Here is a 119,424-nt window from a genome sequence, read left to right on the forward strand (position 1 = left end):
TGGGGGGGGGCAAGGCTCCCTATTCCTAACATAAATGACTGAGCCCTGTGTGCCAAGAAGACCATATTCTCTGCATGCAGCCCTCCCTGTCCACTGAGGTTGGATGGAGATCATGCCCTTTCATCAGATCAAGTCAATAAATGAGGGGAGGGATTCAGGGACTTCTCAGCAGCGGTTCAGCCAACATTGTGGAACTTCCTTCCTAGCTAGAACCATCTGGTTACTTCCCTCTCTGTCCACCAGCCAGAGAAGACTTGCCTGTTTCAGCATCATTTTTGCATCTGTCTTGGGCTGAGATGGAAGTTGCACAGAAACCACACACACACACACACACACCCCTATCTTTTTATGTTTGTTGTGTTTTTGTTCTTTTACTTGCTTTATGCATAGCTTCAGGAAAGCACAATGACAAACTGACTGTCAGACAGACAAGAAAGAGAGAAAGAGAGAAAGAGAGAAAGAGAGAAAGAGAGAGAGAGAGAGAGAGAAAGAGAGAAAGAAAGAAAGAAAGAAAGAAAGAAAGAAAGAAAGAAAGAAAGAAAGAAAGAACATCTCATTGGCTTGTACTTTGCAAATAATTACCCTGACCTTGAACAGTATGGACTTAGGAAGCCAAACTGACTGTGTTTGGAATCCAAGTATTGCCCCATCTTTTACACTGACAGATCTGGATGTTATCTCAAATGACTCAGTGGGTTTTTTCTGTAATTGGATGTTTTGATATCCGCTTCTTTTTAATTTATTTATGAAAGGATTGTGAGAATGGAATTGCTACAGTTGCTTACTTTGCAAAAAGCATAAACAAAAGGAAGGGGAGCAGGGAATCTGAGCATTGTTTTCATTAGAACCAAACCCAACCCCCATACCAGGCTGGAAACCAAGAGCTGCAATAAACTACTAGAGATCTACACTCTTCTCCTGCACTGAGCTAAAAATACTTGCAAACAGGGCTTAATTTGTGGCCGGGAATGACTGGGGCTCAGCATGAGTTTTCAGTGCCATGGTTCAATCCAGGAACAGATGGCAAAACTAGATTAAAATTTCCCTGAGCAGGTGCAGAGTGCATTTCCCAATCAACAGTTACAGAGAGACCCCACATATGGTTGGAGTTTCCAGACAGATATAACTCTCAGCGTATCTCCCCCCCCCCAGAAACCAAACATAGTACTTCAAACAACCTACCAATGAATATATCCCACCCCCCACCCCCGCTCCCCAAAGGTAGGGAATTCCACAATATGACTAGTAGCTTTAGGTGTTGCATCTAATAACTAGAAAATATATCCTCCCCCACCCCCCACAACCTAAATCAGCCCTCTGTCCCAGACACATTAACTGATTGGCAGTCCAAAAAATAAAGCACAGGTTGGAAATAGGGATTGTTGTTTTCTATCCACATCTACACCCCCAAGTTTTCCCTGCAACTACCTTTCTTCAAGGTCCAGCATGAAGCAGGACTCCCTGAGGGCTGAGTAATAGTTGACGACACCTGAGCAGATGGAGAGGGGGGATTTAACCCTTTCTTCTCCTGCTGTGGTCTTGAAGAAAAACCCTTTCCATAAAGCAAACATTTGCTTTGGGGAAAATCCCCACTGGTACAACTAGAAAACTCTGGGAACCAGATGGGTCAATGGTAACTACACATAACAGTCGGTATCTACCGTAAATCAAACCAAACTATATGGATCCTGGTGCCGTTGCAGTAGCTGATAGATTACCGACATCAATCTATGGACTTACACAATGCTACTTTTCTAGAAAAAGAGGTTCCGGAACTCACTATGAACACCGCCCCCATTCTCTTAGAATGGCAATGGCGCCCACCTGAGAGGTGCTGGAGCTGAGTTTTGGCTGAAACAAAGTCCTGGACTTACATTGATTTAGACAAAGAGCTTAACACAATTTCCAAAATATTGTATTATTTTTGGTGTTTGTTAATAAAGATAAATTGTTGTCTTTATTAAACGTCCTGAGACTGCATATTGGAAACCCATACTAATTTATTGATTAAGAGCAAGACTCCTAAAAGTACTCAATAGCTGGCATCCTTGAACTAAAAAACCATCCCCCTTCTTGTTCTCCTTTAATAGCTAATCTCTGTATATCCATCTGCATACTGCTCTATCTGAAAGGGGCTTAGTAAGCCTGGAGGTGTGGAGGTATAACACAGAGGTTTGTCCTTGGACTCTGAATCCTGCTTGTTGGTAGAAAAGCACTAGTTTAGAGACAGATATTTAGAAAACAGGTTGGTGATGCAGCTGACGCCAAGCAAGAAGGCCCTTAGGCCACATTCCTATACTGAAAGCCCACCAGTTAGGGGTCTATAGGATTTGGTGAAAGCCTCACTGGTCCAAGGAACATGTCAATGTCCCAAACATCGTTGGGCAGCAGGTGTGTCTAGGCTGCCATTTTCTCTACAGCCTCTTAGGCTCACCTGACATGATGGGCACATCTCTGGGGCAACCCCTGTCCTCAACTGTCCTGGCATGCCCAGAACCATAGTGGCTGGATCTCCATCCTCTGCTGCTCACCACCAGGCATGCACATACCTGGTTGGCATGCCATGGGCTCCCCAACCCACCCAATGACCTTGGCGCAGCAAGCTAACATCCAGCTGCTACATCCTTACTCTAAGGCCAGTCCAATAATGCTGTGTCATGGGGCCAGAAGCATTTGGGGTGGGATGACAGTCACTGCAGACCATCAGGATCTTGGCCTTGGTGTGGTGCCGGCCTCCCATCAGCAACCAGAGTGACCCCAGAAGCATCCTGGCCCAACACTGCAGACATGATGGCCAACCTCCAACTCAGGGTCATGCTGTAGAGGATCATGTGGACCACACACCTCTCTCACACATTCCACAATAAGGAGATACCAGAAATGCAACTTCCACAACCATACATGTTTTCTGGTAGTATTGTTCAGTGAGCTTCACCAAGCCCAGGGCAGCCAGAGTGAGTGTGGCACTGTGTGGGACCTCCTAGCTCCCGCTACTGTGAATGTTCTCCAGTGGCCTCATGAAGTATCTTCTTCCTGTCCGTACACACACCACTTCCTGCAGCTGTGGCAATGGATGTCCAGTTGGCTTTTCTTCCCCTGCCCTGGTGCGTCTTCTCTCAGGAAGGTCATTGCAAGCAGTTTGCCACTGGTTTTGTGGACAGTGCCCTAGAATTATTCCCTTGGTACCTGTGGCTGCTGCCATGTTTTGCTTCCTGGGCATATGGCAATGTAATACATGTCTTTGTTGGCCCTCCAGAGCCTGTGGGCCCTGACAGTCAGATCCTGATGCTGGGCCACCCCCACCCTGATAAAGGTAAAGGTAAATGGACCCCTGACCATTAGGTCCAGTCGTGACCGACTCTGGGGTTGCGGCGCTCATCTCGCTTTATTGGCCGAGGGATCCGGCATACAGCTTCCGGGTCATGTGGCCAGCATGACTAAGCCGCTTCTGGCGAACCAGAGCACCTCACGGAAACGCCGTTTACATTCCCGGCAGAGCGGTACATATTTATCTACTTGCACTTTGACGTGCTTTTGAACTGCTACCCCCACCCTGATATATTGGCCAGTAAAATCCAGGACAACAGAAGAGGGTATAGAAAGCGGGCCCTGGTTGTTGGGCATTGCCAATATTTCCTGAGATGCAGCAGGGGTCTCTGCTGCCATTACAGCATTTTTCTCTTTCCCACATGCATGCCTTCCCAATCTCTCCTCCTGGGCTGAGCGCACATTGGATACAGCTGCTTTTCTCCCAGTGGAGCAGAGGTGTGCCCCCCACCCAGGCAAAATGTGAGTAAAGAGTTCCTCTTTCAATCACTATTCAGGTGCAAGTTGGATAACCAGGCGCATGAGAAATACTCAGCAAATTTCTTTTTTTAAAAAATTATGAAAATCAGCCCCATGGACTAGGCTTCTTAGATAAAGTAGACCTTCTTGACCGCAGCAGAGACCAAGTTGCCAGGCCCTTATTTGGAGATAACGCCGATACCTTTCATAAATATCTGAGGCAACTGCTGTGACTCCTGCCCAATTCTTTCACCACCCTTTCTGCAATTCTATTATTCTTTCCCAACCTGCTGTAAGCAGTAGAATCCTCCTTCAACCTAGAGTAGGTAAATTGAATAAATAATAATTCCTGCATTGCAGGGAGTTGGACTAGATGATCCTTGTGGTGCCCTCCAGTTCTACATTATACTATAAAAAGCAATAAAAGTTTTCCTGCAGTTTCCTGAATTCCACTATTTAAGATTCTCCATGCCTTAAAGTCCAGGGTCAGCAGTGGATGCATCGGTGTCTGAGCATTTGCTTATTTACACATTCATGGGCTATGAAGTAATAGCTGGGCAGCAGCAGGAAGTGCAATGCTCAAGGTAGAACTGGTCCAGGTCCAAGATGCTTCAACCGAAGCTCGGCTGCCACTACCCAATGCAGTCAACAGCTCAGAACAACAAACCTCCCTCCCTGCACCCCATTCCCAGCCTATTCCTTCAGTTCCTGAGTTGCTTTTCCTATTCAATTTATCTGATGCACAGGGAAGTCTAACTATGGTAGTTTCAGATATTTTCTTGCCTCTCTGCCATGAATGCTTAAGTTGAACTACTCCAAAACAATGGACCCCACCTTGATTTGCTTGGCTCTGAAGGCTCCAAAGGGATGGTGGAACTTCATCAGAGTTGTATGATACTATGAATTACACAAGTTCGCATCACACAATTTCTCCCACACTGCTATTGACTGTGCCAAAAGTCCTCCTTGTCCTGCACTGTGGAACATCAGTGACCCACTATTTTCCAGTTCACAGCAAACATTTTCAGGCAGCACCACAGGTTGCTCCTCACTCTAAAGTAAGTTTTCTAGTCCCTAAACTGGGGTTTTCCAAACTTGGGTCTCCAGCTGTTGTTGGACTACAACTCCCATCATCCCTAGCAAGGAAGACCAGTGGTCAGGAATGATGGGAATTGTAGTCCAAAAACAGCTGAATACCCAAGTCTGGAAAAGCTTGCCCTAAACCAGGCATCCCCAACCTGTGGCCCTCCAGATGTTTTGGCCTACAACTCTCGGGATCCCTAGCTAACAGAACCAGTGGTCAGGGGTGATGGGAATTGTAGTCCAAAACATCTGGAGGGCCGAAGGTTGGGGATGCCTGCCCTAAACCATCTGCACCCACAATTTTTCTCATAAACACTCTACAATGCAGGCCACACATCTGGGTACTATGTTGCTGGAGACCCTATGCAAGTCAGAATAAACAATAGTGGACCAGTGGCCTGACTTGGTAAAAGGTCTTTCATATATCCATAGTAATAACCCTATTACGTAGAGTGCAAAGACTTCTGCCTATCCCCAAGAGTTTTGCCATTCTAGATAGCAACTAATTTAAATGATTGAAAAAAGGTCTCTCAGACCTTCTCTCCACCCTACTGAGGTAAGCAGTAATACTTGGGAGTCTAGCATGGCTAAACCCTCCTGGGGGGCAGTCTCTGGGCCATAAGTACTATATGAATTGTGGCTCTCGTTTTCTTCCCCGTTGTGGTATTTACTGTTATAGACACCAGCCACTGGAAAGCAAGCATATAAATTGGGGGGAAATAGAATGAACGTTACAAATCTGTCAAAACTTTGCATAGTGCTGAGTTGTATGTGCTTTGGGGGCAGAGCCTATGAGTAGTCCACACCCTATTCTAAGAGATCCCATCCAGCGGGACAGGGTCTGCCCAAGATGGAAGCAAACATGGTTTGTGTGGATCTCTTCAACTGAAATCTTCTCTGACATACATGCATAATGAGCTATAGCAAGCAGATAATATACATGGAGCAACATATAAAGTTTCAGAGGTGGATTCAGTTCTCAGAACACAGCTTTCATTGGAAAGATAGTTATAAACATCATGAACTGTAAGCACTGACTTTTCTGAAGGAAGAGGACATTTGCTTACAAAATTAGAATCAGAGATCATGAGTAAGAATGTGTATAATTATCTCAGTATCATGAGTAACATGTCAGTATTGAGGGTGCCCCAAATAGTCCTTGCTATTTTAAGAATGTGATGAAATTTTAAATTTTCTCCAGCTACATTATTAAAAAATCTATTTTTTTTAAATGGCACCTGCCATTTGGTTGGTTGGTTGGTTGGTTGGCTGGGGGGGAGGAATAGAAATACTTGCCCATTTACCCCCACCCCACATTGGACCCCAATTAAACCAAACACATGATCTGAGTGGAGTCTTATGTATGCCTACATATGTAGCACCTAGCTTCAAAGTACAGGATTGCAGCCTGCAGCCTTAAACTGTTAGATGCCTATCTGTCTACATAAAGTCTGTTGACTTAAGGAGCGTCCCTATCAGGATGCATACTTTAGACAACAACAACAGCAAAGCAAAAGACACCAGATGCCGTTTGATAAGGACCCCCTGTTTTTGCTTACACAGGAGGTAATTGTCTATGAAAACATAAATAATAAAACACAAAACCAGGCTGCCCCCTTTCAGAACTGCTATGCTTATTTGCAAATGTATCCAAATTTAAACCAATTAAGATGGATAATCAACTAATATTTAGTTGGCTGTCCTCAGCTATAAGCTTTTATGTGCTTCTCCACTGATTTAAAGCTGTCTGGGGCATTTGAGGCTGAAGGGGAATCCCCCCCCCCCAAATCACACTTGTCAAAAGGTCAAGAGATAATGTAAGCAGATGGAAGGCTATTAAATCACTTTTCTCCATGCTCTCAGAAGCAATGTTTTTAAATTGTCAAGACATAATATTCAAATTATAGAAACATAGGTGTGCTTCAGACAAAACAAGTCTCCACTGAAATTCTAGATCAAATCATGAAACCAGTCCTTAGCAGTTCTAATGCAGCCTTCCCCAGCCTGGCGCCCTCCAGATGTTTTTGACTACAACTCTCATCAGCCCCTGCCAGCAAAGCTAATGCTGAAAGGCGTTATTGTCAAAAACATCTGGAGGGCACCAGGCTGGGGAAGGCTGCACTAGTACATGCTAGCTCTCATAGTCAGAATAATAGAAAACCATGTATGAGTAGCATAAAGGCCTGTAAAATTGTGGAAGCTACAGGTGCAGTTAGTGGTGGAGTCAATTTGCTAATGCACAAGGTCTGAACTCTGGCCCTCTGAGCATTATGCTGGACCTGGCTCCTTTGTCAAGACCTGGCTCCTGTCGTTTTTTAAAAAAGAAGGAATAATGAAGCAGGCATACCTTACAATTCAATCTGTAGTGGCAAGTACTATTGAAACACAGACTGACAGAGCCCATTCTAACATACAGAAAATTGGAGTCTATTATGAAGTCCATTATTATCATAGTAAGTGTTAATTCTGCATAATCACGAAAACCATCCTTGATCATGCTGGCTCAGGCTGAGATTCTGCAACAGTTGGAAGGCACCAGATTGGTTACCTCTCTCATAGACCAGGTGTGGTGGGGAACCTTCGACACTCCAGATGAACTACAACTCCCATCAGCCAGTTTTTTTAATTAATTTTTTATCTGCCCACTTAACAAAAAAGGAAAAAGAAAAAATAAAGTAAGATAAATAAATAAAAAGTAACCAAAAAAGCCGCCACCATTTCACAATGTGAATTCAATAATGCCAATGGCCAGGGTTGATGGGAGTTGTGGTTCAGCAACACATGGTGGGCAACAAGTTCCCCACAGCTGCTGCAGACAGTCAAAAAATGCTTTTGGCACATGACTGCCATAATATATCCAATAAATGTTTGAATTGTTCTGTGCCAGAAAAGCAAAACTCAGGTGTCAGATATTGTATCACTCAGTAGAAAACCACCTTCTAAATCTGAATTCATATTCCATAGTTATGAGGGTCTAGTTGACACAACAAAATAAAGGAATGAAGCTTTAACATGGACTACTCATAGCTCTCCTGTCAGAGAAGGTGGTAATACTGTAGCCCTCCATTGTGAATTCCTCACACACACAGTCCAATATCATAGAAAATTGATTGGCTCAGCTTATCTAGTTGCTTGTTGCAATTCTGGAATAAAAATCCATTTAATCTGTTCTATTTCAAATTCAAAATCATTATCTCAATTCCTAGCCCATTTCACTAGTAAGGTTAAGGCACAGGCCAAATTACACAAGGGAGTTGTATGGCAGTTAATACTTAAAGCTGCCACTGACTTGATCATTGCAATAAGAATCTCCAGTTTTATTTAGTCACATGTCCAAACTACCTTCTAACAAAAAAATTCCCTCTTCAAGTTTCTGTTTATCAACATGTTTCGGACAACTGCAAGGGTGTCTTAATAACTGAAGTGGCATTGTTAGTTCTTCTAAACACCCACAACCCAGTTCTTTAAATAACCCAAAAAAAATCCAGGGTGGGTGAGGGGCAGATTGAGGCAACAGAAATAGCCCACAGAATTCAGTACCTTGGACAGCTCAATTTAAAAAATCCATTATGAAATTAAAAATAAAATCTGTATTAAGATGGAGAAGCTACAAACAGCATCATCACGGCTGTATAAATGCAAGCAGGGAAGAAAATGGTTTTAAAAAATACTAAATAGTGGTGGTGAGGAGATGGAAGGAACAAGACTGCATCCAAAACCATACATGTCTCCTATCCTAATGTAATTAAGGGAATGCAAAGCACAGCATAGGTTGTGGCCCATCAGCATTCTTCAGAGGACTGAGCATTAGGACTGTCAGTCTGCAAACAGACTTCCTGTCTGGAAGAAGCACACAATAAGCCAACAATGTGCTCTTAATATATGCAGCTTTTTTTGTTAGCTGCACTTTGATACATGACAGCCAGGCTGTCTTGTTTGGTCAGCAGGGGACATTCAGGATTGCTTTTAAGAGCTCTCTCTCTCAAAAAAAAAAAAAATGTTAGGCATCCAATCAATTCCTTCTCTGATCTTGTCTGTTTAGAAGATATCAGCCATAGATTATTTATTTTTAAATTCTGCATACTTAAGCAAACAAGACTAATGGCAAGCAATTTCCTTCTTGGTCTTTCTGTACATTTGCAGACATTTTAATTGGAGACTATGCGTGTTTCATTTTAAAATTAGTTCTTGACTAATATTTGCCCAGCCAGATCTCAAGAAAACAGTGTGTGTCCTCATCTAAAAGGGCTCCGGAATAAGATGAACTGCAGTTCGATATCAATTCCCATTAGCAAGTCTGGGATCTCCTGCCAACACAGCCATTTAGGAAATCATCAGCCAAGGGCTAATGCACCATTGATGCTGACCGTAAACCCCCCCCAACACAAATTGCCATCCTTTTCTTCCCTCCTCCCTTCTTTGCCAGTCCCAATGCATTCTGCATTCCTCTTCCCATACATCTGCGGTTCTGAATGATCAAAGGATTCCAAAGCTCCGCTTTGACTCATTATTTTTATCTCTTTTAAATATACAATATAAAACAATATGTTATTGTACATTTGAGCAACATTGGCACAGACATCCTGTAAGTCAAACATTGTTCTGTTACATTCAAACACCATGAGACAGCTTGTTTTCAGCTTCGAGAATGTGCAAATGTATGTCGGTCTAAGAGGCTAGCACCCTGGACAGCTCCTAGCCTCTGCTTCAGATGGGAGGGGACTGGGTGGGGGAAAGGAGGAGGCAGGGAGAGAATAGGTCAAATAAGGGCCATTGAAGGATAGCAGCACAGCTTCCCCAGCACTTCCTTTCAGTGTTGGAAGCAGATACACACACCTCACTCTCCCCCATCCCCATCCCCACCACTGCGATGAAGGAGGGAAAGAAATGATGAAAGGCATTTGACTTTGCAGAGGTGGACAGCAGTAGTATATAACCATCATCTACTTTGTAGAACAACCACTATGGCAGAGCCATCAAACAGCAGGAAAGGGAAAAAACATGCAGGAATTGCTTCACTGGAAAAGTAAAAGTAAAATACAAGACGGAATGCTCTGGGCTGTACTGTGATTCACAGTAGCAGCAAAGAGATCCAAAACCATGGATACACTGGTGGGGCTTCCACAGGTGAGGTCACAGCAGCTGCTTTTTCCTGCAAAAGGCAGAACTTTGTCAATACGTAATGCCTAAGGTTGACCCATTAGTCTAGGAATTCTCCCCATTTGGAAGGAGGAGGAGGGGAAGAACAGCCCCTCCCTCCCAGGATGCACCCACAGGGCCTGAAGTGCACCCAGCTGGGACAAGGTAATAGAGAAGGGGCAAGTTCTGCTCCTAGCCAGAAGGCAACAGTACATCATGGGTCAGACACCATCCCCATCCCCCAATATTCAGGTGCTGCAGTTGTGGGAAGGGGCTGATGTAATTTTGGGTGTGGCCCACAAGATGGAGGGTGGAAAGACTGGACTCCAGCAAGTCCTCACCCACCCACCCACCCCCAAAAAGCCTGACTGGCTCATGGAGAGCAGCACTCCACCCTGTACGATGGGGTGGGGAAAGGATATGTCCCTAGCAACTCCCCAATCCCAAAACTCCCCAGAGTTTTCCTGCCCCTGTGAAATCCTGGCTGAGAAGAGCTTGGGAGGGGAGAAGAGAGAGAGAACGAGGAGCAGTGCGTCCGGAAAGGTGGAGGGAGGAGATGGCGGGGGTCGGGTGGGGGGTGGTCGGGGCTCTCCTAGCGGTCCAGGCTTATAGTCCAGTGTTTGTTGGAGCCGGAGTCCTTTGTCGGCGCACCCTCGCTCTCGTTCTTGAGGTCCTGGAAGACCTGCGTGAAGAAGTGCGGGTCGGCGTTGATCTGCAGCATCTTGGCGCTCAGGCCCTGGATGATCGCGAGGCAGCGGTCCCAAAAGCGCTCCTTGTCGCCCTCCACCAGAAAGGGCTTGAGCGGGTAGGAGATCTCGTTGCCCATGTAGGAGTAGGCCAGGTAGAGGCAGGTGAGAAAGGAGGCCTGCAGCTCGGCCTGGCTGCCCACCTGATCGCCCTGCAGCGCCTCGCGGCACAGCAGGTACACGAAGACCAGGTTGGCCGGCGTGATGAAGCCCTGGTCCTGCCAGCCCTGCAGCAGCAGCGAGCGGTCCACGCTGCGGAACCAGCCGATGACCTCGCCGGGACTCAGCTCCTTGAGGCGGTAGCAGCGGCGGCACACGAAGTCCCCCAGGCAGCGGAGCAGCTCGCCCGTCGAAGCCTGCACGATCACCCGCCGCGGGGAGCCGGGGGCGGCGGAGGAGGCGGCGGCGCGGTTGCCGGGCAGCGGCGGGGGTGGTGGCGGCGGTGGCTGCTTGCCGCCCTCCTGGGCGGAGGCGGGCACGGTGGGCACCGGTACGGCCAAGGGCCCCTGCTTGGCGCCGTCGGGCTGGGACTTGCGCGCGTTTTCGCGGTTGCGCTGCTGCACCAAGGGGTCGGGCGCGCCCGCGGAGCCCGGCTTGGGCGTCACCTTCTTGGCGTTCTTCTTCTTTTTGGCCGAGGCGGCCACCAGGCGCTTCCAGGTGAGCGCCGAGATCAGCACGCCCGGCCGCTTCAGGCGGCTCTCGCCCTTGCCGTGCGCCCGGCCCGGAGCCGCCTTCTCGGCCAGCACGCCGCCGCCGCCGCCCTTCCCCGGCGCGCTGGGCGACAGCGACAGCACCGTCCCCATCTTGGCTGCTGCTGCTGCTGCGAGCGAGCGAGCGAGCGGCTGCTTGGCGCCTCTGCTGCGCCGCCCGAGCGCTTACAGCTGCTGCCCAGGCGCGCCCGGCGCACCGGCCATGGGCTGGGGCGGGACGCAGCAGCTGCGCCGGCGCCCTGAGTCGGAGCTTGCGGAGAAACCTCGAGGAGCCGCAGTGAAGCGCGCCAGGACGGACGAGGACTCGGGTCAACCGGCGCTCAGCAGCTCCCCTCTCCGCACTGGCTGCCGCACTAGCCCCGCCGCGCCCCGTCCGGCCTCTCCCCGAGCAGCCAATCCCGTGCCGCGGCTCCCCCGCCCCTCAGCCAATCGCCTCGAGGCATCGACCCCCAGGTGCCTTCCTTTCCCGCTGAGGATGAGAGAGAGAGAGAGAGAGAGAGAGAGAGAGAGAGAGAGAGAGAGAGAGATCCTTGTGATGATGGTAGGAACAGCTGCACTTCCCGGATCCCAAAATTCAAGAGAAATAATACTGGGGAGGAGAGGGGGGCGTCCAAACAACAACAAAAGAGAGAGCTTGTTTCCCCCACAGTTCCTCCCTGCCAGAGCTTAATCTGAGTCAGCTGAGCATGTGCAGAGTACCTGAGCACCTACTTGTTCCTATGCAGGTTTGATCAGCAAGTAGGTTTACTGTCAGGAGTGTGTTTTACAGGCGGATATAAATCCTGGTGTCTCCCTATTAGGAGAAGAACTATTAGTCTGTCTCTTTTCCTCACTCCTTCACTAACGGCTTCGAGCTGATGCTTTGTATCTCTTAGGTCTGAGGTTGGCAACTTGCAGCCAGAGGGCCCTCATGTGTCCCCGATTTCAAAAGCTTTATGCAAGTGATCAGTTCAGGCCTCTGGCAACAGCAAGTTGTCCCTTGGCCACCAGCCAGCTGGGCAGCAAGGAAGACAGAGTGGGAGGCAAAAAGAGAAGAAGGTGAGATGTCACCCACACACCCATGATTGGCTTCAGCTGGGCCCACAGTCAGCATGCGGCCCCTGGAGATTACCCATGAGAGGTCCAGTAACAGGCCTTTCCTGCAGTGGCTCCCCACTTGTGGAATGCTCTCTCCAGGGAGGCTTGCCTGATGCCTTCATTACATATCTTTAGGTGCCAGATGAAAATGTTTGTTTTTGGTTTTATTATGTATTTTGTGTTCTCATTTTGTATTTTTATGTTGTGAACCACCCTGCGACCTTCAGATGAAGGGCAACATAGTAATTTAATTTTAATAAATAAGTAATAATAAGGTCTTCATGAGAAAATGGTTGACTACCCTGGCTTAGAAGACATTTCCTAAAGCAGGTGTGGGGAATCTTTGGCCCTCCATGTGTTGCTTAAATACAGCTCCTATCAGCCCCAGTAAGCATACCCAATGGCCAGGGTTCTCCACACCTGTCCTAAAGAATACAAGGCCTGGTACCTTACACTGAGACCAGAAGTCAGTACGGATTAGCCAAAATGGGTATCATACAAACTTTCCACCCAGCCCCTATCATGATTGATTCCATCCCTATCATGATCTGACTGGCACCTGCAGTCTGCACTTACTGAAGCTTCCAAACTGTCTCCAAGGTGAGGCCCACATAGAACACTATACAGTAGACAATGCATGAATATTGGCAGCCTCAAAGAGCAGGGCTGGGTTCAGGAAGACAGCAAAACTGTGAAATCTAACACAAGAGGAATGCTATCGTGCCCAGAGGCGATAGTCTGACCTCCCCAAGGTCGCCAAAGCTGCCCAACCACAGCAATGGTGTGCGGGTTCAATTTCAATGAACCCCAAGTCTGCCTCTCAACAGGAATTCAGAAGAACCAATGTTGCACCTGAATTGTCTGAGAAAGAAAAGCTGTATGTCACTGATGGCACTTCCCAAATGTTGGACTATCTATTCATGTCAATCATATAGACCCTTGCAGGACTCTTTATAATAAAAATCCAAGGGGGTTAAGCAGAAGCCACTCTTTAAATCAGGGGTGAGATACCCTTTTTCTGTCCAAGGGTCACATTAGCTAATGGGCAACCTTCAAAGGTCAGCATTTCAGTGGTGGGCATGGACAGAACAAAAGTGGGAGGAGCAACAGGTGTAAAAGGCAGAAGTTTCCACATACAGTGGTACCTTGGTTCTCAAACTTAATCCGTTCCGGAAGTCCGTTCCAAAACCAAAGCGTTCCAACACCAAGGTGTGCTTTCCCATAGAGAGTAATGCAAAATGGATTAATCCATTCCAGACTTTTAAAAACAACCCCTAAAACAGCAATTTAACATGAATTTTACTATGTAACAAGACCACTGATCCATAAAATGAAAGCAATAAATAATGTACTGCAGTCACACAATCAATCAATCAGTAGCTGAACTGGGTTCCACACAGTCACACAAAAAAGCTGCAGAAACAAACACACAAAATAAATAGCAAAAACAGACAGACCTCAGTGTAACACTCAAAACAGAAGTGTGGCACTCAAATCGGAGGCATAACACTCAAAATGGAAGTGTGGCACTCAAACTGGAAGTGTAACACTCAAAATGGAGCATGTCTGGCTTCTGAAAAATGTTTGCAAACCGGAACACTTACTTCCAGATTTGCAGTGTTTGGGTTCCAAGTTGTTTGAGTACCAAGGCATTTGAGAACCAAGGTACCACTGTACACACATATAAAATTGTGGTTTTATGTTGTAACCGCCCTGAGACCTACAGATATAGGACAGTATACTACTACTATTATTACTACTACTACTAATAATAATAATAATTATAATAATAATAATACCCACCACCACCACACACACACCAGATAAGCCAGAGGTGCTATCACAGTTCAAAGATGCATTTCAGCCAGGCAAAAATGCTTGAGAAGGTCATAGAGCAGGGCTGTTGATCTGTGTAGCCTGGGGGATGGGCGTGGCTTGTGAAAAGTCCTGGGGGCCAGACAGTAAAGCCTGTAGGGCTACATCCAAATATACCCAGATAGGAAGGAGTAGAACTGCAGTGGAAATCAATCCCTGAACTTTCCAATCTACCAAAGGATTGCACAAAGATTTAGGGGTCAAGAGTAACAAAAGCTGCTGAGAGGTCCGGCAAGGCCAACAAGCTCAAAGTCCCATGTTGATCTCCAGTCAAGATTGCCCAGCAATGGCTGTGGCAGGAACACACTCGGATGTGTCTTGCTCACCCTGCAGCGAAGCAGCTGTAATGACTGTGGTAGATACTTGCACAGCGCCAGGCCTTTGCACAACAGCAAAAGGGTGTTTGCTGATGACCTGACAACATGTTTTGGCCTGCCTTGTGTGTTTATCCTATGCTTTACCTTCTCAGTGGCTTTAACTGAGGCTAAGGTCTATAGTGTTCACACTCATATTGTACCTTTGATGTCTGTTCCACTGCATACCCCAAGGATATTTGTTAATATTTGCTCAACAACCAATTTCTGAGAAAAAACATACAAGTCTGGGATTCATCAATCCAAGTAACAGAATTATCACTCTATCCATCTATGCTGTATACATGAGTACAGCAGTTTCTTTACCTCTTTTGCTGGAGAACATGGTAAGAAGGAAGTAGATGGTAATCATTCCCATTTCACAGGCTGAGATGTTTCACGGTGGTCTGTCTTATCAGCTTCAGATTCAGGGAGACTCCCAAGATCATGGCACCTATGCACTACTGTACAAAAGGACCTATCATGAGACAAATGAAATGCAAAGGATATGTTATTTTACTCTTCATTGGACCTACATAGGTTGGTGTGAGTGCACATGCAACTTTGAGCTTCTCAAAACTCTTAACCAGATAAATGAAACCCATCTGATTAAAAGTGCTGTGAGAGTTTAAAAAAGAGCACACTCCTACACCAGCTTGATAATAAATAATATAATTGTACCTACTTTACACCATGTATCCTTGGGATCAACATCAGAATAAGTGAATTACTGGGGGGCAGGAGAGTATACAAATATTCTAACTCATTCTTCATAAACCAGAGACAGTACTGAAGTAAAGCACTTTAGGCGAATACTAAATGTCTTGAACCGGTTTAAACTGGTTAAAAGAATATGTTAGCATGTTTTGTTGGCTGAGAAAAACAAGATGGAACAGCTCAGATCTTATGATAAAGTTAGCAACAAAAAGAGGAAAGGAATTTGTAGGAGAGCCTTGGATGAGGAGGGGTTGTGGCCTCACTGGATGACCCAGAGAAGGCCCCCTGACACAAGAAAAGGAAAAGTGTGCATTTACTACAGATATTACTCAATTCACAGTCAAGTGCCTCAGACAACACTTCACATTGTAGAGCCATTCCGTCACCCCACCTTCATCCCACTTCTCACAAAGAGCAGTGGTGGTAAGCCTTTGTCTGAACTGTACTATTTCAAATTTTATTCACATGGTAGTTTACTACACAAACACATGAGAGTCCTACAAATTAGGGAGAAGGCAGGCAGACCTTCACCCTGACATCTAGATCTGCTCTTTTAACAAGGCCTATGGCTAGAGGTTCTTGCTTCAGGAAACTTATCTAGCTCACTGCCACTCCTGGGACTGGGAGTTCTTTTCTCCCTTCTGCAGAAGCACCAGAATAATTCATGTATAAGCATCCTGACAACTCTCTCCATCACCAATTAATCCAGAAACAATTTCTCCTATTCTAGTGTTTTTCATGCTTTCACAGGTGTTTTCCATCACACTGTAATTCTGTTTCTACTTACTTTGAAGCTCCATTGAAATCAGCAGGATTTACTGCTAAGTAAATGAGAAAAGACTTCTAATTGCATTCCAAATACAAGATCACACACAACAATTTGAATCAAGGAAACACTCACCAGTTAGGTTTCTAAACCACACAAGTTAAAGACTATTCATGTTTTTTGAGTGGGCTTCATCAAACCTAATGTTTGGGATTTTTTGTTCTAACTGAGTTTATGTCAGCCAATGGCACACAGCAGACACACAAAAGTTCCTTGCAGCTCCCTAAAGACTTACTAGATTTATTATGGTGTTTGCTTTCTTGATTTACACTTCACTTTATCAGGGATAAAATTGCCCTATCATTTCTTGGCAGGGCCTCTTGTGCCTTTAAAAGCTGCATTCAACAGGTGCTGCTTTTTTTCTCAGACAGTCATGCTGCTGCTACTTTGTGACATGAAAAATTGCACCTCTTGAGACCCTGGCAAGAAAAAAGTGGCATTCCCTACATTGGAATTGGGAAGACTGGGGAGGAGGGAGTTGTCTGGGCTGGAAGTGAATGACATCAATAAAATGCTGTTTGCATATGAGCTCTGTCTGAAACTGTTATCAGATCCTTGTCCTTCCCTAGTCTTAACTAACCATTTCAAAGGGAATGCAAATGCCTGTGTCTTGTGCCTTGGGTGCAATAAAGTAATGTTGCCTCTGTTTTTGTGGTTTTGCGGGCACACGCGCTAAACCCTGTCTGTGGTGCCTACCCCTTTTCCCAAATGATAAGACAAGAGACCGGAGTATGGGTTCAAATTGGCCACAACTTTATTGAACTTCAGAAGTGGGAAACTTGGCACAGGCCTTGGCAGGTAACCCTCTCAGCCCGCCTGGCTGAGGATATGCAGGCAGTTGAGGCCCAGTGAGAGGGGACTGCAAAGCGTAAACTTACACAGCATGCCCTTCCACCGACCTCGTCCGGGGAGTTTGACCTACATGCCACCGCTCTAGGGCCAGGGACTCCCGGTTTTGCCCTTTAACGGGCTCTGCAAGCGCCGCCGCATGGGGAGGGAGCATGAATGCATCCCCCCCCCAACTTGATGTTAGACTAAAGGCTACCTTGCCAAGGCCTAAAACCGCCAAAGTTGTGACGAAATTGCTATGGGGAAGGCGAAACCTGCCAGTGCAGGGAAAATTCCTTCCTGGTTCTGAATACAGCAACCATCTTGCGACCGCAGCAGCGCCCGCTGACCTGGAATGCAAAATATTAGCCTGTAAAGAAGGAATCATTAAATTGAAGATCGCTGACCTAAGCTGAAATTTAAAAGGCAAGCAATGTTAATTGAGGAGGGTGGGTGGGTGATCCTGGAAGGAAGAAAGGCAAAAGAGGCTTGAGCCCAGGAGTCAGCCTCTTTTCTTTTGGCCTTAGGCCCGCCCCCGGCCGGCCGTCCATTGTCCTCCCTGGCCGAGGGCGGGTCAAAGGCCAGCTCAAGCAGGTGGGTGCCACCCGCCCAGGTGAGCCTCGCTCGGTGCCGCAAACCCCACCCACCTGTGGGGAAGGGAGGGCGGATATTGTCAGGTTGCCCAGCACATAGGTTTTCCTATGCCTTATTTCAGAAAACAAATAAGTCTTATATTAAATTGATAAGAGCAATGCATCTACGCAGCATTCATTGTTCTTCTAACATATACACTCAACCCTCTAACCCTTCCCATGTTTTCTTAGCCCCAAATTCCATTGACCTCAATGGTAGTTACTTCTTGGTTGCAGCACTGTAGCCTGATACTGGAGCAACCTTGCCCTTTAGTCCAGGGATGGAGAACCACTCGACCTCCAGATGCTGTTGGACTACAACTCCCATTTTCCATGACTACTGGCCATGCTAGCTAGGGCTGATGAGAGATAGGGCTGGAAGAAGAAGAAGAAGAAGAAGAAGAAGAAGAAGAAGAAGAAGAAGAAGAAGAAGAAGAAGAAGAAGAAGAAGAAGAAGAAGAAGAAACTACTCCTTTTCCCTTATGGGTTACAAAAGAGCCCGTATAGAGTCTTCATGTAGGTTTTTTATCGGTAGGAGAAAATAACAGAGGCCAACCAGAGAATATTGAGAAGCAAAGCAGCTAGTAAGCCTGATCTTTATTAAAGCTGTTGCAACATGGTGCTCCCCACACACGCAGGAAGGAGGAGGAGACCCAGAACATTGGTGTGCAAACTCTTATATAGACATTTGAAATTGCCTCCCCTGTAGCTCAAGACCACCCCCAATACATCATACATACATCACAGAAGGGGCGGTCTACAGCAGAAATCTGAGTGTTGTTTTTCTCCTGTCTGCAGGATACCTAATAATGGACCACTGATTGCATTACCATTTGACCAATATTTTGTGATGATGACTACTTAATTCCTGAATCCAGGTCACAGGCTCACCCTATTCAAACACAGACACACCCTTAAGACAGGATTTGTGAACAAAGAGACAGTGGGGAGGCTTTTCCATTTCCTTCCTCCTTTCAGAGAAGTATTTGAGGTGACTGAGTCAAAATGGCTTTAGGACTGTTTTCCTGTACTGTTTCCAGACATGTGGTTTATATATTTATGTATGTGTTTGCCTTGTACAGTTATGAACATTTATTTTATATATATAAGACCTTAAAATTCCTATAACAGGGTGGTAGTCAACTAATGTGTTCTGTCAGTGCAAAAATTTCCACTTGTGCAAAGGGACTTTGCCTCCCTGTCTTCTCCCTGTGAATGCCCCACACCCAACCCAAATCTGCTGCAAAGGGCTGGGGAAACCCCCAGAGCATATTTGGATGGTGGGGGAAGGAGGTGAGAACTTTCCATTGCAAACAGAAAACCTTTTGCTGATGGAATGTTTGCAGAGTGCTGCTACGCTTGGTACAACCCCTGGAACCCACCAACACCCGAAGGAGCCACAGGTTCCCCATCCTTGTTTTAGTCAGTGGTAGAGCACATAGAATGAGCCCAGCCCATTCTATAGTGGGATTGCAGGCAGGCAGACAGACAGATATTCATTCATTCTCTCTCCTGCAGTCTGAAGAGAAACAGTCCATTCTGCCACTTCAGGACTGTTGCACCTCATCCTCTCTGGATTTTACAGCATGTGCTACTGGTGACTCACTTCTGGTCACTAGCCTAGTTTCTGTGCTTAGCTTGCTTACAACTTCCCTGCTTTGGAGATTTTACTTCCATCTTTTATGCTCTTCTATGGCAGATGGGGGAGAAGGAAACCAGGATGAAGCTCATAGTTGACATTTGAAGAGTTCTGCCAGTGGATATGGTTTGGATAAGCACTCCACTACTGCTGCTGCTTAGCATTTCTGAAGCTTTAGCTGAGTGCTGTGTGCTGTGCTACAGAACACAGAAGTGTTGGTGTCACCCCGATGGCTTGCAATTTGCACAAGAAAGACAGGCAGTGAGGGGTGGACCAGTGAGGAAGGCCTGTGGGTATGGAGGATCAAGCCGTGTGAGGCCAGAGGGTTCACAAAAGCCTGCCCTGGGGCTTTTTTCCTCCTCTTTGTTCCTGCTTGGACTTGTAGTGTGTGTGTGCGTGTGTGCGTGCATGTGTATCAGAGACAGAGCGAGAGAAGCATCTGCAAAATGCACTGCAGAGCCCTAGAGATAAGCTATTTCTGTGCTTCCCCTGGTGTGCTCAGCCCTAGAAGCCACTGATGTGTATGTTATGAAGGGCAGCTCGAAGAAAAGGGAGCATGGGGAATGGGAAGGCAACCAAGCTGTACCTCTGGGTGGCAACCAGCATGAAGCGGAGGAGCAACACTTTCAGATGCAAGAGAAGGATGATTGAATCCTTGCCTGCAGCGCCAACATACAGTATACACAGGAGGGGACAGTGTGTTGGCACAGAGGCCATGTCTCCCAGCCTTGGCCTAGTGACCAACAATTAGCTTTCAAGGGTGTTTGTTTCTCCAGCTAAGGGAATACCTTCCACATTGTCAGGACCAAAAAGTCTGAGTCTCTTTGCACCTCACATGGAAACCAGAGGGAGTGAGGCTGTTGGAATGAATAATGCACCTTCTTTCTCTTCTTTCAGTGTCTCATGCAAAGGGAGACTTTGTGAGGTTTCCCTGAAGGGAGAATCCATGTGCTCTTGTTGTGGATATATATCTCCCTCCATGTGTGCATATGTAGATGTGAAAGTTATCCCTTTGCATCAGGCGTCAGAAGGGTGAAAGGGGGAGTGCGGCTCACTTGCACATCCCTTGCTTTGGCCTCACATGTGAGGCCACTTGCAGACACCCACAAGAGCAAAGTGGTCCACGAGATAAAGATCAGCTTAACTCCTGCCACCCCTATGTCAAGTTGCATAGTTACTAGTCACAATCATTATATTCTATCTAGGCTGACAGAGGCAATATGTCTCGGAATGCTTATTTTTAACAGGTAAATTTGATTGATTGATTGATTGATTGAATGAATGAATGAATGAATCAAGTGAGTTTGCCAAAGGACTGCATAGTCCTCTTTGAGGGGGCATGGGGAAAGAGGAAATCTGCTTCATCCATCCATATACTCTCCAAAATTACAAACCTTATTGTAGCCTTCATAGGTATTGCTCTTAGAAGCTTGTGGGACGCTGATTTGGTTAAGACTGGGGGAACTCAGGATGTGAGGCTTGAGGGTTTCAAAACTCCCCCAAAACACACCTCATTTCCCATATTCAAGCATTTGTCCACTTTCAAAGCTTAATTTTCTTCCCTATCAATTTTCCTTGGCTTGAACTAACTGCTACTTTCTCTTTGGAGCCCTCTAGTGTCCATGAGGCTTTATGGCTTTAGGCACTTTCCCCATGAAATTATTACCGTAATATCCTTCAGTTCCTATCATCCCTGACTATTAAAACACCTGCAGCATGTTAGCCTCCTTGCAAAATTTAAGTGCCTTACCGCACTACCAGTGCTATTGATGGCTACCAGCTACCAGCTTTCACTCTTGTAGGCAGTATGCCCCTGAATGTCAGTGGCTGGCATCACAAGTGAGGAGAGTGCTGTTGCACGCAAGTTTTCTTGCGAGCTTCCCATAGGCATTGTGAACACAGAGTACTGGAGAAGTGGACCATTGGCATGATTCAGTAGGGCTTCTCTTATGTCACAGTACTGCTCTATGGATGGAGAAAGAATGATGGGGTCAGCACACCTAAAGACATCAACTCCCAGACTACTGTATTACTCTTCACAGTATCTGACGCTGTTCTGCTTATTATCCTGCACTTCCAGTTTTCTCCTTGCCTACTCAAAGCACCAATTATGCTAAATGTACCAGCATTAGTTCCTGTGTTTCCATCAGGGCTTATCCACATTTGAGCATTATTTAGTTGTTAATCCTTGCTTTCTCAATTAGAATTCAGCCAGAGTAATCCAAACCTGCACGTACTTGAATTTATATATGAGGCACAACTTTGGTCTTTCCCGTTCATACCAGTAGGAGTTCCCTTTTGTGTTTGCCCGAGCCTTCTGTTATGTTGCTTCTGTTATGCCAGTTAAGTACCAACAGGGCATGCATGCAGCTAGCTGCTTGAACACATTTTAAATAAACAAATCCCTTACAAAAAGTGTGGAAAACCACGTAGTCAGGCCATTGTAAAATTGCTTGCAGTTTTCTATTTTTTGCAAATCTGAGCGATCAAACGGGGGAGGGGGACCTTCACTCAAGAGCACAACAAAAATAGTTACATGAGCTCTGCCAAAAAAGAAATGAAAGCATTGAGGAAGCATTGGTCATGGAAGGGGAATATCAGAAAGCAACAACTGATCCACCCACACAAAAGCACAGAAATAAACTGTCTGCTACCTCCGGTGGAGTGGGTTAAAGCTTGATTCCCCCCCCCCCCGTTCATTGAATTATCCTGATACGGAAGGGAGGGGCATGTCTTCTTCACCTTCTTCTTCGCTACAATATATCAATTTATTTCCAATTGTCAATGTCAAAAGGGACTAAAATCTATAAAATTCATAGAAAATCAACGTGCCAATTTGCTCAATTTCTCTAGGACTCCATCACACCTCCCCTGTCCTCCATAATCCCTCAAGCAAGGTGTCAAGACCCTAATCCTGTCAAATCACTCTGCCAAGCCTTTCCTCCAGGAAATGCCAGTACATGGACCATTGTCTTCTCATCAGGATGTGCTTATCTGCGCATATCTCCAGCTCTGCATATTCCCGCCTCCCTCCTCCATATGTTAATCCTGTGTAACCCAACCTCTTCTTAATGTATTCATGATGTAATCTGTGTAACCCAACCTCTCTTTAATGTATTCATGATGTAACTGGGATGTATTTTGCACTGTATTCTGGGACATGGAGGGAAGTTTCAAAAGTTTATGTCACCCCTTTCTCGCTGTTCAATCTCGCCTTGAACCTGTTGCGCAATAAACGTGGATCTTCTGCAGCTTGCTCCTGTCTCCGGCTGAGCTCATTTTCCTCCGCAGGGACCCGCGGACTTAGTCCGACGAGCTGGGTGGCTGAGCAGCCTCGCACCCAGATTTTTACCGTAACAATCCCTATATTGAGTAAACCCAAATTTACAGTGTTTTTTGAGGGTACTGTCATGTGGACTACACAAATTAATCTGTTTGATCAATCTGTTTGACAAGATTGTATGACTGACTAAGGAACTAAAGACCTCACCCACTACCCATTGCTTTATCTTCAGCTAATACTTAAGGTGAAGCTATCGTAGGGTCCATGTTTTCTTCCCCCCTTTTAATTACCTACCGGTATTTAGCTTTCTGACTGATGTGCTTCGACTCCATATCCTTAACCAACAAATGTATGTTTTCTGATTGACAAACCGATTAAGATAAATGCATATCTGATAAGTAACCTTACCCACTTTGCTTTCCCTTTCTTATCTCACTCTTAATTGCTTTGTGTGATAAAGATCTAGTTACAACATGCTATTAAGAGTGAGTTATTAATTTTACTCTAGAACATTTTCATGTGTCTTCTGTTACTATAGCAAGTGCTATCAATGTTGTTGCACACTGTATAATTTTGGATTAGGCATGGATGACCTCTCTGTTTTGGGTGGTGTTATATCCCACCTTTTCCCCAAGGAGCTCAAGGTGACAAACAGGTTATCCCTGCTCCTCATTTTATCACCACAACAACCATTTAAAGCAGGTTAGGCTGAGAGGCAGTGACTGGCCCAAGGTCACCTAGTCGGATATAATGGTGGCCCTTTGGAAGTGTTTCTATTTAGCACAAGGCAGGGCACCTGATCTTTGTGAATCCCTCTTACTTAATGCATCCCCACTGTACTCCCTAAAAACATTTCCAGAGGATTTGGAGATCCTCTGAAACAGTATGGTCTGTGGCACAGAGCACTGCAGTTGGTAGGAGGAGATTTGCACACCTAACCCATCAGCCTCACCTTGCACACCTAACCCATCAGGGCTTATTTCTGATTAGAGCTGCCTAGGAAGGAAATTCTTTTTTTATAATTTCTATTGAAATACTTTATTGGTTTACAAAAGTACATGCATGCTCTCGTTTTTTCAGGTTGTAAATCTTTTCTACAGATCAGTTACATTTGATATGATAAATTAGTGTTGTGTACAGTAGAAGGTTGGGGAAGAAGAGAGTGAGGGAGAGGAGGGGGCTTGTGGTGACACTGATATTCTTTTACATAGTGTATGTGTGGGGTTTTGTGTCAGTGTCAACTGGATAGGTTCTCTTTCTATCCGCTTATTACATTTCCCAGGAAGGAAATTCTAATTAGAGGTAAGCATGGTGAAAAATGAAGCAGGGCAGTTTTCACTCTGGATTAGTTAATCCAAAATAGTTTTGTCTGTGGTTTTACCCATCATAGCCTCTAAGTCTGCCAGCTGTCAGTATGTAGACGCAAAGATTACTCTTGAGGAACTGCAGCTCAGGAGATGCCAGGGACTGAGCCTGAGTCCTTCTGCATGCTCTACCACAGAGCTGAGGCCCTTCCCCAATAGAGTGGCGCCCTCTGCTGCACATGAGGACAGCCAGCTTGCTTGAGGAGTAGGTTGCATGGCACATACATACAGCTCTGTCCATGAACCCCCCCAACTGCTCCCTGCCCCTCAGCACCTGCCTCAGTTCTGCTAATGGTAGTTGTAGGGTCTCACCTTGCAGTCATAGGTTCATGAGCTATTTCTCTACTCCTGTCACGCTGAGTGTGTTTGCAAAGCTCCTGATTCATCTGGGCTCCCTCGTCTTTAGGCTAACTATATACCGGTACTTGTAAAATCCAATATGCTCAACAGGTGGCGCTGCATCCTCACCATTATTCACACTGAAAAGGTAACACAGAAGCAGCCTTCTGTAGTTATTGCCTAGATAGTTTATCTCATAGCAACCTTTTCTGGATCTCTTGGGGGCAATTTAAAAGAGCTCGACAAGTAGTCAGATCCCTCAGCAACTACTCTGTTTTTCTGCAGGGCAAACAAACGACACCATAATGTGGAAATGTTGACTACCTGAAAGATCAGGGATAGCAAATGCAGTGCCCTCCAGAGATGCTTTGGACTACAAGTCTGATTGGCTATGCTGGTTGAGGCTAATGGGAGTTGTAGTCCACAATGTCTGAAGGACACCATGTTGTCTACCCCTGCTGAAGGTATTACTTACATAGAATCACAGAATCATAGTGTTGAAAGGTACCCAAGGGTCATCTAGTCCAACCTCCTGCCACCCAGCCAGATGGGCAGGGTATGAATATGATGATGATAATGATTCAGGGATATACAGAATTCTTGAGTAGGCATGGAAGCCTACCAAACTTAATCATTAAATAGTACTAGTTAATATTATTCACTTTTAAAAAATTAGTAATACAGTGGTACCTCGGGTTAAGTACTTAATTCGTTCTGGAGGTCCGTTCTTAACCTGAAACTGTTCTTAACCTGAAGCACCACGTTAGCTAATGGGGCCTCCTGCTGACGCTGTGCTGCCGCTGCACGATTTCTGTTCTCATCCTGAAGCAAAGTTTTTAACCCAAGGTACTATTTCTGGGTTAGCAGAGTCTGTAACCTGAAGCGTATGTAACCTGAAGCGTATGTAACCCGAGGTACCACAGTAACCATAGAAATATCTTAATGTTAATGTGTTTAAATAAACTTAAACACTTGCTGTAGCATGGAGATATGGGTATATTTGTGAAGACCTAGTTAAAGTGGATGGGGTTTGCTTAAAATAGCATCCGGCTAGAAGCCAGGCTTTTTTGGCAAAAGTACGGTATGTTAATATTCTTTAGTTACTGTGGATGCATGTTTCCTGAATGGGCATCTTTCACCCTACAGGGATGGGGCCTGTAGGGTAAAACCATTGGCTGAGTTTGAAGGACAAAAAGGAGACAGAGGGAGGGTGTGAAGAGAGGCAAGGGTAGAACACCAGGCTTTGTTACTTCTCTGTATGAGACTTGGGAGCTTATCTTCCTCTATGTATGTATACTTTACAAATGAAGCAAACATGACAAAGTTCCTTAAGTCTCCAGTGCCCTTTCAACCAAAGGAAACTAAATCCAGAAGCACTCACATGTGTGCCATGTAGTGGTTAGAATGTCAGACTAGGACTGGGTTCAAATCCTCACTCAGCCATGGGCCTTCAGCCATTCACATATTAACCTACCTCGCAGGGATGTTGTGAGGACCAACTAGGGGTGGGGAGCCATGTATGGTCTCCTGAACTGCTCAGAGGAAGGGTAGGGTTAAAATGTAATACTTAAGTAATAACCATGAATTTTTCACTGCCAAGGGAAGTGGGGAGAGCATGTGTCTGCCTATCTTCTGCTCCCATGAACATGCCCATGACCAGCAATCTTTCCATCCATTCATTTAGAGGACTAATTCCCAAGGATTGCGCCAAGGCACATTAGCATGCCATGGAAGAACTCCTGGTATCTAGTTAGAAATACATACATTGGACCATGAAACGCTCCTGCTCTCTCTCTCCCCCTCTCCCTCTCTCTTTGGACTCACCTCCTTCCAGCCACCTCAGCTTTGGAACTGAATAGCTTTGCTGCATCTCTGCATCAGGTTCACCTGATCTTGCAGAGGTGCAACAGAATTACCTGTCCTTGAAGAACTAACTCACCCAGACTCACCCACAGACATAGGAACTGGCATCTTATGAAGGTGAATGGCTGTTATTCTTGCACTCTAAAAGTGAAAAGTGTGTGTGTGAGTGTATCTAATTTGGGAAACGGAAGTTTTTGGATAAGAGCCAAGCCAAGCTCCACAGTTCTGATTCTTGCCACCAGAGGGGGACACTAAATCTACGACCAATCCACAACGCTTTTTGTATGTTCTGTTATTGTATGCGGGTCTCTGGTTCCCCATGTATGTCTTCCCTTCTAGAATGGAGAAAAGCTACCAAGTTTTCCTTGTGCTTGTTATATGAAGGGGACCATGAATTGCCCCAATTCTGCTGCCCCTTCTGAGATCAGGGAACATCCAATCTATGCCAGCACACTGCATAGCAGTGATAAAATTATGGGCCCTGGGGTGTTCTTGGATCCAGTGGAGCAAGGCAGGAAAAAATAACAGTAACTGCATGTGTGAACAAAAACAGAAAGACCAGCTTAGGCAGCACCTACCTTTTAGGCCCTTACACTCATTTCCCCCCTTCTTGACTCGTTCACAGGAATAATCAGCTGAGGTGCCTAATGATGGGGAAAGGGCTGTGTGAAAGTCTGACTTGCTGTTCACATTGTGGGACAGGGAATCATTAAAGAGCCCTGGAGAAAATGGCTACAGGGCATAAATGGAGGGTGGGTATTTCAGAGATCCATGGCTGTGCTTGGGGCCAGCTGGGACGTCTTTGGGTGGGTGTTGATTTTCGACCCCAGCCTTTTCTCCAGTTTTTCTACATACATGCGCCAGGGAGAATTAAGAGTCCTTGGAAAGGGCTAGACAGAACCAGCCCCTTCTAATATACTACAGGAGCTGCTGGTGTCAGCCTTTCCCAGTTACAGAGTCCACAGCAGGTATGGGGAATCTAGTGTGCTCGAAATGTTGTTGGACTCCAACTCCCATCAGCCCCAGCCAGCACAGCCAATAGTCAGGGCTAGTGGGAGTTGTACTCCAATACCTCCTGGAGACCCAGAGCTCCTCCATCTCTGGTTTAGAGGGCATTTTACTGCTGGCATCGACAGCAAGGCTGCTACCTTCAGACAGCTGGGCAGGAAATAATTGCCACTTGTTCAGAGATTATTGGCCAGAACATGGAGGGGAATAAAAAGAGGAATCTGTCATTGCAAGGAATATTAAACACTGTGGAGAAGGAGGAAGGGGAGTGGGTGGAGAGAGTTTTATCGCCTCCGTTTTGGAACTGTGTTCAAAGGCCAGTTAGTGCTAGTTCAGTACTACTTTTCACTGAATGGAACTGATCGCTGGGAAGAAAGCTCTGGGATTTGGCCAGGAAATACCTTTGTTTGGATGGTAACATCGGGCTGTGAGTTATCCTGAGTCCGGTGTTGCACTTCCAGCGGCAGCCATTTCTGGCTGTCTTAGAGGAAGAGCAGAGCAGCGCAGTGCAACAACAGGAGCAGAGAAGACAACTGATGATTCACTATCAGCATGAAGTAGTTAATGCTGAGAAACACTTTAACCTGTGTGTATACTAGGCAAGGCTCTTCAACACACACACACACACACACACACACACACACACACACACACACACACACCAAGAGTCCCAGCCAGCCCAGTATATGTCAGCTCCAGAAATGACAGGTACAATATTTTAGCAATCCCACATCATATGCACACACTCAAATCTACTGATCAGGTCTCTTTGTCCGGTGTGTACAAGACATTCACCGCACCCCTCCTTGCTCTTCCCTTACTCATCATGGCACAGAAGGTCTTTGTTTTGCCTGTCTGTTATCAAGGAGACCTGCCATCTCCTCCTTCAGCGGGATGGTTGGTGGGGGCACAGGTGGAGAACTAGTGGAGGCCCAGGGCTGAGAACCATAAAACAACCGGGGCGCAGCTGGGAACAGAGGAGTGAACAGAGAGAGGGAGGGAGGGAGAACAAGAGCAAGATAAGATAGAGAGAGAAATGCAAACTATGTCATGGGAAGAGATGGAGGGTGCATGTGGAAAGCTACCGTAGGCCCATGGGAAAGGAACTCGGGTCCATGGGCTGCCTCCTCCCCCAGCCCCTGGCATCAAAGCCTCCTTGCCTGTCAGTGGGAGAGCTGCCCGCCCGTCACCCACACACCTGCAGCTTAAGTGGGGGCTGGGACCAGACAGAATGTTGCTCTGTCACACAGAGGGGGAGCCGGACTAAGTCACCTCCCCCACCCCAGTTTCTGTCTGTGGCTGCCAGAGGAATGTGACACCCGCCCCGAGACCAGACCCACTGGCCTGACACAAAGAGCCAAAACAGCAGCAATTTTGTGCCACCACCCATCCCAGCCTGAGAATTTAAACAGATATCCAGAATCTGTTTGCAGTGCTACAACATTGCATATCAAATATATACCAGAGCACCCTGAAGCATCTGCAGAGAGACAGCCGGGCCATACACACATAATATTGGTGGGCAGGAGGCAGGGAAAGAAGCTCCTTAAATCTCTCTCCACTTACCTATCTCAAATCTACCTACCTATCTACCTACCCAACTATCTACCCATGGGCATAACCAGGGGGCAGAGAGCCAGCTGCCCCTCAAATTGAAGTAAATAAATAAAAATAATTAAGTATTTTTCAGTTAACTGACCAATCATATTGCAGATAGCTCAGTTCTGCCCCCCTCCCCAACACAACATAAATTCTGGCTATGCCCATTTATCTACCTATTATATTTATATCCCACCTGTCTTCCAAGGAGCCTAATATGATATATATCATTCTCCCCCTCTACATTTTATCCTCAAAACAACCCCACGAGTTTGTTAAGCTCAGAGGCTGTGTCTGACCCAAGGGCCCCCAGTGAGCTCCATGGCCAAATAGGGACTTGAACTTTGGTCCCACAGCATCCCTTCCACTTCTCCTGAAGAATGGCAGCATTCCTCTTCTATGCTACATTTTAAGGATGCAAGCCTATACCTGTGTATCTGGGAGTTAAGCCCCACTGAGCATCTGAGACAGGTATGAGATGGTGCCGTGAGCCAGTAATACTCACCTGGATATTGCCAAAGGCCAGAGAGTACAGTATTTTAATAAAATCTCATCAGCCAGGCAAAACAAAGGAGGGTCTAATCCCAGAGGAATAGGAAATTCAGCCCCTGGAGTACAGAACAGTGGAACAGGCTTTGCCAACCTAGTGCCTGGCTGTGACGGATGGCTGTCGTAGTCCGAAACATCTGGGGGGCACCAGTTTGGTGAAAGCTGATGGGGCCTCAGAGCTCATTTTAATGTTGCTGCTGGGTACCATCCCAGAATCTGCCACCAGGAGGCAGGCTTGTTCTTCTCTGGTTTCTTTATTCCCTTCGCCTTGTGGAAGCTGGCTGGTTCCTTTTTGTTAAAGCCCGTGCTTGAAAAATTAGAGCATGCCAGCATATGGCATGAAAGTGACCACTTGCACAGATAACCTGGGATGTGGACTAAGCTTTTTGCCCAATCTGGTTCACAGTTGGCCTGCCCACCTGTGCCTGTTCATGAGCAGAGAGCAGCAAATCCAGCAGAAATAATCCATGAGCAAATGCAACATCCTTGGAATACAGTGACAATGCTAATAGCTCCATTCCCAATGCACTGGGGAAGGGGCTGCCCAAAAGGGGCTGGGAGAATGATGAGACAAAATATAATGCAAATGGGCTCAATCCAGGGGTGGAGGTAGTGTCCTTTGGCTTACCATGGGATGGCTGCCAGACATATCACATTGGTGTGATTGCTTCTGGCAACTGAATCTAACAATTTTGCTGGAACAGAAATTTCCCTGTGGGTGATCCAGGCCAATCCGAGATCATGTAATGAGCAGAACAGCATCAGAACACTACCTGGTCTGTCTCTCACTTCTGCCATGGAGCTCATTTGGTGGCCTTGAGCAAGAATTTCCCCTTCAGCCTCTGTCCCCCTCTGCAACACAGAAATAATAATACTACCTTACAGGGATAGGTTGTAAAGATTAAAAGAAAATGTAATCCCAGCACTTTGAACACTTATCAAAGCACTATATATGTAAATGCTTATTTAGTATTACATCTGGCATTATGATGTTCTTCGACACCAGTAAATAAAATCATGGGAGTAAAAGCAACCAGTTGGATTTGGCTGTATATGCTGGCATCAGTATTGGGAAATGATAGCAATTTTAACCAAAAAGCAAACATTTTTGCATAGTGTCAAAAAAGAAGGCATTTTCCAGCAATGCAAAAAATGATTGCAAAAAGTGATTAGTAACTTTAGTTTAGTGCTGTCCTTAATGAAGTGCTGCTTACTTCTGGATAAGTTTACATCAGACCTGGATGTGAAAGTTTTCCTAGCTGATTCTACGAACACATTTCAGTCTGGATTGTGTCACCCCTGAGGGCTATTAATGCAGCACAGAAAGTGGAATGAACTGTCTAGCCAATGTAAGTGTTCCATTTGAATTCCAGATGTAGGAAACCTCCCCACAAAAAGAAAGAGGTAAACATTCTTTCTGAAAAATAGCATTAGCAAGTACCAGGTTAACCTGAAATGTGGATTCATCAAAAGATGAAACAGGATGAAACACACAAACGGGGTCTGCCTCCTAGTGGGTCTCTTTCCTACCTGCTCAGAGATCCACATGCTTCCACTTATTCTCTTGGTCATCAAATTGACTGCTCAAAGGAATTGCCTTAATCCTCATCTATATGATAGTTTAAGAAAATTACAAAGCTAAAACACAGGCACCTCCCTGGTTGGTTGGTTAGTTGGTTGGTGGGTGGATTGGATGCTTTGTGATGTCACTGTTGCTACATGTCCACACAAGTGAAAATGTCCCTTGCTGGCAGAAGAGCATGGAAAGATAAGAGAGGTAACATCTTGAGTCTAGCAGGGTCACCAAAGCAGCTCATCTGAAAAGAAAGACTCTCTACAGCCCTGGTTACAGTAGTGGTGGAAAGACACACTCTTGCTAAAGCATTTGGCAACTCTTTGCTGGTTGGTGGGAAAACATTGATGCTTTGTGAAGTCACCACTGCTGTTATGTGTCCACATAAGTGAGAAGACCACCTGGAGGTAGAAAGAGCATGGAAGATTAAGAGGAGCCAACATCCCAAGTCTGGCCGGGTCATCCAAGCTGCTCAGCTGGAAGAAGAACACTGCACAGCTCTTGATCCATTTCTACTTGTAACTAACAAAGATGGCACAGGAAGTAGACTGGCTCAGCAGCCAGGCTGGTGTGTGCAAGATAAACCTCTACAGCCCTGATACACATAAAGACCAGGAACGTAAAGTGATTTGCTTTGTCGACGTTGCCAACCTGAACTCAAAGGAGAGAGATGGAGCTACTGGTCGATCCAAGAACATCTCTGACCCTGACAATGAGCTGGACTTGGCGAATATGGAAGAGAGGGAGGTCATCATAATCAAGGACAATGAGCAAAACAGCTGCTTTAATACTGAGGGAGCAGTTTGCCTTTTCAAGCAAGGCTCCATTGATGATGACAATGTTGTCAGCTGGCTCAACAATGACCTCCAGAAATATGCAGTTGGATTCCAGCATGCGCTGACATCCTTAAGAAAGCCTCGCAAGACTAAGGTCCTTGACTTGGCATCCAGGAACAACAACAACACTTCTTCCAGCGCCGGTAGTGAGGGAGGGAACTCAGATGACATTGCCTATTACGCCAATAAGCTCTGCAACTTAGTTGTTGAAATGACACGCAAGGAGATCAAGGAGAAATGGGAAAGCTCAGGGAAATGCACCCGCCATATGATTAGCCCCCACAGCAACAGGAACAAGGTGAATATAGCTGAGAATATGGAACGATGCAAGACGCCTCCAGAAATCAAGAGGGACGACCCATTTTCAGGGGACATGGCAAACCACAATGACTTCAAGCAACATGAAGCCATGTATATGGACAAAGAAAGGAAAGCAGACGACATGACTTCCATAAGCAAAGGGATGATGGTGTATGCAAACCAGGTTGCTTCAGACATGATGCTGTCTTTCCTGAAGACCATGAGAGTCCAGAAAGGTAGGCACCCTCCGCCAGCATGTGCCGTTTTGAAAGAGGTACTTATGAAGCACACCAAGGAAATCGTATCAGACTTAATAGACTCCTCCATGAAAAACCTGCACAACATCACAGGGGCGCTCATGACAGACTCTGATTTTGTTTGTGGACTGAAGAGGAACCTTTACAAGGCTGGAACCCAGAAGACCGCGGAGGTTTTGGAAGTCATGGTGAAGCGCTTGTTTAAACTCATCTTGGGAGACGATAAGCAGTACAGAGCTCAAAACTTCACCTTTGCAACCTATAAAGCAGGGGGGGCCCGGGGCCATTGCAGTCAGGGCATGCAGTTTGCATCCATGAAAAGGGAGTCTTGTGACTATGGAAAGGAAAGAGCAGGTGGCCCATGCCCAAGGAAACATTTTCCAGCAGGAACCAAGGTGCCGGACAAGCAATCCCTGGATCTGTATGCCAGAGAGCTTCTGGTAACAGCATTGCAGCAGATACAGCAGCACCTGCTGGAAAAGAACAAAGACTGTAGACCTCGTGAATGCAACACCTCCTCATATGGCTACATTCCCCGTGACTATGACAGGGCGGAGGGGAGCTGTGGCCCAAAATTCTCACACAGGTCATGTGACAGAAAAGCAGACCCCTGCCATTCGGACAGCCTGAAAGATAAAGGACACCTCATAATGTCTGTGGTCCAGAAGATTTTGGACGAGGCTGGCTTAAATCTAGACGAGAACTGCGGGGACAAAAACAGGGGATAGAAGCAGAGGCCTTGGTGGGGAAGGAGCTTCCCAAACCAGAACCAACATAGCAACATCAAATGCATATGACAATATGGAGCAAGATGGATTCGAGCACATTTATCGACCAATTGATGGAATCTGTGATGAAGATGATCTCTCTTTTCATAACTAAAGGCATTTGCTCTGGTATTAGCTAATTAGATACCATCATCACAGCCCCACTGCAAGCAGCAGTGGCATGAATTCAAACTGGTTGATAAAACGGTAGCTGGGCAAGATCATCGATTAAAAGCAAACATTAAAAAGTCAGAAGAGGAGAGAGGCCCTGTTATTAATTCCCTCACCCAAGCTTAACAAAAGTAGACCGGTAACAGTCAGCTAGTTGCTAGGTGTTACCCAAAGAAACAATAGTGACTAACAGGACTTCTTCTGGTAGGTGGGACAGGGTTAGAAAGTACACCACCATCCTCTTCTCGATCCTGTACATCTTAGAAAGGCCCCTGTTTCAGCTAGCCCTTCTCAGCTTATCAAAAGCGCATTTGGATTAAATCTACCAGAAACCCAATCAGGTCAATGTTTTGTTTTGCATTAGAGTTTGAAATGCTACCCTTAAACATGGCAGCAGCCCTTGCAAAACTTGGTGCCTTCCAGATGTTTTGGACTACAACTCCCAATAGTTGCTGGCTGGGGCTAATGGAAGTTGTGGTTCAAAACAGAGGGCACCAGGGTTGGTGAAGGTTGCATGAGAGGAGCTCTGAATAAATGGGAGATCAGTTAGGGCCCCTCCTGCCCTCCCTCGCTTCTAACACTAATATCCATTTAGCCGGATGATGCTCTTTCCTTCATGGTCTCTCCTTTGTGGCTGGAATTTTGGTGAACCACAGACATGTCTGAGATCTGTGCCAGGACACACATACCACAGCTGCGGGGGGCAGAGAGTAGGTGTAGGAGCCCCTGCATAAGCAGCTCCTACAGAGTTTCACATGTGAAGAGCATAGCAGCCACTGGCATAAAAAAGTGTGCCCCCTAGAATGCCAATGAGCTCATTGCAGCAACAATTCTGGTGCACAAAGACCTAAGAAAGTGCCAAGTACATGGATGTGTGTGAATTATAATCAAATGCCATTCAGTGTCAAAGCCTAAAGCGGTCAAGGGCAGATCCACACTGTACATGTGAAACACATTCAATGCACATTTAAAGCACATGACAGACATACACACCCAAGAATCCTGGGAACTGTAGTTTTTTAAGGGCACATGGAATTGTAGCTCTGTGAGGGAGGAGGGAACTACAGGAAAATATGCCTATCTCTTTAAGTTTTTTCTTTTGAAAGCTGTCGCATAAAGTAAATGGGGGAAGGGGCTCTAATTTTATGGGGTGGGTTCTTATTTTGTTTGGAGCAGCAGGGCTGGGGAGTTTAATGCTCCTGCCCTTTCCCAGATCTAAACTGCCCCTCCCATATCTGCTTCACATTTAGTTTCACAGTGGGGGGAAATGCAAATGCAACGCAGGCACCTGTATCCTCACACTGCACTTGTTTTGGCCCTGAGATGCACACACCATCTATAAATCAGTGCATCACATTCCCTGTGCTACTCATATGCATCATAAACACTGCCTCCTACTCATTAAAGAGTTCCAAGGATTCCTTTGTAGACAAACAGAAGGGACTAACTGGGCTGATTGATTCTCTTAATATTTTGTCTTTCAAAGCACTAGTGATTTATTTTCCCCTAATTTAATTAGGAAACAAACTCCCAGAATTCACTGCATCAGCACGTGATGTATCCTGTTCTCCAAGACTTTTGGGGAGCACTAGAGATTTGACAGAGACTTCCTTTTTGTCTCATCCTCTTGCTTTGGGGGGGCTGGAGAAGATTTTAAAGTTTCAATCTCAATTGAGAATTCTGTGTTGACAAATACACATATTTATACAGTCCTGTAGCAGTCAGAAGAAAAGTCATCACTTATGTCAATTTCCACTTGTACGACACAGCACAATTTGGAATGGGGGGAAATATAGGTAGACAAAACAGGCTGGCATAAGTCCGTGTGCGGAAACCGTTTTCCTAAACAGCAACTGACAATCTTCCTAGAGCACCTATCTCAGGAACCATGGCATCTGCATCCACAAAAGGTATGACAAACTATAAGCGTTGAGGTGTAACAAAGCCAATGGTAACACTTCCAAAGTTACCAACAAATAAACTTCTGGAAGTTCTACAGCAAAGTATCAAAACAGCTTGGTGCCTTCATTATATATCTTTAGGCACCAGGCGGAAACATTTCAACCAGGCATTCAGCTGATTAACATTCTCTGGCTTTTTAAATCTGTTTATGGAGTGGAGTTTTTGTTTTTTGTTTTTATTATGTGTTTCGTATTCTCATTTTGTATTTTTCTTTTGTGAATAGCCCTGAGCTCTTCGGCTGAAGGGTGGTGTACTACTACTACTACTACTACTACTACTACTACTATAACTACAACTACTACTAATAATAATTACAATTAGTATGAAAGGGTGAACTGAAAGCCATGAACCTGGATATCCTATGATATCCTCTATGGTACCTTTTTGGATTAAAATGAGAGGCTGGTCAGTGCAGGGAAGGAATCAGCCTCCTCCTGGCTGGAAGCCCATATCCAAAGGGCCAGTGACTCAGGGCAGGAGGGAGGGACTAAGTGAGAGGCTGGAAGGGGTGGCACTGCAGCAAAAGCAGCCCCCCCCAATGCTCCCCGACACTAATGAACATGAAGTGAGCCAACTCCTTTCTTCTCAAAGGGAAATTTAGTAGCTAAGAGAGAAAAAATGCTTTCAAGTGTATTCATCTAGAACAGGGCCCGGCGGCTAGAGATTCCTGCGGAGTGAGCTGGGCCTGGAGACATGAGTGACACGCCGAAAACAAAACAAAACAAAAACCCAGACATGTAAATGCACACAGCAAAACACAAAGAGATGCATGCAGGTGCACGAGCCCTACAGATATACAAACACCTAGCTTGCCAGCACGCAGAAGGACACAGGACTCTCCTGGCTGGGTCAGTCCACAACCCAGTTAGCCTGGTATTCTGTTTCCAAAAGAGGCCAAGGGAGGTGTCTCTGCAGAGGTGTGTTTGCACGAAAACTAGGGATCGTCACACCAAGCTGCACATCTTGAGTGGATGCATGCATTCACACATACAGCTTGACCCATGCACACAAGTGCATGGAAGGTCGCAAATACACCAAAATGTAAGCACCTAAATAAGGTTTATGCCTGCATGGCAGTTTTGAAGGGATACCGCTGTGCGTGTGCTGCAGTCTGAGCATGCACTATGGATTTTGCCCACGCCAGGCTCTCCCTTGTTTCTGATCTGCTATACTGTAATCAGCAGTGAGTACCAGATTGGTGTAGGTCATGATCCCTGAATAGTAGGGTTCATAATACTGTATAAAAAATAAGATACCTGAACATTTGAGCTATCATCATAATGTCAGAGCCTCTGTCTATAATATTTAAGAATGACTGGAGAACAGGTGAGGCCTCTGCAGACTGGAGGTGGGCAAACATTATTGCCATCTTCAAAGCGGGGTGGGGTGGGGAGTCAGGAAGACCTAGGCAACTACAGACCGATCAGCTTGACATTGATACCAGGAAAGGTTGTAGAACTGATAATTAAGCAGCCAGTCTGTGGGCATATAGAAAAGGATGCTGTAATTACTAAGAACCAGCATGGGTTTCTCAAAAACAAGTCAGGTCATCTTTCTTTTGTTAACACAAGTTGGGTGGATCAGCAGAATGCTGTGTATGGTAGGTTAGTATCCGCACACACCTCTGTATCTGCCACCTAGGCAAGCAAGAGGCATTATCAGAGTTAAAGGATGCATTCCAGACAGGTAAAAATACTTGGGGTGCAAAGCAGAGCTGGTGAGGGGTGTGGTCTGGGCAGATGGGGGCTTGGCTTGGGGAGAGTTCCAAGGGTCAGATGGAGGCCTGTGGGCCACTCCTGCTCTGTTTGAAAAAACACACAGAGAGAAACCTCTGTGCCCCTCTAGAAATTTGGTTTCATTAATGTACCTCTTCCCACTGCCTTTTGTGATTAGACCATCCTCATGCCAGGTATCCAATAACATTATTTTATTGTGCCCCACATTTTTGCCAATGTGGAACACCAGCACCAGATAATAGTCATTTGTAGTGCAGTGCCATACAGTTAAATAAATACAATCAGAACAAAAGTAAAAAGGGAAAGGGGGTTTGGTTGAGTTGGGATAGGTCCCAACAGAGTCTGCTGGGCATGTACTTCATGCAAACAAGTACACATCCCAGATGTCTGAGTGTTTATTCTCTTAGTGATGCTAGCTGAAGATAGCTTTTTCATATGGTGCAAGAGTGGCTCAGCCTCCCAACCACAGAGCAATCAGGGGACACGTACACTCCAGCTTTTGGCCACCAACAGAGCATACAAAATCCAATTACGTAACTCCTCTGTCAAGGCCCACAGTGTTGGAATATAACTCAGTATGGTGTGAGCACCTGAGGATTTTAGGGGTTTCCCCATTACCAAGTTAATATGGACAATGACTTTCGTCCAAAACAATGCCACTATCAGGCATGACCTTTCTGGTCTCTTTCTAGCTCCTGATCTCCCAGCCTGCTCCACAAATAATCCTTCCGCTCATGGAATTGTGGGATTGGAACCAAAGGAGTCCCTCCTCTGTGCCTGAAGATAGGACTATCTACCTCAACAGATTCCTCACTGTGAGCCACAAGCAAAAGGGAGGCATGTTGTAAGGTTTCAGAGCAATAGCAAGTCTAGGTCCCAGCAAAACAATGTCAGTAGTTCATAATAGCTGGAAGAAATTTCTTTCTTGACTTTTGGGGTCTCTAGCTTATCCTTGACAGCCCTTTGGTCAGCAAATGTGACACATATTTGTGAGCCATGCTGTGGATATATGGTGCCACACTGCTCTCATTATATCACTGTTACATACAAATACAGAGGTTGGACTAGATGATCCCTGTGTCTTTCTCCATCCCTGTATCTCAGGCTTCAGGTTTGTGGCCAAATCAGGTAAGAAAGAAATAGTTTTGCCATTAGATCAAAGTGGCTGGGGAAAACCCACTTTCTCTGTTACCCACAAACCACCTCATCTCTCCAAAATGAGAGAGGATGAACTCTAGAAATATAGGGTGCTACCTTTACACTGGGTGTGTCTTTTGTGTTGACTCATATTGTACAATGTAAGGAAAGGCAACTAAAACCTGTCAATTTAACATTCCTTGAGCCAAATGTAAGTAAGTGGCATGACCCAGTTCTAAGTGTCCCAGAAACATACAAGGCTGGACACAAATCAGGATAACAATCAGAATGCAAATTTATCATTTACAAGCTCAAAATATCCAAGTTCATATAGGCAGACCCAGCAGGAACCCCAAATCCTGCTGGAATATCTTTTTTATTTTATTTTTTAACTTCAGTTTTTTTAAATGATATCTTCCTAAAAGACTGGATCTATTCTGTTCTTGGAAACTACCTTGGATATTGTGGATGAGGCGGACTTTAAATAATAGAAATGAGCATTGTTTGAACAGCAGGGATGGAACTCTGTTTTTATGGCTGCCATCTCAAAGGGGCTTGTGGTGACATTGTCCTGAGGACAAGTGGAAACAATTGAGAGGCGGGCCGTGTAGTTATACAAGTTTTCTGCTGAGAGCCAGGGAAGGCTGGAGTCCGTTGCTCGGTTTTTGCATTTAGCAGAACTACTGTTAGTTGTACAGCTTCCCCGGACTGTGCTGCAAGAATGTGGTGAGATCCACTAACCTAGATGGCTTGAACATGGGAGTGTACAAATTCATGGGAGATAAGGCTATGGGTGGTTGCTAGCAGTGACGGCTGTATAACTGCCTACATGATCAGAGGCAGCATTTCTGGGAAACACAAGTAGGGAGAGCTATTGTGTGCTGGTCCTGCTTGTGAGCTTCCTATGGGCACCAGGGTGGCCACTCTGAGAAACAGGAGGCCTCTGGTATAACCCAGCATGGCTAATACCATTTCAAGCTCAGATGTTGGAGGAGTTGCATGTTGGGATGCTCCATCCCTCTGCCTCATAAAGCCCCCAAACCATACACATAGAAAACTCTCATGACATCTAGGTCTCCTGACATGCCTGCTCTCTGTATGCAGGGAGGTAATTCCCACCTTCCCATGGAGCAGCATCCCATCTGCACTGGTGTTGTGTTTTATCAAAGCCCCAAATGTGGTCCCTTCAGTCAATGTATATGTTTCTGTACTTACATGCTCAGTCCACCAGAGGGCACTCACACTCCAGCTTGCTCCCAGCACCTGTTGGCCAGATGTGTGCATGGAAGCCTGGGACTGGTCTTTTTAGAGTTCTCCTGCACAGACTTCCTAGCTGCCTTTTGGATTTCCTTTTGGATTTCCTTTTGGATTGCTTTTTGGAAATATACTCAGAGTCGCAAAGTGATTTCATGCTCTTTATTCAGCTCATAGTGGTGAGGAGGAATGAATGAAAGGCCCCTCAAAGCATCTGCTTTATATACATTATTTACACAATGGGCTGCACATGATTGGCTAATTCCGGAATTCTACTGTAAGCCAATCAGGTTGTGGATTCACTTCTATCTGGAGCATGATTGGGTGGTTCCTGCCAACCAATCATACTGCTGCTTTGTTCTAGGACCAATCAGACTGCTGCCTTTTGGATCCTATTGTTCTAGGACCAATCAGACTGCTGCAGCTTGGATCCTATTCAACTCAGTACATAACACTACCCCACTTCCGCATCTTAGTTACATCCATGTTAGATGTGGACAGGAAGGAAGCTTTGCAGATGACCGTTCAAGATCACAGATTGGATCGCAACCCCACTACTTTGGGTATATAGGCAACTCCATAGCTAGCTGGTCAGCTAGCCAAGGGCCATTCAGTGATCACACATCCCTCACTGCTGCTACTCTGCTCCCTTCTAAAGTGTTTTTGCCTGGCTGGAAGCTATCCTTGATCTGTGGCAATGCATCTGGCTTGCCTGAATAGAGAATGGAGAGGTGATAGTTGGGTGCTGTGGGATGTGCCCTTTTTCTATTATTAGTAATGTGTTTTAAATATTTTTGTGTATTTTAATTTGGTATTCTATGCTTTATTTTTAAAAAGTAAGTCACTGAGAGAATTTTTTGTAGTAAGCAACATAACAACAACAACAACAGAGCGTTGCATGCAGGAGAGGTGTATAGAAACCTCCGACTTTTGCCTGGCCATAAAGTTGTCTCCTGTACAAAGGTAAGAACCACTGCTCTGCCCATTTTTGCCTCTGGCCATGTCAGCCCTCCAGCATGTGGCCCCCAGACAGTTGCCCACCAGGGAATGTGGCCCTCAAGCTAAGAAAGGTCCCCCACCCCCACCCCAATGCATCATATACAGACAACCCCTTCTAGAGTCAGTGCCTGGATCATGTACAGACTGCCAACAAGAGTTAACAGCACCACCAGCGTTGTACAACTAAAGACCAACAAACAAAAATGGTTTTGGTATGGAAAGATACTGAAGGGTACAGGAGAAATAGCAGCAATTTCTCACCAGCAGTATATGTAATTAGCCATTGCCTGCCACTAAGGAAGACTGTTTTGTTGTTCTTTTAAAGGCAAGGGACAAGATAAGGGGTCTTCTGGTTTCATCACCACCCAACGCCTCAGGGAATCCTCCTGGGTTCTGGGAGAATTTGCCCACTCCTACAATCATGTCAAGATTCCCTGGCTGTTCTTAAATTCATACTCTGCCTATATCTTTCTTTAAAAAGCTTTACCTAGAGCTCTCCTGCCCCAACTTCTCTGTGTCCTACCTTTTCCTCTATGTACCCCAAGATCCCAGAAGCAAGGGGAGGGTGTGCCCTTTTTTCTGTAAGCGATAGGTAACAGACCTACCTTTCAGTGCCTCCAGACTGTCCATGTTTTGTGGGGATTCAAGCACGTAGCAGGGAATTTAGCTTTGCCGCCTTAGTGCAACAAATCTACTTTTTGAAAGAAACAGGCCTTTTGTGGTTAAGAAAGTGTGGCATGAACGAATGATGGACAGGGGGCTTGTCAACACAGAAACAAAAAAGGAAATGTAGAAACACTCAACGAGCAAACCAGGACGATTCTCGTTGTCTTATAACCTCCCCTCACAAACAGATCAAGACAAATGCTCGATAAATGGTCAGAGGTAGTATAATCTCTGTGAATGCACAGACTAAGAGGCAACTTGGACAGGATGGAAATCAGCAAACAAAGTGTGACCCAGTCACACAGCAAGGCTCGCAAACATTGAAATCCTTCCAAACTTGTGGGAGAGGATCTGGGGACAATGAGGCCACATCGGTTAGATCAAGATGACACATCCAACAACCCCTTTATTCCCCCCTTTTCTTAGCCTCATCAAGGTTTTTTTGTTTTGTTCTGTTTGTGGATCCCTCCCTCCCCCAGGGAGAGCTGCCTTGGTCTGCTGGGGAAATGCTCCTGTACACCCCCCCCCTCGTTCTGTGCCTGCCTCTCTCTCCTTCTCTCCCCAATGTGTGGGAGTGTGGTTTGGGGTCGTGGTGGGGAGGGTGCCACATGTCACCGCTTCACACAGCTGCTGCTGTTTAAACCAGCTGTGCAAGGCACACGCGGTGCTGGCAAAAGCACCCAACTCAAGCCGGGCTGCGCAAGTGACGAAGCCTGTACTTAGGCAGCCACAAAATGGCAGGAGAAAAAAGGGCATTTCTCCCTTGGCAGGGTCACCTGCTTTTGATTACAAGGGAATCTACAGGCCAAGGCTGTTTCTTTCTGCTCACTCTTGCCGTCTCTACCCGCCCTCTCTCTACCCCACAACACTCATCCCCAAAACATACACACAAATGGAATCCAGACTCAAATCTATTTGCCAGAGGAGAACTCTTGAAAAATTGTCACAATCCATTTCAGAGTTACAGGGAATTGGTCTGATACAGGAATGGGGAAATCGTCCCAGCTCCCCTCCAATCCTCAGCCAACCAGCACAGCCAATAGTGAGAGATGGTGGAAGTTGTATCTCTACAACTTTCAGAGGGCTACAGGTTCTCCACCCTTTGGACTGATGGAAATGCTTTAAGAGAAGGCTACAGTCTTTGCTTTCAAATTTGGTCTCTGGAGACCATCATAACGCAGTTCATAACCTTGAAGCTAGTCAACTGCAATACACTCTGTGTGGGGATGCCCTGGGGGACTGCTGAGAAACACTTGCTGAGATAGGATCCAGCAGCCCACCTTTGAGGAGGGCCTGATTGCTAGAAGCACATTACACCATTCTTTCAGCATCTGCACTCTCCGACCTCCTGTTGTCTTCTAGGCATAGCTGACGAAATTCTAAAATATTTTTACAGCCAAATTACAAGTTTGGTTATTTCAAAAAGCAAGCTTAAGCTGGTCACTTATTTAGAGGAGAAGGAAGAGGAGGCGGTGGTGATGGTGGTGGAGGTGAAGAAGCCATGTAGTCCCTATTCAGAACATGTTCCTGATCTAGATTGTGACTCTGTACTCATTTCTTGCTATAATCAAATGCACATTGCTGGTTGCAAACAAGGTAAATAGTTATCAGAGCAAAAATTTGGTCACGAGTCACACTGGAAGCAGATTCCAGACTGGGGTCACATGGCTGCTTTCCCCCTTCAGTATAAAAGTACCCAGTTTAAGCGCCCGCCCCCCTCTTTTCTTATTTAAAAAGTGTGAAATACATAATGTGGCCATTGGGCTGCAAAGCTGAGAGTAAGATGCGTGCTTTCAAAATATCAATCTGGATGCACTTATAGGAGGCTGCCACCTTGCTGAATCTAAGCAGGGTTTGGGTGTGGTGTGGTCAGTGCTTGGATGGGTGACCACCTGAGAACCAACAGGTACACAGCCTTAGGTTTCATCATGGAAGAAAGGTGGGATATAAATGTAAGAAAATACATACATTGCATTACATACATACATACTAAAAGACATCTCCACCCAGGCAGGCAGAGCTAAGCACTTTGAAAGCACAGATCTGGACAGATCCATTATTTTAAAGGAAATCCCCTCCGCACTTGGGCAGAGAACAGAGCTCTTTTGATCCACAACCCACACTTCTGAAAGATCTCAAAATGGCATCCCTATTGTGCGTGGGCTGAATGGATGATTGGTGTGGAACAGTGTTGATCAGATCCCTCAGAAATATCAGCTCTCATCATGCACGTGGCCTCTGTCAGGCTATCTCTAAGAGAATGAGACCTTTAGCAGAAAACTGGTTGCCTACTCCTATCTTAAAGCAGTTAAGCACAGCATTTGTGTAACATATTAGGCAAACAAGGACACACAGAGTGACATTCTTGGTGGTTTCTCCCCAGTTTTAGAATTCCTTGGCTCCAGAGGTTTGCCCAGACCTGGGCGTCTTCTAAAAGCACTATAAGACTTTGGTTTGGGCAGAATGTTAGGACATATTTACACAACAGCCTCAAACTGATCTAATAGTCATTCACTGGGCTTTTGCCAGAGAAACTTTAGAAGTGCAGGTCTGGGGAGCTACAGGGCAGAGTTCAGGGAGAGAAAATTATCAGCACTGTATCAAATTGCATCGCCAAAATTATTGGGGGGAGGGAGCCATGGTTGTTAAAGTGGTACAAAACCTACAAAGTGAGAGGTTTCAAGGGTCTCAGCAGCAGTACACCCCTTGGGTTTGAATGGCCTCTGGAGACTGGAATGAAATGGTCACTGGAGACTTGTGGCGCCTGTGTGATTTATAAGATTTATTTACACATATATACAGTCTGAGCATAAGATGGAAGGGTCCATGGCATTAACATATCAACAGATTCTGTTCCCCCATTAGGTTTCTATAAGGGGACAGGTTCCAAAAGCATGACTTTGGATTTTGCACAGAGAACATGTCAGGCCTCTGTGTGCACTTTCCAGCTTCAGTCCCAGTCTTTTTGTCCCCCCCCCCTCTCTTTCTCTCTCACACACACCCCTTGTGCAGACTCAGATCTTGTAGCTATAATATTGCTGGGCTGGCAGGAACCCTGAGAGGGCATCCAGCTCAATCCCAATCCTATAACAAGGCTTGCAGTCTAGGTATATCCTGATGCAACTTCTTTTTAGCTCTGCAGAGTATTAGTGCACAGGCTGAGAACTCTGAACACAGTACTTTTCTTTTATAACAGGACCTTACTAATGCTTTAGGACCCATTTTCTTTGGCAATATATTTAATGAAAATATGTGCTTTCTCCTATTACTAAGTGTACCTGTTATTTTCTCTTTTATGAATATTTGGAGTGTATGGAGGAACGTGGGAAAGGACCATAGTTTAGTGGCAGAGGTCATGCAGAAGGTCCTCAGATTAAAAAGAATGAGGTAGATAGTGATGTGAAACTTCTGAAACTCTGTAGAATCACTGCTATCCAGAGCAGCAGTCAATACTAAGCAAGATGAAGAAAGAGGTTGACCTATATCCCTAAAGCTTGCTGCTTGGCATGCCTGGAAAACACAAAATAAAGCTATGCATCTTGCTTGTAGTCCAGATCTTTGCCCAATGTCTCCCTCTAGTGGTTGCTAGGGCCAATTCATTACATTTGAATGCCCATACTGTTTTTTAAAAAATATTTAGTTTAATTACTAGCTGAGTCAAAAAAAAGAAAAGAACAATTGCTATGCACACAAGAAAAAACATACAAGATGCCACAGGCCTGATGGAGGGTGCAAAACAGCACTTGGGAGAAAAGTTTGACCAGTGCAGGGGGCTGGGGGGGAAGCACAAGAATGAGATAAGGGAAGAACTTCTCCCCACTTTTCCAAATGGAGAGTTGCCCTTCTATGACCTCATCCCTTCATTTGTGAAAACACCAGGCTATTGAGACTTTTTGACATAATGGCACCATTGCTAGTCTCCCATCCATGTGGATACTGCGCTGAAAAGACTCCTGCTTCCAATGGCATGATCCTAACTCTGCTTACCTACTTGGAAGTAAGCACCATTATTTTCAGTGGGACCAGCTTCCATTTAAGTACACTTGGGGCTGCTGTTCCATTAATTTGCAGAGGTTCACTTGAATGCTTGCTGCCTCCTCCTGCATTCAACTTAAGACTGTGACCAGAGGCAGACTTTCCTGGCTTCAACACCAGCCATTATTTCTTCTTTATTTCTTCTGCCTGTGCTCCTGTTGCTCAGTTTTACCATCTAGCCTGATGAAGAGCTATAGAGAACTCAGAAACTAGTATAGTGGGGAGTCAGTGTGGTGTAGTGGTTAGAGTGTTAGACTAGGACCTGGGAGATCAGAGTTCAAATCCCTACTTAGCCATGAACCTGACTGGGTGACCTTGGGCCAGTCACTGTCTACCTGACAGGGCTGTGGTGAGGAATAAATGGGGGGGGTGTAATATCATGTACACCCTTTTGAGATCCTTGGAGGAAAAGGTGCAATATAAATGTATCTAAGATATGAATTTTGGTCAAGATCCACCAGAAAGGAACAACCAAAATGATTAGGGACTGAAGTGACTCCTCCACGAGGAAATCCTACAACATTTGGGGCTTTTAAATTTAGGAAATAGGCAGGCAAGGGAGGAAGGATCAGGGAACAGGAAGCCCAGGTCCAGGAGCCAAAGTGGTCCTCCAGCCCTTTCTAACTGGCCCTTGAGAGTCTTCCCATGCCACTTCCTGGCCCTGCTCCACCTCCTCCTCTTTTGCTTGGCTGGAATACGTCCTTCAACTGCAATAACGCCTCTTGCTTGCTTGAATGGAAAAATGTGTGCGTATAAACCTCTGGATTTTGCATGGATTGAATGTACCCTGCTGATTGAATGTATAAAGGCAAGAGTCACATATGTCGTGTCGTCCATTTATTTATTTTTTAATTTATTTTTTGCCTCTGGCCCAACCAACCCCTGGTAGGTGGCCCCCCAGAAGGCTGACCATGATAGAATGTGGCATTTGGGCTGAAAAAAGTTTCCCGCCCTTGGTTGAGGTTATGAAATTATGCACAATGTAGGCAAAGTGGACAGAGACATTTTTCACCCTCTCTCATAATACTTGAACCTGAAGCCATCCGATGAAGCTGGAGATTCAGCACATAAACCAATGGAATTCACTTTATCAAGACAAGGTAACAGTCAGCATCTTAAAAGGGAATTAGAAATATTCATGAAGGATATGGCACTTGATGGCTATTAGTCATGATGGCTGTGTATCCAGTATCATAGCCAGTATGGATCTGAAACACTAGTTGCTGGAAAGCACAAGTGGGAGTGTGCTGCTGTGCTCAGGTCCAGACTGAGGACTTTCCAGAGGTATCTGGTTGGTCCTTCTTATGTTCTTATGCCTTGCTGTTGAGAAAGGTCCCTAGCAGATGTTACACAAAGCATTGGAAATCAGGGAAGACTATGTTACAACAGTCCACGGATATGGCTCACAATTATTAACAACCACACCCACACCCACAGGGTTCCCAATTTGTAAAGAATTTCAGGGGGATTAGCAAGCAGGCATCAAGAACCCACAAATATTAGAGCAGATTTGCTTAGATCCAATTGCCGCATCTAAGCCTGCTTCTCTTCCCTCCGTGCATCCAGTATCTGCCTTGTTGATAGACATTTCATACAACGATACAAAAAAACAACAACCCCAAACCCAAGTATCTGCCTCACACCCAACATTTTTAGAAAAGATCAACAGAGAAAGCAAGATGTGATGGACACAAAGTTTCAAGGAAACCACAAAATACCAGGTTTCAAGCTGTGATTCCTGCATTGCAGGTGGTTTGCTTCAAGGCCCTTTGGGTACCTTTCCACTCTACAACTCTATGATTCTATGAAGCTGTGCAAAAGAAGAGGGAGATTAAATATTTCCAAAGGTCAACCAAAAATAGGGAGAAGAAGGAATTGGTTGTAGCTGAGGCAAGAAGGGGTCCTCCGGCAAACTCATCTCCTTAGCCCAGGAAGCTCTGGAACCATCTCCTACAGAAGCTTTTCGTACGACAGCAATGAGCATCTGTTAGGGGTCAGAATCCTGCCAGGGAAGATAATCTAACAACCACTTGGGGGAGTTTCCAGGAAGCCATGATTTTCTGTTGCTGAGACCTCTGAGGTCCTTTTCCAGAGTTAGCAGTTGGGTCAGATTCTCTTGTGCAACCCCACCCCCACCCCCACCCAATGGAAATGTCTGATCAGCAGTGCAATGATAGGATGGTACGGGGTGGAGTGCCAGGGAAATGCAGGCTTCAAAAGACAAGGCTTCGTCACCCCCAGATCCGGAGCTGTCCTTGCATCTGAGGGAAGGGCTCCCAGCAGCCAGTCACCCATCCTGAAACCCCATGTGCTCTTCCTCAGCCAGCCGAGATGAAAGCTCTGTTTGGCCACAGCCCTTTCAATAACAACCACCCCCACTCTTAAGCCCTAAAATTAGAGCTTTCTTTGAGCCCGAGGGTGATGCCAGGGAGAAGATAGCACAGCAGTGTTTATATACGCAGGTTTGAATTGTTCTCCCCCCCACCCCAGCCCCACTGTCTATGTTGCAGTAATTACAGAGTTATGGCCTGCCGGAGTTTGGTTGTTTGCAGCCTGGCTAGACATGGCATCGTTCTTGGGCATCTGGCCTCGCCCAAGCGGCAGCTGGGAATGTGCTGGATCATCAAACCGCAGCTCACCTCAGCTCCCAAAGCAAGGTAAGAGCCAACCAACCTGGGGCAGATCAGTGGTCGAGCCACACCAGCCTCTACTGGCATGGGTTCTGCTACGAGCGAGCTACAGAATAGGGTAACCATAGTACACTTCTCAATCCTGCCTACACCACCCAATGATTGCAGCTCAGTGGTCTCAGGTTCAGTCTCTGTCATCTCCACATGGGGCTGGAAGAGACTCCTGTCTGGACCCCTGGAGAGTCGCGCTGCCAGTAAATGGAGGCAGTGCCAGGCTAGAAGGCCCAGTGGTCCGTTCTGGAGGTCTTGTGCAACAAACCCACCTCCCACAAAGACTGGACTTTTTGCGGTAAGGAAAGCGATGGGGAAACACACTGGAAAGTGTGGGATAACATTTGCTTGATGCAACATTGTCTAACCTTGCTGCAAACAAATTATAGAATCATAAAACTTCTAGAGTTGGAAGGGACCACAAGGGGACACTCACCCCAGTAAATAACAATGGTGAGCTTTCCAGCTGTTGCTCATAATGTTACCAGTTGACCAAAGCAAGGACGAATAAAACCTGTTCCAATTTTGTGCTTTTAACAGCAACTTGATATGCAGATGGAAGTTGAGGGTTTTTTGTGAGGTGGCGGTGGTGGCATTTAGGTTACCCTTTTCCATGTCCTCTGATCAAGGTGCAATTCAAGACACAGAATCAGGGTCAGATAATATGTTGACAGCATCCAAGGTCTGTTGAGTCTCTGAGCTGTTACTCTTCTCTGAATAAGAAAACCAGTTTTTCAAGTCCTGATTCCTTCTCAGTAACTGGGTTTCTAATTGGGTTTATCTGTCCTGCCATAGTCAACCCAAATCATGCATCCAAATCATGCCTAGGCAGAGACTCACACAGAGAGACCACTGACAACTTCAGCACACCAAATCTACTCAATACAGCACATATTTGTTTTTGGAGCAATCTGGTGTTCCTCACTGTGGACATATAAATCACCTTGAGATGAATGTAAAAGGGGGTTCGTTAATTAATTAATTAATTAATAATGATACGGATGAAGATGCTGATGATAACAACAGCAGTAAATGATGTTAGGGGCTGGATTTTTATTGTACCAACAATAAATCACTTTGTTCTCCTCCCCCCTTTTTTTAAAAGGTTAAACATCTATTTTGCCATGGAGAATTATTCAACCCAGTAAAATGTTCAATGCATTAAGAATGTGCCCATACCACAGACAACGCCTTTCAGATGCAGGTCAGATGTTTTACATCTCCTGATATACAGTTGTTGTTAACCTGCCCTGGGACTGGCTGGCTATAAATACAAATAAATACATACATAAAACACAAGCAGGGCAGGTCGGATATGCTTTATAGGCACCTCAAATCAGCACTGAATGGCACTAACCACCAGTATGGAAATGCTCTCACGTTTTAGTAATTGAATAAAATAAGTCAATATTCTTATCACCCAATGAATTGAACTGGTCCTTTAAAAAGAAAAAGAAAAATTCTGACTGGGGCCATAAACCCCAAGCTAAGAACTTAAGAAGATCCAGCAGGATAAGGCAGTGGCCCATTTAGTCCAGCATCTTGTTCTTACAGTGCCAGTCAGATGCCTGCAGGAAGCACACAAGCAGGATTCAAGCACAACAGCACTCTTCCCTCCTGTGGGTTCCAGTAATTGGCAATCAGAAGCATACTGTCTCCAATAGTGGAAGTAGCTTTCAGGTTGCTACAGTGCAGCATGGTCTTGCTGCAATAGTTTTCAGTTACGTCAGGGGTGGGGAACGTGTGGTCCTCCATCTCCCATCAACCCCAGCCACTATGGCCAATGGTGCTCAACATCTGGTGGGTCACAGGTTCCCCACACCTGGCTTAAGCAGTGAGAATCATAGAGTTGGAGGGGCCTAGTCAACAACCCTGAAAGGTCAACAACCCTGAGAGGCAGCCCAGTATTAGTGTTCCATTCAGCAAACGAGGGCCAAGAAAAGAATGGCTTGCTTAAGGTGACCTAGTGAGTCTCTGGCTGAGACAATAGTTGAACCATCAATTGACCAGCTCAAGGCCTACACTCTCATCCACTATGTTATACCGGCAATGCACAAGTCAAAATAGAACTTGCCAGGAATCAAGGTGGCCTCTGCCAGCCTATGGCTCATAACATCATCAAGACATCTCAACTTGCATTGACCTCCAGCCAGGTCTCAGAATGAGGAATTACAAATACTATTTCAGTTGGGCAGGAGCAAAGCAGAAGAGGCATATCCTGGAAAAGGCAAGAAGCATCCGAGATGCTGGATGCTTCAAAGAGAAGAAGTCACAGGGTCCATCTTTTCCAGCTTTCTGTGTGTTTTCAGAGTAGCCTGGCCCACTGGGCCCCCCATCCCCCTCACCCAGCACAGAATTGGGCTGAGCTCTCAGAAGCTCAGAGCAGCAGGACATCCACCATCAAAGAGGATTTCTCCCTGGCCAGTTCCAACCTGTTTTCTGCCAGCCCTGCAGTACAGGGGAACTGAAATGGGCTGGGCTCAATGCAAGGCTTGGTCCAAGGCTACCTGGAAGAGCCTGTTGTTTGGGGGGCAGCACAAACACTCACATGCTCAGAGCAAACTGCCCTGTTTGCACTTTATTATTCCTATTAATCATGTACTTGGCATTTGCACACACTTTGAAGTACTATATTATTATCCCTATCATACAAGGAGAAGGAGGCAATTACTAGGCCCGCTTTACAAAAGGGTAATTGAAGCCTCATCCAACTCCCCCCCCCCCCCGCAACCCCCATCCACTAAGTCTGCAGCTCAGGTGAGTTTTGAATCCAAACCCAGCATGCAATGCAAAGCACCACACTTTCTCCCTTGAGGAGTGCAGGTGGAAAAGTTATCTCATCCAGGGCAGCACACTGTGCATTGGAATATTGTTGTTGTTGTTGTTGTTTATTAAATTTCTATACTGCCTTTCATCCAAATTGCTGTTTGCTCCAAGTGAGCGCTAAAGAGCAGTATTCCTTGGGGGAAAGCAGCGGGACAAGAGGAAGGGTTGATAAGCCTTCTCTCTCATATAGAATTTGGAATTTGTCTTTTTCAAGATGAAGCTTGCCACCTCGATTTTTGTTTTAAGTCTTTGTTTTGATAAGTCATTTAAAAAGAATTCAGATCTGCTATTCAACTACATTTTGAAAGTCTATGGGTAAATGTTTAAAGCTGATTTGTCTTATTAAGTAATAACTGACCTGACACTGCAGCCCTACACTGCACCTGCGATTTTGGATCCACATGTAAATGTCCCGATAGCAGACCACTAGCTTACTGATGTTAGGTGTCATGAAAGGGCAGCAGATTGCTGGTTTACCCCATACACCCAAAGTATTTTTGTTTCGTTTTTACTCCCAGGCAGTCATTTGTAGAATTTGTTATCTCAGATGTGAAAAAGATGTATGATCAAGCTTGGGTACTATGCACTTTGATTTGGGAGGAGGTGTGTAACTTGCTGCTCCACCTCAGGCAGCAGAATGTTTTGGTCTGGGCCTGGGAAGGTCCCATGTTCATTCCCTGACATCTCTTGCTAAAGGTGGGCAAGACTCTTATCTGATATCCTGTAGTGCTGCTGCCCATCAGTATAGACAAGACTGAGCTGGATAGGTACACGAAAAACTCTGCTAAAAAGCAGCTTACTATAATCTTATGCAAAGCCTATGAAAATAATGCCATCAGAGATGGAATCATCTGTCTCTAGACCCTGTTAGATTAACCTTTTAAATATGTTTTGGGGAAGGGGTTATTGGTTTGCTTTGTTTTTGCTATTATGTACTTTGTGGTTTTATGGTGTATTTTTATGCCGTGAACTCCCCTGAGATCTTTGGACGAAGGGTGGTATAAAAATTCAATAAATAAATAAATAATAAAGATATGCATAGGCCAGTTTAGTGGGCCTTTCAAGATAAAGATGCATATACATTTACTTTTGTGTAGGTCTCATTGGTTCAACTGGTCTTACCTGCTCCATCCATCTGTGCCATGCAGGAGTATGTCCCAGGTGGCCTGCAGACTTCCACATGCCATTATTATTGTTACTGATATTATTCATTTGATGTCTATGCTGCCTTTCTTCCCAACCAGGTGCTGTGAGATATTTGTCTCTCCTGTCTTGGTCTGTACAGCCACAGCAGGCTTCCAACAGATTGACTTCACTCCCAAAGGCGCACTCCTCTATTTTCTCCAAAGACGGACACCAACAACAGTCTGGCCCTCAGCTCTAGCACTCCATCAGAGAACGCTTTCCTTGTTAACTTGCCTGCCAGTGATCCCCCTTGCACAATTCTGGGATGTGTTCTTCATCATCTGCAGAGTTCACACAAACTTCTAGTCAGGCCTAGGAGTTTTGCCTTGATTCTTCCCAAGCTGGTTCTTTGGCTCTTGTTCAGGGCGCACCAATATCTTGGCACCTCTTAGGCTGCATGGATGGGCCTGGGTGGCATCCCACCTTGTTCCAGGCAGGCAAAACTGTAAGGATCTCTGGGCCACGAGAGCCAAGAAGCCCCAAACCCAGCCACTGTGGACCACCCCCACCAAACACCCCACCTTGCCTCTGCATACTCGCCATCCCTTGGGCTGTAATTAAGCTGCAGCTGGAAAGCCCCAGCACCCAAGAGCTGGGGATGGGGCCGACCGCAGGCAGCTGCAGGCACCCACATGAGAGGGTGGATTAGAGGGTGAGGCCCCACCCAGCCCATTGATCTCCTCCAAGCTGATCAGCCAGAGCAGGCAGAGGCGGTAGCTTTTGACACACACTGCTGCCCCTCCTCTGCCCTAGTTTCCATGGCAACTACAGACACAGTGGCTTTGCTGCCCAGTCAGGCCCAAAGACTTATAGGCCGAACTTGGATAGGCAAGGCCTGATTCAAACCAGCTGCGGGAGCTGCTTTGCAGCATCAGAACTTCAGCCTGATTGCACAGCTGAGGGAGTTAATGGCACTGGGCATGAATCCATCCATATAGGTATCTCCTGCTCAGCACCGGCAATCTCATGATTCCTTCTTCAGAAATCGTTACTCCTAGGTTATACAGGCAAGGAGCTGGGTAAGGAGCTGAGTAGAGACAAATGCATTTTTATTTTAAGTCTAATTTTAATTGAAATCAGATTTTTGTAATTAAAAATGAGTATAAGTGCCTTGTTCAAAAATAACCAGATTTAAGCAAAATTATTAGTAGCTATAAGCATGTTGAAGACTGCTTTCCACTGTAAAAGAGAGGGGGTGGGGTGGGGGGGTATCTGATTTTGGAGGTTAAGGGCGGTAAATGCATTCATTTGCCATAAGAATGACTCTTAGGAGAAAGTTATAAGAACACCTAAAGTAAAAGGCATTTTCACCTTGGGCCAGTCACTATCTCTCAGTCTAACCTACCTCACAGGGTTGTTGTGAGGAGAAAATGGGGAGGGAGGAACCATGTACACAACCACCCTGAGCTCCCTGGAGGAAAAGTTGGAATATAAATGCAATAAATAAACAGAACTAAATCAATTTCACTTGCAATCATAAATCGCAAATCACCATTTGGACACCTTTGCATTAAAAAAAACCCTAGGGTAATGTGATGAAAATTATGAGTAAAATGTGCACCCTGCAAAGATGTGGAATTCTGCTTGGGATGTTCCTCTCACTTTCAGCTTCTTCTTCCAAGACTTCTCACTGTCCCCTTTATATTTTTTGTTTTCCAGAGTAGCTCTCCAGCCATGTTAGAACCTCCTTTGTTACCAAGAGCAGATTTAATCATTATGCTGAGTATGCCGTAAACAGCTAAATTAAGGACCTTGCTATGATACAAAGCACAGCTGGTCTACTCTCTATGCCGAGCAATTTTAAAAATCCCCATATAGGGTGGGATTTTAGGGGGCTCTGGGGAGAATCACAGGCATGGATTTTTATTCACGCCCAGCTGTTCTCCAAGTACAAAGCCATTCCACGAATTATGTGAGAGAAAGACCCTTCCCACCCACTTTCCCTCTACCCTGTCCACTTTTGGTATGACAGGCACGCCAACTTTACCTTGCACTTTGCAGCTTTACGGTCTTCAAAAGGGAAAGTGGAGTCAAAGACTGAGATCAGGTTAGCAGGGTAAGAAATAGAAGGTGAGGCTGGAAAATAGTTATATACTTTGAATGAAGATATTAGGAAGTAGAAGTGGGGAACCACAAGTTGAGGCTGGGTGATCCAAGGACCCAGAACATCAAAACTTTGTGCAGGGTCAGCCCTTAAACATTAGGCAGAGCAAGGCAACCTTGTGATTTTGAATGTCATTGAAAGAGCAGTGAATTCCTAGGTTTTCATTTATTGTTACAGTATTGTACTTTTATTGCCAGGGAGAGACGTTTCTGGGATTTTCTGCCTTAAGTGCCAGAATAACACAATAATCCCAGAGCTACTATGCACCTTGACTTGGGGCTGGGGTGCTATTTGCTGCTATAACTCAGACAGCAAAATGTATTGGGCCTTGTGAAACAATAATGGAAGGTCTTTCTTTGAGCTACTGATTTATAGCCCTTCTTTTGGAAACACTATTTTCTTCACCTGAGCAAGAGAAGAGAAAGGGTGTCACTGGCCTTCTGGAAGAACTGGGGGACCTTCTTCCTTAGCACTAGCTTTGCCTGTCACCTCCGACACCAGGAGCAGAGTTGGTTGGGGTGATGCTGTGATTGCTCCCCCACCTTGTTTCAGATTCCTTTTCAAGCAAGAATGGAATATGTCTGCAGCTGGGCGTTCCCTGTGCATCGCTAGTGCCCCTGGGGGAATACCTCTCCTCTGATGGGTGTTCTGAGCAGGGAATAAATACCAAAAGCCTTACTCAGAGAGAGGGAGGGAGGGAGAGCTCTTACAATTGCTCACTACCTTCCTCCAGGAGATGCAGTGATCTCCAGCAAGGGAAAATCCCAGTGTAATATAAAAATATTTGCTGATCAGTGCTAGAACTTTCCAGAAACTGAAAGGAATTTGGAGTTCAGAAAAATTAGGCCAACCGGAGTTTGGGCTAAGTTTTAAAACTCATAAAGATGTCTGGGGGAAAGAATGGACTAATTGATTATACTTGCAATTTCTGTAGCACACAGACACCCCCTCATAAGATTATTAGCCTGTAACTTCTGCTTTGCAACTTGGAAGTCCACAAGAACGTGCACGCATCAATTAATGTGCCAAGATTCCCCAGTGAGGCTTGTGACAGGCAAGAGCCCATATATAATGACATTTCAGATGGTTAACAGGCTCACCCATTGTCTAGTTTTCTGGGTCTGTAAGCACAGCAGTGGGACAGCCTCGCCACCAGCTCTCTGTTCTTCTCAGGTTGGTCTTAACCTGGTGCTTATGGAATAGGTTTGCCATCTTTTTTCTGACAAGGTCGGGCTGTCAAAGAAGTCCAACAAAAATGGAAAATGAAGTGGAAATTGCTGCAGTTAGTGTGTTTGTCTGTGCTCAGAAATGGAAATCACTAAAGTGAATCTGATTGGTCTTCCTTCACATCACTGTTGTTTTTAGGTCCACATATGATGTGTAATGAATGACATTTTTACACTGTTTTGATGCTTCGTTTATATTGAAATGAATTACGTAAGTTACATAAATAGGTAAGTTATATAACTTACATTAAATTTGCAGACTTTGTATTTGGCAGAAACCAAACTGCAGCATAATAGAAACATCGTTGATTGTAAGAAATACAAGTTGAACACAAACTGCCCACCTTCTTATATCCCTAGACTCAGGGCTTGGCAAAGCCTGGGTATAGTGGTTAGAGCAGGGGTCACCAGCCTTTTTGGGCCTATGGGCACATTTGCAAATTGGATAAATTATTGTGGACACCACATACACATTGCAATCTATTCTATTGGCTACATCAGAAGGCTTCTCTGATGCCTAATTTCAGCAAGGGGAGAGGAGCCTGTGGGCACCAGGAAAGGAGGGAACATGTGGTACCTCTGTGGGCACATGTGGCAACCCCTGAGTTAGAATGCCATACTAGCTCTAGGGACATCCGTATTCAAATCCACAGGCAGCCACGACACACACTGGGTCAGTCATCATCTCTCAACCTAACCAACCAGGTAGGGTTGTTGCGAGCATAAAAGAGAGGGGAGGAAGTTAACCATGTAAACCAGCATGAGCTCCTTGGATGAAAGGTGAGATATACATGTAATGCAAATAAATAAATAAATATATATATATATAAGGACTGAATTTCTACCAGGGCTCAACACTAGAACCCATTTTCAGTAGCAGGAACAAGGCCTTGAACACATGAAGGAATAGTTAACAAAAGTGCATCTGAACATGTGAGCATGTACAGAGTACTTTTCTCTCCTCCTGCTGGGCAACAGTTTTCTTGCCACAAAGCATTCACTTTCAGCAAGAGGCTGAAGTGTTTATCTAGGCTGAAAGATTCCACAAAAAAGGCCATTCTCCTTTGAGGATCCCGTAGAAAGGAGTTTCAGCAAAGTGTGGCTTGTCCCACTGCTGCAGCACTAGACTGAGAGAAGCTGCACCCGTCAAAATTCACCCCAGGCTCTTGCATTATCAACTAGAACTTGGTCTGTCCATATGCAAGAGATTTCCTCTCACCCACTGTAACAAAGGATAGTGTTAACTCATGTGCATGTTTGTGTGCCACCAGTTTGGTGCTGTCGGATGCAACCAGATGCATGCCTAGTGTCTCCCCACTGTTACCAGTCCAACTAAGTTGTGCCTCCTCCCACATCCTAGCAAAGGTGATGTCAGGGAGACCACAGCATTGCATGCAAGACCCTTCTATGTCATGCAGTTACTCCAGTGTGCTTGATGTAACGTAGCCTAACACTGTGCTAAAACCTCTCATGTGCCCTTCCCAAAGAAGCAGAGATGTTTGGATTTTGCTTGCTGTCTGTTCTGCTCCCACGGCATGTGGCCACTCGCTTCCCTAGGTGGGTGTTTGTTCAAACCTGGGCTTATTGGTAAACAGCATCAAATGGGAAATGGCTTCATTGGAATGCAGAGCTCTTTTTAAACGTGATCAGAAAGAAGCTTTGTTAATGGTTTTGCTGCAAGGTTGCCAGTTTGCAACCTGGAGGTGCCACTTTTACTTTCCTGGGTTCTGTCCCTCACCTTCTTCCCACTGACAAAACTAGAATGCTACTGGCTTTGGCACACAGAGGAGGAAGAGGAAGGAGAAGGCACAGGCCTTTCCACTGTACTGCTAAAGGTAAAATAAACCTCTCCAGTTTACAGCCCAGCAATCTTACTGATGACTTTTCTGACTAACAGCCTCAGACACATCAAAAGACTGCATTGGAGATTGGTCCACTGGGGCAAAAGGGCCATTGCAGTCTACCCACAGCCAGCTCCCACTGCCCGCTATCACAGTTACAGCAGGTGGCTCTGCCTGTCACTGGCTCTACCTCCACCAGCTAGAGAGCTTGTGTGACAAGCTAGGATGCAAGAACTTAGTTTACTGGCCCTTATGTAAGATATGTGTCATGTTCTAGTCTTTAAAATTAAATTGTTCAAAAGAAAAAAAAAGGCAGGCAGTTCACCCAATGTTTTGTGGAATATGGTGAGATCAGATGGGAGATTTGATCCATTTTGCAGCATTTATTTTGATTTAAGTTGGGGTTCTGATGTTTCATCAGATGAGCCTTTGGTCTGATCCAGCAAGGCTCTTCTCGTGATGTATGTCTGTGCATGTGTTGGCGGGAGGGATTAGTAGAATGCCTGCTGCTGTCCTTCCTCACAAGCTATATCAAGCACCCTCTGGTGTATGTTCCTTGCTGGACAGGTGAGCACTGTGCAGCTGTTGCAGGGGGTGAGCGCTGCGGGATTAGTAGCTTGAGCTAGGGGCAGGGCTGCTTTGGGAACGTGCATTATCATCAGCGGTGGCCAAGCGAGATCACAGGCTCCCAGCCAAACCCCCTTGCTTTGAGCTTGCCAACGGATGCTGAGTTCAAAGGGCTGAGGTGTGATTGATGTGTGAAGATAATTCTCCCCCCTGCTTTCCCCAGCAGCATGCGCGCGCGCACACACACACTCACTCACTCCTCCTTTCCCCAGCCTGCAAAGTGGTTGTGGAGAATGCTGATGGGAACAGAGGGATCCCACATGGGTTTAGGAAGAGGCCAGAGCATTTAAGGATTGGGGCAGGCAGGATGAAGTGTGTGAGGGCACTGAGCTTAGACCTTACCATGAGGCAACTCTGGCCAACTGGGCTAGATCAGCCCTTCTGAAGAAGGCAAACTGCATGTTTGCTTCAGCATACCCTCCAACATTTCTCCGATGAAAATAGGGACGTCCTAAGGAAAAGTGGGACATTCCGGGGTCAAATCAGAAACCGGGACGGTTTCTGTAAATCCCAGACTTTCTCTGGAAAATAGGGACACTTATAAGAGCTGAAGCAAACATGCAGTTTGTCTCTGTGTGTACATGTACATGCACATATGTTTCTTCTGGAGAGAACAGCAATAAGACCCAGCTGAAGGCAAAACTATTCCTGAGGATACCATCTTTTTTCTTGACAGAAGCTCTGGGCACTTCCACACAACACTTTTTTGTGGCCTCTGTGCAGCACCCACATCTACATGACGGCAGCCTCATCAAAGTGCCACCCCATATTTTCTTGCTATTAGATTAGGATTTACCGTTTTGGTGGAAAATCTGATAAGTAAAACAAACAAAATTTAACAGGCACTCTGCTCCCGAGTTCCCCTTGCAGCCTGAGCACACCTTGAGCACACTGAGAGCTTGTGGAAGGAGGGGCTGGCAAGGTAAGCTTCCAGAGGTGCCAATATTGTAGTGAGCATTGTGGTAGACGTCTCTGCCCTCCCCAGTTCACCCATCTAGAGGCCCTAGAGAATCTCGTGTGCCCCCTCCATAGATAGAAAGGCCTTCCAGGTGCTGAGGTTCCTCCCACAACCTTTGGCTGAGTGCAAGTTAAATAAATAAATAAAAGCTGACAGCTCCAGAATGTGAAACCAAGATACCACCCACCACCAACCAACCTGTAGCGCTTTGGAGCCTTATGAAACAAGGTTGCAGGGAGCTCCTCCCTGGCGAGGCCTGTGCACCGTGCCCCTGGCTAGACTGGTGCACCCTGCCCACTCTTCCCTTCCCTTCCCGTCTGGTGTTCCTTTTGCAGAGCCTCAGGGCCAACATTATAGGCAGGGTGGGGATTTATCAGACAGCACCAGATACCAATAGGGTGACTCATCGTTACCCAGCCCATGCAGGGCAAAGCGGGCAACAAGGGCTGTTTAGGATGCAACAGCTTGCTTCTCACCAGAATCACCACCACACAAGCACAGGCCCTGAATTCTTTGCACATTCTGCCCATACGTTGGGATCCCAGGCTGCCCACCTAAAAGGGTCGTTGGGCATTTGTAGCCAGCAAGCAAGAGCACCCAGTCTCAAGTCAGTTCTGTCTTGGAACGATGTAACTTGGGACTCTTTCCAGAGCCTTGCTACTGCCCCATTGACACGCGGGAAGCCTTTCCCTTACTAAATGATCATTCTGCTCCTCTTGTGCTTTTCCAAATTAGGAAATGTTGAGGTCCTCCCCAGTGCCACCTCTGTTCCCCTTTCCTAAGTACAGCAGATTCTTGGACAGGATTAGAGACACCACTGCAGCCTTGATCCAGCAAACATTTTCTGGCTGCAGCAGCAGTCCTCAGAATTTGAAAGTATCGTGGCAAACGCCCCCCACAAATAATCTCAGCAGCCCATGCATGTTGAGACCATAAATACAACATTCCCAGTGTGAAGGCTGCCTGATGGATCACCTGTCAGAATGAGTGCCATGGAGCTCAACTGCTGAGCTTTGGACGGAGAGACTGGCATGTTTCTTTCCAGGGGGCCCCCATGTGCTCTTTTTCCTGCAGTTCCATTTTGCAGATCTGGCATAAACCAAAGCACCCACGTGTGAGCTATCGTGAGATGCCACGCAAAGCAAGTAGACATCCCTAGGCTTTACCCAACAGCAAATCTCATGTCTCCATCATTACACCCTCAGACACACACCATCTCTGATTCACTTTTATTCTCACAATAATAAAATAATTTACCAACCACAGTTACCATCATACTACATGCCTACAGTGCCTGTATGGGACACTGGAGTCAGAGGTCTCTGTGCCCCCACCCTTCAATCTCTTGCTAGAAACATTTATTTTAAACAAACTCAGCATTTTTAATTTCTCTCTCTCTCTCTCTCTCTCTCTCCCCTGAATAACAAAGATACTAACGGCCCAAAACAGGTCTTGAATTGGTCCAACGTGAAATGTGGCAGCTGGTACAGCTCAGTCGCTAGAGCACAAAGCTCTTAATCTCAGTGTCGTGGGTTTGAGCCCCATGTTGGGTGAAAGATTCCTGCATTGCAGGGTGTTAGACTAGATGACCCTTGTGGTCCCTTCCAACTCTACAATTCTATGATTTCAACCCAGGATTTTAAAAAAGAAAAAACAGGTATTTTGTTCTGTAAGGGCTGCCTGCCACCTGAATGATCCCAGTGCGGGATTTGTAAGATACAGCACGGGGGGAGGACTGAGTGAGGTTCTGCAGAAGGAACCTACGTAGGTGTCTCCTGGGCCTTCGAACCACAGCTGGAGATGCCAGTAGCCAGAAGCAGCTGGAGTTAATGTCTGGGATTCCAGCTAAGCCCACTGGCGTGCAGCTCTTTGTGCTTCAGAGGTGCCAGGCTTGCGACTAACGCCCATGTACAACCGAACCCCTTGAGTGCTCATGCACAAGTCAGAAAGGTGGAGAGGAAGTGCCAGGGAGATGATGTGAAACACAAACGTGCCAGGCTGCCCAAGCCGTGCCTCCTGCTTTTTGCAGGGCTCCACTGTGCCCAGTAGAAACCGCAGAGTCTCTGGAGCGTCCAGCAGGGGCCACGGTCTTCATTTGCAGACGCTGACCCACTCCGTGAGCCGGCACTCCTCGCAGGCCACGAAGCAGCACCAATGGAACTTGCAGTTGCATCGCTCGCTGCGCGTCTGCCGCAGGATGTTGTGTCCCCGCCCGCAGCACAGGCTCTCGCAGTTGTCCATGCCCGGGCTGGTCTTGTTGCATAAGCGCCCTTGCGTCCCCATGGAGTCCAGTGCCGGCTCCCGCTCACAGAAGTCCGGTGACTTCTCAAAGTAGATCAGGTCGCTGATGCCGGCCCGGCGCCTCTGGCGGGCATGGCTCAGCTCCATCTGCCCTGTGTTCCTGTTGTGGGGCCGGATCAGCATGGCCCCATAGAAGCGCTCCTTGAGCAGGGAGCCTACCAGGCGGAACTCAGGAGTCACCTGCCAGCACGTCTTCAGTTGGCAGCTCCCCGAGGTGCCGTGGCACTTGCATTTCCTCCGCATGTTCTCCATCACCACCTGCCAGGGGCACAAGCAGACAGTGGTTAGCAGAATTCAGCTAAAGCTTTGCCTTGCACTGCAGTTTTGTATTCCCCTCTAGCACACCTTGTTCCCAATGGGCAGCTTGGCTTTGCCATCCCTTGGAACCAGTGTATGCTGCTGGGGCAAAGGGCTCTCTATGCAGTTTTGCCCAGTTGAAACAAGTGGCCACACAAAGGGTTCTCCAATGGCTTGCTTCATCTTGCTGGGCCAAGGAGAGCCACCAGAGCTCAAACTGCTACTTTCACGAAGCCGGATAGCACAATTCTTGAATACAGCAACAGCCCAACTTTCCAGGTGGAAAGAACAGGACTAAAATTGTATATAAAACATGGCTAACATGCAAACTAAAAACAAATATAAACAAAAGCATCATTACAAACAGTGTTAGCATCAATAACTGTTTAACACAAATGTAACTGCGGGCTTGTCCATACTTCCGCTTGTGCCGTCCCTAGAAAGCACAGATCCCAGCAGTTTTCCACTTGACCCACTCCTTTCCAAGGAAAAACCCACTCTTTAGCAATAGAATGGAACAAACGGCAATCTGGGGGAAACCCAAATTTCCATTTGCTCCAACTGAGCACTAAAGAGTGGTTTTCCCTAGGGGAAAACAGCAGAACAAGAGGAAGTATGGATTAGCTCTAAATCATGTGTCTGGATGGGCTTGCCAAAACATTTTTTTTCAGACAGGTATCAAAGCGTTTATCCGCACTTCCTTTTCCTTTGCTCTTTCCAATCACACTCTGTGATTTAAAGCTCCATGTCCAAGTGCCCTTTCCCCTGTCCCTTCTGGAGCTTTCCCTGTGAAAACCTACTCTTTAAAGCCCAATTGGAGCAAACATCAATTTGTGGAAAACCCGAATTAATGTTTGCACTGGTTCAACTTTAAACAGTGGGGTTTCATGGGGAAAGCTCGGGGCAAAACAAAAACAAAAAACTACTCGGACACAGAGTGCCTCTGCCTGGAAAGAGCAAGGAAAATGTAAGTGTGGATAAGCCCTTAAGCAGTATAGTAGAGGCACCTGCCTAACATCAACAAGCAGAGAGTTCCAGAGTCACACTGACACAGCCGCCACACCAAAGTGCAGAATTAACATTCTACGACACTTGTAAAAAGTGCAAGTAACACAGATCAAAGTGATCCAGTAGGCACATAGAGGGAAAGGCTTAGGAAAATTAGTCCCAAGTTGTTAAGGGCTGTAACAGCTTGAACTCAGCCTGGTACATCTGAATTTCAATAATGTGATTAATCATTGTCACCTATAACGGAGGAGGAGAGGTCCTTCCGCATGTGGGATGTAGGTGTGAGCGGCATTTGCCCTTCCCAAGATTCCATATAAATAGATCCAAACTGTTCCCAGTTGCTATGGTGTTCATTAAGAGGTGGGATGAGGATAGTTTGTTCAACCCTGTATGGGTGCAGCTGTTGTACCTGGTTACATGCAGCGACGTGCGGTCAGGGATTACATGGCTGCAAGAGGGTAGGGCGGTTTGCAGAGTGAGAATGAAAGATGAAGCTGATGCTCTAAAATTATGCATCAGTAACTCAGATTTAGACAACGTTCATATCACAGGACCTTTTCATTTAAAAAGAAAGAGAAAAAAGCTGGCTTTTTAAAAAGGTACTTATCTCCCCCTCCCCAACACACTTTATTTTGGAGTCTTGCTGCGAAGTACACAGGGCACTAAGGTTCCTTTCTGTAACTATAAAGGCAAGAAATGTAAAAGCTGCCTTTCGTGATTTCTGCAAGAAAAAACTAAAGCTAAAATGCAATTTTAAAAAATTGAAGCTGCAAATATGAACAGCACAATGTGTAATCACCCCTCCTTCTCAAATGGAAAGGTGTGTGTGTATACTACTTCCAAGTATTGAGCAACTACATAGACAAAGGCCACAGAAGAGACGTTTGAGTTTTGTTTTGGCTTCCAAATTTCTGGTTCTGCGAGAAGAAATGTAACTTTCAACATCCTGATTTGGTTTCCCAAGCTCTAACTATTGCAACTGTGTTTATTCTGAGTTTTACTTGATCTGAAGCTCCATCTGGGACTCTGGACTGAAATGATTATTGTTATTAAAGTGGGCCCTGCCCAAGTTTATCATCTGAAGATCAAAACGAGACACATTAGGGAGGAAAGAAAAAGAAAAAGGGGAAGGAACAGGGTCAATCAAGACTCTTCAGAGTAAAAACAGAGAAAATGAGTTGTTTGCCAGGTGGAAGGGCGAGAAATGGGATCCATGCAGGGAACAGAGAGTGCAAGTTTAGGACTGATTAAAGGGCTGGAAACTGTAGATAGAAGGGTCTAAGCAGCAATGCAGAGAGACAGAAGAAAGGATTGATACAGAAGAGGAGAACATTGAAATATCTGAATATACTCACAAGAGGTTTAAAGCTAAAACAGGGAGAAAGACAGACTGCTGCAAACTCATCAGGATAACCAGCATAAATGATCTCTCTCCAGTACAGGGAAGAGCTGCCTACTCATTGTATGGCCAACCATCTCCAGAATCTTGAGGGAGAATGCTTTTGCCCACCTGCCTGGTACCTATACTGAATGTTCAAATGTGTTCTTGCTACTAGAAAAAAACGTCCTGAAGCTGAGATTCACCAGGTATGGGGGGTGGAAGTGGAATCACCAACTAGAGAAGGGATGGGGGAAACTGGTTCTCCAGCTGCTGCTGAATTACAACGTCCATCATCCTTGACCATTGGCCATGGTGACTGGGGCTGCCAGGAGTTCAGTAACATCTGAAGGGCCAGAGATTCCCTGCCCCTGAGCTAGAGGGTCTGGCCGTAGCATCTATCTCATATTATGTTTGGATCCAGCTAATATGACTGGTTTGGCACTGGGATGCAGAAGACCTTGGGGCTAATAGAGAATTAGATATATTGTACAACATAAGCTTCCACTTGATTGGCATGTAATGAGGCCCTGAAGGTTAAGTTACCTCTCTGTTTGACCTTGCATGTATGCTTGGAAGGCCTAGGTCAGGTGTGCGGTAACTTTGGCCCTCCAGCTGCTGCCGAACTACAACTGCCATCATCCTTGGCTATGGATCACACATGCTGGGCTGACAGGAGTTGTAGTTCAGCAACATGTGGCAGGCCAAAGGTACCCCATCACTGGTCCAAGTATATTGGGAGGAGAATGCCTGAAAAGAAAGCAACTGGGAGGGAGGATCAGCAGTGGCTTTGGTGTAAAGGGCAGGGAGCTAAGCCAACACTCATGAGTTCCTCTAGGAATAAAGATGGGCAACTTGGAAAGAAGCACCCAAGGTGTGATTCCCTGCATAAGATCGTTTTAAATAAGTGGAACAAGCCTCAGCCTGGGATGACTTAATGCTGGATTCATTCTGGCTCAAGATGCGTGGGTGAAAAGACTCGTGAAGGATGTCCTTTTGCTGGCTTCCTGGGCAGAAGTGCCCTTGTGTGAGGTTGCTTCTACCCAAGGAAAAGCCCATGTGCAAAGGTGGTGGGAGGTGCTGTGGAGAGAGGGAATGTTCTTTATCCAAGTTTGGATAGGTTGCTAGGCAGAGAAGCCTACTTGCTGCTTGAATGCAGCTCACCCATCACATGCTGGTCCCTCCCTCTAAGATCTGGAGGGTACAGGATTATGGCCCCCTGCCTGTTATGTGTACAGAGGCCTGGAGCAGTGGTGGAGTATGCTTGTACCTCCCCGACCGTCAGGCAGGCATGTTCCAACCAGGGAAGAGGTGACTGCCTCCAGCCTGGGAAATCCCATCTTCCTAATGGGTGGGCGAAGGCAGGAGAGAGCTGGGACTGACAGAGTAAACTGATGCCACTTAGCCCAGACACCACTATTAAAGGGGCAAAAGCCCTGCCCTCTTTGGCATCTGGCCACCCTACACCATATCTATAGTCTCTGGGGCAGATCCTACAAATGGACCCACATAGTCTCTTTGCCTTTCACTGCTGCTTGATGGCATGCAAGAACACAGCTCCACCTTATGAATTTCTGTCCGCCTCAAATGGCTATTCAAAGCACAACATCAGGAAACAACAATAACTGTTCTATCTTGTGTCTGTTCTTGGAACAACAGGCAAGAGTGGACAAGATGGGGGCCCTGGGAAGCCCAGCTGCAAGTCTGTGCCTATCTATGTAACCTATTTGAGGGGCAATTGGCAACACACCATTTCTCAGCATGATATACCTCGCTGGGATGTGTAAGGAAATATAGAACAAATGCTGTAAAGCATTTTATACACTGTTCTTGCTACTGGCTTGGACTTACGGCAGTCTTTTCTGCTCTGTTTGCAAGTAGGAAACTATTAATATCAACGCACCTGGGAGGCATTCCAATGCATAGTAGATTCTACCACAAGCGAATTAAGAATGTTATCAGGAAAACTGCCAATGTCTGTAAGTGTGTGTGTGTGTGAATGAAACAGATTGCTACCCACCAAGCCAAACTCAGTGTACCAGTGAGGTTCACCTACCAGGTGTTTTGACAACCACCTTGCTCCTGCAGTCCCAGGTAAGGGCAAAAACAAGTGTTATCAGGCTCCTGGCAACCCATAGTACACTTTTTATGGCAAGTCACTAAGTGTGCAGACCTGCTCCATTTAGCTATATGCCACCTGCTCCTGCATGCATGCTATAGTAATTGTCAGGCAAGTGCACGTGTAGAGGGAGAAAATGGGACTTTGTTTATTCTGTACAGTGGTACCTCGGGTTACAAACGCTTCAGGTTACAGATGCTTCAGGTTACAGACTCCGCTAACCCAGAAATAGTACCTCAGGTTAAGAACTTTGCTTCCGCATGAGAACAGAAATCGTGCTCTGGCGGTGCAGCGGCAGTGGGAGGCCCCATTAGCTAAAGTGGTGACTCAGGTTAAGAACAGTTTCAGGTTAAGAACAGACCTCCGGAACGAATTAAGTTCTTAACCAGAGGTACTACTATATATAATTGTGTACCAAAAGTCCTGTTTCCATTGGACACAACTTTCAGCATATTGGATTGCGCTAACTTGACTTCTGTTCACACAAGTTTAGCACAGAGCCCAAACCCATTGTCTCCTATTCTTTGGCCAGATAGCCAGGCATTTACCTGGTTTATTTCTTGCTTACTGTGAAGTGGTTCAAATATCCAGAAACAGCATTGAGTGCAGCAGGACATAATAGCACATGGCTTTAAGTCTGAAGGGGGTAGGTGTGGGTCTGTGCAGCAGGTCACCTTCACTTCTAGCAACCTGAGATAGCAGTGCTTTAAAAAATAAGATGCTCCATATTCAGGGGCAGCATAACCCTGATTAATGGGTGCTGGTAGCAAGGAATAGGGAGAGGCTAGAGCCTTTTTAGAAGCTTGCCAGGGTGACCTGTCTGGTGACAAGAGGACTGGACCAGATGGGAATTTTGGTCTGATCCAACAAGGCAAGTTATGTCCTTCATGGGTGCAGCTCTAGCCTTGCTAGCTCAGAGTTTTCCTGATGCCACAGCAATGCCAGTTGCCACAGATCCATCCCTTAACCAAGCACAGCTGCAGTACAGACTGCCTTGCCAAGCAAGCTCCTCCGTGCCTCTTAGAGAGACAAAAGGGGCCAGGGCAGGCACATGATACCAGCCTGCAGAGCAAGCCAGTGCCATCTCCCCACCAAGTGCTAGCCCCGCTGCTTGCACAGATTTGATGGCAAGATCAGCCACACACACCCCACACATGCCGAAAGCAGCAAGCACCACCCCCTGCTATGCAGGAACACTGTAATAAAGGAAATTAGCACCAAATTACAGAGCACTAATAGGCTGGGAGCCATTATCCCCCTTGCAACCCACCTAGTGGTTTGGAAACCATTTCCTGTGTGCTTCCCCTACTGGGGAAGGGTGCTGGGGAACGAAGTTCCCATCCTGCCCAAGGCAGGGGCTTCCCGAAGGAACCAGCGGGAGGACAATGCTGCTCCCCCTCAGAGAAGCCCTCCAGAGCCATCTTTCCTAAATCAGAGCTCTGTCTATACCATGCAGAGGGGATAACAAAAGGTCATTCACAGCAACCAGGCAGGGGCATGTCTTCCTCTCCCCCACCTCCGCTCACTCTCCAGCCCATTACGCTGAGCTTGAAAGTACAACTGTTCAAAGGACACCTAATCTCAAAGAACAGCTGCACAGTACAATCCTATTGCATGTTTACTTGGATGAAAATCCCACCAAGTTCAATGAAACTTACTTCCAAGTAAGTGTATATATAGGATTGCAGCTGTAGTGGGTTTTTTTCTTTTTAAAGAAACAAACCACGAAGAGTCTTTTCTCTGGCAAGGGATCTACTGCAATTCTGTCAGCAAGGGACAGTTTCTGCAAGTGGGTGGAACACCCACCAGCATGTTCCAGGAAAGGCTTCGTAGGAAAAGCCAGAATGTGGGTCTCCTTGAATAGTGCTGGTAGGAGCCAAGGTTTAGTTTCTTCACTCCCAATATTCTACCCTTTAGGTCACAAAGAAAGCATCCGGTGGAAAACTGGTCCCAGGAGGGAGAAGGGCAGAGGGAATCAAAATGTTTTTTTAAAGAAAAAGATGCTTAACATGGTAAGAAATTGGGGACAAGTATCCCATCATCATGGGCCAGTTCTAAAAAAATCCTATTAGGGCTCCTCAAAATATGCCTAGTTTGTTCATATTAAGTAGAACTGCCACTTTATTAAATTAACTTGCAACTGAGACATGTCCCATTCCTCCCTCCCAAGTCTCCCCTCTAAAACCCACCACAAGGACAAGCCCTTTCTATCACCTTGAGAGCCAGGTTACAGGTTTGAAAGGTCTTTTCTGAAGAATGCTCTCAAAGTGCTGCTATCAGCAAAGTGCTGCAATCAGTGCCCACTGGCTAAGTCTGATACACCATTTCAATACACTGTAGAAATACTACATTGGGGCACTGTGGGCAGCGCAGTCCCAGAACCCAGCTGGGGTACCTGGGTGTCAATGTAATGCAAACTGTGCAGCTGCCATGTGTCATTGCCAGGCCCAATCACCATTCTTGGATATATGCCTCTTTGACAGGGCCTTTTGTGGCTCCTGTGCTGCCTGGATCTTACTCTGCCGTCTCCTGGCAGTGACCATAGTCTTCTCATTGCACACCTATCAAACACATTGCTATCATGTACACACAAACACACACACCATCATTCTCCTGCTTCAAAGCAATTTCAGGTTAGTCCTAAGAGATGAAAGAAAGCCACACATTTTGGCTGGATATAGCAGTCAAATGCTGTTTTAGCAACAAGGTGAGCCTTTCTGCTCCACAGGAGTAAAATAAGTGCATTCTTTTTAACTGTCACTGGTCAAAAGAGCTTCACAAAGCGAAGATCAATGGACAAGGTGCATTTGTAGCCAGTGTTCAAAATTCCCGTTGTTCTAGGCACATTTTGCGACAGAGAATTTCATTAGGGTGAGCAGTTTCTGAGCTCTGGGAGCAGTACTGTGCCTAGATTTCAGATTAAAACTGCAGAGTGGAAGGAAAGGAGGACCTTTTTCTGCCTCCCCACTTCCAGCTACTCTCTGAAGACTGGAGAAGAGACTCTCTTAAGAATATTATGGGGGTGGGCAGGGGAAGGACTAGACCATGTGAAAAATTAATGTAGTATTTTAGTTGCAGTTCATTCATTTTCAGCTTTGTATTCTTGTTTAAAAAAAGGGGTGCCTAGACATTCTGTTGTTGCGCCCATAACCAGTGGCGTAGCGTGGGGGGTGCAGGGGGGGCCGGCCGCACCGGGCGCAACATCTGGGGGTTCGGGTTAGGGGGCGCAAATCCATGGGTTAGGGGGCGCAAATCCACGGGTTAGGGGGCGCAAATTACTTGCCTTGCCCCGGGTGCTGACAACCCACGCTACGCCACTGCCCATAACCTAGGTTTAAGATGCCATTTAGCTTCTACCTTTCATATCTCAGTTTCTAACACTGTAGCAATCCCTCCTTCCCAGCTGTTGGACCTTCTTTGCCAACCAAGTTTACGCAGCGACTGGGGCGATGGAATAAAAACTTGCCCACAATATCTTTGCTTACTTTATTTTTAAATAATAATCAAACAGCTGCAAAACACCCCTTCTCACTACCATTCCTCAACAGCATTCCTTAACAGTATTCTATAACAGTACACACTATACCACTTGATCAACTTAAATACATTTTTCAAATAAACAATTACCCTATCACATCGCTGCATTCGGTGCAGTAGGTAAACTCCCCCCTGCTAATTAGTTAAATTGTTAAGATACCTCAGGTGTGCTAAATTGTGAAAAGCTCACAGATGTGCTGCCATGCAGGTTATAATTACAAACACGCACACCTGAGTAGCACCACTGACCACATCAATATTAAGAAAACCCGACACCAGCTCCTAACACTGATACTGGATCCTAGTATGCGACTCACTCTAACATCTTTTTTATAGAGACACTTTCTGCCTCCTTGTTTTGCTTCCAGTGTTTTGAAAAATGGGTAACCCTTTGGTGAAACACATTCAAGGCTTTCCTTGCTGGTCACTAGAATTAAATTTCTGGCTGCCATTAGCTGTCAGATTTATCGACTCTTGGGGATCCAGCTCCTTTCCTCACTGAAGCATAATATCTTATACGTCATAATATCTTATACATCACGTATCCCCCCACAGATTTTTGATTTATATTTTTTTTAAAAAAAGGAGATTCCATTATCAGCCTGGGCATATTGTTCCATCCAAGTATCCCATACATAACCTTGATTTCCCTGGATTTGAAAAGCACTGATTCTTGTACCAACCTTGGTGGAACAATGGTTCTCCTAAATGCACAGATACAAAGCAGTGGCAGAGTGGTCTGACTCTGATGGATTAGGCAGAGAGTGCAGGGCTCCTTCCCCCTTGTCAAGGAGCCAAAAGGTCAGAGTTAGGGCAGGCTTGTTTACAGGAGGAAGGCTTAACCTGTACTAGCAGTCATTAACCTGGATTAGATTTCTCCTATATCAACACAGCAAGGGCATTTGAACTGCAGATTTTACCATTCCATCTCAAAGGAATGATAGAGACACTTCAGGCCAGTGATTTTCAACCAGTGTGTTGTGGCACCCTGGGGTGCCTTGAATGATGGTCGGGTGCCTGCCTCTGTCCCTCTTTCAGGCCAGTGATTTTCAACCAGTGCGTTGTGGCACCCTGGGGTGCCTTGAATGATGGTTGGGGTGCCTGCCTCTTTCCTTCCTTCCCTGCTTCCTCTGATGCCCTCTCACATCTCTGCCTCTCAAAGGCTTGTACAGCTGTTTGTTGCAGCAGCCCTTGGCAGTGCTGGCATGAAGTGGTCTTGCTTAACACATACGTGAGTTAGTTCTCAGTGGTATATATCAGTGGAACAGTCACTTGCTTTTCCAATGGATTCTTAAAACAGTCCTATTGGACCAACTCCCCAGCTCACTGCATACCTGCTTATTGTGTGAGAGGACTCCTACACCTTTTACAATTTACACAGAAGGCAAAGCTTCACCATGTATGGCTTTTCACATCAAAGTCACGCAGAGGCAGAAAAGCCACCCATGACCCCTTCTAGAAAATTCTTGTAAGGCACTGGAGCACTTTCAGGATCTGGATGTGCCAGCCTTCAGTACTTGTAATTGATGAACTCATATAAATAAAAGTTGGCCCTATACGACTGGACATCTCTTTTGTATACCTTATTTTGAGATTACTTATAAGTAACATGACACAGTTCATGGGCTTCCTTCTATCCTAATGTGATGTATCTCAAGTACTGATGTTCACTGGGGCTGACTTTATAGTTAGGAATGGTGAATCCAAAATAGAGTTCAATTTACCATACCTACATTGTGGCCACTTCACGTAATTGGTACTTTAAACATATATCATAAAATAAACTGATGAGCAAAAGACTGAAGGCTGTTATGATGCGTAACAATCCCAAATTACTGCAGATTATCTTCTGAGTTCAGCGATGCAATTTTTAGGAACATTTCTTTTTAGGATGCAGACTGAGAGGTAATAGAGGAAGTGAATGTGCTGGGAGAAGTCATTTTAAGGTAACAAGCTTTTCTGTCTGCAGTCATGCATCTATATTATTTAATTTGCAATGTTAAGCACTGCTCAGTTTCCACTTGCATATACTACCCTTGAGGATGTCTGGTGCACTAAGCTATAATTAGAACACTGTTTCTCTTAAATTACAAAAAAAATATGTATTGTTAAGTAATCTCTCTCTCTAAAATATGGAACACATTATACTAGTGCTTGAACACCTGCACTGGCTTCCTGCTGCTTTCCAGGAACAATTCAAAGTGCTGGCTTTGAATTTTGACCTAAACAACTGAAGTTAAAATGAAATTAAGGTGTCTCCAATGCTTACTTCTACATTTGCATAGAGTGGTCACAGATTACACACAGCTCTGTTCACAGGTATCAAGTGCAGCCAAAAGCTATTTTTGCTGAAGAACTTTGTCTAGCAATGATAGTAGCCTTAAGTACAGTGGTGTCCAAACTTTTTTCAAAGAGGGCCAGATTTGATGAAGTGAAGGGCCGTGAGGGCTGACCAAAGGGCCGACCAAAGTTGTTGACCTTTTTTTTAGGATTTTACCCCAGGAAATAAACAGATTAAACAGACTGGTGGGCTGGATTAGGCCCCTGAAACGGACTCTGGACATGCCTGCCTTAAGAGGTCCTCCGATCAATCATCTTGCTGCATAAATTAATCCATCCAAATGCTTGCCTAACACTTCCAGACTGTTGCCATTTTCAGGTGAGATTCAGGTAGGATTCATATACCATCAAATTCAGGTTGTGCAATTATAGTGGATTGGAAAGTCAACTAACAAACCCAACTCCCAAAAGATAAGACTTTTGGGAATAAGGGAAGTGATGGGATAATGCACTGGAAAGTGTGGGAGGTTAACTGACACTGCATCAAAGCAAGTGTGGGATAAACTTGCTTTGATGCAATGTCATCTAACCTCCCTGAAAACAAATCAGAATGAGTGCTCAATAAACCTATCACCTGGAAGCACCCTGCCTTTATGGGGCTTCCGCATTCTCTTCAAGGGAGTGGGCAAGTCCATGCAGACATCCCTCTTTTTTCTGATTGCGTGATATTAGAAATGGGTGCATCAGATCAGACAGGTGTACCTATACAATGCAGGTGAGCAATCTGCAACTCTTGGCCCAACTTCCTGTGAGTGGCAAATGGGAAAAACAGGTGGAAAGGGACAAGGGGGGGGGGAGAAGTGGGTGGCAAAAAGACAGAAAGGGAGTAGCTGCACCCACTTCTGACTCTACTGCTGTCTGACAGATTACTCCCACGGGAATGTGACCCTCAAATATGTCCATCAATAGAAAAAAGTTGGCCCTCCCCAGCTGTACAGCTTAGAGATGACTGCACAATTTTTGCTAGGCTTACTTCCACTGAAAATGTTCATTGCCATTTTCTTCCCTTAGCAATTAACTTCTTCATCCATCTTTTGTTATTATAAAACCACTTTCTAGTTGCAGGTAATGAATTAGTAATAGTAACTCTCACTGGATTTTCCTGTAGAACTATTAGTTGTGGGGGAATATAGAGGCTTGAACCTAGCTCAGATCATGGGTGGCCACCCGCTCAAACTGTTCAGTATTTTAGCATTCAAACCTAAATCAGCAGAATGATGTGCCTGACTAAATCAAGCTTTTCTCGAAACCTCACAAATGCTCTTCTCCAAGATGGGGGTTACTGCACTGGCTGATCTACATCTCAGTATGTGCCATGCAGGAAAAAATGATTCTTTGACACCTTAAAAACTAAAATATATTGTAGCGTAAGTTTTGATGGGCCAGAATCTACTTTGCCAGATGCATGTACAGATGATATCTCTACTACCTGCAGCTCGACGATTCCTCAGTGAACAACAAATATTCTGAATACAGAGGAATTTCAGAGATGTGCATGCAGATCATTAAGCAGATCAACAGCTTTAATCATCATGAGCTACTTTTGTGCAAGGAGACGGTGTCTGTGTGTTCACAGGGACAGGATTTTAAAAGCATGTTACAAAGGGCTGACTGTGGCAACACCAGCTGCCACTTTACAGGCTCCATTTCACAAGGCAGTTTACACCAGGAAAATATAGTGCTGGAACTGGTCGTTGTACAGTTTGTGCATGTCAGATATGCATACATTTTAGCTAGTAAATTTTAGACAAATTCAGGGCTTCTAGCCATGATGGAAGCTATGCTGTGCCTCCAGTGTTAGAGGCCACATGCTTCTGAATACCAGTTGCTGGAAACTTCAGGAATGGAGTGTTCTTGTCCTCAGGTCCTGCTTGCAGGTTTCCCACGGGCATCTGGTCACTCACTGAGAGAACAGGATGCTGGACCAGATGGGCCATTGGCCTGGTCCAGCAGGCTCTTCTTATGGCAAAAGTGAAAACATGGTCTTCTATATTTACTTTAAGAATTTGCTCCCTTGTGCCACTCATGAAGGTATCAAGGTATGAAAACCATCCCTATGTTGGGCAGGTTGCTGCTGCAATTCTGGAGCCAGATCTATGCTCACTTCTTATGGAAAGCAGAAATCCACTGAGCAGTGTAAGAAAACAGAGACTCAGTCTCTTCCAGCATTCTCATGCACATCGTGTCCAGCCAAATGCCATGTCAGTCTCATAAGCAAAGGATAGCATAATAGTCATTCTAGCCATGGTGGGATAAATAGTCAATAAATAGATGAATACAGTCCATGCCATGTTTGCTCTAAGCATTCAGTGACTAGGAGTAAACTGCTTCTAATCATGAGTGTTCTATTTGCTTTCCAGTGAGCTTGGAATCAGACTTGAGTATGCAGAGTAATGGGGCCTTTTCTTATGGATTAAGTAGTTAAACAGAACAATAAATCTCTTGAATTACCATAATTTTCTTGCACGTTCCACACTTCTGCTTCATCTAAAATGCAAGTATGAGAAGCTGTGCATCAGTGAAGCAGAGATGAGGATGGCCCTACCATGCTATCATTTCTGCTGGTAAACAAACCACAATTGATGCTCTTGGTTCTCAGATTGCTCCAGGCAGGGATCAAGCACTGGCAGAATGCAAGCACAGTACACTATGGGAGGGCTTATCCACACTTACCTTTCCTCCGCTCTTTCCAGGCATGGTCCATGCTTTAAATCTTCATGTCCAAGCGCCCTTTCTCCGCACCCTTCTGGAGCTTTCCCCATGAAAACCTGCTCTTTAAAGCTCAATCAGAGCAAACAGCAATATGCCCAAACCCCAAACTGATGTTTGTTCCCACTGAATGCTAAACTGTGGGTGAAGGGAACTTGTGCCTGGAAAGAGCAGGGCAAAAGGTAAGTGTGGATAAGCCCTGACTCAAGTCTGCATCTGATTGCATCAGAAGTTGCCATCACATTAAATGCAGACAGCATTTCTCAGTTACGCCAGCCCTGTACAAACCATCTTGGACCAACCAGGTAGATGAGTGTCTGAGCTGGAATGATCAGCCTCGTTTATTTCTATAGATCAGGAACTGTCTGGGTTATTGACTCCCTCCCAGAAACCTTTTTCCAAGCCTTGACTACAACTCCCCACCCAACCCATTGCTGCGCTTTCAGCTCACCTGCCGGCCAACACGGTTGTTGTGCAGTCTCATGCGAGAGTGGATGTCTCGGTAGGTCTCCCGGGAATCTAAGAAGTCCTTGGAAAATTTCTCCCCATAGTCCACATCGGGGCTGCAGCCCCCCCACTCCCAGGAGTCTTGCAGGCCTGGGGCCTCAGCTGGCATGTGTTCCAAGTGCACTCCATGCATCATCCCCTTGCCTCGGTTCATGGCCTCCAGCTGGAGACGGTGCAGCTTGAGGCGGAAAGCTTCCTCATCCCCACGGCGCTTCTGGTCACAGCCACATGCCTGCAGCTTGCCCAGGGAGCATGCATTGGAGACAGCATGTACCACCCCTGCGGCTGCAATGGCATAGGCAAAAGCACTCTCACGGAAACCTGCAAGAAAGAGCACATTTCACTTAGTCACCATTGCAATGCTCACCACCCACATGAGATCTTCCATTGCACTTGCACAGTACAGTTGTGTGAAGGCTTAACGGCTTGCCCATGAGCTTATTCCAGGGATGGCGAAACCTGAAAGGGATGGCACTTCAGATTTTGCTTGGCTACATCTCCCTTCATCCCACGCTGGCTGGGGTTGATGGGAGTTGGAGTCTAACAACACCTGGAATGTGATAGATTCCCCAGTCCTTGTTGTGGCCCCCTTCCCCCTGCTGTCAGTCACACATAGCAGGGATTCCAACAGGCATGGCCTTTTCAAGTCACAGCAAAAATCACAGCACTTTACACCTTTGGCAATCCTATCCCCTCAAGTAACAGAGGTTTCAGGCAAGAGATTTTGGAGATAGGTGAAGGGTTAACCGGCCGCTCTTCAGCGCCACAGCCCTACCCTTTATCCAGCCCCACTTCCCAGCAGCTGCTTTTAACCAAGAAAAAGGCATTTGGAGACCTGATCATAGATCTTCCATATCACACTGTCTTTTGGCCCATAGGAAAACAACAAACTATGTTCCTTGATAAAGATGAGGCGGCAGTTCTGATCCCAGCCCCTCAGGACGACAGATAAGGGACTGGTGTCCTTTTATTTCAGACAGCTGCTCAGCTTCAAAGCTTAAGCACTGCCTGATTGTTCATCCCCTTGTCTGATGGCCTAAGGCCTGTGAATGCTATCTTGTCAAACAGTCCCTGTCGCCTCCATGGGTGATTAGCTCCTAGACCTCTATATGTGCACATTGGGAGAGGAGTGTTCTTTGGCTCCTGTACCACAACTCTTGCTTCACATCACATTAGGCCATGCTTGTGAAATAGGTGAGTAGAGTTCACCTCCAGATGATTAAGGAAGAATGAGTTTGCAAACTGGAATAAATTTATTCCCCCAACCCCCAAGCCCACTTCACTTGTGTGATCAAGTGAGCTATTAAAATTTGTTCTGCCAGGGGCCAGGCTGGTGACTTTATAGACAGAGTCTGTACTAGGCAGCATGAGGACTATGGGAGAAGGAGATACAGGGAAAACAGGATCTTGCCTGTGTATTCTTGGCTTCCTCCTGACACGCTTATCTGAACATGGGGGTACAGGTGAGTCAGATCTGAACACAAGCTGTAGCTCCACATTTTCACTGTCCAAATCTGTAGCAATTTCTTGCTCTTGTCACCCGCTTCAGTCTCTGTTGAATGATGCACAATTCCTACTATGCTGAGGTTACTGGACAATAGTGCTGAGTTATGACTACCCCATGGGTGTTAATGCTCTGGGGTGTACTGAGCCTCAGTCTCCACAACACAGTCCTCTTCCCTCTGCTACAAAAGGTCCTTCACTGACCACCTGACCCAGATAGATAGACAGAAACAGAAACATGGAGCAGTTACTGCTTTCCTCTCCTCTGCCAGGATTCAAGGAGGCAAAAGGCAAAACCTTGCAGCTTTGGCCTTAAGACCTTAAGACCTTAAGACCTCTTTGGCAGCCATGGTAGTTGCTGCCTTACATTTTCCAGAATGGAGTTCCATCCAACATTCTGGGCTTTGAGCCTGGAAAGCCCTAGAGACCACCATGCCAAGGTCAGAAGATCCTACTAAGGCCCACTGTGGCAATGGACAAGGCAAAGAGCTTCCTGTTTAAACCAACATTTGAAAACTAGGTGCAGAGTACGTTGACCACTGGTCTGCTATCTGGGCAATCCGTATTTTAAAGCTGGTTCTAAATGTGTTTTGTTGTATTTTTAACTATTGTTTTTGATCACTTCGTATTTTATAACAACTTGGGAGAAAGGTAAAATATATATTAAATAAACAGGCAGACTAGGCCTATGCTTACTTATTACCTTACTTATTAGAAATTATTTCCCCGGTACACAATGGACCTCACTCCTAAGTTAAAAGAGTGCACAGGGGTGCAGTGTTAAGGTAGTTGTCCTTTAGTCTCCTGTGCTCTGGTGTCATACTATTGCTTAGATCTCAAGCTGCTGCCAGAGGCCAAACTTTGGGGCCAGGAGTTGTACTAGCTGACCTTGGATATCCATTCAAACCCTCCAGTTACGAGCAATTTGAATGGGAAGGTGAGGATGGGAACTCTTAGGCACCATAGAGTCTCTCACCATTGCAAAGCTTGCCAGCTATAATTAGAGCACGTTTCTGGCTTTGGCTTTGTTTATACTCTCTGAGATGCGCTGGAGTCACGCAAGCTCCCACAGCACAAGCTGCAGGCTGCAATCCCCATAGCCCAGCATTGTTTCACTGTGCAGAGGGGAATTTCCAGAACTGAGTTTATCAATGAGAGAAGACAAACTCTGCTCAAAAGTCTGCTGCCAGGGAAGGTTTCATATTACAAGCAGTAACACACATGAACACACACACACCCCGTGACAAAATATCCTATGCACGAAGGATTAAGTATGTGTGTTTTATGAAGTATGCAAGTACCCATCAGATAGATAAGATTTGTGATTAAGTGTGTTTATGAGGAGTTGGTGGCTTTTATTTAGGACAATAGAACCAGCCAATAAGCTGATTGCTATCTGGCCTAGTAAATCAGGCTAACCAGTTTCCTAACAATCCAGTATGTTGTTTTGGCTTAGACAGGCATTAATGAGAAGCCTTGGAATTTTAATTTGCACACATTTAGCTCTATTCATATATTCAAGTGAGCAATGACAACTCATCTGCCAGGAGAGGTAGCAATCCTATAAACACCCCAGTTTTCTTAGCAAGATCCAGTGGAACCAGCCAAGAGGATTACATAGGCCCCAATGACACCTGTTTGTTTAATGCAGGCTCCCCAACATTTTGGGAAGTCGTAGATGCATTTGGAAATCTAAGAAATCAAAATGGGCAACACAAAATACCCACGTCACAGAAGAGAAACTGGCAATGCTTAGAAACACCCCCCCCCAAAAAAACCCCCACAAACAAAACACCTATACCCCACCAAAACAGGCAACATCTTGCCAGCAAACAGCAATCATGCACCCTCTCACCAAACCTCCCAAAGTAAATATTAAAAAATCACTCAATTAAAAAACAAGAAGAGCAGAAAGCTGTGGCAGGTTCCGAGAGATGTGTCTGAGGGTACTGTGGCACCTACAGACACTACATTAAGGGCCCCAGGTTTAATGTGTCAAAGGGGATTTTTCTGTCTGAAGCCTCTGCTCCCAACTTTTCTCCCAGGTGGGCAACTGTGATTGCTAGTGTGGTATCATGACAGCCTCAAAGGCTAAGGAACCAATAGTGTTACCAAGGCAGCGCTGGGACTAAGCACCACCACTGAACCAGGGGTATCCTAGAATAAGATTCCAGGGATTCTGGGACCAAGAAGACAGAGATCGCTTAACTGGGAACTCCTGAGATTGGACCAGAGACTGCATCATTGCCTAGGACCAGCATACTTACCTCCCAGGGGCCTCATACTATGCTCAGAGTTTGTGGGGAAACACAGGCAGCATGTCTGGCATGATCTCCCGTAGGGGCAGCAAAATGCAAGCCTCCAGGCCAAGAGCTGACCCTTTAAGGCTGACCCTTTAAGGCCACCCACTTTTCAAGGCTGGGGTGGAACCCAGCATGGGGTTCCCCAACTGCCAAGGCATGAAAGGATTCATTACGGTCTCACACACTGTTGAAACATGTTGCTCACTAGGAGCTCTCCTTGGTGCTGCTTTGCAACCTCCTTGCCCCCCTGCCCCCATGGACTCTTCTTCATGACCTGATTAGGACACCAAAGAAGAAACAACCCAGAGGCCAGAAGTGAGACCAGGTAGCTTCCCCACTGAGCATTTAGTTTCAAATTGCCATGCATTGTTCACTCACATTCTGGAATCCTCTCATGTTTTCCCTAGTGCTGCTTCTGTCTTTTTTTTTTCCTTACTGCAGAAGGTCAGATACTTTTGAAAGCAGAAGAGAAGGCAAAATATCTACCAATGTATATGCTCTTGCCACTACTCTTCTGCCTGTTTTTTGAGGCAGTATCTGATTATCAGGATGGTGAACCTATCACAGTTCAGCACACATTCACTATAACCTTTGTAGCAGGTACCATTTTATAACACCATTCTAGTGCTAAGACAACTTTCTGACTAATCCAGAACAAAGACCACCCTGCTTCAATTTTCATCATGGCTATCTCAATTAGAATTCCCAAACCTATGCAGGTAAGCTCCACTGGGTATGTTGGAGTTACTCACAAGGAAGTATACAGAGGTGATGTTTATTTTTTCAGTAGTAAAACAGACCAGTGCAGTTTTTGGTTTTTTTGGAAAGCGAGTGAAAGTAATTGCTTTCTCATTTTGCTAGATATACACATGGCAACAGCCTACCAACAAGTTATTAGACAACGTGGGGGGAAGGGGGGCGGCAAGTTCCTTCCCAAGTCAAACAACCAAGCGAAAAGTGAGTAAGTAATGACATTTAGTTGTAGCAAATAAAATACTGCTCTTTTTAATTGCTTTAGAACTAGATAGAAAAGGGGAGAAACGCTATAAAAAGCCAGGAATTGTAAGAAGGAACTGAAGTAGGACAGAAGACTGCGGCAACTTGGGGAGATATTGGGAGGCTACCAAAAATGAGGTTGGGGCCACCTATGGCTTAAAATGAAAGAGTGCTATAGCACTAGAACTCTAATTTAGAAAACAGAGGGCAAGAACCCTTTCTGGTCACCACCATTTCAGCAACATGCTTTCTTTCTTAGAAACTGCAAAACTATCCATAACAAACTTTTTTTTTTTGACATTTCATGAATAGCAATGAGCAATCATGCTTAAATGAATGAACTGCTAGCATTCAATAAATTGATTTTATTTTAAGCATGGCTCACAACTTGTTTTCTAAGTGACCACTCAGCAAATTTGACCTTCCTTTCCCCCATTATGGCAGCTATGCCCACTGGTATTGATGGAACATAGCAGAATACATACACAAGAAAAACCTGTCTGGAAGCAGCCCTCATTTTGCATCCAAATATTCCTAGCTCCCACCATCATGCTCCCTTCCTCCCTCTCCCTCTCGCTCTCTCTTTCTCTCTCTCTCTCTAGGGTTTCTCTATCTCTGTTCCCAGCTACAGCTTCCTAAATTTCTGGGCTTCAGTTTATGTACAAACTTTCTAATTTCAGCATTCACTGTCCTGCCTATTCCACCATCCTTGAGCTGTGAATTATTTTCCTTTCCTTTTGATTGAATTATCTGAACTAGGCATGTGACACAGTTCTCTACTGAAGCTATGCAGGTCTGGTCCTGTAAGCTGCCTGGATGGGAAACTTTCTCTGAACCATATGCAAGTCTTTCCCAAGAGCTCTGGAAGGAGGAAATAAATATTTGCTATCAACAGTAGGCTAGGACCTCTTAGTCCCAGAAGCCCAAACACAACATTGTTATTTATTTATTTAACTATTAAACCAGGATTTTCATCCCATCCAAGGAAAGGGAGTGCAGAGAGCAAGTGCTGTAGTTGTGGGATGATAGGTGCTCAGTATGTTGTTCAAAGGCTGCCACAGACAGTATTGCACAAACGATGATCAAAGAGGCCATGGGGTGGTTTGAACAAAAAACAAAAGAGAATATCAAAGTAAATGTGGAAGGGGGGAGGTTTTGCATTCTCTCAGCAAAGGCAAAGTGAAAACCACCTATGTCGAAATTGAGGAAGTTAACTGAAGGGTAGTGATCTTTATTAGCTTCTTCGGGAATACTTATTGCAATGCATACAGGATTGTTGTTGTTTTACGCGTGACACGTTCTGCTATTATTATTACTGAACATTGATACGCAATGATTATTGAAATGATTATTTGTTACTAAACAAACCCTATAAAAGTTATCTCACGAACAAAATTATACACTGGGAGAATTGTGATCAGGTCACAGTAGTTTTACAGTGACTGCCAGGAGAGGGTGTGATTAGTCAGGGCTACAGTCCTAGATATAGTCAGCAGCAAACAACCCTAAAAACAACACTTTTGGACAGGACAATAGTCAAGGCCAGAATTAAAAGGAAGGAGTGTTATTCCTTTCACAACAGCTACCCTACATCGTAGCTCAGTGGGCAAGAAGCCTGCATGAAAAGGTCCTCTAGAACGAGAGGTCAAGTCCCACAGTGGTCCCAAAGGTTGCACATATGATGTACACAAATCTGTACACAGTACACTTCTGTTGGTTTCAGTGTGAAAGATACAGGCATTTTGGAAGGGAAAGGAACAGCGGGCAAAGAGACAGGGAAGAATTAACACATCAGCAGCAACTCACAGTAAAGAGACAGTACCTTGAAGAGGCTGTAAATTCAGTGGGAAAGAGTAAAACAATGGGAAACAGAAGTGGGTGAGTTTGTCCCTCATACTTCTAAAATGGAAACGTAGTGACTACAAGCCACTAAAGTCCATCTTTGGGCAACCTGTTGGCAACAATAAGTTTAGATGGGAAAAGGAGACAAAATGTTCAGGTGGAGCTGCAGCACAGGATATACTGTCTCCCCCTGCTGCATGCCCCATCCTAAAGATGTCTGAAATGCAGAATTGCTGAGAAGTGCAGCTTACCTATCAGCTGACCAACAGGAAACAGAGACAGGCAGTAGAAACAGTCATCGCTTTTATTGAGCAGCATCAACAGCGAAGGGAGTTCTGACAACATCTCATAAACATGGGTTCTTTTATTTGCGCAGGACCTCCATGCCTCTTGAGGACTAGATGGCTGGCAGGCAGCCCAGCAGGCAGCCCCCACCACTAAACTTCCACACTGGGTACATCTGCCACCTGCTACAATCCTGTATGCAGCCCACTTCCAAGAGACAGGAAGTCCGGGGTGAAAAAAATGATGGAAACCCCACACTGGAACAGCCAATTCCCCACAGGTCACTGCTGATACAGGCCTTGCTTGTGGTCTACACGGCATGTTGGCATTGGTTGCAGAAACATCTTTGCCTCTGGGAGTGTAGAAGGACCATCTCCACAGAGGTGGAGATAGTATCTAAGAAGGAGCAACAGCTGCCAAGAAGCAATTCCTGTGACTGGGTGTCCATGTGCAGCTGGCACATTAAAGTTGCCACCTATCCAGTCCCACTTCCCACTCTCCCATCAGCAGTTCCCCCTGATGTCACCTCTTGGGAAAAGTAATGCAATCACTGAGACAATAGTCATCTATTCTGTACAGGAAGCTGCCGTGGAGCTCTGTCTCTGGTTAAAGTTTGTTCTGCTTTGTGTATCCCCAAGTCGGCTCCTACAAAAAAAGAAGTGTCATTAGTGTTTGGGTGGAGGGGAGGGGTCAGTGTTCACTAAACGTGGTTGTGTTCCCTGTAGCCTTTCTCAGGACATTGCAGGAACTGATCTACAGAGAGAAGAGGGTTGTGGTCTGCAAAAACTCCCTGGCCTGCAGAGTGCATTATTGCCCTGTGTGGGAGACACAGCCACAACCTTTCGGAGCAAGAGTGGGCTGTTAAGCCAGCAAACTTTGAGCCACATTGCAAAGGGAGACTTTGTGCTCCTGGGTGCTTTTGAGTGTTCAGGACTTCTTGGGCTGCTCAAGGGAGAGGGGTATATAGGATATTCAGGAGTCATACTCTGAAGCGTAGGCGCCACTTTCCTGACCAAGGTCTTGTCTTGCTTACCTTGCTCTGTTCCTGCAGCCCCGAATGCAGCCTGGGTTTAACAGTTCATCTCTGCAGCAGGAGGACCTGTAACGTTCTGAGGGAGGACAAGTGTCATCATTTGCTCTTTTCATATTTGTCATTGCCTTGGCTGTTTGTGCAAAAGTGCTCCCCTTAAGAACACAAGAAGCACCTGCTGGATCATGCCAATGGCGCATCTAGTCAAGCATCCTGTACTCCCAGTGCTCAACCAAATGCCTGTGGAAAATCTCCACCAAGTTCTCACTTGGGTAGCTGCAACCTTCTAGACATGGGGGCAGACTGATGTAGCCCCATGCTACAACATCACATACATGCCATGCAGCTTAATATACAAGCTGAATTCCTTTACGTGTATACTCCTGTGCATGATTTGCTCCCGAATGAATCACAATCCTATCCTCCAGTACATTTTTGCAGGGTGGGCATATAGAGCATAAGTGTCATTACAACATGGTGGAAGCAACTTTTGAGGGAGCTCAGAACCAGGTCTCAGCTTCACATATCTTCTCATGCCTGTTTGGCCCAATGTTTGCTCCTTACACCTGCATTTTGTATTGCAAGTGCAAAATGGCATAACTGCATAGGCATAGCACTGTCATCTGCCAGCACAGCAGAATTTAGACCACACTGCACATGTCTCTTTCATAGAATACAGCACGCCACCTGCCACCATCCCGTTTCCAACAGATCCTCACTTTGCAATGGGCTGTAAAGGAGCTTCACCAACATGAACAGCCTGCTAGGAGAGGCTGTTTTTGCAAGTGTCTTTTGCCTGCTAAATATGTAGGTAAGGAAATTCATACTGTGAACATCTTGTTGAAACAATGTACAACAATTACAAGAGAATATAATACTGCTGGAAGTTCCCACAGAGCTACAAAAATGCAGAGGAAAAACTACACACCCATAGCTGCATAAATCCTGCAAAATAATGAGATGTTGCTATATGATAAAGTTTTGAGCACGCAAAGGTAAATCTGATTTTCTGTTCCTCTACAACTAATTGCTAAAACGTCTCTCCAATGGAGTTCCTCTTGGTATACAGCATCTGAACTGACTGCAGTGTGCCCTAGTAACAGAGGGCTCCTCAGTTAGTTCCACGGTTCCTCCGGCAATGTCAAAACTTGGATGATTTTCTGCCCAGGGTGCAGGGAGAGTCTGCCATGTCCCAAGTGCTGCTGCCTACTGCTTCCCCCTTCCCAACTCCTCCAAAGGCTATGCAGCCAGCCAGTTGAAACATGCCTCCCTTTCCCTCTCCTCTGCCCCATCTCCCTCGTTCCCTAATTAAACTGCAGGTGAACCCGCCAGGGACTGGCAACACGCCAGACCTTGAGCTCTCTGCTGCGGATCTTAACTTGCCTCCCTCCATCTTCCAAAGCAGCCCCTGAGACCTTGATCGCTCTAGCTGCAGAGGGCTGTGCTAGGGAGGTAAGAGACAGCCTCCTCTTTGCAGGACTTCCTAGGTGGAATTCAATGTTGCTCTTCCAATTTTTCCATTTGGAAAAGCGTTCCCCTCTCCTCCCTCAGCATGCCCTTTCTCCAAGCCAATTTCAGGGGCATTGGGGGCATGCAGGGGGAGGGGAGAGTCCCATTATGCAAGCTGATGCAGCTGCTTAGGTGAATCCCAACCACTGTTATCTATACAGTGGTACCTTGGGTTAAGAACTTAATTCATTCTGGAGGTCCGTTCCTAACCTGAAACTGCTCTTAACCTGAGGTACCACTTTAGCTAATGGGGCCTCCCATTGCAGCCACGCCGCCACCACACAATTTCTGTTCTCATCCTGAAGCAAAGTTCTTAACCCGAGGTACTATTTCTGGATTAGTGGAGTCTGTAACCAAAGTGTCTGTAACCTGAAGTGTCTGTAACCTGAGGTTCCACTGTATATGCCTAAACACTGCCAATGGTCAATTTCTTTCGCATCATAACAAACTTGAGATATATGTAGGTCATAATCAACCCATTTTACAGATAAGGCATTGAGGGTGAGAACCAGTGAATTCTGGATCCATGGCTAGGCAGAAGTTTTAACATTATAAGACTGCAAAAGAGTTCAGGGGAGAAGAGCCTAACAATGAGAATCAAGGACAAGCCCTGTGCTGAAACATATTTTGGGAGCCCCTCAGCTCAGCCTAATGGCACTCTTTTTGACCTGACAGTTTTAACAAAGATGGACACAGACAAATGACACCCCCCTCCTCACACAAAGGTGGGTTTGCATGTGAAAATGAGGTGCTAACAAGATATATACAAGTGGGTTGTGCATATTCTATGGTTCCATTGTCTTGTGTGAAGATACATTTGTGAGTAAGTGTGACTCACTTGCGCATCCTTTTACACTTGCTTCCATGCCACACAGGAAAGGTCTCATAAGCACACATCACATGTTTCAAACTCTTCCATTCTACCCTGCTCCTATCCTTGTGCCTCCCAGAAAGCATTGTGATTGTCAGTGCACTGGCTTTATCACCAACTTCCACAGCTACACTGGGCTTGGAAAGATAGCCACTGCTCCTAAGTCGTGTGGTAACAGCCACCATGTCCTGATTTTCAGAGAATTTTGAGGGAGCTTAATCCCATTTGCAGGCAACTGGTGGGTGCTTTGGGAAGATTCAAAATTTAGGATGTTGCAGAGAAGGCCTTGTTTGGCTGGGATCCTGCTCTGTAGAGAGTAATGTAACATTTAAACTGGCACTGGCAAGAGCCCAAGGAATCAAGGAACTATTAAACAGATTCTCTGGACAGGATTTAATAGCAGTAATGTTTTAAGTACCTTAATCAGATAGAAGTATGGCTGGGAGCTGGAAATTGTTAGTTTCTTATGAGAAAAGGTAGAAATGTTAAGAGGAGGAGAATTAATCATAAGCTCCCCCAGGCTGGGGAAAAGGAAGAAAGCAATAGGAGGATTATTCATCTCTTCATGGGCTTCCTAAAAACAAACATTATACAGTTGAATAACTGACAAATCTAAGGTAGATAGGGAGAAAGAGAGCAGAATATTTTGACTGATCTTCCTGTCCTACTCCCACATACGAGGGAATCCATTCTTTCACTATCCCAACTAAGCTTCTGTCAAACTCATGTCCAGCTAATGATCTTCAACATCATGCTGGAGAACATGCCAAGTGATGTGCACCAAAAGACATAGAACTTGAGGGACCCTCTAGACTGGTGGTTTTCTGCAACATACCATTGGCACAATAACAGTACATTAGTGGCAGATTCATCTCTTTCTTTCTTTTTGGAGATCACTCGTAGCTGAGTAAGATTGTCTTTCATGAAAACAGTCTTAACAGTGAGCCCGTGACTGTGGAGGCCAATTCTGGATCCACACGTCCTTCCACCATTGAGACATAGGTTTCCGTGTGGGAGTTGATCACGGTGAGGGTTTGCCAAAAGTGCCTTCCTCTTAGCTCGTTTCTCCTTTTCGCCCTGAGTTCATGTTTCTTCAAACTCCACGACACCTTTGGTAAAGGCTGTTCTCCAATTGAAGCACAGAGTGTTTGAGGACCAGGACATTCACAGGGAAACCAAAATGCTTGTTTAGAAAGCCATTGTACTACAAACTTTACTGTACACTTGCGAAACATGGACCACTTATAAATACCATCTCCAACTCCTCAAAAGATTCCATCAACGGTGTCTCCCAAAAATTGTACACATCACTTGGGAAGACAGGCGAACTAATGTCAGTGTACTTAAAGAAGCAAAGATCACCAGTGTCAAAGCAATGATTCTTCAACGTTAACTTTGTTGGTAGATTCATACTGGTTTGTTCACACACCATTCGGCTTTATTAGTTGTTCTGAGATGCTTCCCCAATACGACTGCCTTCTGAGGCAGTCACCTCACCTTGCCTCATGGGTGGACCAGCCCTGCAGATGCTTCATTTAGCACCCCCACCCCCTTTGGGGGTTATCGAAGGAAGGAGAAAGAGAGAGAGAGAGAGACTTCTGTCCAGAAGTAGTATGCATAATGACAGGTTGAATTAAGAAATGCTTGGCATAAATAGAAGTTGAGGAATCCATGAAGCAATGCATTAAGAATGGGGGGCGGGATCCATATTTCCATGATGTGCAGTATGCAGTGTATCAGCTTCTATTGTGATTTCTCTGCAACAGTTTACCAGGGAGAAATAATAATCAAGATGCACCCTTATTTTATTGGCTCTGGCAAGACACAAGCATTTATATCAAGCATCTTTGTTCCCACACTACAAAACTGCTTCACATCTACCTTCTACCAAGTCTTCAGAAGGTCTTGTTACCAGAACTTGAGCACCCATTCAGTTCAGTCCACCTAGCTGAGCCAGGGTTGGAAGGAGACGGGTTTTCTGCAGCCAGTTCTTCAGCCTTGAGAAACTGATGGGGCTTTCTCTCTCTCTCCCTCTCTCCCTCCCTCCCTCCCTCTCTCTCACTTGGTTGGAAGAGATGATGAGGCGTAAAAGATCAGGGACTGGTATGGGGAGGAATGGAGTGATCTACAAATTATTTAAAGTGAGGAGCACGCATGGCTGAGCTGATGGCAGCGGATGTGGGAAGAGGCATGAAAGATTCAAGGGATCTGTCACTTTAGGTTACCAAGAACCATCCTCGTAAGCAACAGAAATTCCCAGGTGAGACGCAGCGAGACACAATTCACCCTCACCCTTACAAGCAGCATTAATGCAGGTGACAAGGGACTCGTGTATCTGCCCCTTGCCATCACTCTGCACACGCACATCCTTGTCAAGGTCCAGGGAACGTTATGGAATTCCCCTCAAACAGGCTCTATTTCGACTGAGGAGTCAAATTCTTGTTCCACGATTCAGGCAAAAGCAACAGAAAAGGGCAAAAACTTAGTAGCTTTGTATGGTCCTGATCATTAGGAGGAATGGCTTCATAAGCTTTCTGGAGGGCAATGGAACTGGACAATGGAGGGTAAAGCAGAATAGAGGATGCTGCCCAGCTTTTACAACAGACTGGGGCAGGGCCTGCACAGTCACAATGGATTAGAGAATTTACAGCACAAGCCTACAGCATATTTACTATGAAGTAAGCCCAACAGGCCTTGAGCCCAGATAAATGTGTATAGGGTTACAGTCTTCAGCTGACAGTCGTTCCTTCTCTTAAGAGAAAGCGGGGAATTGGGGGGGGGGTGTTCAGGGATAGGGATCCCTAAGAGACAAGTATCAGAACCTGTAGAAATGTAACATTGCCAGGATTCCTTGGGGGAAGCCATGACAGTTTAGAACCAATCTACTATATCAGGCATGTCCAACTCCCAAGAGACTGTGATCTAATCCCCGTATAAAAAAAACCTGGCAGTGATCTACCCATTGTCACTGGAGGGAGGAGGAGCGTGCGTGGGGTGGGTGGATTGCCTAGAGTTGTTGAGCTTTCTTTAGAAGGGAAGAGCCCAGTGTTGCTGAGCTTCTAGCAATCTACTGGTTGGACATCCCTGTACTATATATTTTGGAAAATGGTTTGTCTGTTTGTTTTCTATGCATTGGACACCTCTTGAGATATTGCCACCAAACAAGTTGGAACAAGCATTTCAGAGGTGGAGGTAGAGCTCACTGTTGATGTTTGGATGCTGGTAGCCATTTTGAATCAAATGGTGGACCTAAACATGACATAGTTTTGGCCGCATCTCAAGACAACGTTGCCAAACTCGGGATGAGGCTTCCTGAGGTGGGGTTTACGCCAATGTTTGGATGCCAAGCACCATTTTGAATCAAGACACGGTGAGCACACAGCAAACAAAGTCTCCCTCCTTTGGGTGATTAGTGTCAATAGTGTGCATGCAAAGCAAATAGTCCTTCTGCACTCCTTTTAATCTTGAATTCCCAGACTATGCATAATATTATGCAGCAGTAAGTTCCACCCACTAGTGAAAGCCTGTGTGTGGAAATTGTTTCATTTAGTTAGTAGCGAAATATTTCCTTAGGGCTTTCCATTTGATAACAATCTGAAATTCCTAAGGTCTTCTTACCTTTGTCCTCTGCTATGCAATATTCTGAACAAAGCTTTCATATTGCTTTGTAGCTAAGAATGGGTTTGGTATGTCTTGAGGCTAAAGAAAGAGTGATAGTGCTGAACACCTCTAGGCTTCTATGATTCATCTCATCCCCCTCCATATAGCTCTACCAATCAGCTAGAGTTAGGCAGGGCCACTGCTCCTCAAAACTGTCACAAGCACATTGAAGCTTGCTGTGGGATAACAGGATTCTGGTTTATTCAAGTGCCTTCTAGCAGCTGGGATTCTTGCAAAGAATGCTGAACCTTGATGAAATCCAGCAAGGCAGGTTCAGAAACAGAAGAACATCCACAAGACCAATTCAGTTTAATGTAAATGGATAGTTCCCAAGAACACACCCCTGAATTGTAAATCCAACCACTAAATTGTAGTCAAACAAACAAACAAATAGATGTCAGCCCACCCCTGTCCAAATCTAAATGATTCTTTTTCAATGTGATCAAACTATCAGATTTCCATTTCACAATAAAGCACCTGTGGAAACCTCTGTATAACAGGTATTCATGAGCTTGCCTTAAAACCCAGGAACATGGTACCAGATTCAACAAATTCCCTTTCCATCATTTCTTTCATTGCTCTCAGATTTATAGGCAGCCAAGCGCCCACAAGGATGTGATCATTTTTGCCTGCTCAGAGCTTTCACAGAGCCAGTGGCAGGAAGAGAACTCTAACCTCTGCTGAAGATGATGCTTTCATAGGGGATCTTGTTCTTGGTCTCCAGGCTCGAGCAATTCCAGCGCTGATCGCGGAACTGGTGTTGGCACTCGTGGATGGCGATCTGGATGCCTTGAATGGCAGAAGCAGTCACGTCAGGATTCCGCACGCACACCTCCAGTTGTCGCCGTGTCAGACCAGGCAAGGTCAGGCACACTGTGTTGGCATTAAGCACAGGTTCCAATGGCAACTTCAGGCCCAGAATCTCATTGGATAAGGAGCTAGGAAGAAAACAGACAAGTCAGTGGTGCCATCACCATGTACACCAAAGTGACCTTAAAAGCTAACATTTTTTCTTAGAAAGTAAATGTCAAGATCCAGGATGGGCAACACCCACTGCTGCAACTATCTCTGGAGCTGATACTGCAAACTGCAGAGGAAAAAAAGGAAACCTTTTAGCAAGGGAAACTTTGCAATCTCCCTTGAAAGCTGCTTCCAAATCATGATTGTTCTTAGAGCCAGAACATCCCAGGTTGAAGCTACATAAGTATGTTCAATTTGTATTTCACTAGCCAAACTGTTTCCATGTTGGTTATGAAGTTTCCAGTGTATAGTGCATTTTTTATGGAAAATAGCCTACTGAACTACCTTGTTTTGTATTTGCATTCTATAAACAAGCTTTTCCTTGCGCCTTATGAATATTCTTTTACCCTGAGTTTTTAGAAAGTAATCCTTACAAAATAAAAGGAAGACAGTAATCCATATACCGGTAAGTTTCTACCTTTTTGAGACAAATTGCACGATTCAACTACGTTGTTGCATGTGTGTAATGAGGCCTGTTCCTGCAATGGGACTCCCCCCCCCACTGCCCTAAATCAGCAAATGGTGAAAAAGTGTCATTATGTGAGTGGACCTCATTCTCCGGAAGCATACCCCACATAGGGCTTTGGGCAGCTCTCCGCAAGCCTGGGGAGCCCAGCGGGAGTTCCCGCCAGGCTCCCTAGGCTTGCGGATAGCAGCCTGTTCTGGGGGCTGGGGTCGGGGAAAGCTCGGGCTTCCCCCGCCCCAGCCCCGAGCCTGGGGGGGAAATAAATATTTTTTTTCTTTATTTCCCCCCCCAAAAAAACTAGGTGCGCACTATGGGCCGGTGTGCCCTATGGGGCAAAAAATACGGTACATATTTACCTCTTTTTTAAGAAAGAAAGAAAGAAAGAAAGAAAGAAAGAAAGAAAGAAAGAAAGCTGAATTTATCTAAAGACCAGATTCCCAAACCATTTGTGTTGAATGTTGCTGGCAATTATCCATTAGGTTATTGTACAAATGCTAAGATCTATATCAGAATTTTCAGGCATAATTTGCCATATTCACACAATATGGGATGAGTTAAAATAAAAAGGCAGCATAAATATTAAACAAAAGAGTTATAAATATTATACAGCAAGTTACTATTTCTTATTAAAAGTCCAGACAAAAAAAAATGTTTATGCCTGGCAGCAGACTGAAAGCAAACTTGGCACCAGGTGAGTGTCTCAGGGGCATTTCCAGGTTGCACAGAAGGGAATCTTATTAGATGTCTGTATCAGGCAGAACTTTCATTTATGTTCTTCTAATTTGGTGACTTGGATGTTTAATAGCTACAGATGTTTCAGATAGTTCAGTCAGTAAAGCATGAGACTTTCAATCTCAGCGTTGTGGGTTTGTGCCCCATACTGGGCAAAAGATTCCTGCATTGCAGGGGGTTGGACTAGATGACCCTGGTGATCCCTTCCAATTCTGTGATTCTATGAACTGGAAGGTGTTCCCTCAGAATTGTCCATGATCTCTGCATTTTGGGCTGTATTTATTTCTTTAAAATATTTCTATATTGCCTTCCATTAAAATAACATCAAGATGGTGTACAATAAAATAATTCCATGCAAATTCATTTAGCTGTGTTTTTAAATATATATTTTTCCGTTGGATGTCCTTAACTGATTTTTATGTAAGTTGCTTTGGGTTCCTCTGTGAGAAAAGTGACAAACAAATATAATGAATCAATAATTCAAAAAACAATTCCGTACGCAATAGAAACAATCCAATAAAAATAACACATCTTGAATACAATAGCCATGAACTGTTCAATTGTTTATAGAGATGAGAGAAAACTTAAGTAAACAGATAGGTTTTTAACAGCTGCAGGAGCTCACCACAGCAGGTGCCTGCCATATCTTGGTGGGAAGTTCATTTCACAGACTGGGGGCCACCATGGAGAAGGCCCTCCTCCAAGTTGCTGAGAGATGAGCTTCTGTAGGCTGCGGCATAACTAACAGGGGGCCCTCCCAAGATCTCAGTGAATGGGCAAAGGCATTTTTTCAGATCACCTGGTCCTAAGTTGTCCAGGACTTTATAAGAACTGTACTGTACATTTACTGTGACATACACAGTGCCAGGATATTGTTTCCTATAAATAGCTCTCTGCTTTTTTCTTGTCAACACAGCAATCAGCTTTGCAGTTTGATTCAGATCCTCGTTTACGATTTGTCAAAGGGGGAGAGAACCAGCCCATGCTCCTGTGTCTCAATATTCCCAGCCCTCCCACAACCACCTAGATCTGTGAACCTCCTAGCGAGTTACCAGTCCAGGTGAACAGAGGGAGCGAGAGAGACGCAGGTTAATAGACAAGAAGGCTTTAATTACACGGCAAAGTGCTCCCTTTGGCGGTTTTAAAAAACAGGGACTCCCGACTCGAGCCTCTAATGACTCAATTTGAGGGGAGATGCAAAAGGTGCTTATAACTCACTAATGACAGTGCTTGATCAAAGGTGGAGGAGTGAGGTACTGAGTTCTCTACACCAGCTGGGTCATGGGTTTCACATCGGCAATAGAAACTGGCCTGTTCTCCCAGCTGGAGAATTTCCTCTTGCTCAGATCACGGCCATCACTCATATTTGTCTACAAATCATCTGTTTTAGAGCAGGACTACACCATTTCTGTTCAGCCGAGACAAGGCTAGCACAAGCCACGCAAGCCTGTCTTAGAGAATAAGCTCATAAATATGATCAAAATTGCCAGTCACCCACAATCTGCATAATGCAGGTGGCAGCTGCCTGGGAGATTCTGTGTCACTTTTCTAACCGTGTAGCAGCAAAAGCATAGCAAGATGGTGAGCATGTGTTGCGTAAGGATGAGTGACGATCCCAGATTCCTGTGGAGCATTTTTCCACACCCTGCCACCATTCTCTTGGTGCTGAGGCCAGGGCTACCAGCTTCTGCAGAGGACTGGGCTGCTGTGCATTTAATAGTTGTGTAAGAGGGAGGTTTCCACCTTGTGGGGCTCTTTGTACATCATGCTGTATATCTTCTCTCCACACAACGTGACTCTTCTTTAAACTCCAGGTATCGGGAACCTGTGGACCTCCAGATGTTGCTGAACTACAACTCCCATCAGCCCCAGCCAGCAAGGCCAATGGCCAAGGATGATGGGAGATGTAGTCTGAGGGGCCAAAGGTTCCTCACACCTGTTCTGCTGAATCTGGCAGCTGTACCAATACCTGACCTCAAAAGGTTCCCCACGCCTTCAGGAAACTCTATTGGCAGTCAGACAATTGGCAGCTCAAGTTTCTCCCATCACCATAACACCTTAGTGCTTACCTGGCAGCTCTCTGCATACAAAAGTAACCTGGGCCCATCTGAACTCAACTCAGTGCTGGTGTCAGGAGTAGTAGGTTTCAATGGACATCTGCTGAAGCCCATATACTTGTCCACTCTCTAGAGCCTCCTAGTCCTCCTCTCATTGGGGCAGCCTGCTCACCTGCCTTCTCTGAGCATCCAAGCAATGGCAAGTGGAAGGAGAGAGAGCAGAGCCCTCCACTTGCTTTGTCCCAGGGTATGGTCAGAAGATACATGAACCCACCACCTTGCTAAAGCTAAGCAGGTCTGGGTCTGCTGAGTGACTGTATGGATAAAAACGCCCCTTGCAGGCTAAATTAGGACCTCTGGTGGTCCCATTTGGCTTAGAGGCCAGTGATTACCCATGCCTGCTTTAGTAAGTGGGCTAGTTAGTATCAGCCTTTCTGCCACCAACACTTGTAGAATGAGTGACCAAGGCAGAAGGGAAAGAAGAGTCAGACAAGACAGACAGGGATGGCGGCGGGGTAGGGGTGGGGGGTTGTGATAATGGTGGGAGGGGCTAACAAAGCATCATCAGGGGCTAACAAAGCATCATCACCCTGCATCCTAAGGGCATCTTACCCAGCAGCCCCTCAAACCTGGCCGAGTCACCATCTAAAATAATTCTCAGCCTCTTCAGCAACCATAACATTCTCAGGTTTAGCTATGGAAACCTTCGCAAGTCACAACTCATGTTTATCCACACTTACCTTTTGCCCTGCTCTTTCCAGGCACAGGTCTGTGCTTTAACACGCCATAACCCACTCTTTAAAGCTGGATTGGAGCAATTGTCAATTCAGGTTTTCCGTGGATTGATATTTGCTTCAATTGAGCTCTAAAGAGTGGGTTTCTGTGGAAAAAGCTCGAGGGGAGGGGAGGGAAGAGGAGCTTGAACATGGAGCTTTAAATCATGGACAGTGCCTGGAAAGAGCAGAGGAAAGGCAAATGTGGATAAGCCTTTGGGCTGTAGACCACACTTCTGTTTATTCTGGATCCAGCGCTCTCCCACTGCTGATTTGGGAAGCAGTACACAAATGACATTAGTTACAATCCACCATCTATCCTGTATCTATCCTTTTGTTTCTTATGAAAATGTTGCCTTTAGATGCATCTTCCCATCATGCCAGCTTCATTATGAACTGAGGAAAAGGAACGGCCTAGCTGAGTTTTATGCCAGTAATGTGTATACCACCTTAGTTTCCCATTCACTGCACAGGTGTGTCCTCTGCATGATGGAGAGTACCCCACTTCCAACCAGCTGCCAGTCCTTTATTTCCCCTCAGCTAATGAAGTCATGCTTTCCTCCTGTGAAGAGGCTTACAGAGCAATTGTATGCACCAGGTACACGGGAGCGGGAGATATGCTGCTGCTACTTTGAGAGGAGAATAGCCCCCGTCCTAGACTTGCCAAGGCCAGGGAAACACACAAACGCAGAAAATTGCGGAGTAGCATAAGAAAAGCTGTCATGCTCTCAGCATCCCTGGAAACAGCAGTGGCATTGGTTGAGTAGAGTGTCTAGCCTTTGCCAACAGTGGGCTTATCTGCATATGGGGGTGGGCATCTTCCCTGTATGGGGGAAACATCACCCCTCACTGTTGGGGAGGAACAGCAATAGAGCTCAGATATATGAGAGGCAGTTGCAATAGTTATCTGTTAAAGAACCTGATCCCCTTCCCTGCGTTTACCTGTGTGGACTGCTGTCTCCTGGCCTCCCCGGGTGCAGAAGTCACTGCTGGGTCATGGGCATAGCCAGGGTTTATTTTAGGGGGGCGGGCATTATGTTAGCTGGGGGGTACCAAATTATCTGTGATGTAATTGGTCAGTTAGTTCAGTATTATTATTTATTTACTTGATTTGGGGAGGCAGCTGCACCCCACCCCACCCCGGCTACACCCATGTGCTGGAAGTCCCAAGATGAAGTGCCTGTGAGCGTTCTAAGCAAAGACCCGTTTACAATGCGCTCAAGTTCCCAAGCATGTTCTGGAGGTGGGTTGTTTAGTGCAAAATGCTCCCTTTGGGCATCAAGCGCCCTTTCTCCAGAGCTTCCACTCACGAGCGTTCCCCCTTGTGGGCTTTAAATGTCTATGGCATAGGGACAAATTCTATCATAGGGACACACATCCTTTCATCAGAGTTGTGGTCTCTTTGTGTGAGGTTTATATACAGTGGTACCTCTGGTTGCGCACGGGATCTGTTCCGGAGCTCCAGTCGGATCCCAAGGAATTCACAACCGGAGGTGCCGCTTCTGTGCATGTCGTGGTAGAGCGCTTCTGTGCATGCGGAGAAACCCGGAAAAATACTTCCGGGTTTGCCGCATTTGCATCCTGAAGGATACGCAACCAGAGGTGTGCGTATCCAAAGGTACCACTGTACTGGCTGTGGCATATATCCATATGCTATGCTCCACTGTGACAACATGATGGGGTGGCCATGAATATCCAGGCAGCTTAAAAAACAGAAACCAAAACCCCCCCATTAGTTAATAGGAGGGAGATTTCTTACTCCAGGTCTGTGGGGTGTAAAGTTGCACCATCAATAGGAGTGTGATCATGGTCTTGAGGAGACAGTGCAAGTTTGCTCCTCCCCTGTGCCAACCCCATCCTGCCCACAACTCCCCAGTTTCAGTACTTCCACCAGCACAGTCTCATGGCAGAGCAGATTTGCAGTGCTCTGTCAATGTATCTCCTGTTTTGTCAGCACAGCAGGAGTTCTGCCAAATCCTATGTCTTAGCAGCCAGCAAAGCTGAAGTACAGGATTGCTCTTTTTTTATATGACTCCAACGTCTACAGTGGTGCTAAACAACTTAACATTCTTTCAACCCTTCCCCACCTCTTCCTTGATTTATAAACACTGTTAAGGATATGCAGCTGAAGAATCCCCCATGCTGTTGGTCTACCAGGTATCATAGGTGTGTCGCTCTCACAGAACAGGAGGCACCAAATAGAAAAGCAGATACCTTTTGACCTGTTCAAGATTTTTAACAGCAGCCCGATGACGTTTTTCTTCAGACATAGTCAGGTCTCATTTATTGCAACAGTCAAGATTCAACATATATCAAACCGGTGCACTGCGACTTAAGGAGACCTGAGGCTAAGCTGCCAAGAAAAGGCAAATGGTTGACTTCATACTTTACCTGGGACCACACACGAAATAAGCTCCACCCTCCTGTCTTATAAAAAGGAAATGCAGTAGCAAATCTGCAATATGTCACCCCAACACATCCAGATAGTGTTGAAATCTGATTACCAGGCATCAGACGCCATGTACACAGGATCACACCTTTGTTTAACTAATTGGGAAAAGCTAACATCCTCTGCTTCTGTACTGAGACAATCATTAACACAGGTTGGAATCTGTACTTCATCCATGTAGGCTTACCCTCTTGCCATGGGAACTGTGAAAAACCTGGGATGATTACTAGTTGTCCCATGGAAACCAATCCACACTTTGACTACAATCTTATATGTATCTATGCAAAGATTCCTGCATTGAAGGGGGTTAGACCAGATGATCCTTGTGGTCCCTTCTAACTCTAGAATTCTAAGGTTCTATGAAAGAATCTGAAATCCATGGACCTTATTTGCATCTGACCATGCTTAAGAACAGTCACTAGTTTTGCAAATATATTGGGGCAGTTTATGCCTCTTCCAGCTCCTACTCCTGGCTGCATGTAGCATCCCACAGAGAATATTACTCAGGGAACGTTCCACTCCATATTTCCCCACCCCAAAGTAATAAAAAGCTCATCCAATTGGTCTAGTGGACAGAAATTTGTACTTCGATCCATGGGCCCCAAGTTCAAGTCTCTTTTTTTTTTTTTTTTTTTTTTTTTTTTTAAATAATATTTATTGAAGTTTCCAAAATACAGAAAGAGAAGAAAAGAAATTATGAAGATACATTCAGAACCTTATTTTCAAACATCCACTTTCTGGGACTCCCCCCTTCCCCCACCCCTACTGTATTCCCCTTTCATATTGTTGTTTCCACAAGTTCTATTTCTGATTTAAAGCACAATTTATATACCCCATTGTTCAAATTTAAATTTATACAAACCTTATGCAACACCCTTGATAAAAAAAAAGCAAAAGATCTCTCCCCATAGCCCACCCCCTTTTCTTTCCACAATGTCCCCCTTTTTTCCCATTAAAGTAAAAGCACACAGAATAAAAGTATAAAAAAAATAAAAAATATATTAGAAAAAAGAAAACCAATTCAGAAAATAGTTGCAAGCCTTTGGATTCTAATTCTCCCTCCCCTTCCCCGGTTTAATTTCCCTTATCCTCCAATCTATGTTTCCAGCCTGGAAATCTTAAGTCCATCAATCCCATTTTTCCCCCAACTCCTTGCAGAATTATTTCCCATTTCTAGGATTACTTTCTTTAAAAATTAATTCCTAAATCTTTAAAAATGTCAAATTATAAAATTCCCCCCATTGTTCTTTCAAGGTTATAGTCCAGCTTCCTCTTGTTCCGCTGCTAAAACTTTCTTATTCAGAAGTTTAGTAACTCTACATGGGTTGTTGTTATTCAGGAACAAAAACTTGCGTTCAGTCCCTTCCTTCTTCAGTAAGGTATTCTGTTGTCTCCTTTTAGTCTAAACACCCTGTAGACAAGATTCAGTTTCCGTTTTGCAGCTTTCCCAGGAGATAACCAGTTCTGTGAAATTCCGGAGTGTTGTATTTTTCCCGGCTTACGCCCATCTTTGTAATGTCCCGAAACTCCTCTAGGGGGGTTGTTGTAACTTTGTTTCCAAAAATCCGATTGTTCTCCGTATTTTCGCCATTTTGTATTCAAGTCTTAACAAATTATATCAAGTTGTAACAAATTTGACCAGCAAGGTCCTTGTAATAAAATCCTCTTTAATATTCCGACTTTGACAGCTACTTTGACAGCTGTCAAAATCACCGACTCTTTTCACCAGGCTCACTCCTCAATCGCCCCGGTTCCCAGGGAGGGGGGTGCATTTTCCTTCTCCTTCAATTCTTCCTCCAGCACAATTCTTGTACTTTCCCATCATGGAATTCTTAATTTAGCAAAGATACCGTTCTTTTTGGGCCTTGGCTTCCCAATCCTTGTTTTAAAATGTCTACAATAGGGAGGGGGACTGACTTCCTTTTTAGATCCCCCCCCGCTCGTCTCAAATCCCAAAAATTTTTCTTCTTTTAAACCCGATTTCCAATTTACTCACGGGTTGTTGTTAAAAGTCCAAATTCTCAATGGAAGAAGTCAGCGCTCTCCGCCGGATGGCATGCGGCTTCGCTCGGCAGGGATGGCAGAGGACTCAAAGCACCACGCTTCTCCCCGGCACCCGATCCGTAGCCTTTAAAAAGGCTCCTTCACGAGTCGGGAGGGCGCTAGCGGTGCTAGCCGAGTCTCCAAGTCCACGGCCCCCGTGGCCGTGGTTTCTAAGGGTCCCCGCATCGCCGGTGCGGTAAAACCCAGCCCCTGCCGAGCCGGCTCCCTCCGGAGCTCGGAGGGAGTCCGCCATTCGGCGATGGCGCCAACCCGGAAGTCCCCCAAGTTCAAGTCTCATCCCTATCACCAGCTCTGTATATTACTTATTTCATGCATTTATATCGCACCTTTTTGCCATGGAGCGCTAGTCCTTGTACAAGGTTCTCCCCTTCCTCATTTAATCCCCACAACAACCCTGTGAAGGCTGAGCAGCAGTGACTGGCCCAAGGTCACCCAGTGAGCTTCATGGACAAGTAGGGATCTGAACTTTGGTCTCTCATATCCTAGTAAGACACTCTAATCACTACACCACACTGGCTCTTGGGCATCACTGGAGCCTCTGGCCCTTTAACACATCTGTAATGTGGGAACCGCAGAACACTGTAAGAGCAAACACAAGATCAGAAAGTAGGTGCATTCGAGAAGACCTGTTAGAATCGTGAACTCAAGCTCCTCACTCACCATACTCCCTTTTACACCCACACAACCACAGTCCAACACTGCTTGCTTGCACACACACACACACACACACCTCACCCACATAAAATACACACACATATACATACTGTATGCCTCCTTACTGGCAACTCCTGCAGCCAAGCTGGTGCCAAACATATTGCTCTGCTTTCCATTGGGCCACATCAGTGAGCGGGTCTTGTTGTCTGGGCAGCCTAGGACCTCCCTACACACTGCCTAGGCTTGTGGCCCAGGAAGGTCACTTCAGTGCTGCTTGCCCCCTGGCTTCACCCCCCTGGAGACACAATCCATTGTCTCTCAAGACAGAGGGATGCCGACAACAAGTCCATCACATTGTCTGTTCTATCCATACAATTGCATAAGCAGACACTAAGCAGAAACACACTCTGTAGACATTAATCCTTGCATGTACATAACCAATTCTCTCTCTCCCACCCCCACCCCCACCCAGTGGTTTGCCTTACATGCCACTGTGCCTCAGTTCTCCTCTAAGTGTTTCTTATAATAGATCTGAAATGCATTTTTCCAGACCTTCACATTGGCAAATTCCCCATGGATTACTGGTAAATGCAACAGGCCTTCTCACTCCCTTTGCAGCTACATCCTGGTGGAGAGTGTCAAGCAGACGCTGCCTTGATATCTTCATTGAACAGAATCCATTCCACTCACTTGGGGTGGCTCATGATGGCCAAGGGATGGTTGGGTTGGATTCTGAGAGCCCAACCCACTGTCCGATAGAGGGGAGTGAGACTGGTTCAATCGCACTGGGTACAGAGCCTCCGAGCCCCAGGGGGCATCTCAAATATGATTTAGAATGAAGGGCAAGAGGTTGAGGGGTGCTGAATTTTAGTATCACATGGGTTGCTGCTGAACCTTGAGACCCCAAGATCCGCCACTGCCACTATCATTCCCCACCTACCCTAGCCTTAAGCATCCTTCCACTGTTTTAGTGTTGAGAAGCAAGTGTCTGTCAGTCTTAGGAACTGACTGTAGGCTTTTTCATTTATCCCATTTGGCAGGCAAGTTTCTTGTGCTATCCAAGTCTCACCCGAACCCGGTGTCCTTTCCTCCCCCTCACATCCTGCCATCCAAATAACCGACATACACTGACATCGCTCCTACGCCCCTGCGGAGATCATCCCCACCCTCGCAGAAGCAAGACTTCCTTAATCCCCCTTTCTTCATTCTCCCTCCCCAAATAGACATTACAACACACACACCACATGCACATGTTCTTGTCTGGCCCGAAAAGCACAAGGACTTTTATGGGGGGGTGGATCCCGGCAAAAAGACCCACAGAGTTTGGGGAGAGGAAAGATGGAAGTGTCAAGAAGGGCAGTTTACCATGTCTGCTCTTTGAATCTGATTGACCTGTGCTCCCCCCACCCTCTCACTCTATAGCACTAAATGAGTTGAAACACGATTTCACAGTGAAAGGCCCGCAGGTCACAGGCTGTGGTTGCTACTGCTTTAATTAATACAAGTTCCAACGGTAATAAATTATATTTTTTGGAGGGGTGGCAGTAGGGGGTGGAGAGAAAAAAACTAACCCAAAAATAACTATTACAAACAAAACAAAGCAAAATGGAGACGGGAGGGGGAAGGAAGTATATATAATTATTAACCCTTCCCCAGACTCTCAACACAAATGTTTTGTGATGGGGGGAGATTCAATCAGGAGGCAGATAGTAGCGCACAATGATGAAATGAGGAACATTTCCCATTTATCCCAAAATGGGGGAAGGAGAGAGGGAGCCGTAATACCTGTTTGAACTGAGGTAACCTTAAGAAACAGGAGGCTGAGTGCACATTACGCACTTCAAGTACATTCAAATGACATTTCCTCCCACAAGGAAATTTGGGCACTGTAGTTTCTTAAGGATTACTGGAGAGATAAACTACAGTACCCAAAAGCCTAAAGGGTGGGAAATGTGTTTCCAATGTGCTTTAAAGGTACAGAATCATAGAATCGTGGAGTTGGAAGGGATCCCTGAGGATCATCTAGTCCAACCCCCTGCAATGCAGGAATCTCAACCAAAACATCCATGGCAGGTGGCCATCTGACCTCTGCTTAAAAACCTCCAAGGAAGGAGAGTCCACACTTCCCAAGGGAGACCATTCCATTGTCAAACAGCTCTTACTGTCACAAGGTTTTTCCTGATGTTTAGCCAGAATTTCCTTTCTTATAACTTGAATCCATTGGTTCGAGTCCTACCCTCCGGAGCAAGAGAAAACAAGAAGATACTGGAAGATGGCTATCCAATCTTCTCTCAGTCTCCTCTTTTCCAGGCTAATTATGCACAGGCAAGCCTGAGTCTTCCACTTCTTGAGGTGACCTAAAGTTCAAGCAGGTGTCGTAGCTTCCCCACAATTCAAAATAAATGGGAAATGTTCCAGCATCATCACAAAACAAAATCAGAAGTTTGTTTGAGAACATGTGATTTGACCACCTGTACTCATCTGAGACAGTAGATTCTCCTACCCAGATGCTAGAGCCTCGAGGTGTTTAGGAGAAGGCCTTCCCCACCACCACCTCCCTCACAAGCTCTAGCAACATGTAGGCTCCCAAGCCTTGATCATTGCCTCTGGGCTGCAGACTGTAACGGCTGGCAGAGATGCCAAATTATTTTCTACCTTCAACACCTGTGTGGCAAAAGGCAGAAATGCAGCAGGTGAATTCCCAGCACAGTGCTGCCATCGCAAGCAAAAGTTCTGAGGCATTTCTGCTTTTCACCGTCTCTGCTGGCATGGCAGAAAAACCCTATCAGGAAAAAGCAAAAGCGGGCAAAGGCTGGACAATTCACCCTGTTCCCAAGGTATCCACGTTTTAATCTGAATCAGGTGCATTTGACTATTTTCAAGCACCCAGACTGGATGTGCTCTCAGAGCAGGCCTCCCTTCAACCTGGGGCTTATCCACACTTACCTTTTGCCCCATGCTTTCCAGGCACAGGCCCAAACTTTAGCGCTCCATAGCCAAGAGCTCTTCTTTCCCTGCAAAAACCCGCCCTTTAAAACCAATGCACAACAAACGTCAATTTGTGTTTTCCGTGGACTGCCGTTTGCTCCAATTCAGCCGTAAAGAGCAGGTTTCCATGGGGAAACCTCAAGAGCAAAAAGAAAGTGCTCAGACACAGAGATTTAAAGAGCAGGCAGTGCCCGGAAAGCGCATAGGAAAAGTAAGTTTGTCCTCCTGTCATTATTGGATCCATCAGCCCCCGCCAACATGGAATTATGGTAGTTGTGGTCCCAAACACAAGACTGGAAAAGGCTACTATAATCCATTCATTATTCCCTTATTTCACTGGTTGTACCTCCTATGTGCCCCCCCCACCCAAATGTAGCATGGTAATCTGATATCTAAGAGAGAGCAGGACTATGGCTAAACAAAAATGAGCAATGCACTTATTCTTATCAATTCACACTCCCAGGAGGGAAGTGACTGCATCCTAGGTGTCCCCACCAGCTTTAACTGGGCATGACAGTCTGATAGTTATGAGGCCAGTCCGCTGCACTGTTAAAACATGCCCTGTTTCTACTTTGTGTCTGTGCCCCTTCTAACCACAACCTCTTGATCAGTAGTATTTCCTTTTGAAATCTAACATCACAACCAGAAATCTAGTATCCACTGCCTGACTCTCAGCTGACAGCAGAATTTGCAAGATCGCTCATGTGCAGAGGGGTGTGTGGCTCAGGGTGTTAGGAAGCGCTCACTTCCCCCAAAACCCATTCCAAGAGATGACTCCTTCCTTGCACCCATGTACAGGAGCCTGAGAGAGACAGTTACCTTGCATATTATTTACCAAGAGGGAAGGGACTGGCCCAAGGGCTCCCAGGAAGAGCTGGTGTCAGAGTCTGTGCCAAATGCAAGGCTCACTCTGAGCCCCAAAACAACCAGGCCCCAAACTCAGAGGGGAGGCGTTTCTGCTCTTTGGCACGGACCAGGCTCTAGCCCTCAAGGAAGGGACCTGCCCTTCGAAGAAAACGATTAAGACATTGTGTGTCTTTCATAACAAGGCAGCTCAGAACAGCGCGGCATTTCTCCCTAATGAGAGCAGCCTTCTGCATGCCTTGGCGCATGCCTTTCATCCAAGCATCCCCAAGCCTTTTCCAAACATGATGCTGATTGATTGATTAATTAATGAAATCATCACCTCCCCCCACCCTTTTATATAGGCATGTGTATATATGAGAAAATGCTTCCAATCCCACGGGGTCTTTGAAAAACACAAATTACGTAAACATTTTTCTTCTCTGTTTAAATGATTCACAAAGAGGAACAATGTGGCTGCTAATCCCACAGAATGATACAACAGCCAGGACTCCAGAAGCGAACACAGGAATCCAGTTTCTCCACTAGACCCCAAATTCTCTCCCTAAACTGGAAAGGTAATGATCACCCATCCCACATGCTCTGAACGCTGCTTCCTTCCCATTGCTAGAATAGATATTGGTGATTATATCCTCCAAGTTTCCTCTTTTTCTATGAATGGATGTTCATTTTCTGCTGACAACTTCACTGTTAAACCTATTTTGGGTTAACATATTTTCAGTACTAATGCTGCTCCTTGTGGGTAATTATTTATTCACTTTCTATTCCCACATACGCATTTTCCCATTCCCAAAAATCTCAACACCGGCAATCCCAGTTGATCATCAATATAAACCTATACAGAAGGTAAAATGGACAGCGAGATGGGATAGAAACTCAAAGCCACCCAGTGATCTTCATGACTAAGCCAGGGATTTGAACAAAATTTCTCACGCCCAAACTTAGAACTCAAACCACGTGCTTAAACTCCAGTCAGATAATTCGGGGGGGGGGGGTGTTCTGCAGCACTTCCACATAAAATTGCTAAATTGGGTAGCTGCAATGAAACCAAAAGCCATTCAGCTGAAATCTTGGGACTACAGAAGGACCCAATGCACCCTAACAGGTTACCCAATCAATAAAGAAGAGAAAAAAGTGAGATCCCTAAGAGACTACCATCATAATAGAACACAACCTATGATAACACAGAGCAGGACAGATTACTGGGTTTATATCCTATACAACACTCTTTATTAAAGCTTAGCTAAGTGTAGTACAACTGACTTTTGGGAAACAAAGATTTTCACCTGCTCCTGCACACCAGAAGGATCCTGTGCTGGAAAATGAGTAAGGCCCTCTCAGAGAAAAGACTGCCAAATTTCTGAGAGTCTCAAATGAATGAATTCAGTGCGACCAAAAAGAGCTACCCATTGCCTCAAGCAAACTGGTGTTTTGTTCTAGTCGTAGATAGTGTCAATCCTACCCAGAGGATAAAACCAATGGATTTTGCTCTATACATGGCATTGGGACTCTTAAATTCCTGGCTCCAAAGCGGGAATTGTGACTGGTAAATGAGAGCAGACATCCAGGAGCCCGATCCCTCAGTTTCTCTAGCACCACTTCCAGGAGAAGAGGCACAGACCCCTAACCCAGAACTCAAAAAGTGACAGAGGAATGGAGGCTCTTCCCCAAAATGTTTTCATGTCAAAGCAAATGCCCATTGGCAAGAATTTCACCATTACGGATGGGGTGAGAGAATATGTCTGTAGAGGGAGATGACAGCCCGGATTATAAAGTGCCTGGGGAGGTGGGAGAGAGAGGAGGCGTGAAATAATCCTGATGACTAGAACCACTCGTAAAAGAGACAAATCTGCTTCGACACTGCATTCCTGGGAGAGTTGTAATTATAGAAACGGCTCCCAAGTGACATCTCCTCCAAGCCCTTGGGGGTTTCGAGGGGCTGCATTAGGAGGGGATATGTAATTAATCTCCTCTTAGCATGGTGCGTATGCTGGGGGCATTGGATTGGGGGAAGGCTGTCAATTCCGGGCTGCGTGGTAAAGGCCTCGCCAACGAGTGGAGAGGGTTTGGAAAGCGGGGAAGCCAGAGAAAACCAAAAGGAGACGGTCTTACCTTTGGCCCCAGAGACTGAGGAGAAGCAGGGGGCAGAGCCAAAGAAGCAGAGTTTGTCCCATCCTGGCTGCTGGAAGTTTTAGTCTGTCTACCAGCTGGTTCTTCTTGTTTAAGGGCTAGTAGGGTGGGGATGGGGGTAGGTTGTCTCTTCGCTGCTTGCTGCTGCTGCTGCTGCTGCTGCCGTCGATTTGCGCTCTTTCTCTCTACCCCTGTCACTTTCCCCTGCTCTTTTAGGACCTCATTGATCGCCTTGGATTGGAGAGGGAGGTGTTTTTGTTTTTTCGACAGCTCGTTGCAAAGATTTGCAAGCCCAAACTGCAGCGAGCACCTCGGGCCTGCCCTCTCTCTCTCTCTCTTCCCCACCCTTCTCGTTCCTTCAGCAGGGCAGCTGGTTTTCGAAGAGGCGTCGAGGGTTAGTCGTCGTCGGTGAAGGTAGCAACGGGCTCCACGGTTGTCCTCGGAGCTCCATGCGGGCAGGTCCTCCTCCTCCTCCACCCCCCATCCGAGAGCGCTGGGAAGAAAAAGAAGGAGGCTGGCAAAGATCTCTCTCTCTCTCTCTCTCTCTCTCTCTCTCTCTGCCTCCCTGTCTTATGTACACACCCTCTTTCCTTTGCAACTTTTGAACCCCCCACCCGGCTTGCTGAAGTTGCAAGCAGGGGCTGCAGCGGCTCTATCAGGGCAGGGTAATCTTTCTCCGGGGGGAAAGGAGGGGGCAAGGGTGGGGTCAGGCCGGGCCCGGCGGGCACGTGCGGCCCCCGCAGCCCGCCCCTCCACTCATCGCGGCTGCTCCCGCCGGGGCAGCTGGCGACCGAGCCGCGAGGCGGAGGGCGTACGAGGCAGTGCGCCGCGACCGGCGACCACGGCGGAGGCGGATTCTTCTCGGCCTGGACGGGACGGTAAAGCAGCAAAAAGCTCTCCACGCGCAGCGAGCAACCGCCGAGCCAGCGCCCCAAGCCCGAGTCCCGACACGCCCGTGCAGGAGCCCTCGGGCGGGCAGGCGGGAAAAGGACGGGCAGGGAAGCGTGTGCCAACCGCACACCCTGAGACATGCACCCTCGCACACACACGCACGCATCTACAGAGACGCGCACAGCCATCCCGTGCAACCCTGGCCACACTTGCTCGCCCACCTCCTTTGCAGAAGTAACGGCTCCAACGCGTGCACGGCCCAACGCTGAGAACACGCGCAGAGGCGCGCATCGCCATGCACACAGCAGGATGCGTATCAGGAGAAATGGGCGCACAACACGTTCGCGCAAAACAGGCGCAACACCCAGCAGTCACAAACATTATTTGCATAGATTATTTATATGCTGCAGACTCACTCCATGTATATTTTTTGCTAACTATCCACCGGACTTTCCAGCCCGGGCATGCAGCTGCATCACTGTGTGTGGCCGAAACACAACTGCAGCACCTACCGACACAGTTGAAAATGACCACACAAATGCATGCACAGCTCTGCAATCCGATAGCTCAAGGCTCGCACACACATCACCATCATCTGGCCAGTTACGTACAACCTGTTCGTATGCGTCCTCGTGTAAACAAAGAATCTTGCAAACAGGGTCCATGGATCCTTCCAGGTACACATGTATATACAGCCTTAGCTTTTCCATATTCACACATACAGGTACAGGGTTCATTAGTTACGTTATTGCTGTATCCTGCTCTAATATCAACAGATACAGGGCAGTTTAGGAATGTTTTAATTAATAGACAAATTGCCCCATATGTCATTCAATTACACAGCCCTGCTCTTTAATCATTAGATAGCTAGGACTTGTCTGTTCTGGGTAGATGGACGGAGTGGAGGGAGGGGCTTGCTGGTCAATGGTCGCTCCTGCCTCATATAGGAGTCGGGGCTCTAGATGGTGTTCCTTATGAGGCCTTGACTATTCGGTAGGTGCTGTAGGATAACCAGAGCTATTTGGGTTTCTGAAACCTTTAAAAATTATCAGTTCCCATCATGGTAATGAAATAGCCTGGGGGGAAATGGATGGGTTTGTTTACAAAATGTATTTTTATTAGCATTATTTGTACCTACAGTTATGACACTCGAGTACCTTTAACGTGCTTCAAATCCCTGTTGAGGGTTTGAGAAATACCTGCATGTCTGCTGCCATTCTTAAGCATTAAGAAATGAGATTATTGGCCTGAAAGGCTTGTGAAGTTTACAGTCATTGATCAAAATGCAGATAGATAGTGTTAGCTTTAAACTTCCCTTTAGTCCAGTGGTAGGGAACCTATTTCAGCTTGAGGGCCACATTCTCTTTGGGGCAACCACATGGCAGTGGTGGGTGGGGCAAGAGGCAAAAGTAGGCGGGGCAACAAATATAACGTTTACCTTTGTTCAGTAGACTACTTTTCTACACCCTCTCTTACACGCACCCTCTCTATTCTCCACCCAAGCAAACTGGAAAGCATTATTTACCCGATTTCTTATTATTATTACTTTATTCACGATTCATCTTGCATCCAAAGGTCTCAAGGTGAATTGCATAGCAAACAAGTAAATATTAAGGACGCACATGAAAAGTGACCACACTGAACATCCCCCAAGTAAATATTTCCCACCATGAAATTATCAGAAGCAATCACCACAAAACAGCAAGCAGCTAAAAACATCCAAAAAGCAAACAAGGAACAACTATGAACATTCAAATACTTGGGTGCATTCAATAGTCCTTAGCCTTGAGCTGAAAAGTTGTCGGAGCCAGACATACCGTCCTGGGGAGAACATTACAGAGATGGAGAGTCATGGCACAAAAAGGTAGGGGGGACATTAACAACTGCTTAATTGCCTGTCATCCTTATTCGTATATATATTTTTTATTTTTAGAGCAGGAGGGAATGGGGAGCAGAAGGCTTCTTTCCCCCACATCTCCAAGGACACATTCCAGCTGAGTAAAAATACAGGGAGGGGGCAGTGAGAGTATGGCTTGGAGAGAGTTCCAAGGGCCAGATGGAGAGCTCTGAGATTCCCCACCCCTGCTAGAGATTGCCTTGTCTTCTCTTGCTATATATTGGGCCAAAGTCTGTGAGCCCTCAAGCTGCCAATTGAGAAGCTGCCACTTGATGCCTATGGAGAAATCAACTGCAAACCACATAAGTAGATGTAGACTTTACAAGTAGGGTGAATGTGCCCATGTGAAGAGGAGCAGCAGAGGCAAGGGTGCTGGCTTCTCTCCCCTCCACCATCATTTCATTTGCCTTCCAACTTGGTAATGGTGACTAAGGAAGCATTGGAGCCAACTCCTAGGGATTGAGGTACCTTTGCCCCTCCCCCAATAAAATATTAGAGAGAGCCAGGCCAAGTACATAGGAGAGGCTGCAAAGCCACCTCCCCAACAGCAGTTTGGCTGCCACTTGGGGCAGGAGTGGGGCAGGATGCGGTGAGGATTGATTTCTTGTGCAGCCCCAACCTCAGCGCCCCACCTACCCTGCACCTCCCCCCACCATCCAGGTAAGGGGCAGTGACACTGCTGTCGGGGGGGGGGCAGCTCAACAGCAGCTTCTGCCAGTATTTCCCCTTACATGTTTACATTGCCCAAGTTTTCACTGCTGCACAGGAGTTATCTCTTAGTCTAATCTACTTTACAGGCTTGTAGTTGTGAGGATAAAGTGTGGCAGGGGTGTGGGGTGTGAACCACACGCTGCCACCCTGAGTTCCTTGAAGGAAGGGCAGCAGTTTAAAACTGGAATAAATAATTTGCCCGGTGGATCGATCAGTTAAAGTTCAAATAAATAATGACATTTCTTTTTTTAAAAAACAACAACCCGTAACTACCAACCATGGTAAAAGTGAATACATATTTTTCTGTTTATTTTTCTGAATGCTAGCATGCACCTCTGTAGTCTTCTGTTTCATAATAAACAGCTTTTGATACTTGTGGTTTCACCTGAGAATTCAAGGGTTTTGGCACTGGCATTGCTCACTTTGAGACCTCATGGGCCGAATCCACATAAAGGTTTGGGTGTTGGACAGATGTGCATCCAGTGAACATATATCCCCCCATCCCCGTCTTACTCCTGCTGTGACTAGATGGCTCTGCTGCTCAATGGATGCACACATAGATGGAGCAAAAGGCAGACGGGAAATTGTTAATGTGAATTCTGCTATGAATTCTGTAAATAATAACATGATAATAATAGGGAAAGCTAATGCATTAATATAGACATTTAGAGTGTCCAAAATGTTTCTCACACACTATGCCAGTAATCTAGAGTGTGAAAGGTAGATCAGATCTGTTCATATCGCAGATGGGAAAATGTCTTGATCAGGGCCAGCCCAAGACATTTTTCTGTCTGAAATGAAAGACAAGATGGTGCCTCCTGCCTATTCCAGGTACAGAAGCTGACCGGAGTGCAGAGGTGTACCTAGGCCTTCTTGTACCCTTGGCAAGGAGCTGTATCCCTGCCCCATATCCTTGTGCCCTTGGCAATCACTGTCTCTCTCTGTCTTTCTTCACAATTTTTGCACCCTCTTGGGCCAACTTAACCAACTTCTGGGAACGCCCCTGCTAGAGTGAAAATTGAATTTGCCTTCAACTCTGATGATGGAATAGCATCCTGAGGCAGCAGGCTGGTTCTAGGGTGGACAGGATAGGCTGTACAACAAATGTAATTTTGTCTTCCAAAAGAGTGCCGGGGGGAGGGGGGAGAGAAACAGCCACATGCTTCCCCTACTACCCCCCATCATCTGCCACCTAAGGCATTAATCTCATTTTGCCTAATGGTAGGGCCAGCCCTGGTCTTGCCAAAGGGCCTGGCAGTGCAGTCCTCAGCTGAAACTGCTAGCTTGTACAGTGCACTGACTCGTGAACATTCTGCAAATATCTGCCTACCTGGCTCTAGTACTTTTGACGCTTTCCATCAAATTACCTAACATAGTTTCAGAAATTAAGTCAGCGCTAACTGTAGTCCACAAAATGCTTTTTTACCATAAGGAACGTGTTTGTTTTTGAGGTGCCACAAGACTCTTTGTTGTTTCTGTTGGACTACACAGCAACCCGGCTACCCCCTCTGGAAATTGTTACAGAGCTATGGAGCAGTGAGAACATTGGGAGGATTCAGTTGAAACTCAGAATGATTTCAATAAAACTTTTTAAGGATTAGCACATTAAGATAAACTTTTGCAAAGACAAATCAGGTACTTAACTACAAAAGGAGAGAAACCTGGCGAGGCAGCAGCACTGAGTTTCTGTTAACCACAACCTGAACACGAGCCAGCAACTGTGAGGCTCTTGCATAAGAAAAGGTGAAAGAAAAAGGCAAAGATTGGGCTGCGTTACAAAAGGTTGGTGCTTCAGGTGGTAAGCCAGTGCTCTGCTTTGCTCAGTTCCTTTTATACTTCTAACTCTGATAAAGAATGTGTTGAGGCTCTGGGCATCCTGTTATGAAAACATCAGGAAGAATCAAATGTAGGAATTGATTGAATAATAACTGGAATAATTAAAAATTAATAGTGAATTATTATTTTTTTTAAAAATTCATATTTCATCTTGTTATTTATTATGACAAATGTAGGAAGTTGCCTTGGTCCGAAACAGAGCATTTATTTATTTCATTTACGTTTCCAAGGAACTCAAGGTGGCTATGTAGCTCTTCCCCTCTTCACAGAATCCCCATAACACCCCTGTGAGGTAGGTTAGGCTTAGTGTTGCCGTATTTCAAAAAGTAAACATCTGGACAGAAAAGTTGTTTACCTTTTTTGCAAAATCACAAAGAATTTGGCCATTTTTTAGGAAGATCAGCAAAATTTGGCCAATTTCTGCCAGGACACTGCTTCCAGATACAGTATTCCGTGTATGTCTGGGAAATTCCTAGCAACCCTAGTTAGGCTAAGAGGCTTTTATTTTCTCGGTGGGATTTTTCTTCATTGGGAATCTCATGACCCAAGCATGATAAATTCCACGAGGTTGGGGAGTTCTCTGGAATGGAGGATCCTTAAGCGCTCTGGACCACAGTGGATATGGGATTGTGGGGTTTATCTAGAATCATCCGGAACGGCAGCGGGGTTTTCCTCTGCTATTTACAGGTGTTCAAATAATCCCTTTCCTCTCTATAATCACAGCCTTTGTATAAATGGCCTGTGCTGCGTGTTTAAATGTGGTGCACCATGACAGTAGCTGGCTCTGCATTTTTCCACCTAGGCAAAGATCCATGTTTTTCTGTAGTCAAGATGGGAACTGTTATTACTTGGGGCTATGACTGGGCTATAACCTTATAACTCTACATTTGACCCTTATGCAGGCAGATGCTAATCTGCCAAGGATGCCCTCATTTTAGAGAATAACCACAAGCCTGCAATTCTGCCTAGTGGATTTTTAAAACAATCCGTCAACCCTGTGTACTCCAGAAGGCTTCCTTCAGGAAGCAGCTTAATCTCTCTACATGGGACCCTCAGAGAAATAACCACTGAATATTTGTCTCCAAGGAAATTATAGAATCTCTTTATCTGGAGGTTTTCAAGAGAAAATGGGTGATTGGCTGCTGGATGTCATTTAAATTTAAGGAATTTGCTGGGTATGACCCATAGGAACTCTTCTGGATACATGATTCTATCGATCTGTGGAAACAGAACATACTATACAGACACCAAGAAACATCACTATGTTGACGGAAGCCTCTCATGCTGACAGCAAAGCCCTTGCGTACACAAAACATCTCGCTTAAGACATCTCGTCATAAGCAAGCATGACTTTGGAGCAAAGCAGATTCTGTACCACTGAGCCACAGCCCTCCCCCTAAATTTCAAGCTTGCTCTTGCTATACCTAATAAAGACTAAAATATCTTCAAATATCCAGCCCCTCTGGCAAAACTTTGACATCCTTCTATTTCTAACATGGCAAGGCCCAATGACTGTGCTAGATGAAAAGCATCTGCAATGCCTACTTGCTTTAACTAGCAGAATCTCAACCCCTTTTTTAGTTCTCTTGTTGTAAGCTAACGAAAGCAGGCTCTACAAAGGAGCCCAGGAGGCAGCAAACATAGAAGCATTACTTCATCTCTTCCACCTGTTGCTCCAAACCAGCATACCTCAGGAAGCCCACTACATCATCATCATCATCATCATCATCATTTTCAGATTGAATGTTGTTGTTGTTGTTGTTGTTGTTGTTGTTGTTGTTGTTAATGGCTGACTGGCAGAAGCTCTCCAGGGTTTCAGACAAGAATCTTTCCCAGCCCAACCTGGAGATGCCAGGGACTGAACCACTGAGCCACAGCTCTTTTGCAATATATAATTGCCCTAAAATGTAATTCATCAACTAAACACCAGAGACTAATGAAAGATTTTAAACTCCTTATTGTTAACAGTTTTGAAGAGGCTTGGCCTTTCCATCAGAAGGTAAAGCAACATTTATATCAGCGATAGGAAGCTGGTTGCCCTCCAGGTGTTCTGGACTACAACTCCCATAATCCCATGGGCCTATACTGGCTATGCCGATGGAAGCTGAGAGTCCAGTAATAACTGGATGGCTGCAAGTTCCCCATCTTCGATTTACATACACAGTTTCAGTGTAGTAGTGATCAAGGTGACCCAGGAGAAGTCACCTTTCAATATCAGCCTTCTAGTTACAAGGCAAGGGTTTAGGGCAACAGAGATTTGCATATTAGGCCCTTAATGCCCTTCAAGGGTCTCGAGATCCCTGATAAAACCTTAGCAATAAAGGGGCCTTACTCAACAGCACTGGCAGCTGAATCACAGAAAGTGCTGGATTTTCTTCCAGACTCACCAGAGATTTTCTAATCTGATCTCCTTCCATAGAGATGGGGTTGGGCAGGATAAACAATCAACAGTGGAATTAAGAGGAAAGTCTTGAGTTCATTCCATTGAGAACAACACCCCTTTAAGTGCCAATCTGCCATGTCCCAGATAAAGTACTAGTCTTTGTCTCCTCGGGAGCAATGAAAGCTGAAAATTAGGCCTCACCCTCTTCAATCCCTCTCAGTCTGGCCTGTAGGAAGCTTCTTTCACTGTGACACGAATTCAGGCTGGAGGTAGGTGGGAGGAGATAGGAGGTGGTGGCTGCAGACTCACCATACATTTAAAATGCATTCCCCTTCCTCCAGAGAGTCCTGAGGAAGGAAAAAGAGGCGAGGTCCTCTTGTGGATCAGGAATTTGGTCAAGAGGAAGCAGAGAGTAGGAACAAGGACAGTTCTCCCAATGGAGCAGGGCTGTCTAATCTGCGAGGCAGGGTGAGGCAGCTGCTTTGGATAACCTTGCCCGCCCTGCTGCCTCTGCTGACAGCAGCACTGGCTTCTGAAATCTTACGAGAGATTTTCAAAACTTTGTGAGATCTCGCATGAGATCTCAAGAGATTTTGGTGAGATTTCATGAGATCTTGCCAGAACTCGCTGTCCCTTCGCAACTCAGGTCAGGGAGGCTGCAGTGGCGTGTCACGTTCCTGTTTCACCTCGGGCAGTGAAATGGAATGCTAGGCCCAGAATTGTTTCACTTCAGAGATTGAACTTTATGAGACACCATCTGAATATTATTTGAGCCATAATGTGTTTGTAGCTACATAAGCCGCAACAGGTAACTCGGACATTCATCTGAGTTTCTTGCTCAGATTATGTGTGGCACGCCAGGGGCCTATCTTCCAGTAGAAAATCTCTGGATGAAATACACCTTTCGAAGTGAAATGTGTGTTGTTGTTTTTTGGAGCTGAGGGGGTTGCAGAACATGTGTTGGTCACACATGCCTATGCAGACAAGCATTTTGATACCCCCAAACTGAACACCTGAAGCAGAGTTAATTGCTAGTTTATTCACAAGGACCATACGTTATTAATTAAAAACTGGTTTGATATTGAACAAAATTAATAAACAGATTATATTTATCCTTCTATTAATGGCCTTTTAAAAACCACATTTCAGGGAATTTCCACTAAAACAAAATTGCTAGGAAAGTGTGATTCTTCAAACTAAATTTGCTTTTTGGCATTTTCTCCTCCTTCTCCATCACCCATACTTGTTGTAGAAACCACTTAGTCTCTCCGCAGTCTTCAGTGTCAGTCACCTCCTTGCTTGGTACCAACTCCCACCTGAGGACCACACTACCTGGTTAGGCCCACAACTTCCCCTGCCAGTGGGAGACCACAACAGCTGCTTTGAGAAGTGCAGATGCTTGTGGGGATCCTAAATACACACATCAATTTCCAGTCAAATATGAAGGGAAGTGCTTTGATCTGTCTCCAAACCTTAATGACATAATTGGTTCCAAGTGAAGGTATCCCCTTCCTGCTGCTGTTTTACTAGAGCCAAAGAGATGATTTCACAGTCACTCGAGCAGCAGGTCTTTCTCTCCACCCCCAGACTCCATTACAATCTCTTCCCTTAAAGTAGCTAATTCACAGAGGACTGGTGTGCCTAAGTAACTTGGCAGCTTTTTGTGGCACTACAGTGTTGGGCGTGCCTCCCATTCTGCATCACTGCCTAACTAAATATGTTCATTGTAGGGACATGTGGTTCTGTCTTCGTACGTTGCTGAATGAAGGCATGAACCTGGTCTCACTATTTCTCTCACTTGTGACCTTACGGTGTTGAGTGTCTGACTGTGATGTTGCTTGGAGCAATATTGCTCTCTCTCATGAACATGTATTGCTCACAAGTTACTCACATGCATTATGCTGTTTCCATGTTTAGTACAGCTGACTTATTGCTTCACAAATTAATGTTCTTATCAGTGGAATCACTTCATTTTTGCTGTGCACCCAGTGGCGTAGCGTGGGGGGTGCAGGGGGGGCCGGCTGCACCGGGCGCAAGATCTGGGGGTTAGGGTTAGGGGGTGCAAATCCACTGGTTAGGGGGTGCAAATTACTTGCCTTGCCCCAGGTGCTGACAACCCACGCTACGCCACTGTGTGCACCCATTGCCACAAATGACCAAACACTTTGGGGCCATTCCTGATTCTGGTGGTACTTTCTCAGTGTTCTACAGGTGGGGAGAGAGGAAGCACTTAAGCTGTTGGTGATTCTTCTGTTGTCACTCACTGTGGTTGTTCCTGGCAACCTGCTCCAATTTGGCTATTCCAGTAGAAATAGAAGGAAATTCAATTCTGATAAAATACCTACTGAAAGAGATGTATACCAAGACTGTTCGCCAGTTCTCATTTTTGTTTAGGTTTTATGTAATAATAAGTGAACAGGAAGGAGGTGAAATATTTCCTAGTCTCCATTTTAGAACATAGTTGATTATTTTAATGCATGTTGACAATATGGTTTTGGTTTCACATACATAAACTTGAGAAGGCTAATGAGAGATGTTCAAAGTTTCTGCAAGGAATTACTAATAATTTATTCCAAAACAAAAGTGGTAGTGTTTCGTAAAATACAACCACAACCCCTGCCCCAGGTACAGACAGACTATGGATGGGCATGTAATTGTACAGGTCAAAACCTTTACATTTCTGGATATACTTTCCCTGGAAAATGCTCCTGGCTACCCCAGCACATTGTTAAATTTAAAACTTTCAAAACTTCTTAAGCAATGTGGAACTTTACCTGTGGAACAGATGGAAGCTTAGTAATTCCGGCACTGAATATATTCACAAGAAAGATGACGCCATAGTTCTGTCAACTCTAGGTGCGGGTACGTGAAAGCATTAGTTCCCTTGAAAGCCTTCAAAAAAATTTTTGACGATCATGCCTTGCTCTGCCTCAAGGCATTCCAGTAGCTCAACTGCGAACAGTAATAGGCTTTAAGATCTGCTAATGAAACCCTCATTCTGCATTGGCTTAAGCCCTACCTTATGAAGAACCCACATTCTTTCTAGCTAGGAAAAAAAGTTAATGTGAACTGAGTGCAGCAGTGTGTAAGCTTAGATCAGCAGGATGGCCTAGATTTACTTCCTTAAGTAGAAACAGAGGGAAGGCATACTAAATTTTGGTTAAAAAGAAGAATTAACAATTACAGAATTCATCAGGGCATGAAGATGAATCATTATTATTTTCCCATATACAAAAGGGTCCAATATTGTGATACCTTTCTTTTATGCTCTTCTTCAGCGATGGCCTTTGGTAATATTTCATAACATGGTGCCCTGTGTGAGGCCAAAATTTGACGCCCCCAAATGGATCTTCTCAATTATTCATCTTATCCATTTTGCACACCCTCAGATTTGTGCCCTGTGCAGGGGAACTGCCTGCACCACCCTAATTCCAGCACTGCTATTTCTTACGTATAGCCTTTATTATGGCTCCAAGATTTTCAGACATTGGAGGGACGTTACGGCAAGCTTTCAGTTAACCAATGTTTGTGTAGAGGATATTTTTCATGAAGGTGTTTCATTTATACATTCCAGAACACCAAATTTTTTGTTCCGCCATCCCAGTTTATAGCCTTGGGAATGAGCTGAACAAAAAATTGTCCTTTACTGAGAGATCAAAAGAAACATGTCTGTCACCCGCCCTGTTTCTTTCTTTGCTGTGGCAGTGCAGAAACTAAAATTAACACTGGGAACCGTCATGGTGACACTTGTCATTATCCTAATTTGATTATTTGGTTTACTATTTCAGTATTTTCACCATTTATATTGTTTTAATACAGTTTTATACTGTGCAATTAGGTTTGTAATGACCTATGGTTAAAAAATCATATAAACTTGAACTTAAGGCGGGACAAAACACGAAGCCGCAACCGTACAGGGTCATGTTTGACGTACCGGTAATTCTGTATTTCTCTGTCTTCTGAATGCTGGTTTGTATCCAAGATTAGCCATACTCAGAGTAGACCCTGACATAATGAACTTATGCACATTATTTTCAATGGGTCTACTCTCAGTAGAACATATTGAGAAACAATCCGCAATAATTACATTTCCCCCTGTCTTCTGAAATTGGTGATGTGCCTAAAAACCCTAACAACTCTGCAACAAAGAAGCTGAGGGACTTTAATTTCAGGTGGGGATTTTGCAGTACACACCATACATTTAAAGTATATTACTTCCCTGCAAAGGTTCCTAGGAACTGTGGTTTGCACCTCACAAAGCTACAACTCCCAGCACCTCTAAGGAACTACATTTCCCAGGATTCTTGGGGAGAAGTCATGTGGGAGGAGAGACTTGAGATTCAATAGCACCAGGAACTGAACTGAAGCTGGGGAGGGGAGGGGTGGAATGGGGGGCAGGAAACTGAGGCAAGCTACAAGCAGGTCTGGTCCTATGATACAGGAAGCTGAAAAGACCCATTTAAGGGGGCAACATGGTTGGTGGAGTGATAGATGAAGGCAGAATTTGTGTCTGAATGGCAAGGCAAGACAGCATTGTATTTGAGTCTGTTGCTGCATTACTTGCACCTTATATGGTTTTTATCGTATTTGTAAGTAAGGTCATATGTGATAACTGAAACCCATTGTAGGAAAAGGGAAATTCAGCGATACACACAGCACAGCAAGGAGACCCTTGCTCTTGGAACTACAGGCATGAGAGTCCCGGGAGAGACTTAGAGCACTAATAACAACAACAACAACAACAACAAAAAGCCCTGCTGGATAAAGCCAAAGGTCCATCCATCTAATTCACAATCCATTTCTCACAGTGGCCAACCAGTTGCCTACAAGCAGGACCCGAGTGCAAAAACATGCTCCTCCCTTGCAATTCCCAGCAACTGGAAAAGGGCAGACTGAATACTTCTAGGTGGGGGGAAGATCCTACAAAAAGAAAACCCCACCCTAAACCCAGCTGACTGCTGCTTCTGTGTGCACCTTCCTGCCCAGTGTCAGGGAGCAGTTTGAAAACCACAATTCAAGCCGGATGATGATGATGATAGCAGGGAAGTTCCATTGTGACCTGCAATGAACCCTCTAGTAACGCCTGGGGCAAGAAAGCCCAGAGGAACCCCTTTTGCTGCTCCCACCATGCTGGGAGAAACCTCTCATTATCTGCCTGTGTTGTGGTGAGGCTGACACATGGCTTCACTTTGGGAGATCAGATGTTCCTATCCCCGTCATGGTACACTGAGCTACCCGCTCTACACATCCCAGCTGCAGCACAGGGGGAAGCGATGAACCAACAGAGGGCAAGTAGAGGTCTGTGTGTATGTGCCCACATGCACATGCCCATATGCAAACAAGCAGCATGTATGGCCTCATGTGTGATTGCATGTCCACAGCTTCCCACCTGACCAGAAGCCATACAATACTAGGCTTCTTTCTTTGGTGTGGGGATCTTTTTTTCAGTTTGAATTGGCATAAATATAGATTTGGTATATCTTTTTTCATTTGAGGCTGCTGAGCAATCAATATGCACTGACAAAATGCTGCTTGGAAGCCTGTGTTCCACTGACATAAACTGTATAGATGCTGGCACTCAGAATCTTAGGTCTTCCAAGTTTTATCTCTGCTCCCCTCCAGCACTAAGGTTCCCAAGGCCAAGGCTGTCACACCTCTCATGAGATCATAGTGTGTAAGCCAGTAACAGATGCAGGTGCATGATTAATCTGCATGACTACTAGGGTCAGTGCAACATCAGAGCAGATCGCAATCAAGAAAAAGGCATAGAAAGACGACTCAAAGGCAGTGATTACAAAATTGCAAGGGAAGTTTAACAAGAAACAATTCCTCATGCTGACAGGTCCTTAATACTCCCCCAAATCCCACTTCTGATCTCATCAAAACCAGGCCAAATACTATTGCTTCCAGTTTCTGGTAGATTCTACACCTTTCCTCATTAGTAGAATCTTTGCACCTGGTAGACCCATCAGCATAAATCTGATGCACAGCTAATCAGTCCAAAGAGGCATCATCCTTAAGATGGGAGTAGGAGCTGCATCAGGAGAAAGCAGAGACCATGCACCCTATTGGACTATGTTGACCCACTCTGCTAGGGCACACACACCTGGAAGTTCACAATAGCAATGCTGTCTAACCCAGAATGCTTCTTTCTCAGCAACATGCAATGCTACATTAAGCCCTTGGCGCCCTCTGGTGGGAAAAAGGTTCTTCAAGCTGCCATCAATAAGTTAATTAGGGAAGAATTCTGTGTTTCGTGTCTCCATGCATGAAAGAGAATGAGGGTTCTGGCATTAATTTATTCTTACGAGGCAGCTTAGGAGGGGGAAAAGAGAAAGAATTGATGAATTATTATTATTATTATTATTATTATTATTATTATTATTATTATTATTATGAGACCTCCCCCAAATTGACACACCTAAAAAAAGGCTGATGAATGATTGTGTGTGATGACTCCTTGATGAATGTGTGTGACCTACCTGCACATGTCACTTACCTGCTGGGAGCCTCACTTGTTCGTCTGCACAAGTGAAGTGCTAGAGGTTTTCCACAAGTGACTTTGACAATGTAAATAAGGAAGACTGTTGCAAAGCTACAAAACATATAGGACATGCCTTTCATACCAAATCAGTCCAAATCCTAACTGAGCGGTCTTGACATCAAATACATCACCATTCAACCCCAGCATCTCTAACTCCACAGGAGCTCTTGACCTGCAAGAGACATAATCTCTCAACACTCTTGGACATGCTCC

The 119,424-nt window shown here is 45.6% G+C and overlaps 3 protein-coding genes and 1 long non-coding RNA gene across 9 annotated transcripts; 2 read left to right on the forward strand and 2 right to left on the reverse strand.

Annotated features, from left to right (window-relative positions):
• Positions 1 to 9,362: 9,362 nt before the first annotated feature.
• CDK5R2 (cyclin dependent kinase 5 regulatory subunit 2) lies at positions 9,363 to 52,264 on the reverse strand. Of its 4 annotated transcripts, none has more exons than XM_083624780.1 (4): positions 51,739 to 52,264; positions 24,371 to 24,537; positions 15,097 to 15,247; positions 9,363 to 11,933 (listed from the first exon to the last, which is right to left on the reverse strand). In XM_083624780.1, the coding sequence occupies exon 4, from the start codon at positions 11,555 to 11,557 to the stop codon at positions 10,601 to 10,603; it is 957 nt and encodes a 318-aa protein (XP_083480906.1). In that variant the 5' UTR covers positions 11,558 to 11,933; positions 15,097 to 15,247; positions 24,371 to 24,537; positions 51,739 to 52,264; the 3' UTR covers positions 9,363 to 10,600. The 4 variants fall into 4 exon arrangements, with proteins under 4 accessions (XP_083480906.1, XP_083480905.1, XP_083480903.1 ...); XM_083624779.1 differs by lacking the exon at positions 51,739 to 52,264 and adding an exon at positions 30,947 to 31,036; XM_083624777.1 differs by lacking the exons at positions 24,371 to 24,537; positions 51,739 to 52,264 and adding an exon at positions 30,947 to 31,084.
• Positions 31,124 to 33,409, forward strand: LOC310767539 (A-kinase anchor protein 4-like). Its single transcript, XM_083624624.1, has one exon. It carries the CDS (start codon positions 31,521 to 31,523, stop codon positions 33,108 to 33,110), a length of 1,590 nt encoding a protein of 529 aa, XP_083480750.1. The 5' UTR covers positions 31,124 to 31,520; the 3' UTR covers positions 33,111 to 33,409.
• Positions 52,265 to 52,433: 169 nt separating the features above from the next.
• LOC310767712 lies at positions 52,434 to 84,410 on the forward strand. 3 transcript variants are annotated; one of them, XR_014551027.1, is made up of 4 exons: positions 52,434 to 52,820; positions 71,088 to 71,143; positions 79,421 to 79,516; positions 82,734 to 84,410. It is a non-coding gene; the product is annotated as an uncharacterized lncRNA (long non-coding RNA). The 3 variants fall into 3 exon arrangements; XR_014551028.1 differs by lacking the exon at positions 71,088 to 71,143; XR_014551029.1 differs by lacking the exons at positions 52,434 to 52,820; positions 71,088 to 71,143 and adding an exon at positions 78,866 to 79,278.
• On the reverse strand, positions 59,770 to 108,815 carry WNT10A (Wnt family member 10A). Its single transcript, XM_083624764.1, has 4 exons — positions 104,932 to 108,815; positions 89,428 to 89,690; positions 74,698 to 75,074; positions 59,770 to 61,116 (listed from the first exon to the last, which is right to left on the reverse strand). The coding sequence occupies exons 1-4, from the start codon at positions 104,991 to 104,993 to the stop codon at positions 60,649 to 60,651; spliced, it is 1,170 nt and encodes a 389-aa protein (XP_083480890.1). The 5' UTR covers positions 104,994 to 108,815; the 3' UTR covers positions 59,770 to 60,648.
• Between the last annotated feature and the right edge of the window lie 10,609 nt (positions 108,816 to 119,424).

Source organism: Podarcis filfolensis (genome assembly GCF_964270895.1).
Source record: "Podarcis filfolensis genome assembly, chromosome: 1".
NCBI classification, from domain to species: domain Eukaryota; kingdom Metazoa; phylum Chordata; class Lepidosauria; order Squamata; family Lacertidae; genus Podarcis; species Podarcis filfolensis.

Bases quoted from the DNA above. Each gene is read 5' to 3' on its own strand.
- CDK5R2 (XM_083624780.1), bottom strand. From the start codon at position 11,557: ATGGGGACGGTGCTGTCGCTGTCGCCCAGCGCGCCGGGGAAGGGCGGC.
- WNT10A (XM_083624764.1), bottom strand. From the start codon at position 104,993: ATGGGACAAACTCTGCTTCTTTGGCTCTGCCCCCTGCTTCTCCTCAGT. The intron at 89,691-104,931 runs GTAAGACCGTCT...TTTTCTTCCTAG, and splicing joins CTCAGTCTCTGGGGCCAAAG to CTCCTTATCCAATGAGATTC. The intron at 75,075-89,427 runs GTTAGAGTTCTC...TCTTTCTTGCAG, and splicing joins AAGCATCATCTTCAGCAGAG to GTTTCCGTGAGAGTGCTTTT.
- LOC310767539 (XM_083624624.1), top strand. From the start codon at position 31,521: ATGGCACAGGAAGTAGACTGGCTCAGCAGCCAGGCTGGTGTGTGCAAG.